Genomic DNA, 144179 nt, shown 5'->3' with positions numbered 1-144179 from the left:
GTAAGAGTATGTAGACAGAAAAGAGGCTCAAAATAAATGATGATAGGTCATTTAACATTATCTTCTTATACAAAAGGCAGTATACTGTATTTCTACAAATAGGTATTCTATATCTACACTTTTACCAAGCATCTTCTTGCAAATGTCAGCTCCTAGAGACAGAAATCACATTATTTATGAGTGCTTCATAGAGCATCTGGGGCCTAAATATGCTATTTGATGAGAAAGATGTTTCAACCAAATCTTAATTTTGCTCTTAAAATCTATTTATTTATTTTGCAGCTGCTTAAAACAAGTGTGGCCTTTTAGGGCTCTAAAAAAGGCAAACGAGCAAACATAACCCATTCTTTTAGACACCATCTGAATATCATGAGGTTCATTTTATGTGGCTATGTTTTAGATTCTGGGCATGTGGACTTTTATTTACTTTCATGGCAGCCTTAAGTACTCTCACCTTTGCAGGCTTTCCCTGGAGATCTGTTGATGGCCATTTTAGTTATGGGTTTCTCAACCAAAGGGTACTTTATTCAGGAATTAACATGCCTCAGCCTGTCACCTCTAGATATCATTAGCTTAATCATATTTTGAGCTTATTTCACTACATTGAAAGGAAGAGAGGAAGATTAATACATTTTATAAAGACCAAGCTAGGTGAGTATATTAAACAAAGCAATGCTTCTAGAGGTTTCCATTTTAACAGGTAACATAAATAGCTTTTCTCCGATGAACCAGCTTGTTTGTTTCCCTCTGTCGTGAGTTGGCTTTTCTTTCTTGACATCTTTGAAATGATCGCCCATTGAGAGGTGTGCAGTTGGAGGGTTGCAGACTCTGTTCAGGACAGCAAACACTCTTCACTCTGAACATGGATTTAACACATTGTCTGAACTTCTCATATGGACCTTAGCACAGTCCACTGAGCACTGTTGTTTTTATTTTCCATATATTGAGCCAAAAAATGTAGGTTCCTGGGCCTTTTCTACGATGCAACAAGTCAAAATCTTAGCGGGGAGGGGCCTCAGGAACCTAGCTTTGTAGAAAGCTTCCCAAGTATTTCTAATACACACTGATGTTTGAGAAACTTCAACTACAGCCAAATTTCTCAGTCTATGGGTAGGCCCATTACAGCATATAAAATCAGTGCATTCTGTTATAACAAGCATTTTTTAAAATGAAATACAAAAATAGAATAGACTAGAATATATCAGAATGCACCCAAGTTATAAAAATATGGAACTAGGGAAAATATGCTTTAGGGCAAATTTTGTGAATACATACCTATTATAATATGAAATACATATAACAACATAAATAAAATGTGTTTGTACATGTGAGCATATATATCACATAGTGATTATCAGATATACATGACATCATGAGATTATATTTTATAAATATATATTGTACATAATAAATATAATATACAATATTACATAATAAAAATATGTATTATATAATCTATAATCTCATTATGTCATATAAATACGTATATATGAGAAATCGCATGTATTTTTTCCCCATGAAAACCACTAGCTAGAGGAATTCTTCAGACAACCCTCTCATTGGGCTGCTTCTCTGAACTCCTAGCAGCAGTGAGTCTGAGGCCATACCTGTGAGAAGAACTCTGTAGCCAGGGAGATGTCATGTGTCCTAAACCATCAGCCCAAGTGGGGCAAGAGTGAGTCACATTTGTGAGGAGCTCAAAAGCTAAACAAAAATCACAAACTGAACATGAGACCAAAGATCTCAACAAACTCCCTGAAGACTGGCCCAAGAGTCTCCTCGAGGCAGAATTTGGGCTCTCCCTAGCACGGCGGTAGAATGAGCGAGTCTAGACTCATCTCTGTGGCTGAACAGTGCCTCCCCAATCTAACCCCTTTCTCTCCCTCTTCTTACATATGACCTCTTCTCCTGCTCAGGAAAAATCTAATCTGTATGAGTGTAGGGCTTGCAGCTGAGACGTCTCTTCCCTGCCTTCTCCACCTGAGAAATGCCCATATTACAATTCCAAGCTTAATTTCTATCTCCTTGGTAAAAACTTTCCCAGCCACAGTCAAAGTTCCCTTCTCTGAAGTTCTACATTTTTTAATTCATTATGATGATTTTACTTCTATGAATGTATGCATTCATTCAAAACAAATATTTATTAAGCACCTACTATATGTCAGATACTGTGTTGGTAGGCAATTCATCACTCAGGCAAATGACGTATATTGTTTGATGATAAATAAGTCCAACAGAAATTGTTAACTGATTGACTATTAATATGCATTTTTGCTTCCTACCTATGTTTTTTTCGTTTTTTCTCTCCTGTCCTTTGCTTATTTTTTAAACTGGGTAATAATAGATGAAAGTTCAGAGCCAATTGAGTGACAGGTAGTTGTGCTGATTTTCTCATAGCTTTACAATTGAGTGACAGGTAGTTGTGCTGATGTTCTTATAGCTTTACAATATAGGGCTGCTTTTGTGTAGTTGTGATCATATTTAATCAAATTAAAAACACTTATCAGGAATGTATCTGAATATACTCCAAACATATCTATCCTAAAAAAACAAGTCCACTGAATGCATAATACACTTTTTCATTTGTTTCAGTTCGATCAACTTGAGATGCTTAAATGAACAAATAATACACTCATATCTCCCTAGGAATATCCTAAACCAAAAGCTAAGAATGACCTGCTCCTTTCTTTTTTTTTTTTTTTTTTTTTTTGAGACGGAGTCTCACGCTGTTGCCCAGGCTGGAGTGCAGTGGCGCGATCTCGGCTCACTGCAAGCTCCGCCTCCCGGGTTCCCGCCATTCTCCTGCCTCAGCCTCCCGAGTAGCTGGGACTACAGGCGCCCGCCACCACGCCCGGCTAATTTTTTGTATTTTTAGTAGAGACGGGGTTTCACTGTGGTCTCGATCTCCTGACCTTGTGATCCGCCCGCCTCGGCCTCCCAAAGTGCTGGGATTACAGGCTTGAGCCACCGCGCCCGGCCTCCTTTCTTTGCTACATAAACTTTAGGAGTAAAAATATTGCCTTTATGCATTTTTAAATGCATAAACAAGGAACTAAAATAAAAATATCTTTATATTTTGAAAAAATGGGATAAAAATGTATACTATATTTCTGTAATTGAGTAGTTTGAAATAGCTATGAAGCTGGATCCACAAACCCTCTTACAATAAAGCTTTTGAAATACACAATAATATATATTAATTACAGAAAAATTTGAAAACAGGTAAGTACAAAGAAAAATAGTTTTCTAAAAATCACCTGTAACCCTACCACCTATGGAATAACACTTCGACTATATCAATAGGTCGTACTGAAGAAGTCTTTAGGTTTTCTTTTAATGTTGATTTGAAATCTTTGGATTTGCTGGCTCTAAGAACAGAACTATGTCATCCAGCCTTTGACATAATGGTAGAATCAGATAGAAAAAAACCAATGTGGAACAGGCGGTATGTTCCAAGAAGATTCCTATGCACCTCTCTTAATGCAACTATTAAAATGGGGGAGAAAAACTGTTAAGAAAAGGTAACTTTATCACCAGGACAAGATATGTTATTATTGCCTTAATAACCAAATTACTCTGTGATATTACTTTCACTCAAGAATGTTCTATGCTTAATAAGAAGTGCCAGGATGGGATGTGCTTGGCATTTTCACGCTCATTGATTGCAGTGCCTCTGAGCATTATAGAATGTTCAATTGAAATGTAATTTTCCAGCTAAGTTACAGCTCTGCAAAGGATTAGGGAAACTCAAACCCTAGATTTCGTCCTACAGATTTTGAAGTTAATGTTATTATGACTATCTCACATGCCAGGGTAAACCCCATAGTGTTAGGTAACACTCATGAGAATAGAGTGAAACTACAATCACCAATTTACAACTGACTTACAAAAAAGAAAAAATTCACACAGACAAACTGGTGCTTTAAAGGAAATTTAACTAATGATAGTATTGCAAAGATGAAAGCAACTTGATCTCTACATATTAATGTCAATATGTCCATGCATATCCCACTATAATGACAATATAAAAATGGAAAGATGTCAGGATATCTAAGCATGGTGTTAATGTCTAGACAAAATTAAATTTGATCAAAGAACAAAGATATTGTGACTATCAATCTTAACTTCCTTCTGTTAAGTTTAACTATGAGCGTACCCATAATTTATTTCCAAGATCCCCGAGACACTCTGACTAGTTCTCTGGAACTTTTTCCTTGGCAGTTCAAAGATTGAGATATTTTAAGAATATAAGCCTATAATAGCATATTTATAGATAATTATATATATAACATGATTCCCTGATCTTTTGATAACGCTAGGACCCGTTGAATGAGAGCCTGAGTGAAAGCAGTAATTCAAAATTTCCTTCCTTTGTGATTTTTTTCATCTAAATCTCACCACGGCTTTTTCATTGTTTAGGCCTTATTGTATAAAGGGCAGAGCAAGCCTGATAAGAGCAAAGGAAAGGCTTAACACAGTTTGGAGAAAGCAGTGTGGATTTCCTCCAACATCAGCACAGGGACCCGCCCTGGGGGCCTGGAACCATGGGAATTTCCTACTGAAGGATGTACCAGACTATAACATAATTTCACCATAAGATTAATGGGACTTGGACTATGGAACATTCTCTGACTCTGGGTAAAATCAAATACCACAAGTTAGAAGTTGAATTTTTCTTTTTTATGGATACCAGCATATTGTCGAGGAGACCCACAGACTGCAACAGGGAGAAAAGAAGATTTCTCCTGCATCTCCTGTGAACTGTGAAGAATTGAAATTCTATGCTTGAAGACAGCAACCACACAAAGCTTCAGAAGAAGAAAAAACTTTAAAGCCACTTCTGAAAACCGATGAATGTCACATATTATGCTCACAGGATATCCTATCCAAAAGGATTTGCTCCTTTCCACTGTCAGCTTGCAGCTGTGACTATCACATTCTCGGGGTGAAACTATGCTCCACATCCACTTAAGCCTGATCTATCCATGAAAGTTACCAACCACAAAAAATGCAGCCACTGGAACATCCTGCTCTCCCATCACTACCGTAAACACTTGGATGCTGCTGGATTTATTAACGTGGTCAGTGGTTCTACCAGAACAGTGGTTCTTAACATGGGGCAATTTGCCCTTCAGAAGACATTTGGCAATGTTTGGAAACATTTTTAGTAGTCACAACCAGAAGGTGTTTGGGGCTGCTACTGGCATCCAGTGGGTAGAGGCCAGAGATATTGCTAAACATCCTACAAGTCATAGAAGAGCCCCGACAGCAAAGAATTATTTTGCCTGACGTGTCAATAGTGGCAAGGTTGAGATATGCTGAGCTGGAGTTTTTGACTTATTTATTTTTTTTCAGCTGCTCTGTGGAAATGATTACATAGGTGGATGTGTAGGGATGAAATAGGAGTATATCTACTTTCATGTTTCTCCACCCATCAACACCCTACTCTCTACCTTTATACAAGTGCTCACCATTCTGCTTTCACCTAAAGCCATCCATGGCTTCCTACTGAAAGACACAAAAGGTCACTTTTAGCACAAAACAAATGTTTCTCTCTTCTAGGAGCCAAATGGTAAATGCTAACTTTTCAAGAGACTTCAACTATTTTGATGAATTGAGCTTCTTCTCTAGCCGGTGATGAAAAACAACATAGATAATAGTCTCTGCAGCTGTTGGGAGGCGTGTGTGTGTGTGTGTGTGTGTGTGTGTGTGTGTGTTGTCTAGATTAGCTGTCCTGGCTACATCCATTCACGCGCTTCACCAAGCAAAATGTCTCATTCCTAAAATAGGGTAGTCAAAGAAACCAGATCAACCTAGAAGGAAACATGAAACCATGGGAAAGAAGATAAGGCTGACCACACCACGTAATCATCTCGTTTTCAGAAGAATCAAAGGCTTGCAATGCCACGGCCACCTGTTGAAGTCCAGGAAAAGAAACATTGGAAGAAGACAAAAATGCCCATGAGGATGCAATGACAGGGCAAAGCAGAAATAGAGGCTGGAGGATAGAGAGGGCCACATTCTCTTCCCAGAACGACCTCAGAACCATGCCCCAAAATCTAGGCACTGCCTGCCTTCTTTTAAAAGTGCCAAAGGATAAGATACATCCTCCCTTGATTACACATCACAGAGTTAACAGCCCTATTCTGATAAAGGGAGATATCTCTATTTCCTGAGGTGTTTGAGTCTAAAAAGCAGAGTGGCCTGCGTGACCTGATAAGCCCTTATCTAGTATCATCTTTTGACATGGAGCACATTTTTATTCCATGTGCCTGGGTTATAGAAACTATGATGTGAAGGAAAAGGCCAAGTCCTTGCCAAAAACCAGAGCCCCTTATCAGAGAAAGGACTTGAACTTATAATGAGGCAAAGGGATATAAAGAAATATCCCTTGCTCAAATGAGTTTTCCACTGTCTATCACAGTGCTTGAAAGTCACCATCAGCGAGTCATTCCTCCTTTCTCCTTACACTCCAGCTACAGAAGGAAGTGTAGGTTTGCACACTTCGGGATTCTGTGTCCTGCCCCCATTCCCTTTATCATTCTGTCCCTCACCCTCATCCCCACCCTTGTCTTCTCTTTCATTAAAATAGGCTCAGGTATCATTTTGATTTTTGTTTTGTTTTGTTTTTTTTGAGACGAGTCTCGCTCTGTCATCCAGGCTGGGGTGCAGTGGCACGATCTCGGCTCACTGCAAGCTCTGCCTCCCGGGTTCACGCCATTATCCTGCCTCAGCCTCCCGAGTAGCTGAGACTACAGGTGCTCACCACCACGCTTGGCTAATTTTTTTGTATTTTTAGTAGAGACGGGGTTTCACTGTGTCAGCCAGCATGGTCTCGATCTGAACTCGTGATCAGCCCGCCTCGGCCTCCCAAAGTGCTGGGATTACAGGCATGAGCCACCGCACCTGGCCTCAGGTGTCATTTTTCGGGAACTTCCCATTTGACCCTACCCCACCACCCACTTCTACGCTTCTATAATAATCAGTTCATAACATCATCATTATAACTAAGATATTTCACATCCATTCACAAATTCCAGTGGATCTCAAATGTTTAGTGAGCAAAATATTCACTTGAGGGAGTTGGTAAAATACAGATTCACTTGCCCTGTGCAGATTTTGATTTAGCAATTGTGGGGTGGGCCCCGGAGGCAACATTTGTAAATAAAACCTTCCACAGTGATTCTGGGTTTTTTTTAATGATTTGTTAATCTTTATTGAAGTATTTTTAAAATGTATATATTTAAGGCATTCGACATGGTGTTTTGACATAAGCATACCTTTATGATGATTATCACAATCAAGCTACTTTTTTGAATATGGTGAGAACACTGGTCTATTCTTTTAGCAAACTTCTAGTATCTAATACATGATTATTAACTAGAGTTACCATGCAGTATATTAGGTCTTCAGAATTTATTCATCTTATAACTGAAAGCTCGTGCCTTTTGACCAACAACTTCCCATTTCCCCCACCCCCGGGCAACCACTATTTCTCTTCTCTCAATTCAACTATTTAGATTTCACATATAAGTGCCATTATGCACTATTTGTCTTTCTGTGATCCCTAGTGATTCTGGTGCTGGTGTTCACCAACTACACTGAAGAACTTGACCTTGTTTACACTCCAAGCCCCTTGATGCTCAAGGCTATAAGCCATGTTTAATTTATCTTCATATCCCTGGTGCTGGTCCAGGACCTGACACAAGGAAAGTTCATACTTGATAATAGCTGTTGAAGGAATGGGTCCTGAAACATCTCCAACTGAGAAGGCCAGTTAAGGCCTGGCATAGTGGCTCATGCCTGTAATCCCCCAGCACTTTGGGAGGCTGAAGTGGGAAGATTGCTTAAGCCCAGGAGTTTAAGACCAGTCTGAGCAACATAGTGAGACCCCCCCCTCTTCTCTATTAAATATTTTTAAAAATTAGCCAGGTGGGCCAGGCGGAGTGGCTCACACCTGTAATCCCAGCACTTTGGGAGGCTGAGGCAGGTGGATCATGAGGTCAAGAGATCAAGGCCATCCTGTTCAACATGGTGAAACCCCACCTCTACTGAAAATACAAAAATTAGCTGGGCGTGATGGCACACACCTGTAATCCCAGCTACTCAGGAGGCTGAGGCAGGAGAATCACTTAAACTCGGGAGGTGGAGGTTGCAGTAAGCCAAGATTGCACCACTGCACTCCAGCCTGGCAACAGGGTGAGACTCTGTCTCAAAAAAAAAAAGAAAAAAAATAGCCAGGTGTGGGCCGGGCGCGGTGGCTCAAGCCTGTAATCCCAGCACTTTGGGAGGCCGAGACGGGCGGATCACGAGGTCAGGAGATCGAGACCATCCTGGCTAACACAGTGAAACCCCGTCTCTACTAAAAATACAAAAACTTAGCCGGGCGAGGCGGCAGGCGCCTGTAGTGCCAGCTACTCGGGAGGCTGAGGCAGGAGAATGGCGTGAACCCGGGAGGCGGAGCTTGCAGTGAGCTGAGATCCGGCCACTGCACTCCAGCCTGGGTGACAGAGCGAGACTCCGTCTCAAAAAAAAAAAAAAAAAAAAAAATAGCCAGGTGTGGTGGCATGTGCCTTTGGTCCCAGCTACTTGGGAGGCTGGGGTGGGAGGCTTGTTTGACCCCAGAAGGTCAAGACTGCAGTGTGCCATGATTGCACCACTGCACTCTAGCCCAGGTGACAGAGTGAGACCTTGTCTCAAAAAAAAAAAAAGTTGATTGAGATGTCAAAGTCTTAAATGTGGAGTAGTTGAGAATGTGAGAGAAGGAAAGGAAACTAGAAAGCAGGGGTGATGGAATATTCCTAAAATCAAATTTCCATTTGTTTCACATTTTGTCAAGGAACACTGCACCAGTCCCTCCTTCACTTTCAGCATCAACCCACTACTGAGCTTCCCTTGGCCCACCATGCCCAGGGTTACACCAATTAGCTACCTGTGAGCTTTTATATCATCTTCCTACCATAGACCACACCCTCCTAGTATTGCAGTCGGGAAGTAGGTGCGCTTTAAGCGCCCCCTTGTACTGTCTCAGCGTCCTTTTTTATTTTTAGCTTTATTGAAGTATAATTGATATACCGAAGTGTGCACACATTGAATGTATACATCTTGATGAGTTTGGACATATGCGTATACCTATGATATTATCATCACAACCAACGCATGTAATATTTCCATCATCTCCAAAAATTTCCTTGTGTTTGTTATTACTATTATTTTGTAAGAACACTTGCAATGAGATCTGTCCAATTAACACATTTTAAAGTGCACAATATAGTGTTGTTAGCTACAGTCACTAAGTTGTATAGCAGGTCTAGATCTTAATCATCATCCATTCTTAGTGACTGGTAGTGCCCAGACTGAGATAAAATGTTTAAGAGCCCAATTTGAAGGAAAGCAAGGAGTGGGTCTCATATCATACTATTTTTGAACAAATATAAAGGAAAGTTTGTATTCACACAACTAGTAAAATCTGGGAAAGAATATAGATCCTGGTTTGTAAATCAAAGTCTTGTGTATGCTGTTTGGCATAGATGTTAGCCAGATTAGAAAACAAAAAGACTGTGTGTGTGTGTGTGTGCTTGTGTGTGTGTGTAGTTAAAAATGAGCTGGCCAACAATTTTTTAGTTTCCTATTGGAGCAAAAAGAGTTTAATTCTTTGTTCCAGTGTTTCCCATCCTGGTTCAGTGGGAGCTGAAACTGTTCGCCTAACCCTCAGGGTCAAAGAGTTCTGTGTAATTGGAATGCTATTTTGTTTTCAGGCTGTTTGATGTTAATGGCTTGATTACCAATACAGTGGTGTAGCAAGGAGTTTCATTTGGGAGGTCTTAGTACCATATGTCAACAAATAACAAGAAAAACATTCCTGCATGTCTCCAAAACACACACACACACACACACACACACACACACACCCCCAAATCCTGATTTACTCCCCTCCCCACAACAAATCTCTTTCTAAACATTCCATCTAAGAAGCTTTCCACTTAAATACTTTTTTTAAACCAGCTTTTTATTTTGGAATAATCTTAGATAACAGAAAGTTGCAAGGGAAGTACAGAGAGTTTTTGTATATCCTGCATCAATTTCTCCTAATGTTAACATTTTACATAACTTTGGTTCATTTGTTCAAACCAGGGAATGACAAGCTGTAGCAGCCTGTAGGCCAAATCCAGCCCACTGTCTGTTTTTGTAGGGCCTACAAAGAGTATTAAATGTTTAATGGTTAAACAATCAAAAGAAGACTAATACGTCATAGCATGTGAAACTTACATGAAACTGAAATTTCAGTGCCCATAAATAAAATTTTAGCCAAACAAGTTGGCTCACGCCTGTAATCCCACCACTTTAGGAGACTGAGGCAGGAGGATGACTTGAGGCCAGGAGTTTGAGATCAACCTGGGCAACACAGTGAGACTCTATCTTTACCAAAAAAAATTGTTTAAATTAGCCAGGCAGTGAAGTGTGCCTGTCGTCCTACCTATTTTGGAGACTGAGGCAAGAGGACTGCTGGAGCCCAGGAGTTCAAGACTGCAGTGAGCTCTGCCATTCCACTCCAGCCTGGGCAACAGAGAAAGACTCTGTCTCAAAAAAATAATAATGATAAATTTAAAAATAAACTTTTATTAAAATAGAAACATGCTCATTCCTTTATATATGTATCTGGTTGCTTTAGCTCTACAGTGGCCCAGTTGAGTAGTTGCACAGAGACCATCTGGACCACAAGCCCCAGATTCTCTCCTCTGCTCCTTTACAGAAAAAGCTTGCTGACTCGGGATCTAAACTAAGAAATTAACATTGTTACATTACTATTAACCAAAGGACAGGCTTTATAGCACCAGTGTTTCCAGTTTCACGATGCAATCCAGGAACCACACTACATTTAACAAATGTATTTTTGCATGGTGAGCCTCTGCCTGTTTATCCACCAGGTGCATGGTAGGTCCTACTTTGGAAAATTTTCCTGACTCACAAATGAATTTCAGCTGGCCACTTGAACAAGGTTTGTTTTTGTTATTTGTCTGGAGTTATTTACGTCTTTCACACAATAGGCAGACAATGGAATACAACATCTGGGCTAGGAATGCTGTGCGAACTTGAAGATGGAGGAAGAGCTGTATTTGTTCAAACAGTTCATGCGCTAGGCTAAGAGAGCGCACCAACTCAGGGCCTTGAGAAAAGGGGGTTCCCAATGTTCCCCCTCGCACGGTGTGAGGCCTTCTCCTGATCCCACGCAATCCCTGCCTCAGCTCGCTGTGCTTTGTTTCCTGTTCCCCGGACCCGGCCTGTGAACCACGCCGCTCTGCCTTTCAACCCGGCTGCCGCGGCTTTCGGCGCGCTCTGCAGGCGGGATCGGGCGGCGTCCAGTTGCCGGGCAACGGCCTGACAGGCAGCTCACGTTGCCGCCAGGGCCAAGACACATCCGCACCAGCCAGTCTGCACCGCGAGCCTGTGGCCTGATTTCTCCCCCTCCATTGTTGTCGCTAACACAAAAGGCTACAACTCCAGTGTGGTCACTGGGCCTGCGTTGAATTACACGCCAGGCCATTCTTCGGGCCGGAGCCTCTGTGGGCTGGGATGTGTCCCCTCCCGGGGCCAGAACTCTGGGCCTCGCCAGCCTTTACGAGTTGTCTCCCTCCCTCCACCACTTCCACCCACCTACCGCCTTTGTTCCTTTCAGTTGGCAGCCAGGCCCTCGCTTGCCTTTTGGCGGCTATGAGATCACTGGCGGCGGGCTTGGGCAGTCCTTCCCACCCGCTCCCCTCACTTTCAAATTAAGCACTGCACATAAAATCCCAGGCCTATTCAGTCATCTCTTCTTATCTCTTTCTCAACCATCTCCCCAACCCCCATCCCTCTCTCTCAAGTTTCTAAGGCTGCCGTTGCTAGGGAACTCAAACCTGAGGGCTGAAGGGAAGTTTTTCTATGGTGTCTGCTAAACTCCCAAAACTCAGCGGGAGGAGGCAGCACGAAGTCTTTGGGATTCCCCAAACGCTGAAGAGAGTTACATGTAACTCACCACCCGCTACCCCATAACCTAGCGTTCAGCGTTATGTTTGGATTCAGGGAAATTCAGTGCTGAAGTGGGAAAACAGATTTCAAATCACACTAAGAAGCAATTGTTCCTAATGTAAAAGCTGAAAGGGGTCTCCTCCCAAAGGAAAAACATCCCAAGGTATGAGTTTATTTTTCTTCAACATTGTAACATGGACAAAGAGTGTTCTTACATCAGCTATTTGATAGAAATCCTTACTTAATGAGGGAGGAATGCATGAAGATAACAATATGCTATCTAGCTTTTTAAATACTAATACCAGGCTTTACATGGTGGCTCACGCCTGTAATCTCAGCACTTTGAGAGGCCCAGGTGGGAGGATTGCTTGAGCCCAGGAGTTCGAGACCAACCTGGACAACAAAGTGAGACCCCTGTCTCTAGAAAAAATAAAAATAAAATTATAGCCAGTTGTGGTGGCATGAGCCTGTAGTCCCAGCCACTATAGAGGCTGAGGTGGGAGGATGGCGTGAGCCCAGGAGTTTGAGGCTGCAGTGAGCCTTGATCTCTGCAGTGAGCCATGATCATGCACTCCAGCCTGGGTGACAGAATAAGACCCTCTCTAAAAAAATTAACAAATAAATACTATTACCAATGTGAAATGCCTCCTCAGCTGGGGTCCCCAAGTGTGGGCTCCACCCACAGCGCCATCCGCAGGTCAACGGTGGGAGTGCATGCTGGCTACAGCCAGCGTGGGAATCCAGGTCTACCTTGCTCCTGCAGCCTTTTGCCATCTCTTTGTGTTTCTCCAATTATTACCTCTACCCTCCGTATAATATTCTGTTAAAACCTAGGCATAGGGCTGGGCACGGTGGCTTACCCCTGTAATCCTAGCACTTTGGGAGACCGAGGCAGGCAGATCACCTAAAGTCAGGAGTTCGAGATCAGTCTGGCCAACATGGCAAAACCCTATCTCTACTAAAAATACAAAAATTAGCCAGACGTGATAGTGGGCTCCTGGAATCCCAGCTACTTGGGAGGCAGAGGTGGGAGAATTGCTTGAACCCAGGAGGCAGAGGTTGCAGTGAGCCGAGATCATGCCACTGCACCCCAGCCTGGGTGACAGACCAAGACTCTGTAAAACAAACAAACAAACAAACAAACACAAACCTAGTCACAATGAAGTAAGGTAGGTCATGAGAGGGATTCAAATCATACATTGTAACTTATTCTTAATACACAATTCATATTACGAGGGTGGCAGGGAGAAAGTCAAAGCCCGTATACCTTTCCTCTATTTTAACTTTTTCAGTTGGTCAAGGCTAAACTCCAGTTACCATAAATCAGTCAAGCAGGGGTGATGTGCAAATATTTGTCAACCAACGTGGCACAAGCACTGACCCATCAGAACAGATATCCTACGGAGGGGCATGGTCCCTAGCTGGTAACCGGTATGAGCACGACCCAGCTGAACAACACTCCTGGTACCCACTGAGATCACAGCCCCATACTAGGCAATTGCTGGGCTTCAAAGGGAAGCCCAACAGGCAACACATTGTCTTCTCCTCAAGATATTTACCATTTGGTTAAAAAATAACTAAAACTAGCATACATGAAATGATACCAAGTATCAGAAGAAAACAAAATTTATTTCATAGCTTGGCATTTTCTCATTAATAATAATAGCTAAACTTTCACAACAACCCTATGAAATTGTTAGTATTATTATTACCCCCCATTTTACATATATGGAAACTGAATCACTAGAGACTTCTTCCCCCAGCTTTGGTACGTGTAGGATAGAGGGAAAAACAAGAGGGAGACACTTATTAACCGCTGCAGTGTTTCAGGTGCAGTTCCAGGCAAGATGGGCCATGTCTGCAAATGACCACATTGTAGAAACACAGATTTAGCAGGTATGTATAGGACAAATAGGAGGAAGAAAAGCTGTGATCAGGAGCACTAATTAGGAGAACTTTGGAAGAGTCTAGATCAAAAATTATGGGAAGGAAACTAAGAGAATAATAGTACACTAGCTTCAGTTACCTAGCAAACTCAGGGGAGCAAAACCAGAATGCTTTGAGGGAAAAGAGAAAAGAAAGTCAGGGCTATAGGGGATCCCTGGGAGGAGGGGCTCCAAGCCTCAACCACAGACCAGGCAGTTGAGTAATATAAGGCCTTCCTTCAAGACAAGCAGATGAAGAAAGGAAAGAAGTGATGTAAGAGGCACTTGGGAAAGAATCTTAGCCACTGATTTGTGTGGGGGATGAGACAGAAGAGTAAAAAGTGGTGGAGGTTTTAAGCATGCAGAAGTTTGTTATAATAAATAGCTCAAGTGGGCTGCAAGAGTTAACTCAGCAGCCCAAGGCACCTAACTCATCTCTGAGTAGCTTACCAACAGAAAAACTGAACTAATGAATAAATATTAAATTACTTTATGTTATGCAAAACAGTGCTAGGCACATAGTAGTAGCTAATTGGGTGTTTATTAATTGCTTAAATAAATTGAGGAACAAAGATATGTGCCAATCCTAAACTTTTCTTCAAATGTATGTGCTTTCAGCTTCTGCCCTGGGTCCAAGGCACGGAGGTACAATAGAAAGCAGCAGAAGACTTGGGTTTGTATCCTGGTTCCGGCTGTAACTTGGATGTAACATCTTAAGGTCATTTCATTCCTCTGTTCTTGGATGTCCTTGCTTGTTGAATGCTGAGGCTGGACTAAATAATCTAAACTATGAAAATTCAAATTTTACAAACATACATCCACCCAAATACTTGAAGAAAAATGAAGCATTTTGCGCTGAACAGAGCTTGGCAATTTTCTCCAAAAGCAATAGAAATGCATCTGACTAAATGGTGAAGGAGATGATCATAGGCTCTTTTCCTGTAAGAATCCTGGCAATTTTCACACTTTTGGAGGAACTTTCCCATCAATTTTGATTCCTGTGATTTCACACTCATGGAAATTTCCTCAGAGAAGCAGTTTCTTTGGCACCTTCATGCTCATGATCATCATAGCATCAATAGGAGTGAGGCAGACATGTCAGCAGGAGAATAGGCCTCTTCTGAGGCCCACATCTGAGCAGTGGGAAAAGGCGCTGTCTCCTTTTGTTACCAAAAAAAAAAAAAAATACAGAAGACACAAAGATTTTTACCACACTTGTCACATATGGTGGCATAACTGGAAGATGAAACTAAAATCATCTCCGTAAAACAAAGGCTTTGTGTGTGTTTCAAAGACATTTTATGTTGTATAACATGGAATTAGCTCTCTGAGCATTACATATACATATGAGCATTATATATATATATCAATGCTCATATATGGCATTACGTGTGTGTGTGTGTGTGTGTGTGTGTGTGTGTGTGTGTGTAATGCTCAAAGAGCTGGAGCTAATATATTCTGAAATGAAAGTGTATTGAATTCTTCCTTATGCTTCCCCTCCCAGGAAAACAGGATGCCACTTAAAAAAAAGACTGAAAGGCAACATTGTTTGGAGAGAGCTTATCTATAAACAATGAAGTGTCCTCAATAATAAACAGTTCCACCAAGTGGCACTCGTGGTCACATTCACGATGCCTTGGCTTGGTATGTGTTGTGCTAAAATCTAGACTTAGCTTTGACTTATTATAGTCTGTTTAGTTGCATGTTCTTCTCATTCTGGTCCATGGATCACAGCAACAGCATCATCTGGGAGTTTAGTAGAAACACAGAATCTCTAGCCCTACGGGCCCAGACCTACTGCAGCAGAATCTGCCTTGTAAAAAGACCCCCAAGTGATTTTTACATTACTATCAGAAATAGACTGCTCCAGTCTACAACACCCCTCTATCAGAGATAATGTTCAAAAGTGGTTTGATTATTTTGAAAAGATATTTTCCTTTCTGGGGAAAAAACTGTAGAAATCATTGGCTACATTGGTCAAAAATGGCACTAGTACTCTAGTGACAGAAAACAATGAAATATAGCATGCTATCATTAGTATAAGAAAATGCCAACAGACACCTGTGATCAATGAGGCTTGCATTTGTGGTAATTTTGGGACTCCTCCATCCACATTCTCTTGACCCAGCTTTCCTATGACCAAATGTTCACTTTTGCAAGATGGCTGAGGTTAAGAGTGCAATCTGGCCACAGAAAAGAGAAAAGCTTGCTGACCCATGCTGACCTCTGACCTTGACCTCATTAGCTAACCAAATGAGCTAACCAGCCATGGACATCAGAGAGCATTATGTGTTGATTGAGCCGAAGCATAAGAAAGACCAGTAAAAGATCAGTTATACAGACATTTCCACCTTGATCACCCATACTTATTAAAACAATATGAGGAGCACGTATGCGATTTCTTTTCTATCTTCCTGCATTTTTCGCCATTGTGCAGCAGGACTTGAAGACAACAAAAGGTTCTTTTCTTTCATAGCTCTCTACTCTTTTCCTTCAAAGTAATTAAATTGTAATTATAAATTTATTCTTGTCTTTATTCTTTTATGATAGTCTCCACCATTAAACCCCCTAAAGGCAGAGATCTTCTTCTGGTTTGTCATCTATACCCAGCACTTAGCAAGATCCCCAGTGCCCAGTAGGAGTTCAAGAAACATTTGCTGAATAATGGACTAAATGAATAAATGAGTGAACAGTGGGTCAGAGCTCTAAAACCAAATCTACCTAAACTATCCTGTAACATTCAAGGAGCATTGAATATTCTATTATGCTAGGGACTGACTGGATATACAAATTTGCCCTTCCTTTTTTCCACATTCTTATGGAAAAGATGATTTATAATAATATTAACAGTTAATATTGTAGTCACTGTTCCAGGCACACGTTACACATGTTAACCTTGATCCCGACAGCAGCTCTAGGAGACATTATCTCCATTCTGCAGTCTGAGCCACAGAAAGGTTAAGTAACTTGCCCAAGGCCACACATCTAGTACCTGTATATAAACGCAGGCTGGCTGGCTCCAGAAGCCATACTGTTAATAAGGCACATTGGTAACTTGCCTTCCAATAAGCCAGCAGCGACTGGATATCATGAGAAGCAGTCAAAGAGGTAGACACAAGATCTAAGGAAGCAAAGAAGGGACAGCTGGTTCCAAACCCAGCCTATGCTCTTCAAACAAATAATCAAAAGCGAGCACTTGCTGCCAAGGAAGAATTCCCTGGCAAGGTCTGTGTGGTGGCTGCAGGGTGCAGCATGGCGTTCCTTGGGGTTGGCGTCAGCCTCCCAGAGGGTCAATTTCATCTTTCCTCAGCTTGCTCTTTTCAGTCTTGGTAGCAACAGAGATCTCAGTCCAATAAAAACGCGTATTAACCTACACTGTGAGTTTGGGGCAGGAAGCAAGCTCTGGCTTCAACAGTTTAGTAGATTCAGAGGAAGCTGGAACAGGATATCAATGACATCCAGATTCAGAACTTAGGGCACAAGAGGATAATCACATACTCAGGCACAATGCAAATAACTGTTTTCCCCCTTGGCCATCTCTCTACCTTTATTCTTCCTTTCTCCCCCAGCCAGGGAGGGACCTGTCTCCTTCAGTCTTAACATACATTAGGGTCTTTCAAGTGGAATCACTTCCTTTAATTCCTGATAGGTTATGAGCGTGACCTCTGGTTCCGCTTCATGTGTTTCAAGCTGAGATACCATCAGAAATCACATTTCCCTTCCAGGGCTTCACAAATTACTCTGGTGTGCAGATGACATAAAAATATACTCTCAGTTCCTCGAAGTAGTTTAACAGAACTTGAAATTTGGGGGAAATTATACACTGTGGCGCAATTTTTAAATAACTTGCTTAAACTAGTTAAGTTGAAAAAGGAAGATGTCATTTAATTCAAGTCTTCTCGAAGGCAACTATCTTTGAGTAGTTCCTTGGCCACTGAATCCATAACTCTGGGACCTTTTTCTAAGGAATAAGTTATAAGAAGTAAAATAAAAGAAACCTTCTGCTAAATTAAAAGTTACTTGAGTCCAGGCATAGTGACTCATGTTTGTAATCTCAGCACTTTAGGAGGCAAAGGCAGGAGGATCACTTGAGCCAGACTAGCCTGGGCAACATAGGGAGACCCCACCTCTACCAAAACAAAATTTTAAAGAAATATTTTTAAAGTTACTTGATATAGTCTTGGTCCATTTTATGTCTTTTTACCTTCTGCCTCCTTTTTTGGTTAATTGTACCTTTCAATGTGTTTTATTTTCTTTCTTTTCCTATTCCTTTTGTACTTAAAAGGTACCCGCATTTTTTATTCAAAAGAAAATCTCTCTTACAGCAATTCCACTTACCCTACGGGGTTTGGTTGTACTTCCTCCTTCCACCTTCTTTTTCACCGGCCCCTCCCAAATTCTCAACTTCTCTCTATTTGCTTGCTTCTCCCACAACCCAATTTATCTTATTTCTCTCTCCCTTACATGCCCGGATGGCACCAAATGAACAGTACAAGGTGATGGTATTTTTCTATGTGCCGTTAAACTTATTTGTATTTTTTCCTGTCTGTGGATATATTATCACAGAACTTGGTCATTCCTTGGAAAACATTACCAATGACTTGCAACTCAATACTAACAATTTCTATGATTCCCATTGTTAGAGCAATATACCAGCTATAGCCATATCAAGTGCAACTGATAACCAGAGTGAAGGCTAGATAGTGGTGAGTGTTCTCTCCTTCCAAGTCAGTGCCCTCCCTGCAGTGGCCTGGGTGAAGGCGGCCATTTAAGTAAGAGGCACACTGAGTGGGAATGGGGTAGGATGCAGTGGTAGTAAATATTTTTATTAGAAACCATTCTGTTGGGCCAGGCACAGTGGCTCATGCCTATAATCTCAGCATTTTGAGAGGCCAAGGAGGGTGGATCACTTAAGGTCAAGAGTTCGAGACCAGCCTGGCCAACATGGTGAAACCCCATCTCTACTAAAAATATAAAAATTAATCGGGCGTGGTGGCTCATGCCTATAATCCCAGCTGCTTGGGAGGTTGAGGCAGGATAATTGCTTGAACCCAGGAGGCAGAGGAGGTTGCAGTGAGCCGAGATCGTGCCACTGCATTCACTCCAGCTTGGGCAACAAGTAAGACTCCGTCAAAAAAAAAAAAAAAAGGAAGAAACTATTCTGTTGATCTCATTTGCCCTGTGTGGCCTGACAGAAGAACCTGAGAGCTTTAAACTTGACATGAATAACCACTTATGTGTGATTTTTCCAGCCATGTCTACTTTCTGAGTAACTGAAATGCTTTTCTGTTGCTGGTTTCAGACAAGTAGTACTTTCAATGTGCCACTGTCTAAGACACACACAAAAAAGAATTTGAAAACTCAATACAATTAGGTAGAAATATAAATTCAGTCATGTAATGTTTTATTATTAATATCTTATGCAGCACAGAGAGAATGGTTGAAATACCTTTTTTTTTTTTTTTTTTGAGATGGAGTCTCACTCTGTCACCCAGGCTAGAGTGCAGTGGCGTGATCTCGGCTCACCACAACCTCTGCCTCCCGGGTTCAAGAGATTCTCCTGCCTCAGCCTCCCAAGTGGCTGGGATTACAGGAGCCCACCACCACGCCTGGCTAATTTTTTGTATTTTTAGTAGAGATGGGGTTTCACCATGTTGTCCAGGCTGGTCTTAAAACTCCTGACTTCAGGTAATCCACCTTGCTCGGCCTCCCAAAGTGCTAGGATTACAGGCATGAGCCACCGCGCCCAGCCAGTTCAAATGCTTTTAACATTTGGGTAACCACTTGCTAAATTTAACTTTTAACTAATGCTTGCTAGTAAGAATAATCCTAAGCTAACTGAAGTTTTCATTACCTTCCTATCTAACACCATTCACCATGGTTTAACTCTTCAGCCCACCAAAGGAATAAGCAAGACTAGTGGGCAATTTTATTTTCGTTGTACAATATCAATTTTATTTACATCCCAAGAAAATATGGATGAAAAATCACAGTTGAGTGGTTAGACTAAGGTAGTATGTAGTATTGCCTAATACATCAAGTTTTCTGCTAATAGTATTTCTAAATCTATTACCCTATTAGAATAGAATTAATAATTTGCTATGCATATATAACAATAGAAATCAAGTTGGAAGCTTGTTTCTTCCATAGGTATTCTGCACTGTCACTGTTCAAAACAAAGTCTCTTTCAACAAAATGCCCACATCCGACGAGTGATGTTGAAATGTTAAGTGATTTGTAATTCCTAATAATAACTTTTGTTAAGTCTCTTTTTTCTGCCCATTAGCATCCTTCAAAGCTTTAATGATCCATGTAATTCAATTACAACCCAGAATGAGAACTTTCTGGAAACATATAATACTAGAAATATAGATTTTGATTAAAAGCGAAGCAACGTAATTTAAAGACAAATGTCTAAATGTCATTAAAATTGGGGGAGCCTGGGCTTAAAACAAGTGCTTCTGATAAAAAAAGTGAATTGAAGATGTGTAAGAGAGCAGAGAACCACACCCCAAGGCCAAGGTCAAGATTAATTCACTTTCTAACTAAGACAGATGAGAATCATTGCACAGGAGCCCACAGAGATGAGGGCCATGCATCAAGCCCTGATGCCTATGGATTCCAAATGCTGCAAATAGCCACTGAAAATTCATCAATTCCATTTCAAAGGAGCAGTCTTAATGAACAAGGAGCAGGGCTCATGCAATCACATAGTTCAGACTTGGGGGAGTTTCTACCCAAGGAGTAAGTGGTGTCAGATTCCTGCCAGAAACAGAGCTACAGGGGAAAACAAAAAATAAAATAAAATAAATCTGAATTTCATCATCATAGGAGAACATTTTGCTATTTTGTCACCTGAAAAGAAATAACAGCACAACTGCACAGCTGATATCTTTGGATGAGGTCCTGCTGTCTTCAGAGAAAAGAGAACATCTGAGAGAAAAGCATGGCAAGTTTCTCAATCCAGATCCTCTACATTCATATTTTTTAAAAGGTGAAAAAAATATTAAGGTATGAAATGAACGTGAGTGCATGTCAACCCTGCTGCTAAATATATTGTGAGATTTCTTATTGCTAGACAAAGCAAATTAGTCATGCTGTTCTAGGTGGTCAGAGGACAAAGGAAAGAGCTCATCCTCCCCCGATCCTACCCCATGTACAGTCCGGGAGAAAATGTCTTCTGTCTATTGCAGTGCACTTTAGAGGATGATTAGCTTGGTCAGGCTCATTCTAGCATAGCATTTTAGTAGAGCACATCTGTTTGAATTTCTAGACTGATGCCTCAATGTCTACTCCCCAGACACTTAATTTAACACATCTACCAGACAGAGATCAGAATCTCTTGATATTACATGCTAGCCACAGATCAAAATAGTTGGCCACCTAACGACTGTAGCTCCATCTAGCAGCTCCCACAACAGCTCGGCTCTAACCCATTATCTGCAATGGTGAGAACTCACATCATCCTAGAATTGTAAAGAAGTAGCCAAAATTTATATGTGATAGAAACTGCCCTTTAGGGTTCTCTTTCTACCCCTTAGAGACTCACTGTATCTTTCCTACACCTTTTTAATTGCACTTTTGAAATTAAAACAGTTCATCGCTCTATGACACTTTCAAAATAGTAGGGAGGAGGTTTTCCTAAACACCTTGACTGAATGTGCAGAATCCATACAGAAGGATAAGTAACAATTCACAAATACTGACTCAGTTTTGTTTGGTTTATGTTACCTTTGATTATCCGCACTTAAGCCACATGAGATTATTTCTCTTTGAGATGCTTTTTTTTTTTTTTGAGACAGAGTCTCATTCTGTTGCCCAAGCTGGCGTGCAGTGATGAAATCTCGGTTCACTGCAACCTCCGCCTCCCAGGTTCAAGTGATTCTCATGCCTCAGCCTCCTGAGTAGCTGGGATTACAGGTGTATGCCACGCCCAGCTACTTTTTGTGTTTTTAGTAGAGACAGAGTGTTTTTTTGTTTTGTTTTGTTTTGTATTTTTTGAGTCAGGTTCTTGCTCTGTCACCCAGGCTGGAGTGCAGTGGTGTGAATATGGCTCACTGCAGCCTCGACCTCCTGGTCTCAAGCAATCCTCCTGCCTCCACCTCCTGAGTAGTTGGGACCACAGGTATGTGCCACCATGCCAAGCTAATTTTTATTTTTTGTAGAGACAGGTCTTGCCTTATTGCCAAGACTGATCTCAAACTCCGGGGCTCTCACAATCCTCCCACCTTGGCCTCCCAAAGTGCTGAGGTTACAGGTGTGAGCCACCAGGCCCAGCCTGGTGTTTTTTGTTTGTTTGTTTTTTAATGACAGTGCTGTTCCCAAAAGATCTTCCAGGATGATTTATATATTGCACTATCTAAGAATTCCTGAAAGTCAGGGCACTGAAATTCCAGACCTGCCTGTCGCCTAACTCTTTGTCATCCAAACCTCGTGAGTGCCTTTTCCATATGTCCTAGCTGGTCTTCCCTCTCCTCAACAGAGAGAAATTCAAAAAGAGCTGGGAAGCAGCAGAGTGGGGAGGTGGAGGGAAGCCCAACAGAATGCGCCTGAAGGAGCCTAGAAAGAAAGAAAAATCTGTCAAGCAGAATGCCAGTGAAGAGCTTGCTCTGTGTGTTTGGAATGCCAACTAAACAGGGTCCTAAGAAGAAGGTTCTTAAAATAACTTTTTTGTCTTTATGTAGCCACCATGTGATACTACTTAGAGTATGGGAAAGCCAAATGAAAGGCAAATATTCCGGCTATTGCACATGCTCCAATTAAATATTCCCACTGTAACTTGTTGTCCTATATTTTATATACAGGAATTTGGGACAATATAGTTCCTTCCTTGAAAAACAAGCATTTTCCCTCCTGGCCACCACACCATAACACAATTGTAACCCTGGTGTGCCTGATGGGCCCTGTTGAGCCTGCAGCCTCTCCTTCCTTGCTGCACTGAGAGCTTCCTTCCCACACTGTGTGTGCTCCAAGAGTTTGCTCTGCCTGAGCCTGTTTATAGCACAGGAGGAGGAAGAAACAAAGCAATTGTGAAGCTTGTTAATAGGCAGTTCGTATGATATTAAAGGTGACCTTGCCATTTCCAGTTCTATTTATTCCACTTCCTTCCAAACCGGGGCAAATCCTTCCTTTCAGGGCAAGAGCACCGCTCTGTGGATACAGTCTGTGGGAACGGAGAAAAGTTCAAGCCCTCAGAGGTTATTCATTACCCATGTCTGGAAATATAGTATTTCCCATTCACACACATGTTGGGTCTGTAAATCACTGCTACTTGGCAGGAGAGGAACGTTGGTGAAAAGTAGTTTTTGTTGTTGTTTACTGCAGAAAGGATTCATATCGGTGAGGTTTAATTTGATCACACTGGGGAACTTTCAAAAAGAAAAGTCATGATCTCCTTTTTGCCAATATAGTATATACATATAAGAATTTATACACACATGCATACACAGAAGAATCCGTACTACATAGACTCTACATGCATATGTGTATATATGTGTGTGTGTGTATATATAAAATATGTGTGTGTATATATATATGACTTTCTTTTTTGAACTTGGCCTTAGCACAATCTGCAAATATTAATCACTCAAGTATCTAACCCTGTCAGAGAGGGAACAACAGTTCACAGTTTGGTGTCAGCTGGCTGGCTCTGGTGGTGTTTTGGGTTGTTTGTTGCATTCTTCAGGAAGCAAAGGTATTTCCTGAAGGGCCGAGAAAGCCAGCAGGTGTATTGTGAAGTATAATAGGACATGTAGGTATGACTTGTACTCAGTGGCGACAGAAAATTCCTCAGCAACACTTAGGCTGGACTATTCTGAACAGTAGTTCGGCTGTTCAGCTTAACTTCCTCATTGCCAGTCTCAAGGCATTTGCACCATCAACATAAATGGAGTTTTTGCTGTACATTGAATCTGAGGGGGGGGGGTAGAAATCAATGTGCATCATTAAAACGCTTTCACATTCCTTCTTCTCCACTGAGAACACTTTGTTTCTATTTTTATTTTGCCCCTCAACTATATGGACAGTCCTTATCTCTTCATTTTGTGGACAAATGTGCTGTCGCTGAGACAGTAAAAGAGCTGATAACTTAACCATAAGCGCTTACCTCATTGCAATGTCTTCCTCAGTTCTCCCTTGGTAAAATTTCCAATTTATCCCTCTTCCACTAAGTATTGGGGTGACAGGGAGGGGTTGAGAGTGGGGAAAACTGCAGTGTGGTTTACCATTCTGTTCTCCCCTCTTGGTGGAGAGATGAGAGGCTCCCCTCAATGGCTCAGATGAGAAGTTTCAGCCTGAGGTCTCATGCCACACAAAAATCAAAGAGCATCTTCAGCACATTCTGTCAAGTTTATTCCATGTCTGCAGAGAATATGAGCATTTGGCTCCAAGTGCACTTTTGCGTTCACTCACTCGCTTATTCAGTCAACAATCATTTTCCCAACATGCCTTATAACTCTGGGAAGTATAAATCTGAGCAAGATTGGCCCCTGCCCTCAAGTTGTTCAAAATCTAATAGGAACAAAACAAAACAAAAAATATATATACACACACACATATATTTCGGTAATTCTAACACGGAACAGAGGGTGAGAAGAATAGAAAATGAACAAATTGCTATGAGCATACAGAGAAGGAACTAAGTCCTTCTGGCCAGGTGAGGAAGGGGGAGATCATAATAACATTATGTAAGGTGGCTTACACAACTGGGTCTTGCAGAGGTGAGACCTCAGAGATTCAGGAAAGTCATTGAGACAGTGGGAAAGCATAAGCAAAGGCAGAGAGGCAAGAAAGTGTATAGGGTCAGTTCAGGACACAAATAGCAAGTGGTCCTATTTGGCAGGAGCACAGAATATCTGAAGAGGAGGAAATGGAGGGGAGGGGATTGACCTTGGGTAGAATTATTAATACTAACTTACCTAAAACACTTGGAAGATTTTTTTTTTCTAAGCCACTAGGCTTGGTTTCTAGGCATAGTGGACCACTACTGTTCCCTTCCTAGCATAATACCTTTTAAATTTACTTACCTGTTTTGGGGCATTTCTTTCTTTCTTTTTTTTTAGATGAAGTTTCACTCTTGTCGCCCAGGCTGGAGTGCAATGGTGCAATCTTGGCCCACTGCAACCTCCACCTCCCAGGTTCAAGTGATTCTCCTGCCTCAGCCTCCTGAGTAGCTGGGATTACAGGTGCACACCACCACGCCCAGCTAATTTTTGTATTTTTAGTAGAGATGGGGTTTCACCATGTTGGCCAGTCTGGTCTCGAACTCCTGACTTCAGGTGATCCACCCACCTTCGCCTCCCAAAGTGCTGGGATTACAGGCATGAGCCACTGCGCCTGGCCAGGCATTTATTTCTTTAGTCATTTTTCCCAATAATAAGCAAAGTTCTGATGAATAATTTTGTACATAAATTTTTGCATAGGTCCATACTATTCCTCTGGAATACATTCCTAGAAGGAGATTTGATGAGCTATAGGATGTGGATTGTTCTCCAGTCATGGTGAACCAAGGAATATTCCACAGGTAGAAGGAGAGAGCCTATCACTCCTAACCTCCCCAATGCTTGGTGGCCATTTTAAGTCTTTACCAATTTGATAGACCAAAAACAATGATTGAATTTTTATTCTAGTTTTCATTCCTTTGATTACTAATGAGGCTAAACACCTTCATCAAATACTAATGGCAATAGAGCCAACATATAAAATCCTTCAGGTTGGATTTTATTCTTATGAAATGAACTAAAAAGAATGCTTCAGATTCATTTTCATTTGGCTTCCCGAAATGAGACTGTAAAACTATTGATCTTGAAACTGCATCTATGGGAAAATAGGAGAGGGTGGCCTGATTCTCCCATTGATTGCACCTGCCCTCAGCTTCAGTCTTCGTTTGACTGGGAACAGCTGGCCTTCGAAAATTGGCCATGCTGTAATGCATTGTACCAGAACCCCAGTTCTGTGCCTTATCTTAGGCTCTTTGAACCTTGACCTCTTCTTCCAACTCTTTGAAGCCTCATTAAAATTTATTCCTCTCTAAAGGCATGTATCATATCATATTTTGCTTGGAATAGACACTTAGCTTTCCCTTCTACAAAGTGGTTTTTTGAGAGCAGCTTTGTCATATTCATGTTATCCCCTGCAATTGCTAACATGATGCCTCCAGCATTTTTTGAATGTAAATAAATATATATAACAGTTTACAAAGTATTTATCTCCTTCTCTTAAAAACAATGATATTTTGTTGTCATTGAGATTTCTTATTCTTGGAAAAACTCCCCACCCCCAACATGAAAACAAAATCTCAAAAAAAAGATATAACCAAATTAAATAACACAATGAATTAAATAATACCCTTCATACCTAAGTAACACCCAAAGAGGGTATTTCCTCCTTTCTAGAAACTCTCCCCTTCATGGGCCAGCTGTCATCGAATCATTACATTATATTGTATTCTAGTGGATGCAAATAAGAATATGTTTTTAAGCTAAATATGGTTGGTTTTTGGACCCAGTTGTTTTTTCCCTTTGATTAAAAAATAATTTCAGATTTTTATACATATTTAAGGACTGTTTATTTAAAACCCCAGATTGAAGTATTTTCTAACATAATTCATGTTGTGTTTCTCCATGGAAAGGTTCACCTCCATTGAGCACAGGGACTTCCGAAACAGAACCTTAATAGCATACTTAGCCAAGGAATAGTCACCAGCTGACTAGCTATTGATTTAATGTTCCATCATTTCCATGGTTCAATCACACCTACCATGGTGAATCAGTTGGAACATCCTCAATGAACCAATAAATAAGCAATTTCCCCCACCAAAGGGATACGTTTCATGTGCGGCAGAGGCATACATAACTTACCTCAAACAATGTGAGGATCAAGTGCAGCATTGATTTACCCTGAATCATCCAGCCTTCTGTTTTCATTAATGGTTTAGTCCTCTAATTGGCACAAACCCCACACACCAGCTTTTTGTTTCAATATTTGGGCATGTGATGTATCTCTGCTTGAGGTCAAGGACCATTTCTTACATACTTTATCATTTTCCAAGACATATATTAGGTGGTCAATATGTATTTGTCAAATGAGAATCATATGTTAAGGTAGAATAGTGCCAGAGTTTGCTATATGCCTGTGTTTCTCAACCCTCGGTATCCATTAGAATCACCTGGCGATCTTTCTGAAAAACACCCAAGCCTCATCCTCAAAGCCGTAGGCTTAACTGGGTCTAAGATAGGGTCTGAGCATTCCACCCAAACCTTATGTTTTAAAAGCTTCACAGGTAATTCTAATGAATTGCTACGCCTGAGATGCATGGCTATATTGTGACACAATTAGGCAGGCAGGAAGTATGGTAAGTGGTCTGGTAAGTACCACACAGTACTATACTTCTCAAAGTGTGGTCCCTGGACCACCAGCAGCAGCAGCAGCAGCAGCAGCATCCTGCCACTTGTTAGAAGTGAAAATTATTGGGCCCCTTTCCAGACCTAGAGAATCAGAAACAGGCCAGGCATGGTGGCTCACGCCTGTAATCCCAGAGATTTGGGAGGCCGAGGCAGGTGGATCACCTGAGGTCAGGAGTTCAAGACCAACCTGTCCAACATGACGAAACCCTATAGCTACTAAAATACAAAAATTAGCAGGGTGTGGTGGCACATGCCTGTAATCCCACCTACTTGGGTGGCTGAGGCAGGAGAAGCACTTGAACCCAGGAGGCGGATGTTGCAGTGAGCCGAAATCACGCCACTGTGCTCCAGCCTGGGCAATAGAGCAAGACTCCATCTCAAAAAAAAAAAAAAAAAAAGAGAGAGAGAGAGAGAATTAGAAACTGTGGGTGACGTCCATAAATTTGTGTTTTTGTGCCCTCCAGCTGATTCTGATGCCTCCTAAAGTTTGGGAACCACTATAATAGAGAAATCTATGTTGAACTGAAAATGGCAAGGCTGGCACTGTCTTAGAGACTTAACTGATTTCAAGTTATATTAAACTCAAAACATAAAGCAGGTTATGCTTCCTAAAACAACACTCCGAATCATAGTTTTTTTTCTTTTAAAGAGACAGGGTCTCACTCTGTCACTCACACTGGAGTGCAGTGGTGCAATCATAGCTCACTGCAGCCTCAAACTCCTGGGCTCAAGCTATCCACCCACCTCAATCTCCCGAGTAGCTGAGTAGCTGGGACTACAGGCATGTGCCACCATGCCCAGCTAATTAAAAAAAAAATTTTTTTTTAGACAGAGGATCTTGCTTTGTTTCCCAGGTTGGTCTCGAACTCCTGGCTTCAAGTGCCGGTATTATAGGCATTTTGGCCATTCACTGCCCCCACTTGTAGTTTTCCTTGGTATTATCCTTTAAGCACCTGAAAACAAAAACAAATTTCAGTATATATAAGATACTCCACTAAGACCAAACCGTGGAGATGGCCATGTCCGCCTTCCCTATACAGAGATACTTGGCCTGGAGGGGGAACCAACCACATGTCATCAGCTCCTGCCTTCATTGCTCTATGCTTTGTGGTGGCCCCTAATACTTGGGCAAGAGACCTATTACTCAACCTCAATTTCCACTCATTGTAAAATCAAAGGCAGCAGGAACCTCAAACCACAGGCCCAACTTTCTAGCCAGGTTTGCAGAGCTTCTTCAGAAGCCAGGGTCAGAATTAGGTGTGCTTCTGCTCCCAGCTGTGGGCTTGTGAGTGTAGAATGGGAACACCCTCATCCCGCCTTCCACAGTGGCTTCTTCCTCAAGGGCCCAATGCTGGATCTGACTCAGCTATGGAGGGTGAGGAGCAGAGGGACAGTGGCCGTTGGTGGTGGCAAGGGGGAAGTGATAAAGGGAAACGCGGGGGTTGGTGGCAACAGCAGAAGTGGTGACTGGCAGCACATGATGTGGTGAAGGGGTAATGCCGTGACTGTCACACCCCACCATGACAGGAGGCTTGTTTGCCACACCTTTATCCAGATCCATTCAAGGGACAGGCAGATTAGGGTTGCTGGTTTAAAAGTGATTAAAAGGCCGGGCGCAGTGGCTCACCCCTGTAATCCCAGCACTTTGGGAGGCAGAGGCAGGCAGATGGCTTGAGCTCAGGAGTTCAAGACCAGCCTGTCTCTAAAAAAAATTTTTTTAATTAGTTGGGCATAATGGAGCATGTCTGTGGTCCCAGCTACTCAGGAGGCTGCGGCAGACAGCATCACTTGAACCCAGGATACAGAGATTGCAGTGAGCCGAGATCATGCCACTGTACTCCAGCCTGGGTGATAGAGCAAGACACTGTCTCAAAAAAAAAAAAAAAAAAAAAAAAAAAGTGATTAAAGGCCTAACAGAAAGTAAAGTTGGTGATGCAGACCTGTGAACAAATCTCTCCAAGTCTGGCTGCTGTGCTACCTGTGTCAAAAATCACCAGAGGTAATTGTTAAGGCTGCAGCCTCCTGAACCCCCACCTCAAAACTCCTGAATGCGCATTCCTTTTTTATTATTATTTTATATTTTACTTTAAGTTCTGGGATACATGTGCTGAATGTGCAAGTTTGTTACATAGGTATACATGTCCATAGTGGTTTGCTGCACCTATCAACCCATCATCTAGGTTTTAAGCCCCACATGCATTAGGTATTTGTCCTAACCCTCTCCCTCCCCTTGCCTCCCACCCCACGACGGGCCCCGGTGCGTGATGTTTACCTTCCTGTGTCCATGTGTTCTCATTGTTCAGCTCCCACTTATGAGTGAGAACATGCGGTGTTTGGTTTTCTGTTCCTGTGTTAGTTTGCTAAGAATGATGGTTTCCAGCTTCATCCATGTCCCTGCAAAGAACAGGAACTCCTGAATGAGCATTTCTGAGGGGGTACAATCTAGAAATTTGCACACTAAACAAGCTCTTCATGGGATTCTGATACAGGTGGTTCTTAAGATCTCGCTTTCAGAAAACCACCCGAACATAATTTTGTTGCTTGGAAATTTGAAGTTGCTTGTCCTTCAACGTTGACTCTATGCAAAGAACTGCAGAAGACACATAGTAAATCTTAAGATATAGTCCCTTAAACAGAAATTAACCGTAAGTATTATTAGGAGGAAGAGCAGTAGTTGTGATAAATAAACAAATAAAACACTAAACTGCAACAAGGTAGAATGAGGGACGAAAAATAGCAATGAAAGTTTATGGACATTAACATGAGAAAAGTTAAAACTCAGGGTTTAGGAAGGGATTGGGAAGGAGGTGACAGTTCAGACTTCTTAAATAACTTTTTTCCTTAAAACAATACATGTGTAACAGTGGTTTATGTTCCTTGCAGACATCTGAGATCATTCTTGGAGGAATGAAGAGAGGATTTCAACAGGTGGAGCAGGAAGGGGAAAGGACAGGATCCCAGGAGGAGGGAAAAACATAGGCACTGATGTGTGTTGACTAGTTTGTGTCATCTCTGGAATTTGCTCTTAGTAAGAATCCTCAAGTGCCTTAAAGTTAGGACCTTAGGAAATTGGGTTCTCTTTCAGGCTAGCCAAGGCTAATTTATATTTTTGGGGTCCAGTGATTTCTTATAATGTTTCCTGGTTCCACAGTGTATATAAAATTGAGGTATTAAATTATCAAATGATAATAAAAACACTATGCTGCTTTAGGGGAAGGACTACAGATGTCTGCAGTTCACTTTGAAAGGCATCCAGGAAATAAGGTGATAGAAGGATGGATAGAGGGATAGTTAGAAAATAAACAAGTTTATTAAAATGTTAACAGTAGAATCCAGGAATTCTACGTATATCCAGCGTATAAAGCTGTGCCTTGTAAAAATCCTTTCAACTTTGCTGTGTGTTTGAATTTTTTCACAATAAAATGGGGGTAGGATGTTCTGCTTCTGCAGGTCATGTGATTCTGAGCAAATCTCCGCTTAGCTCCCCTCAGCTTCACTTTGCCATTACTTTTACGGGCAAAAACTGCAATTACTTTTGCATCAACCTAATGGTTAATCTGCAAGGTGCTGTCCAGTTCCCAAATTCTCTCTCATTCCCTCTTCTCAGACAGGGAACACAGGGGTTACTGCCACAGAGAAGCAGTCCTCTAACCTACCATGACTTAGCTCTGCTAATAAAGGTAGTTAATCTTCCTTATGGCGTGGCGGGAGTGACCTAACTTGGACCCAGACAGTGTCAAACTGCTGTCTGTGGTTCTAGAGCAGGTGCCAGGCGAGTCAGACCTTGAAATTTGTTTTGAAACTGACCACCTGTTACTGTAATTGTGTGGCTGTTTTCCTGGCTTATGGGATTTTACTTCAGCTGTTGTTCTCAGGCAAGAGTTTATTTCCTCTAGGAATCACTCAGTTCACTTGCCCTAAACTTAGAATTTGAGTGTAGGGATCTTCCGGAGACTGAGTCAACTATGCAAATCTGAATCTTCTGTCAAAAATCCTGATGTTACCTACAGACTTGAGTAACAAATTTTAAGGGAAAAAGTGAGAATCCTCTTTCAAGTCTTTTGTTACAGATAAAACGTCTTCTGATTTTGCAGGGAGAAGGAGCTAAAGGATTAAATTTATGGTTGCTCCTCGTTTTTGTTCCCAGCTAACAGAGAGCAAGCATTGTGCTGAGTCAGTACTTTCCTGACATTCACCACCTCGCTGAAAATTCTCGCGCCCGTAAAACTTTACTGCAAGCTGCAACTTAACCAAGAATAAGTCAATTTTTCCCTGATAGTTAGAAGGGAATGCCACAATTATGGAACTAGAATGGATCTTACTGATTAACTAGTTCAATCCTTCATATTAGAATTGAAGCAAGTAAAGTTCTGTGACATTATTATAAAGAGACTTGACCAAGATCATAAATCTTGTTCAGGGCTGAGATAGAAATCTCCTTATGTTGCAGAATGCACTCATATAAAGGGAATAATAATAAAAGCAGCTTAAAAAGCTCTGCTTATGAATATCGAGTTATTTTCTAAAAAAAATTTAAAAAAATTTAAAAAGCTATGGTGTTCTAGTTTCCTACTGCCACCTAACAAACCACCACAAAACAGAGTGGCTTCCAACAACAATTTATTATTCCCTGCCATGGTTCTGTGAGAGAGAATAATACTAGGCTCCTGCAGGCAGTTCTCACTCGGGGTGAGCAGTGTGGTTGCATCAGATGGTAGCTGGGGCTGGGCATCTAGGATGGCTTCTTCACCCACGTGTCTGGTGCCTGAACTGGGGATGGCTGGAACAACGCGGGGGCTGGCCAGATGTCTCTCCATGTAGACAGTTTGGGTTTCATACAGGAAAGAACACTTGCGCAGAATCATGAAAAACAAGAGGGAGTTTGCCATACACGGGAGATGGGAAAAGGAAAATCAATAGAACAGACACAGCACGTGCAAAGGCATGGAAGCAGAAAACATCACCGAGAAGGGAAAGCAGCTTTAGACTGAGAATGCAGTGCCTCCTCCCTCAAAAAGAGCCCAAAATGGAGGTAATCCTAATGGGGAAAAGAAAGTCGTTGAGGCCGGGCGCGGTGGCTGCTGCCTGTAATTCCAGCACTTCAAGAGGCCCAGGCAGGCAGATCACCTGAAGTCAGGAGTTCGAGACCAGCCTGGCTAACACTGTGAAACTCTGTCTCTACAAAAAATACAAAAATTAGCCAGGCGTGGTGGCGCATGCCTGTAGTTCCAGCTACTAGGGAGGCTGAGGTAGGAGAATCACTTGAACCTGGGAGGCAGAGGTTGCAGTGAGCCGAGATTGTGCCACTGCCCTCCAGCCTGGACAACAGAGCAAGATCCTATCTTGAAAAAAGAAAGAAAGAAAGAAAGAAAGAAAAGAAAGAAAGAAAGAAAGAAAGAAAGAAAGAAAGAAAGAAAGAAAGAAAGAAAGAAAGAAAGAAAGAAAGAAAGTTGAATATTTGAATATTTCAAGGGAAAGCTGAAGGAAAATGTTCCCAAGTAAGTACCATCTTGGGGTGAAGTTCCCCTTCATTATTTGAAACCTCACAGTTTTGTTAGAAATTGAAGCTTCTGCTGGGTAGCAACTGAACTCCCTGAAGCTCTCTTCTCTTGATTTTTTTACTGCCAGAGAGAAGGGTCCTTTCTGCCTTGTGAAGGTAATAGAAACTTTCCCAGACCTAACACTGACATAGATGTGTCATGTGTCTCAGAAATTAAAATAGAAAACTCTTTTTTTTTTAAAGTGAAAGCAGTTTGATAGCACTGAAGCATAGAGCCAAAAGGAAGGAAGAGGAGAAATGAGGTAAACTAGAAGCACCGATGAAGGAACCATTTTGGAAGACATCGTGGCATCCCAAGCAAGAGATGATGAGGGTTTGAGCTGGAGTTGAACAGAGATGAAGTAAGGGGTGGTGATTTGAGAGCAATCTAAGGAGTACAATGAAATGACTGGTTAGCTATCCAGAGACAGGATGGAATCCAGAAACTGCCTAGATTCCTGGCTAAGATGACACAGTGGGTGATACATATAGTCATTAGCTGATAGAGTGTAACCAGCAAGAAGAATGGATGGGGTGGGAAAGAAAGTAATGAATTTGGACATACTGAGATGAAGATGCCCGCAGATCATCTAGAAGAGAACTGTTCCATATGCAGTTCAGTGTGTAGGCCTGGAGCTGGGGGAGCTGGGGCAGGAGAAGAGATTTGGGAGTTATTTGCCCATTTGGAGGAGTATTTTTAAAAGTTATTGATTTTAGGCTGGGCACAGTGGTTCACGCCTGTAATTCCAGCATGTTGGGAGGCCAAGGCAAGTGGACCCCTTGAGCCCAGGAGTTTGAGAGTAGCCTGGGCAACGTGGCAAGACTCAGTCTCTACAAAAAAAAATGTTTTTTAAAAATTAGCCAGGACTGGGCACGGTGGCTCGCACCTGTAATCCCAGCACTTTGGGAGGCTGAGGCGGGCGGATCATCTGAGGTCAGGAGTTCGAGACTAGCCTGGCCAACATGGTGAAATCCCGTCTCTACTAAAAATACAAAAATTAGCCTGGCATGGTGGTGCGTGCCTGTAATCCCAGCTACTCAGGAGGCTGAGGCGGAAGAATCACTTGAACCCGGGAGGCAGAGGTTGCAGTGAGCCGAGATCGCGCCATTGCACTCCAGCCCGGGTAACGAGTGAGACTCCATCTCAAAAAAAAAAAAAAAAAAAAAAAAAAATTAGCCAGGTGTGTGGGTGAACTCCTGTAGTTCCAGCTACTCAAGAAGCTGAAGTTGGAAGATCGCCCCCAGAGGGTGAGGATGCAGTGAGCCAAGATGGTGCCACCGCACTCTAGTTTGGGCAACACAGTGAGGCCCTGTCTCAAAAAAAAAATCTTTGTTAATAATAAATAAAAATTCCTGTATCACAAACTAACCAGGAAACCCTGCCACACCTTAGTTGATGGCCATTTAGTTGGTTCTATACACAACTAAATTATAGACAAAGAAACAGTCCATTGTTACAGAGTTTGATTCTCCCTGTTTACAACAGTAGCAAGTAGGGTTAGGGTCTAATAAAGGTAAAAGAATTACTGCCAGGTCGGTTTAACTATTTTCACTACAAGATATTAAAGGTCAGTGTCATTCTTTATCAGTACTTACTCTTCTCAAGACTCTCCAAGAGCACGCCTTAGGAATGAGGGGCTATCAGTTCTGATATCTATTCCACTGTTTCCTGTTGCAATTGGTTCTCAAACTTTAAAAAGTTTTAGAATATCCTAGGGAGCTTGTCTTTTCTTTTTTCTTTTTCTTTTCCAGAGCCCCAGCCCCAGTGATTCTGATTCAGTAGGTCTAGGGTAGAGCCCAGGTATCTGCAATTTAACAAGCATTCCAAGTGATTCTGATAAAGCAAGCATTACCAGCACAAATGGAATCATTTCCTAGGGCTCAATTTCTTCATCTATAAAGGGGAAATAATGACACCTGCCATGCCTATTCTCAGGGTTTTTATGAAGTCCAGAACAACAGTGATACATGTAAAAGAGCCTTGAATACTGTGGGTTCTCCATACTGGCAAGATGTTGGTATTGTGTGGGACAGTGCATCAGAATTACCTGGCAAGCTCCTTAAAACATGGATTGGTGAACCCTATTGCCAAGATCTCTGGTTCAGTAGGTCTGTGGTAAAGGCCCAAGAATTTGCTTTTCTATCAAGTTCCTAGGAGATATTGATGCAACTGCTCAGGGAACCAGGTTTGATATTCTCATCTGGGCACCCAGAAGCACTGGTCTCAGGTCAATCAACTGAAAGCTGTCAGACTGGTTCAGAGGGTGACATATTTTACCTTAGAATTGTCTGGGCCTAGGTTCTCAAAGTTCATGATTCCCAAAACTGTATTCATTTATCCAATAAACATTAATTCAGCACCTTTGATGTGCCAGGCACTCTTCTGAACACTGGACACACAACCCTGAATAAAGTAGACCCAAAAATGAAAGAATAAAATTACTTCAGATAACAGTAAGTGCCATAATAATATAAAACAGGGTAATGGAATAGAGAGTAGCTGGTTTGGGGGTAGTTCTTCATATAGAGGGGTCAGGAAAGCATCCTCAAAGGAAGTAACTTTTTTTTTTTTTTTTTGAGACAGGGTCTCTGAAGCCTCCTGAGTAGCTGAGACCACTGGTGTGTGCCACTTCACCTGGCTAATTTTTGTATTTTTTGTAGAAACGGGGTTTCGCCATGTTGCCCAGGCTGGTCTCAAACTCCTGAGCTCAAATGATTGCCCACCTACACCTCCCAAAGTGCTGGGATTGCAAGTATGAGCCACCGCTCCTGGCCAGAAGTAACAGTTAAGCTGAAATAAAAGAGTCAGCCATACTAGATGGGGCAAGAGCACTCCAGGCAGAGAGAACAGCAAGTACAAAGGCTTGGAGGCCAGAACGAGAAAGACTAATGGGACTGGAACTAGTGGGGCAGATCTGTACAGATCAGGCCTTCCTAAACTAACGTGCGTGCAAATAGCCAAGGATCTTGTTAAAATGCTAATTGTGATTCAGTAGTCATAGGATGGCGCCTGAGATTCTGCACTTCTCATAAGAAGATGCTGCTGTTCTGCTGCTGGAATCCAGATCACACTTTCAGTACGAGGAGCCACAGAAGATGCTAGGAAGCAAATAGACTCCATCTTCCTTCAATCAGGGAAAAGTACGAATAAAAGGTAAAGGGAATGGGGGAAGATAGGCGCCGAGGAAAAAATCATCATGGTGGGGAACCATGGACACTAAAAATTATCTTTCAGGATGATCTATAGTGTCCTTTTCAGCATACAGCTCAAAGGATTAAAAGATTGTCACCGAAATGAGGAACTTAAATAAAATAGTTTACTCAGAAGTGGCTGCATAGGTTTCCAAAGTGAGTTTGTCTGCTCACAGTTAAGTGCTGCTGCTTTCTTAAACCCCACTAGAACTGCTTGCAAAACAAGTGACTGTTTCCACAACCTCTTTAACCTTCTAAGACTCTCTGTGGCTATTGCCTGCCACTGCCTTCCCCGAACATTCTCTATTCCTGTTAACCAATGTTGCTGACCCTTCTCCCTTCCTCTGCCATGTAAGGGCCCAGGACTCGGGTGGGGTAAGAGGGAAACATAGGCCTGAGGATAACGGGGGAAGAAGGCATTTCAGAGCCTCGCTGTTGCCTCTGCAGTACTGCCTGGAGTGCAGCCATAAAAATATAGCCAGAGTCTGCTTCCCTTCCTCCATACTCTCCTGGGGGTTGGGGTGGGAACTGAGTAGTCTTACCTTATAAGCCATATGGCTATTTCTTTTAAGAAATGATCTCCCTAGAATGCAGCCAGAAGCCTAGAACAGTAAAAAAAAAAAAAAAAAAAAAAAAAAAAAAAAAAAATCTTAAAATCGGATGCCTCTTTGTATAAACTTCTATACCACACGATAGATCCCTTGTTTGTTATCATAAGCACGTTTCCCCAAAATTTCCTGTTTTTTAGATGATCTGTGAATTGAAAATTCTGTCTGTGAAAGGAAAGCCACATTATTGAAGCCCCAAACAATAGAATGACTATGGCTTTAATCCTTTGAATAAGGCTTTGTTTCCCATTGACTGAAAACTTCCGAAAGGAAGAAAAGCTAGGAACATTCAGGAAGGATTTGTATTTTATTTTACAACGGTTTTGTGAAAGGGGAAAATCATCTGGAGGCCTTAGACTCCCTTTCCTGGTTGATGGGTATCCGAACATACAGCCGTGCTGGGAGCTGGCCGCAGATGGTGGCTCCGGCCCACCAAACACTTCCCCACCCCACTGCCAACTTTGTTTCCTTATTGTTGTGCTGACACCAACAGACGTTCATCCTGTGCCAGAGTTTCACATATTCCCTGGGCATGACTAGGAACAGGTGCACCCAGTCTATCTCAATTTACTTGCGTAGATCAAAAACGTTTCCCTAATATATTCCACAAGGTTTATATTGCATACTTCTTAATTTATGAATTTCCTGTTAATAAAGTGATACCATAATAACTGAGAAAACAGTCATCAACCATTGAACTCTTAAATTACTTTCAATTACACTCCCCCTTGACTGTGTTTTCATTTACTTTAACACATCAACAATTATTTTCTTTTAAAATAAAGTGAAATCAATGAGCTGAATCCTCCTTACAGTTTGGGGAAGAGGTCTGTGGATAAAAGAAGCTGCTTTAGCCGGGCACAGTAGCTCACGCCTGTAATCCCAGCACTTTGGGAGGCCGAAGAGGGTGGATCACCTGAGGTCGGGAGTTTGAGACCAGCCTGACAAACAGGGAGAAACTCTATCTCCACTAAAAATTCAAAATTAGCTGGGCGTGGTGGCGCAAGCCTGTAATCCCAGCTACTCAGGAGGCTGAGGCAGGAGAATCGCTTGAACCCGGGAGGCAGAGGTTGTAGTGAGCCAAGATCATGTCATTGCACTCCAGCCTGGGCAACTAGAGCGAAAATCCGTCTCAAAAAAAAAAAAAAAAACAACGCTGCTTTAAATCCCCAAATGCTGATGTGGCCATTCCTGCTTTGCACAGATTCTATGCCAGAGGCATAAATTATGGAGCTCAGTTCACGGGCTGTCAGGCCCCATTGCAGAAGTCAAAAGGGCCTCTTGGACACCTGCCCCTTCTGAGTGATACCGTCCTCATTTATAAATCCCCACTGAATGTGGAATACCACACACACCCTCTTATGGTCAACAGCCCTTAGGGTTTTGCCTCAGGTATGTCTCTGGGGACATAATTTAGAGATTCATCATCCTGAGAATTATGTTTCAGGTACCTAATCCTAATTATAGGTCTACTCCATAGCGACTTCCCAGAGACAGAAGGTGCAGCTGAGGTTAGGCCTGGGTCTTTGTTAGCTGTAATTAGAGAAGGCAATACCTCTTTGTCCACGTGGTCCTACCTTTACCACATTACCTGTACTGGTGGGAACAGCCAGCCTCACCACTCTGTTAGGGACACATTGGAGAAAAGAGACCAGTCCTTGGCTGAGAAAGACAGGATCCATTTTTCCAGTGCTTTCCAAAGCAGCATCCACTTTGTTTTAAGTCAGGGAAGGCCTTCAAATTACTTTCAGTAGAAGATTTAAAAGAATGTTTCTGTTTAGGGTTTTTCAGTCTTTTGTCCAAGGACTCTTCCATCTTTTGTCCAACCACAGAATCCTTTGAGAGTCTGTTGATAATTATGAATCATTCCCCCTCAAAAATGCACATATGTGTAGACACAAACAATGTTGCATGCAATTTCAAAAAGTTCACGGACCCCTGGAAACCCATAAGCCTCAGATTAACAGCATTTAATCAAGATTCAGACACTTTTTACATTTATAGAAGTTGTGAATTTATAGAAGTTGAAAGCAGAAGAGCTATTAAATGCTCCAAAGCATTTAAAGTACAAAACTAAAATAAGAAAGTAAAACGAGAAGCGATTAAAAGATAGCATTTTTCTAAAACAGATCACAGGTTGTCTTTCTTCCTCAGCAAACATTGTACAGCAGAGCATGAAACACCAGCTTTACCCTTTGCAGCTTACATGCTAAGACTACATGGTATGTTAATGGTCTCATAGATTCACAATATATTCTATGTTTGTAATTAATAGCTACCCTGATGGTTGCCTGGTACATATGAGGCCAAGGGTTTTGACTATAGGATTACTTATTGCTCACAACAAGCACACAGGGTAAATATCACTAACCCATTCTACAGCCAAGGACACTGAGAATCTGAGAAGAAAACAGCTTTCCCAAGGCCACACAGCAATTAAGCAGCAGAGACGGAACTCTGACCCAGGGCTGTCTGTCTCCAAAGGCCTTGTTCTTAATACAACCTAAGAATGCAGGCCTACTGAATTTTATAATTAGCGTTTAAAATTTTCCTTCAGAGTCCTTGGGGCAGTTATCAGGCAAATAGGAAGCAGGAGAACTTCAAGGGCTGCTTGAAGCAAAATCACACGCTTTGCAGTGACAGCTCCAGGATGTCCGCCTAGGAGGGATCTGAAGGCCATGGGGGGCTTGCCTTAAGGCTGCAATTGGAATTGCGTAGCAAGCACAGAGACTTTCCTCCCCTTCAAGTCAGATGGCACAGTTTTGGCAGCCACAGCCCATGCTATTAGAAGAAGCTGCCCTCTCCATCAATGGGTGATTGAAGAGTTGTGGCTGAGCTCCCGCCTAGCTCTCATGCCTGAGATGTGTAGATAGCTCCGCCTACCCCTGCCCTGCCTGGGCCCTCCATCAGTTCTGCTTCTCTGCCCCCTCTGCACCCTCAGCCTGTCACTCTGCTGCCCTCTGTGGTGGCCACACAGGGATGAGAAACCTGGGAAAACCAGGCAAACACTCTATCCTACCCTGAACTGTGAATGTAGAAATAGTCAATTTAGACTTTTCTATCATTAGAGTTTTCTGAATGTAACTGGAGCATGGGACACAGCCTGGAACCTAGAATAAAGGAAGGAGGCAATCAAAGCCTTAGAGAATTTCCTTAACTCAAGTAGGGCCAGGCATGGTGGCTCACCTGTATAATCCCAGCACTTTGGGAGGCCAAGGGAGGAGGATCTTTTGAGCCCAGGAGTTCAAGTTTACAGAGAGCCATGATCATACCACTGCACTCCAGCTTGTGTGACAAAGCAAGATCCTTACTCAAAAAGGTTTTTTAAAAAAAATAAAATAAGCTTGAGACATTATTTATGGGAGGCAGGACATCAAAGTAGCTAAGCATGTGGCTCTGGGGTCTGATGCTTGGGTTCTGATGGTGATTCGACCCATTTACTGTTTTATCAGTTACTTTGCCTCTCTGTGCCTTAGTTGTTTTATCTGTAAAATGGAAATAATACTGCCTAGCTCGAAAAAGTTGTTCTAAAAATTGTTTAGACTGAAAAACCCTAAACAGAAACATTCCTTTAAATCTTCTTCTACTGAAAGTAATTTGAAGGCCTTCCCTGACTTAAGACAAAGAGAATGCTGCTTTGGAAAGCACTGGAAGTGGTTCCTGTCTTTCTCAGCCAAAAAGTTGTTCTAAAAATTAAATATGTGAATAAATATATTATACTTAAAACAGTGCCTGGCACATCATAAGCATTCAAAAAGTCTTAATTAGTATTGTGATCATTATTTGGCCACTTTCATAGTCACTGATGAGTGAACCACTTTGTCCATAGAGCTAAAATGATTGTGAAAACCCAGAAAGTAAGTTGTATTTCCCTGCAGAGGTTTGAGGGTGATAAGGTGAGCAAGTGAACGTGGTGCAAGGCCTCAAAACCAAGCTGAGTAAAGGAGTCCCAGTGTTTCAGTCAGGTATTGCTGCATAACAAACCACCTCCCAATGTACTGGTTTAAAACAGCAGTTTATTATTTCTTATGATTCTGTGGGTCGATCAGGCAGTTCTAGTTTTAGAGTGTTGGCTAGGGCTCCAGCGGGCTGGAACACTCAAAATGGCCTCATTCACATTCCACCTGGGAGCTCAGCTAGGGTTGCTGGCCAAAGTCCTCGGTTATCCTCCATCAGGTCTCGTCAAACGGCTCTGGAGCTTCCTCACAGCTTGGCAGATGGTTCCAAGAAAGAACACTCTAAGACATGAAGGCAGAAGCTGAAGACTTTTTAAGGCCCAGCCTTGGAGATTGTATTATATTTGCTCAAAATAGGTCATAGGCCAGTCTAGATTCAAAGGGAGTGAATCTAGACTCTACTTCTTGATGAGGGAGTGGCACAGTCACACTGCAAAATAACATATAGGATGAGAGATACTGTGGCAGCCATCTTTGGAAACATGATCCACCACAGCTACGGGAAGAGAGAGGAACCAGATTTTCCTACCAAGGTTTGGATTGAATGACTCAAATAGGATCATCAATCCGAGTTTGGATCACAAAGTTACCTACTAAAATGAAGAAGTAAATGGAACTAAAAGTTTTTAATTTAGCACAACTTGTTTATACGTGACTTAAATAGGATTACTCCTCAGAATATTAAAAATAGTTCCGTTAGGTCAAAAATCACATGGAGAGGTCGGGCGTGGTGGCTCACGCCTGTAATCCCAGCACTTTGGGAGGCCGAGGCGGGTGCATCACCTGAGGTCAGGAGTTCGAGACCAGCCTGGCTAACATGTTGAAACCCCATCTCTACCAAAAACACAAAATAAGCGGGGAGTAGTGGCGCACACCTGTAGTCCCAGCTACTCAGGAGGCTGAAACAGGAGAATCGCTTGAACCCGGGAGGCAGAGGCTGCAGTGAGCCTAGATCACGCCACTGCACTCCAGCCTGGGCAAGACAGAGTGAAACTCCGTCTCAACATACATACATACATACATAAAATCAGAACCATAAATGAAAATAGAAAAAAAGACATTAGGTTGGAGAAAATAATTATCAGTAAGGTGCCTTTCTAAAAGTAAAAACTTTTCCTTAAAAGGTAGATGATAAAACCACATACTCCCTGATAGTGACAATGGTAAGCTTATAGTGAAAACTGCAGGGTATGGGGTTACAGTGAACAAAGCAGAAAACCATAAAAAGAGGCTGAGTGAATAGGAAGAGTCAGACAAGAGCCCCATGAGAGTCTTGAAATTGCTATTGCTGGCCGGGCGCGGTGGCTCAAGCCTGTAATCCCAGCACTTTGGGAGGCCGAGACGGGCGGATCACAAGGTCAGGAGATCGAGACCATCCTGGCTAACATGGTGAAACCCCGTCTCTACTAAAAATACAAAAAACTAGCCGGGCGAGGTGGTGGGCACCTGTAGTCCCAGCTACTCGGGAGGCTGAGGCAGGAGAATGGCGTAAACCCGGGAGGCGGAGCTTGCAGTGAGCTGAGATCTGGCCACTGCACTCCAGCCTGGGCGACAGAGCGAGACTCCGTCTCAAAAAAAAAAAAAAAAAAAAGAAATTGCTCTTGCTGAGATTTTGATTTTTCCCTACCTCCTCACACATGTAGAATTCTTTTTAAAGTGTGATACACTTTATATTTGTATTTTACACTATAATTTATTGGGGTTGGGGGTTAACATCCTTTATAAAATTTCTGGATATGGCTGCAGTCATACATGGATTTACAAAATAAGACTGGAGATAATCTCACCAAATGAATTATGATTTACCTTGAACGTTCCAGTTCTCCACAATTACAAAAGGTCTGGTCTTTAAGATTCATTAGAGACGGGTAATGTTAAAAAAGGAAAAAGCAGAAAGACTTTGATAGATTTTTGAATAGTGGGGAGAAGAGAAAGCAGTAAGAAATGGCACCAAGATTTTGGGCCTCGGTGATAAATGAATGGTTATGTTTCCTAGAGTGATTGAGAAGGTGAGTAGAAGGAAAGAGAATTGCATATTGCAAGGCAGAATTACAAAAACAACAAGTTTGGGACTGAAAGACTATATTAAGGGAAAGTAGCAGCCATCCAGCATTTTCATAAAATCCTGATATCCCTGGCTCACTTCTGTTTGGGAGAGGGGCCCCACTCGTTCTCATTTTATGAGACTATAACTTTTTAGTATTCATTTTACTGTTTGCCATTTATTGAGTTGTTTCTACCCAGTGTGTTTACAACTCATATAAAATACTGAAGACAATCAAATATACAGAAACAAGGCTGGGAAATGCAACTTGCCCAGTGAAAATGTCATTAGTATCTAGTGGCAGCTGCGTACTGTAAAACCATTGGCATCACCTCAGATAAAAGGCAGATGAAAAACAAGGGAAATGACTATCTAGATACCTTGATGGAAAACTGTTTTTAATAGAAGGTGGTTTTAAATAGGCTGTCAGGGAAAAAGGATAAGCTGTCCAAGTGAGAAACTAGACAATCCATCAAGAACAGAATGCAAAGAGGAGAAAAAGGTAAAGTTCTCATGGGAACAGGATATAAAGTTGATGACAAAGGGCCTTCATGGGGAATGAAGAGCGACATAACAATGTGTGCCATGTATTATTTGCATAAACTCCAAGGAACTTGGCATAATTTACATTTCCCACATCACAATCATAAACCAGGAAGTAAGAAAAAATAGTGCCAAGCAGCCAAAATAGGTGGAGTATTCAACTTCGCTCAAGGGGGTTAAGGGAGTTCTCAGGTCCTCGCTTTACCAATAATTCCAATAAGCTTGGCTATCCGTTTCTCCAAACCCAACCACTCCAAGTGAGATGCAGATTCAACAGTTACGTGTTACGTATCTCAACAGTAGCTCACACTTGTTGGGCATTCACTACGCATCAGGTACTGTTCTAAATCATATTTAGAGGGACCTATTTATCACAATAGCAACCTAAGAGGTAGGGACTAGAATTATCCTCATTTTACAGACAACGAAGTTGAAACACAGAAAAGTTTTTAAAACTACCGACCAATCACATAGCTAGGAAGTGGTAGAGTCAGGATGTGAACCCAGGCTAGGCAGGTTCCTATATCCTTAACAACTAGGCCAGCCCTGCCCATAACAATCACCTATTGGGCTTTTAAAACAGTTTGCTGGGCTTCACCCTGAGTGTTTCTGATTCAGTAGGTCTGGGATGGGGCCAGAGACTTTACATTTCTAACAAGTTCCCAGGTGTATCCGTTTGCTCGGACTGCCGTAACAAAGTATCATATACTGGGTGTTATTTAACAGAATTTATTTTCTCACAGTTCCAGAGGCTAAAAGTTTGAGATCAAGATGTTGGCAGGGCTGATTTTTTTTCCGAGGCCTCTATTATTGGCTTGTAAATGGCCCTCTTCTCCCTGTGTCTTCACATAACCTTCCCTCTTGTCTGTGTGTATCTGCGTCCTATTTCCCTCTTCTACGGACACCATTCATATTGGATTAGGGCTGACCCCAATTACTTCTTTCTAATTTAATTACCTCTTTTAAGACCCTATCTCCAAACACAGTCACTTTCTGAGATATTGGGGGGTTCCAACACATGAATTGGGGAGGTGGAGGTGGGACTACAACTTTAGCCCATAACACCAGGTGATGCTGATGTTGACATGCTGGTCCAGGGACCACAATTTGAGAACCACTGAAATCAGCAAAAGTAGGTGCCGTGGACTGTTTTCTCTTTCAATTATTATGTCTTTTAATGCTTACATGAGAAAACACCATGACTCTTATTTTCTTGACAAAATTGAGGATCCAAGATGTCAAATGACTCTCTTCAAATCACACAGCTAATGTAGTGGACACAGCTGGCTATCCACTCAGCATCCATTCTTATCCTTCCTCCTTCCTAACAGAATCTGGTTTTATTTAGATGTCCACCCCTCTCCCAGGTACACATGTGCTTCAGTGGAGGCAACACTCCCAACTCACCCCCAAAATCCTGAGGTAGGCCTGATTGCCTACTGATCCCATTTCCCTTACCAGTAACTAGTTTGAACACTCACATGTGTTTGGCCACTTCTGGCCAATCAGGTGTTAAGGAAAGCTGGATGCAGAAATTTTAAGGAACAGTTTCTATGTTTAAGAGAGAGGCACGGGAAAGTACAAGATCTGTCTCCTTCCCTGATGTTGTCAAGACTAAATGTGATGCCTGAACTTGCTGCAGCTGTCTTGCTACCAACCTGAGGGTGAAGCCTCCAGAGCTGAGAGAAGGAAAGAACTGCTTGGTCCTTGATGACATTGCTGAATGCATGGATCAACCAAACCTGGGCCCTCCTTTTTCCCCAGCTTCCTACTGGATGAGCAATACATTACTGTTTGAAACAGTCTCAGTCAGGGTTTCTCTTATTCGCAGCCAAAGGCATCCCACCTGATTCAGCTGGTAAATAGGGGTGTTAAGATTTGAATTACATGCAGGCACAAGAGAAGTAATAGCTAAATTCAACATGACAGCAAGGCTGGAGCCAGAATGCATTTGCAATACAAGAACTCAACAAGCTTGATAATATACAACAGGACAAATACTATGTGATTCCACTTATCTGAGATATCTAAAATAGTCAAAATCATGAAAAGAGAAAGTGGAATCTTGGTTGCCCAGGACTTGGGGGAGGGGAAATGCCAAACTGTTACTCCATAGGTGCAAGATTTCAGTTTTGCAAGATGAACAATTTCTAGAGATTTATTACACAACAATGTGAATATAGGTAACATTACTGAACTGTATACTTTAAAAAGGTTAGATAATTTTTATGTGTTTTGTCAAAATTTTTTAAAAAGCCTGGCCAACTAGAGTCATTCAGGATAGAGAAAGAATCCTACACACTTCAGAGGCCTTAAAGATGTTACCCTAGGTAGAGAACATTGGCCTCCTGCTCCTCCCATCTTAAAGCCTTTACACTGGTTGTCTTCTTGCCTGGAAAGCTCTTCCCCCAAATATGCACGCAGGCACATCTCTCAGTGCCTTCAAATCTTCAAATGTCACTTTCTCAATGAAGCCTACCCTGACCACCATATTTAAAACTGCAACCTCACCTCCCCAGAACTCCTGTTTCTCTTAACTTGCTCGATTTTTTTTTCATTTTCTCATATGTCATATAATTTACTTATTATGTTACTTATCTTGTTATTTATTATCTGCCTCCATCTGCTAAAACATAAGATCCACAGGAACAGGGACCTTTATCCACTTTATTCTCTGATGTATCCCAAATGTCTAGACTAATGCCTGACACATAGTTCACTCTCAATAAATACTTGCCGAAAGAATGTATGAGCATTGGAACCAGGTGTGGTGGCTCACACCTGTAATCCCAGCACTCTGGGTGGCTGAGGCAGGCGGATCATTTGAGGTCAGGAGTTCAAGAACAGCCTGGCCAACATGGTGAGACCCTATCTCTACTAAAAATACAAAACTTAGCTGGGCGTACTGGCGCTCACCTATAATCCCAGCTACTTGGGAGGCTGAGGCAGGAGAATCTCTTGAACCCAGGAGACGGAGGCTGCAGTGAGCCAAGATCATGCCACTGCACTCTACTCCAGCTGGGCAACAGAGTAAGACTCTGTCTCAAAAAAAAAAAAAAAAAGAAAAAAGTATGAGCATTGGTCTAAATTTTGGTAACTATAGTCATCAGCCAGAAACTCTGTATACATTGAGATTATAAAACAAGAAAAGTGACTTCTGCACTAAGATAGCAGATCTAATCTTGCTCCTGCCCCTAATGCCACAAAAACTATAATCAAGAGGATGGGAGAACAGGAGAGGAGACAATACGCCCCAAAAATGCAGGAAGCCAGAAAGCAGCAGGTGGGCCAGTGGCAACCTACTTAGCAGATATGAAAAGCTGAATCCTAAGGGAGCAGTCAAGAAAGCTGAGAAGTGACCTCACTGATACCACAGAAATCACAAAAGACTCAAGACAAGCAGCACCAAATACCTCTGGAAACGGAGATGGGGCATGGGAATGATAATGACAATCTGGGGAAAGCTACACGAGAAGTCTGATTCCTGCAGCCCTCCATACTCCACTCTTTTGGCAAGAGTCCTCTCCTACCCTGACATGATGCATTCTCTAGAGAAGGTAAAAGGTGGATCTTTGACTTCAGGAACTGGGTGCTATCCCCAACTAGGGGAATTCAGTGACCAAATACATGTGGGATGCCAGATAGTCCCAGAACACTAGCGGTCAGACCTTTATTCTTCATGCAGCAGATCAGAAGAGTTTTTCCCCTGAACAATCTGACCAGCCAAAAGGAAAGATCTAAAGATACTGACACCCATCAAATGGCCCAACCAGAGCATCATACAGTAAAACCCACAAAGGACAAACCACATGGAAGAGCTCAGAGCTCCTAGTCAGCTTCTTAGCCTCCACTTTTTTTTTTCTTTTCTTTTCTTTTTCTTTTGGAGACAGAGTCTTGCTCTGTCGCCCAGGCTGGAGTACAGTGGTGCCATCTCGGCTCACTGCAAGCTCCACCTCCCGGGTTCACGCCATTCTCCTGCCTCGGCCTCCCAAGAGTAGCTGGGACTACAGGCGCCCGCCACCACTCCTGGCTAATTTTTTGTATTTTTAGTAAAGACGGGGTTTCACCGTGTTAACCAGGATGGTCTCTGTCTCCTGACCTCGTGATCCGCCCGCCTTGGCCTCCCAAAGTGCTGGGATTACAGGCATGAGCCACCGCGCCCAGCCTAGTCTCCACTTTTAACATAAGCAGACAATCAAGGATTCACCGAACACCTGAGGTAGGTCTCTAACATGAAAGACAGAGGCCAAAAATAAACAAATAGAAAAGCAACTTGTAAGAAAGGGGTTATGTAGAGAGAACACTTTTAAAAATTCCCCCCAAAAATCACTTTATTAATATGCTCAGTAAGATGAGAAGATATTATATGCATTTTAAAAGATCAGGATTCTATTACAGGACCATTCGAAGAACAAAAAGAGTGCTTTAGGAAGTTATTAAATGATGGCAATAATGAGAAAACCGCAATTGAAAGACTATACGATAAAGTTGGAAAAAATCTCCCACAAGCCTATCAAAATGCAGTAAGATGGAAAATTTGAGAGAAATGATAAGGAAATTAGACCAGCTCAGAAAGTCCAATACTTAATAAGAATTCAGGAAACAGAGAAGAGAAGAAATGGAAGGTGGAGAATCATCAAAGACATTTTTCAAGAAAATGCCCTCGAACTAATGAGCTTCCAGATGGAATGGCCCAATGTCCAACACAATGATGAATTTAAACCCACAGGCTGATAAATATTATGAAATTCCTCAGCATTAGGAACAAAGAAGGACCCATGTAGTCTACTTAGCAAATGTCCTGTGAGCTTCTTTCTTTTCCAGGGGGAAAAGAACCACATACAAAGGACCAAGAATCACAGTGGTGGCCGGACACTATGGCTCACACCTGTAATCCCAGCATTTTGAGAAGCCTAGGCGATGGATCGCTTGAGGCCCAGAGTTCGAGATCAGCCTGGGCAACATGGGGAAACCCCATCTCTACCAAAAAACAAAAAAACAAAAAAATTACCTAGTCTCATAAACCAGTCTCAAAAAAAATAAAGAAATAGAAGAACCATGGCGCTTCAACCCTCTTAACAGCAACACCTAGAATGAAATGGGTCCATGGGTCCATGAACCTACCCAAAAGTCATTTTCCTGCTCCCTAAATGTATAGTTTAGGATGGATATTATATTGGAAATTGGCAGAGTCCCACGCTGACTGCTGTCAAGACAGGAGCACACAGGACAAGCAAGGGAAGGTCAACGCCTGAATGATTCCATCAGTAAAGCTGTTAACAAGCTGCTTTTAGATTTAGATCGTTTATTATTTATATAGACAGTGAAAACAAGAATAAGCCTACAGCCTTGACAACATGGTGAATCCCCATCTCTACAAAAAATACAAAAATTAGCTGAGCATGGTGGTGCACACCTGTAGTCCCAGCTACTCCAAAGGCTGAGGTGGGAGGACCCCTTGAGCCCGGGAGGTTGGGGCTGCAATGAGCCTTGTTCCCACCGCTGCACTCCAACCTGGGCAATGGAGAGGGACCCTGATTCAAAAAAAAAAAAAAAAAAAGGCCAGGTGCATTGGTTCACGACTGTAATCCCAGCACTTTGAGAAACTGAGGCAGATGGATCACCTGAGGTCAGGAGTTTGAGACCACCCAGGCCAACATGGCGAAACCATGTCTACTAAAAATACAAAAATTAGCCGGGCATGGTGGAAGGCACCTGTAATCCCAGCTACTCGGGAGGCTGAGGCAGGAGAATCACTTGAACTCGGGAGGTAGAGGTTGCAGTGAGCCAAGATCATGCCACTTCACACCAGCCTGGGAGACAAAGGGAGACTCTGTCTCAAAAAAAATTAATTAATTAATTAATTTTTGAAAAAAGAGAAGAAGAATAAGCCAAAGGTGCCAGCTCTCTGTGATTCTTGTCCCGTTAAGGACATCACTGAAACAAAAATCACCAGATGACTGCAACATGAGTAGTGGGACACTCTGTTGCTGAAGAGCCACTTCTAGACTCCAGTTAAGCAGTAAGATATTATACACATTTTTGTATTCTGCATTTCCCTTGAGGGAAGGGGGCAAGAAGTCCCACACCTCATCAGAATCTAGGAGGTAATAAGAAACCATCCCATGACAGGCTCTCAGGCAGACAGGGAAGTGAGTAGGAGACGGCCTTCCATCCTCTCATATTCCAGCAGCATCACAAGGTGTTTTTCTAAGATTCAGGTTAGCTGCGGTTCAAGCCCTCGCCTACATGGCTTATGTGGATCCTGCAAAGCAGCCAGAGCACCACGGCCGAGCTGTTCCCCTATTCCTTGGTCTGTGGAATAGGCTACCATACTGGATAAAGCTAAGAGAAAATCTCTAAGTCACTTTCCCAGCCCCCAACTAGGATAGTAAATCATAAACAATAACACGTCCCCAAGAGGAATACTGCAGATCAGTGCAACCCTTACAGACCTGATGGTTGGTAATCTCCATCACATTTCTATTGCCACCGGTGTGGCTCCAGCAAAATCCAGACAAATTCAGGAAATTGACAGTAGACTACTGCAAGTTCAACCAAGTCATAGCCTCAGTTGCAGCTGTGGTGTCTTTACTACAGCAGATTCTTAAGACCTCAGGCACGTGACATGTGGCCATTGATCTGGCAAATGCTTCTTTTCTATCACTATCAGGAAAGGGGGCCAGAAACAAGTATATTTACAGTCTTACTCCAGGACTAAATGAGAATACTCTTATCAAGGCAACGAGGCCAAAGAAAGAAAGAAGTACATGGACAGGCCTCATGGACAGATGAAAAGGTAAGATCACTACCCTAGTGAAGGGAAAACAGATGGGATTTGTATCCAGATTTCTGATAACCAGTCCATACATTAGGACTATACCTGATTGAAGCAACCCAAGCTTTAAAAAAAAATTCCAAGATGAAGCAACTTCACAGACCCCCTTCTGTATTCGAATCCGATGAATATAATAGAATGCCTTTTTTAACGGAATGTGATACTGATCATGAATATTCAGTGTTGCTCCCCAAGGAATGAGTAAATTCTCCTGCCCCCATGAACTCAGGAATGACTATGTAACTTGTTTTGGTCAATAAACTAGGAGCAGAATGTGAAATGTATCACTTCCGGGCAGGCACTTTAATAGCTAAACTCTTCCTGACTCTGTAATCATTGAAGCATCTATCAAGATGGCACATCTACCAGCTTAGGTACCTGTGTAATATTAAGAACAGGAATTAGGACTTATCTTTTTATTGCCAGCACCTGCTAAAATGCCTGACACAAAGTAGATTTTGTAAATAATCTTTGATCAATTAAATAGGGAGTAAAATTTCATATCACCTGCAATTAGACGGTAAGCTACAGGCGGGCAGGGAGCATGGCTGTCTTCTCACTACTGCATGAGGGAGCCTCCAGAGACTTTTCACTTGCGCTGGAATCTACGTGCACGCCTTAACACTTTGTGCCAGAAGAAGACACTACAAAGTCAGTTGAAACGACGGAGTGCAAAGTCTGGCAGGGGAAACAGTATTAAACCAAATCTCCAAATTATTTTCAATTTCGATTCAAAACTTACAAATGATAGTTTTTTTAAAAAGCCTAACTTGGGAATATTCACCCATTGGGCAACCAACACTATGCACTGTCCCTAACACTGCAACAGATCCAGGCAATCAGTGCCATTGTGTGGTTTCTTGTCGTTGTCACTGTATTTACACCTCACTTATACAGGGACTGGTACCCCCATGCCGCCTTGGCAAGCCAACTGCACTCCTTTGTCCCAACACGCAGTGCAATGGATTGCGAAGAGGTCTCCTCCAACCCCAAGCAGCTACGTCGCCCCGGGGAAGAGAGAAGGCGGGAAAGTCCAAGAGAGGAGAAACCGAGGCCCGCGCTTATGTGGGTGTTTTAGTGACCAGTCTGCGGTTACAGCCGAGCAAAGTTTAACGGGCTGTTAGGAGAATGGGCAGAAGTCGCAGCTGGGACGAAACTGAAGAGAGCTGGCATTCGCCCGGGCCTACAGCCAGCCACCTGGTAACCCCAGACCCCGCCCCCAGAGCCAATCCAGCGAAAACTACCGGGAATTCCCTCCAACTCCAGGAAAACTCCCGGAGGGGCGGGGCAAGAGTGGGAGGAGACCCCGCGCGCGGCCGCCGGCGCTTCGGGATCTCGAGATAGCCGCAGCTCTCGCGATCTTTCCGGAGCCGCCCCTCCACGCGGAGTCCAGGAGCTTGTGCTGAGACCCGAGGGTCGGGAGGGCGGAGACTGGGAGGGAGGGAGAAGCCACTTTGGCCTGCCGTACGGAAGCCTACGAGGGAGGGTGGTGTCCACTGCCCAGTTCTGTGTCCCGATGCCCAGCGCCAGCGCCAGCCGCAAGAGTCAGGAGAAGCCGCGGGAGATCATGGACGCGGCGGAAGTGGGTTTCCTCCTTTCCCTGGGCCTGGGAGGACAGACCCCTGGGCCGGACCGCGTCGAGGGAGGGAGGAGGGGGAGCGGGACCCTCGGGGTCCTTATCAGCACTTTCTCCGCAGGCTGCGAGCATGGGGTCCGGGCGCCTAGAGCCCTTACCCCAGCAGTGGGACCAGACCCTCTCCGGACCGCGTTTCTCGCGGGGTCACCTGGGAGTTTGGCCTACTAGAAGCGTGTCCCCCGGGTGGGGAGGACGGGAAGAACCAGCCGCCCCGGAAGTAGGAGCGCGGCGTCACACTTGAGCCTCTCTGGGTTAGGCACGTCCTGCACGTAATGCACAATCCGTCGGAAAATTTTAATAAGCACTAGTAATCGATATGTACTCAGCCCTCGTGTTCCTGATGCTTTAGCAAGTAATGACAGTACTTAGCAAAACCATCTGCCAATATGTTTAATGACCATTTCCCATGTGACAGCTTTAAAGAGCACATGTCATTTTTATTTACTTTCTCCCTCTCAGTGACCCGGTAAGGTAAGTAACAGGAGTTACTGAGAATGCGTTTGAGGTGAAGTGACCCCAAATCACGTGGATAATTCATAACACCCAGTGATCCTTTGGTGCTTTTCAGAAATCAAAGTTTGAAACCATCCGACAAGTTATGTGTGCTGTAGTACTGTTAAGCCTTAATTTCCGCCTGGCTCCCTAATTTTTCTATAAGGAGTTCTGAATTTGTGGTAAGCAACATGAGAAATAGGTCATCTTAGAATACTAAATGAGGAAGAGTCACTGAAATATTAATAGTACTCCTTAGAATGAATGCAACTTTTATGTCTTCAAACAGTTTAATCTTATGTTGCCCTCAGGCTTCATTGTGTGACTGTATCTCTCTCCTCTTTCCAGGGTTATCTTTTTCTTTAAATTGTTCAGAAAGCACCTTAAACATATCTGGTTTTATTTTGGTGTAAACACAAAATCCAGCATCCTCCTGATCTAAAGGAGAGGATTCCAACAGGTAGCTGTAAAGTGACAGAAACTTAATTGTTTCATACAGATATTAAGTTACCTTGTAAAAATCTAGGGCAATTATTTTTGTGTATTCTTAATCTGGTTAATTACATAAACTATCAGTGTACCCTTACAGATAGTATAGGTCTAGATACAAGGTAGACATTGTGGCAGAGTTATGCCATTTTATAGCTAGAAGAATCTTAGATCATTTTAGAGGTAAAGTAAGATTGAAATAAAGGCCACTTATCTATTTAATAAGTATATTTTGTTAACAGATTGGACCCTAGGTCTCCTGTTTCCTGTTCCTAACTCTAATCTGTAACAAGAAATTGGATATATTGTCAGTGTCAAACCCCTGTAACCTGGTATCCTGAAGCTGGTTTTTAGAAACAGGAAACTAGTGAATTTTTTGATGATGTTTTACAAAAGGAAAAGTTGTAGTTAGCTTATACTGAGCATCTCCAGTTTCTAAAAACTGTGGACATCTGGTGCTCAGAAAGCTTACCCAAAACGTTGGTTCTCTTTGAACATTTCTTCCTGTAATAGGAAGTTAATAAAACTGTGGTACTTCATCCTACTCCCTTCACCGGAAATTTATGTCCCTGCTTTGAAGTAGTTTCATCTTTTTGAAGAAGGTAGTTAAGATGTGTTGTACATATGTGTAAATTTTATCTTACAATGTTATTAAGTATGATAAATCCATCTAGGAGTGGTGATCTTCAAAACAAACTAACCAGAAACTAAGTACTTTTCTGTTTTCTATAGAGTACATATGTAAATAAATGACAGATTTCCACATTATAGAACTACTGACTTTCTGAATTAATAGAATGATCCTGAAAGTTAAATTCATTGTTACATTCTATTATTTGCATTTGTGTGTTTACTGTGCTCTTAGTGTTTACATAAAAAGTCATGATGCAAAAATTTTTTGTAGGATTACGCTAAAGAGAGATATGGAATATCTTCAATGATACAATCACAAGAAAAACCAGGTTAGTAGCTATGTGACAATAAATAAAGCTTTTTGCTGTCTAATTCCGGGAAAGCTCTTCATGAAGTTTTAAGTAAGGTTGGCATAAATCTGAAGGTATAATTCTGAAAAGCTTAAATGCCATTAATAATCCAAGTAGATGTCAACCCTGTGTAAACATTGTCAGTTTAGGGTTCCAACTCTAGAAAAGGAAAAAAAATGTTAGGGTTCCAACTCTAGAAAAGGAAAAAAAAGTGTTGTAGGTTAAATGGTATGTTTTAAATGGTAGATTATATTTTTTAAATATTCCTAAATGATTAGGTAAGATTCAGCCGTTGTCTAGGAGATAGGAGAGTGGCCAATAATAACTGCCTTCATCACATGTATCCTTTTTGCATGCTTTAATATTACTTCCCCTAACCCCCACAACTTTACTTCTCTGTTTTCAGCTATTATTTATTCCTATTTTGCTTGACTCTTCCCAAACATTTGTATTTTCACTTATTCTCTACAGCATCCTTGAAAACTAAGGAACCAAAGTTGAAAGATAAGAAACTTGACTTAAACATAATCTGCCGGACCTGGGATTAGAATCAAAGGCCATCTGACCCTAGAGTCCATGGGTCCTTCCATCTTACATCTTCTCTGGCTCCTATGGCAGTACTACGATTGGAGTTTTAAAGCCTCCACCCCCACTCCATTTTGTTTACTCTTAGCTTTAGTGTCTGGGAATGAAATTAATTATTCTTAGACCCCAGTCTATCTTTTCTCATAACCGCTCTTTTTTGTTAGTGTATGTTGGCATCTTTATTTTTCTTTTTTGTTTTGTTTTGTTTTGGAGACAGAGGCTGGCTCTATCTCCCAGGATGGAGTGCAGTGGCATGACCTCGGCTCACTTCAACCTCCGCCTCCCAAGTTCCTGCGATTCTTCTGCCGCAGCCTACTGAGAAGCTGGGACTACAGGCACATGCCACCACGCCTGGCTTATTTTTTGTATTTTAGTAGAAATGAGGTTTCACTATGTTGCCCAGGCTGATCTGGAACTCCTGAGCTCAGGCAATCCACCCATCTCAGCCTCCCAAAGTGCTAGAATTACATGTGTGAGCCACCGCGCCTGGCCTTATATTTCTTTGAAATTGACCTGATTCTTGTTTCTCTCAGACCTGTAGATTTTTTATTTATAAATGTTTGCCTTTCTTTTACTTCTATATTATATATGTAATTTCAGCAGATTTATCTTACTCAAGTATTTGGCCGTCTTTTTTCTTTTGGTAGACACTTCAAATTACGTCTCTCACTCCTTGGTGCGGTAATTGTAGACCTTTACATTCTTGCCCACTGGAAGCACTGCTTCCAATTTAGAGGGCTGCCTATGAATATTATGCTTTGGAAATAAAACACCTCTAGGTTAATTTTATTGTTATATTTGATTTACCACATGATCACAAAATCACTTTTCCTTCGCAACCTTGTTGGGAAAGAATACAATAAACGACCAAAATTCAGAGACTGAGTTGGGAGGATCACTTGAGCCCAGGAATTTGAAACTAGACTGGGAAACATAGTGAGACCCCGTCTTTACAGAAAATTTAAAAATTAGCTAGGAATGGTGGCACACACCTTTTATTCCAGCTGCTCAGGAGGCTGAGCCTCACTTGAGCCTGTGAGGTCAAGGCTGTGGTGTGCCACGATCACACCGCTGGACTCCAGCCTGGGCAACAGAGTGAGACCCTGTCTCAAAAACAAAAACAAAACAAAAAAAACCCCAAAATTGCTTAAAATCATTTCCAAAACATAAAGATGAAATAAAACAGTTGAGTACAAGTTGAGTATCCCTTAGCCAAAATGCTTGAGACCACAAAAGTGTTTTGTACTTAATTTTTTTTGAATTTTGGAATATTTGCATTGTATTTACCACTTGAGCATCCCTACTCTGAAAATCCAAAATCCTCCAATGAGCATCTCCTTTGAACATCATGTCAGCACTCAAAAAGTTTTGGATTTGGGAGCGTTTCAGGTTTTTGGGTTAGGAATGCTCAAACTACATAAAATAGACTATGAGCAGTAGAGTGTAGGGGATGACATTCCTCTGCCAGGGCAAACAGGAGGAGACACTTGAGACTTTGTTTTCAGGTTAGGTGTCTTTCTCAACTGTACTTCCTTGAGCTATAACACAAAGAACCTCACTGGAGTTTCAGTCTTTAACATAGGCCCAAAGCAGCCATTAACATAATTGCTGTGCCTCTTTTGCTTGCAAATCCACACTGTTGTGTTCTTCCACTTACCAATTCCCCCCAACCAGAGAGAAAGATAACCTATGTATGTAATATAGTTATAGTAATATAACAATAAAATTCTACCTTTGGTTTTACCTCTGCAAAAATCCCAATGCTTTGCTCAAGGTAGTTTCCTTTCTCATCTGCTTCCATTTCTCCACATTAATCACTTTGATGCCCATGGCTCTTGAAAGTGCAGTTTTCGAACTGAAATCCTGCTACCATTGCTTGTTGCCTGTTAGCCAATCACTGGTGTGAGTATGGCATGGGCTTCAGGCATGTTCGATGTATTAAAGGTTGAGAACCCCTATGCTAATTAATTGCCATGCCACAAGAAAGAGCCATTACCCTTTTTCTTTTCCAAAGTGCTATTACAGTTTTCCTAATTATCACATATCTCTTAGATTTATGCTTTTCTCTTTTGTTTGATTTTGAGTTGTGATTGCTTAGTTAGCCATTGCTTTTTCAGTCTTGGCATTTTCAAATCTGCCTTTTAAAAATCTTCTGCTGATGTGTCTGTCTTTTCTCTTTCACACTTTCTTTTGCCTGAGTTTACACAGCAGACTTGAAAGTTGGCTTAACTCATCAAGTCTATTGGCAGTGTTTTGCAGAAATCCTCTTATGATACCAGTGGCTTTAAAATTCCTCTTTCATTCTCTTTGCTTTTGGCTATGAGAACAATGTTATTTATTCTCCCGTAAATCAGATTCTCTCTGCAGCTGCATCTTTTCTTCAATAGGCAAATTATAAATACATTTAGACAAATTTGGTAAGACACACAGTATTTATACTATGACTTCATTTTATGTCTCAAAAGGTATTCTTGATATTGTAATGTCATGTCTATTGCTATGTTTAATTTAATACTTAAATAAATGTTTTTCTCTAATCAAATGATTGCATTTAGAAGAGTAGCAAAAATGATTGTTGAATGTTGCATTGTATACACATCTTTACATAATAGTTATTTTGTAGCTTTTTTCCTGTTTAGGAACTCTAGATGAATGTAGTATTTTGTTTAGTATTAGGAGCATAGTAGTTGGGGCTCCTTACAGCCAAAAGGCTCAATAGGAAAATGTATGAGATGACATCAAGCATGATTGGATCTTGGGGCTCAGGAAGCATCTGCAGGCCTTTCTGTCTCCACCTTTTGACTCTGTTTCCTTTAGGATATTGGTCTCCTTCTCAAATCCTGCATACGTAGCAGGAAAGGTGAAAGCTGCAACCCTGGGCCTGTACCATCTCAGCGCAGCAATCCCAGGAAAGAGAGCTTCATTCCCAGCATCGATATATTTAGTCCCAGAGAAAGACTTTGATTAGCTCAGTTAGAGTCACTGTGTCCTGGGAAATAGGATACTGAAACTGTCCAGACTTGGCAGAGACTAGCTGACTTAGGTACTGTGGCAGGCAGGCAAAAGTTCCATGTCCTAGGCAAGATAGGATGTGTTTGGCCTTATAAGTCATTGAAGTGTTCAGATTTGCATTTTGAAACTGACTTCGAAGGAGACTGAATTAGAAGGGGACACAGGGATTGCAGTTAGGAAGCTATTGCTATAGTTTATGCAGGAGATAATAGCTTGGTTTAGTATGGCGGCAGTGAAGATGGTAGAGAATTAGACGGATTTTAGAAATAAGTTTAGAAAGCACAGTTCACAAAACTTGAGGCAAATTGCATATGGAACTTGATAGAGAAGACAGCGTTGTCAAAGACTGAGAATTATTCAAGATGGTTCCGAGTACTTATGTTAGCTGTCAGAAATAATTATGATCTCTTTGTAAATTCTGAATTTAAAAATTATTTTACTATATAAAAATTGTTTACTGTTATTGCAGATCGAGTTTTGGTTCGGGTTAGAGACTTGACAATACAAAAAGCTGATGAAGTTGTTTGGGTCCGTGCAAGAGTTCATACAAGCAGAGCTAAAGGTAGGATTGATTTAATTATTAAAGCTCTTTCGGTAAGGACTCTGAATTTTTTGTCTCACATATTCCTGACAGACCAAAGTAAATCTTTAAAAACAAGACAAAAACATGTAACTGTTTTCTTTCTTAAAAGTCCCTGTGAAGTATTAACCCATGGTTAATCAATTTTAGATTCCTGTAAGACATCCTTACAAATAATTTGACCCTAAAGACTAACGAAATCGGCCGGGCGCGGTGGCTCAACCCTGTAATCCCAGCACTTTGGGAGGCCGAGATGGGCGGATCACGAGGTCAGGAGATCGAGACCATCCTGGCTAACACGGTGAAACCCCGTCTCTACTAAAAAATACAAAAAACTAGCCGGGCGCAGTGGCGGGCGCCTGTAGTCCCAACTACTCGGGAGGCTGAGGCAGGAGAATGGCGTGAACCCGGGAGGCGGAGCTTGCAGTGAGCTGAGATCCGGCCACTGCACTCCAGCCTGGGCGGCAGAGCGAGACTCCGTCTCAAAAAAAAAAAAAAAAAAAAAAAAGACTAACGAAATCTAAGACTTCAAGCTACTTTTCTAGCATCGCTCTAAAGTTTAATTATTTTCAGCTGGAGAAGGAGTAGCTAAAAAAAAATTGAAAAAAAGAAAAGTAAAGTTTTCATTATTTAAGTGAAGAGTGTTTTTGAGAAACTTCCCACTTGTTAATATTTTTATATTTGTAATTAGATGAGGAGAGAAGTGAGTGAACGATAAGACTGGGCAATTCAATACAGTAACCACTGATCACGTGCGGCTATTTACATTTAAATTCAATAATTCTATCACACTAGCTGTATTTCAAGAGCTTAATGACCACATGTGGCTAACGGCTCCCATTTTGGACAGACAGCACAAATACAGAATATTCTCATCATGGAAAGTTCTTTCAGACAGTGCTAAAAATTTAGCCTCAACAACAGAGAAGAAACATTAGGATCATTTAGACAGACCTCTGTTTCTTATAGAAAATTGGCCTACTATAGTGTTCAGAATTGTCTAGAAATATCAGTTGACACATTAGTTTATAACTTTATACTTTTCATACTTTTTCACATTTGATCTTCCCTACAAGTTGTGAAGTAGGCAGAACAAACATTCCTGTTATAAATGAGGAAACAGGTTCAAAATGAAGCTACTTACCCAAAGTCTCATAGTAATTGGTGGAATATAAACAGAAGCTAGAAGCTTTCTAAGACACCTCCGTCTCCTTAGCAGAGTTCTTTGCTTCTATAGTATTTAATATGTCCCATGATACAGCATTTTTTATTGTGTTTTATAATATTTTTTATTGTAGATTTAAAACATGCCCATCTTTTTAAAAATTCTACTTTGCCTCTATAGTATTTAATATGTCTCATGATTATAGCATTTCTTTTCTTTTTTCTTTTTTTTTTTTTGAGACGGAGTCTTGCTCTGTCACCCAGGCTAGAGTGCCGTGGTACAATCTCGGCTCACTGCAACCTCCGCCTCCAGGGTTTGAGTAATTCTCCTGTCTCAGCCTCCCAAGTAGCTGGGATTACAGGCATGCGGCACCATGCTGGCAAATCTTTGTATTTTTAGTAGAGACAGGGTTTCACCATGCTGGCCAGGCTGATCTTGAACTCCCAACCTCTGGAGATCCTCCCACCTTGGCCTCCCAAAGTGCTGGGATTACAGGCATGAGTCACCACGCCCAGCCAATAGAGCATTTCTTAATTGTGTTTTATAATATTTTTTATTGTAGAATTAATACATGCCCATTATTTTTAAAATTCCAGCACTTTATACATATATTTCACTCTTAGGGCCACCACTGTTAAGAGTTTGTCTATTCTTTCAATATCCTCCCCTGATCAATACTGATGGACTTTGAGAAGAGTACTGGTGGAGTTTTAAATTTTCAAATAATGTTGATTTGCCTTCCTGAAAGGTTGGGCCACTTATTCTGCCAATAGTCACATTGTATTATAATCCTTCATTTACTCATCTCTCTCCCGTTATACTGGGAGCCTTTGTTCTGTCCAAATTGGGCACTTTGTTTCCTAAACATAGTAATTTAACAAATTAAAAGATAGAATGCATGCTACAAGTAAGCCTGAACCAAGACTATTTCCCTTCATACCCATCCCTTTATTTTACGACTGCCATGTCTCTTTCTTCTCAGCACTTAAAACACGTGAGTGAGTGATACTTCCCAGTGGTTATGAACAAGACCTTTTCAGTGAGACAGATCTGTGTTTGAATCCTGGATTTGTGCTTGCAATCTGTTCAGGCAAATTGCATAACCTTTCCAATCCTCAGTGTCTTCTCTTAAAACAAGTATATATTAATACCTGGCTTATAAGATGTTATGTAGTAATGTTTTATAAAGTATTTAGCTCTATGCTTGGTGCAGTGTAAGCCTTCAATAATTGAGTCATGTTAATGAGCATGACAGTTACTTGCCTTCCATTGTAGTTTTTTATGTGTCTTATTTCCTGTTGTCAGCTCTTAGAAGGTGCTACTGCTTATTTTCTTGCTTCGTTTGGTACACAACACATAATAAGAAACCTACCGAATAATAGATGAATAAAATAGATGTTTTATACACAAATAATAGAGCATTGTCTTCTGGGTCTTATTCTTGCTGTCCAGTAGCTTGCTCTAATTGAGATCAGCACGTAAGTAGGAAACGTCACAGAAGTGAAAAAATATACAGGTTGAGTCCCTTATCCGGAATACTTCGGACTGGAAGTGTTTTGGATTTTTGATTTTTTTGTTTTTTTGTTTTTTTTTGGAATATCTGCATTACTGGCTGAGCATCCCAAATCTGAAATCTAAAATGCTCCAATAAACATTTATTTTGAGGGTCATGTTGGCATTCAAAAAGGTTTTGGATTTCGAAACATTGCAGATTTTCAGATTTGAGAATGTTCTTCCTGTACCATCTGCTAGTGGTTTTTTTTTTTTTCCATTTGTGACAAATTATTTCAGTCTCTTAATTGATAGTGCCTCCTGCCTTAAAACCCGAAACAAATTGCAAGGTGTAAGGACTTTATTGATGATACGAGCTAATGATGGTGGGCGGATAGGGAGAGTTTATGAGTGTCAATGTTATGAAGAGACTGAAAGGTTTAAAACTTTCTTAAGAGTTTTTAATTTAGGAATTTCATAGCACTTTTTATTTGTGTATTAACTGTTATTCTGTCTCAAAAAAATAAATTATTTATGGGTATTGGGGAATTTTGGAGGGGCTAAATGGAAATAACCTTTTTCCTTTTAACTGAAAACTAATGCACTATTTTAAAACTCAAACAGCACAAAAACTAAAGAATAAAGCAGAAACTGTAATTCACTTGTTCTCCCTAGGGAATAAAACACTGCGAAAGTTTGAAATGATAGAAATTGCTTTAAACAAAAATTGATACTTTTTCTTTTACAAAAATGAGTTCATATGCTATATCAGTATTTTATGTAGCTCTACATGATCATTTACAATATTTTTAATTTGCAAAATAGAAAAATTTGTTCTAGATTATAAAAGTAATCATTTTTTGTAAAATACTCAAGCATTATAGAATTAAATCAGGTATAAAGTGGAAAACTGACTGTAATCCTTCTTTGCAGATTTGTGGGGTTTTTTTGGTTTGTTTGTTTGAGGTGGAGTCTCGCCCTGTCACTCAGGCTGGAGTGCAGTGAGGCAATCTCAGCTCATTGGAACCTTCACCTCCTGGGTTGAAGTGATTCTCGTGCCTCAGCCTCCCAAGTAGCTGGGATTACAGGCACCTGCCACCACATCCAGCTAATTTTTATATTTCTAGTAGAGATGGGTTTTGTTTTTTTGTGTGTTTTTTTTGAGTCAGGGTCTTGTTCTGTCACCCAGGCTGCAGTACAGTGGTGTGATCTCTGCAACCTCCACCTCCTGGTGTCCAGAGATTCTCATGCCTCAGCCTCCCAATTAGCTAGTACTACAGGCAGGCGCCACCATGCCCAGCTGATTTTTGTAGTTTTAGTAGAGATGAGGGTCTCACCATGTTGGCCAGGGTGGTCTCAAACTCCTGACCTCAGGTGATCTGCCTACCTCCCAAAGTGCTGGGATTACAGGCTTCAGGCACCGTGCCCAGCCTCAGATTTGTTTTTATGGGGAAGTTGAGGGTCAGTATGAGTGTATATGTGTGTTTGAACTAAAATTTTTATAATAATCTGTATTATTTTAAAACCTGCACTTGTCTTTATCTTTTGGACATCTTTTCATGTCTGTGCGTGTAGTACTGCTGCATCATTGTTTTTTAATGGTTTCACAGTATTCCATAGTATGGCTATATTTATTTACTTATATTTTTCCCATTTGTGTAAAGTTCAGGTTTATCCATTGTTGCTTTAATTTGTGTTTCACTCATTGGTTAGATTAAACTTCTTTTCCTGATATGTTAACTATTTTGAACTTCTTTTGTATATTGTTTGTTCTTGTCCTGTTTGTATTTTTATTAAAAAAGAACAAATAATTTTCTCCAAGTCTGTTTGCATTTCAGTTTTTTGAGGGGAAGAGAGGCATTACAACTAATGATCATTATGTCATTTTCTTTCAGATGTTTGTATCTTATTTCTTGTTGTTTCTCCTTGCAATACTAGTAGGTTCTCTAGTACTTCAGGGATTCATACAATGAAGAATTTTTGAAAGAGTGGAAATTCAAGTTCTAAATGAATTATTTTGACTTTAGGGTTCTACATAAAATGTCATCAGAAAATAAATGGCAAAGTTTTAAAAAGTAGATTAAAAGTAGTTATTTTCTCATCCACGTTTTCTGTTTGTCAGTAGGAGATGTTGAATTTTACTAGAACTTTTTCTAGAATTTCTTCCCTTCAAAATATAATTGTGTTATTTAGTGTATATGTAGAGAGGTTCATTATACTATTCACTCTGCTTTTGTGTTTGTTGGAAATTTTCTGTGTAATAAAATAAATTTTAATGTAGTTGATCCTCATTATTCGTGGATTGTGTATTTGCAAATTCACCTACTGGCTAAAATGTATTTATAACCCCAGTGTGAACACTTGTGGCACTTCTGTGGTCATTCTCGGTCATGCCAGACGTGTATGTGTGCAGAGCGGCAGAATATTTGCATCATCCAGTACACACATTCCCAATTAAAGTCAAACACAGTAATGCTCTGCCTTCTTGTTTCAGCTCTCATACTGTAAACAAGCGTCCCTTTCACAGTCTGTTTAATGCCACATTTATGCCTTTTTAAAAAGACTTTTAAAAAATGTATGTGGGTACATAGTAGGTGTATATATTTATGAGATACATGAAATATTTTGAAACAGGCATGCAATGTGTAATAATCACATCATAGAAAATTGGGTATTCATCCCCTCAAGCATTTATTCTTTGTGTTACATACAATCCAGTTATATTCTTTTAGTCATTTTTATTTTTTTAATTTTATTTATTTATTTATTTGGGACAAGGTCTGGCTCTATGGCCCAGGCTGGAGTGCAGCTGTGTGATCTCCACTCACTGCACCTCTGACTCCCAGACTCAAGCCATCCTCCCACAGCCTCCTGAGTAGCTGGGACTACAGGCACATGTTACCACGCCTGGCTAATTTTTTTTTTTTCTTTTTTGTAAAGATGAGGTTTTGCCATGTTGCCCAGGCTGGTCTGAAACTCATGAGCTCAAGCAATCCATCCACCTCGGCCTCCCAAACTGCTTGGATTACAACTATGAGCCACCACAACAGTCAGTCATTCTTTTAGTTATTTTTAAATGCACAATTATTATTGGCCATAGTCCCTCTGTTCTGCTATCAAATACTAGGTCTTATTCATTTTTTTTTTTTTTTGGTACCCATTAATATCCCCAGGACCCCCCACCTTCAACCCCTATTACCCTTCCCAGCCTCTGGTAACTATCTTTCTGTTCTCTATCTCCATGAGTTCAATTGTTTTGATTTTTAGATTCCACAAATAAGTGAGAATATGTGATTTTGGTCTTTCTGTGCCTGGCTTATTTCACTTAAAATGACCTCTAGTTCCATCCATGTTGTTGCAGATGTTAGGATCTCATTCTTTTTTATGGCTGAATAGTACTCCATTTTGAATATGTACCACATTTTCTTTATCAATTCATCTGTTGATGGATACTTAGGTTGCTTCCAAATCTTGGCTGTTGTGAACGGTGCTGCAGTAAACATGAGAGTGCAGGTATCTCTTCGATACACTGATTTCCTTTCTTTTGGGTATGTACCCAACAGTGCGATTGCTGGATCATGTGGTAACTCTATTTGTAGTTTTTTGAGGAACCTCCAAACTGTTCTACATAGTGATTGTACTAATTTACATTCCCGCCAGCAGTGTACCAGGGTTCTCCTTCCTCCACATCCTCACCAGCATTTGTTATTTGACTTTTTGATGTAAGCCTTTTTAACTAGAGGGAGATGATACCTCATTGTAGTTTTAATTTGCATTCCTCTGAAGATCAGTGGTGATGAGCACTTTTTCAGATGCCTGTTTGCCATTTGTATGTCTTCTTTTCAGAAATGTCTAAATCTTTTGCCCATTTTTAAATTGTATTAGATTTTTTTCCTATAGAGTTGCTTGAGCACCTTATGTATGCTAGTTAGTAATTCCTCATCAGATGGGTAGTTTGTAAATACTTTCTCCCATTCTGTGGGTTGTCTCTTCACTTTGTTGATTGTTACCTTTACTGTGCAGAAGCTTTTTAACTTGATATGATCCTTTACTGTGCAGAAGCTTTTTAACTTGATATGATCCCATTTGTCCATTTCTATTTCAGTTACCTGTGCTTGTGGAGTATTACTCGAGAAATTTTTGCCCAGACCAGTGTCCTAGAGAGTTTCCCCAATGTTTTATTGTAGTAGTTTTGTAGTTTGAAGTCTTAGATTTAAGTCTTCAATTCATTGTGATTTGATTTTTATATAAGGTAAGAGATGAGACCAAGTTTTAGTCTTTTGTATATGGATATCCAGTTTTCCCAGTTTTCTCTTCTGTTTATTGAAAAGACTGTATTTTCCCCAATGTGTGTTTTTGACACCTTTGTCAAAAATGAGTTTACTGTAGATGTGTGGATCTGCTTCTGAACTCTCTGTTCTGTTCCACTGGTCTGTGTGTCTGTTTTTTTGCTAGTACCGTGTTGTTTTTGGTTACTATAGCTCTGTAGTATAATTTGAAGTTAAGTAGTGTGATTCCTCCAGTTTTATTATTTTTGCTCAGCATAGTTTTGGCTATTCTAGGTCTTTTGTGATTCCATGTAAATTTTACGATTTTGTTTTTCTATTTCTGTGGAGAATATCTTTGGCATTTTGATAGGGATTGCACTGAATATGTAGATTACTTTTAGTTGTATGGACATTTTAGCAATATTGATTCTTTCAATCCATGAACATGGAATATCTTTCCATTTTTTGTGTTTCCTCTTCAATGTCTTTCAATAGTGTTCCATAGTTTTTAGAGATCTTTCACTTCTTTGGTTAATTCCTAGGTATTTAATTTTATTTATGGTTATTGTATCTGGACTTTTTAAAATTTCTTTCTCACATTGTTCACTATTGGCGTATAAAAATGCTACTGACGGCCGGGCGCGGTGGCTCAAGCCTGTAATCCCAGCACTTTGGGAGGCCGAGACGGGCGGATCACGAGGTCAGGAGATCGAGACCATCCTGGCTAACACGGTGAAACCCCATCTCTACTAAAAAATACAAAAAACTAGCCGGGCGAAGTGGCGGGCGCCTGTGGTCCCAGCTACTCGGGAGGCTGAGGCAGGAGAATGGCGTAAACCCGGGAGGCAGAGCTTGCAGTGAGCTGAGATCCGGCCACTGCACTCCAGCCTGGGCGACAGAGCCAGACTCAGTCTCAAAAAAAAAAAAAAAAAATGCTACTGACATTTATATGTTGATTTTGTATCCTTCAACTTTACTGATTACTGAATTTATCAGTTTTGATAGGTTTTGCTGGAGTCTTTAGGTTTTTCCAAATATAAGATCATATCCACAAAAGATAATTTTACTTCTTCCATTCCAATTTGGATACCCTTTGTTTCTTTCTCTTATCTGATTGCTCTAAGATTTCTAGTCCTGTGTTGAATAACAGTGGTGAAAGTGGGCATCCTTGTCGTATTCCAGATCTAAGAGAAAAGGATTTCAGTTTTTCCCCATTCAGCACAATACTAGCTGTGTGCCTGTCTTATATGGCTTTTAATATGTTGAGGTATGTTCCTTCTATGCCCAGTTTTTTGGGGGTTTTTATCATGAAGGGATTTGAACTTTTTCAACTGCTTTTTTAGCATCAGTTGGAAATGATCATATGGTTTTTGTCCTTCATCCTATTGATATGATGTATTACACTGATTGATTTGTATATGTTGAACGTCCTTACATCCCTGAGATAAATCCCACTTGGTCATAATGAATGATCTTTTTAATGTATTGTTGAATTTGGTTTGCTAGTATTTTGTTGAGGATTTTCGCATCAGTATTTATCAGAGATAGTGGTCTGTAGTTTTCTTTTTCTGATGTGTTTTTGGTTTTGGTGCCAGTGTAATACTGGCCTCTTAAAATTAGTTAAGAAGTATTTTCTCTTCCTGTGTTTTTTGCAACAGTTTGAGTAGGATTGGTGTGAGTCCTTTAAATGTTTAGTAGAATTCAGCAGTAAAACCATCAGGTCCTGGGCTTTTCTTTATTGGGAGACTTTTTATTACAGCTTTAATCTTGTTATTTGTTACTGGTCTGCTCAGGTTTTGGATTTCTTCATGGTTCAATCTTGGTAGGTTGTATGTGTCTAGAAATGTCCATTTCTTCTAGATTTTCCGACTTATTGGCATATAGTTGCTCATAGTAGCCACTAATAATCTTTTGGATTTCTGTGATATCAGTTGTAATGTCTCCTTTTTCATCTCAGTTTTATTTATTTAGATCTTTTCTCTTTTTTCCTTAGTCTGGGTAAATGCTTGTCAGTTTTGTTTATCTTTTCAAAAACCCAGCTTTTTGTTTCATTGATCTTTTATATTGTTTCCTTCATTTCAAATTCATTTATTTCTGCTGTGATCTTTATTATTTCTTCTCCTAATTTTGGGTTCAGTTTACACTTTTCTAGTTCTTTAAGATGCATTGTTAGGTTATTTGAGGTTCTTTTTTTAGGTAGATACTTATAGGTATAATTTTCCTCTTAGTACTGCTTTCACTGTGTTCCATATGTTTTGGCATGTTGTTTCCATTATGATTTGTTTCAAGAAATTTTTTGATTTCCTCAGTTTCTTCATTGACCCACTGGTCATCCCAGAGCATATTGTTTAATTTTAATGTTCTGTGTTTATGTAGTTTCCAGAATTTCTCATTATCGATTTGTAGTGTTATTCCATTGTAGTCCACGAAGATGCTTAATGGGCTCTGTTTGTCTGTTTGTTTGTTTGTTTGTTTGTTTGTTTGAGACGTGATCTCACTGTGTTACCCAGGCTAGAGTATAGTGGTTATTCACAGATGTGATTGTAGCGCACTGCAGCCTCCAAATCTTGGCCTCATACAATCCTCCCGTCTCACCCTCCCAAGTAGCTGGAACTATAGTCATGCACCACTGTGCCCAGCTTGCTTTTGCCTTTTAAAATGGCCCCCAAGTATGGTTCTCAAATGTTTCTAAAGTTGCAAGCACAAGAAGACTATGCTGTTCCCTTAAGGAGAAAATACCTGTGTTTAGATATGCTTTGTTTAGGCATGAATTACAGTGCCCTTGGCTATGAGTTGTGTTAATGACTCAGCAATACATATTAAGGTATCTTTAAACAGAAACACACACAAAAAAAGGTTATGTATTAATCAGTTGGCAAAAATGTTGTGACCATAAGCGTGAAGAAACCTAACCCTAAATTTCCTCAGGAGCAATGATTCGGTATGCCCTAATTCAGTATTGTGGCAGCTTTGTAGAACATAACTTCTATAAATAACGAGAATCAACTTTATGTAATTGTAGTGATTTACAATAATGTATTTTATAATGTTGAACTATTTTTATTTGGCAAAGATGCAAGTGACTTTTTTTAGTGTAGTGCTTGTTTAACTTACTTTTTGTGGAATTTTGCATCTATAATCTGGTTTTCATGATTTTTAACTGGAAAATCCTGTTTTTAAGTTATAATACTTATGTAAGTTACTCAAATAATACATTAATACTTTCACGTGAATCTTTAAAAGAATACAGAAATAATGATACTCCCTTTTTTCTTCTATACTACCTATCCTCTGCCCCAACCTTTTCTATTCATTCTTTTTTTATTATTCATTCTATTTGTTCAGTATCTTTCCAAATCTTTGTAATGTGTGTATGCACGCATACATACACACACACACAGTTTGTTTTATTTTGGGTGTGTGTATGTTTAATATGCCTTGTTATACTTTACGTATTATTTTTCAACTTTTAAAAATAATTAACTGTTTCTTGGAAACCCTTCCATGATAAGTAGTTATAGATCTACACGAGGTAGTATTTCTCCAAGATGCGTATGTAGAAATGAAATTGCTGGGCTAAAGGGCATGCATATGCATTTTTTAAATTTCTAATACTAGATCATCCTCCGAAGAGGTTGTATTCAAATATATTCCCGCAGGTATGTCACAGTACCACTTTCTCCACATCCTTGCTGCCATAGTTTCATTATTTTTCCCCTGCAAAACTCTTACTGAAACTTAATGCCAGTCAGACACAGTGGCTCACATGTGTAATCCCAGCACCTTTAGAGGCTGAGGCAGGCAGATCACTTGAACCCAGGAGTTCAAGACCAGCCTGGCCAACATGGTGAAACCCCATCTCTACTAAAAATACAAAAAATGGCCGGACATCATGGCGCACGCCTGTAATCCCAGCTACCCGGGAGGCTGAGGCATGAGAATCACTTGAACCCAGGAGGCAAAGGTTGCAGTGAGCTGAAATTGCACCACTGCGCTCCAGCCTGGACGACAGAGTGAGGCTCTGTCTCGAAAAAAAAAAGCTTAATCCCCAGTGTGGCATTGTTGAAAGGGGAGGCCTTTAAGAGGTGATTAGGTCATGAGGGCTCTCCCCCCGTGAATGGATTATCACAGGAGTGGCATTAGTGACTTTAAAAGGAGACCTAAACTAGCACACTCAGCTTCTCACCTTGATGCCCTCTGCCACCTTAGGACTCTGCAGAGTCCCCACCAGCAAGAAGGCACTTACAAGTTGTGTCCCTTCGACTTTGGACTTCCCAGCCTCCAGAACTTTAAAAAAAATAAGTTTGTTTCCGTATAAATTACCCAATTTCAGATATTCTGTTATAAGCAACAGAAAACGTACTGAGACACTTGTCAGTAGTGATTGTAAGTGTTTTTTATTTCTGCCAACGTAGATGATCTTTATTTGAATTTTTTGAAACAGAGACTTGCTGTTGCCCAGGCTGGAGTGCAGTGGTTTGACATCAGCTCACTGCAACCTCTACCTGCTGGGTTCAAGCGATTCTCTTGCCTTAGCCTCCCAAGTAGACTACAGGTGTGCGCCACCACATCCAGCTAATTTTTATATTTTTAGTAGTGTCGGGGTTTCACCATGTTGGCCATGCATGCTGGTCTTGAACTCCTGACCCACCTTGGCCTTCCAAAGTGCTGGGATTACAGATGTGAGCCACTGCCCCTGGCCATAGATTGTCTTTAAGAATAGAATCTTGTGCTCTGAATTTGCAAAAACCCTGATTGCTAGTACCCTCTTCTTCCTATATCTTATGTACGAAAAATCATATCAATAAATATGACTTACTTGGGATCGTTTGTGTGCTTTAACCCCAGGAGTAATAACATTAAAGCTGGGCTTGAAGGAGCAACTCATAGTGGCAATTTCCAATACAGCAAAGCCCTGAGAAACTATGAATAAGGAAATGGAAGTGTCAAAATCCTAGTGTCAAGAGTATGACAATTAGAATCCTGTAATGCAAAAATAAGAGTCTCTTCATATTTTTTTTTAAAAAGCCTGTATATTTTTTCCTTAAGGGCAGCGTTTCAGACATTTTTTAAAATAGAAATCGGATTTCTTATAGTAGGTTTATATATAACATCCCTAAAGTGAAGTGTTTTAAATAGGAGCAATGATAAATTTCTTACCTTAATGATATGCTTAAAATTAGTGTTTTTCAAGCGTGAAACATATGAGCTTAAGTCTGCATATTGAAAGAGTAATTGGAATGTCTGTCGTTCCTTTCAAGTTTTACACATACCACGTGGAAGGCACCGGCACAAAATAATTATTTCGACACTATTCTTGCTAAAAACTTATACTTCCAAAATAACTTCAACTTAAATCTATGCAGGAACTTTTCAGGGGAAATAATAAGTAGAAAAAACTTTAGAATGTTTAGATCTTTGTTGTTTTAATCCCTAATTGATTAATACAAATGATGAAGGAAAATATTAATGTTGGATATTAGGAAGTTAAGGTACATTATCTAAATAATGAATCCAGGGGGCTTAGCAAGCTAAAAGTCAGCAATCAAAATGCAGCACAAAGTTTTAAGTGTTAAGAATTTGAATTTAAAATATCAAAAGATAGACCAGGCCTGTAATCCCAACACTTTGGGAGGCTGAGGCAGGTGGATCACTTGAAGTCAGGAGTTCGAGACCAGCCTCGCCAACATGGGGAAACTCCATCTCTATTTAAAAAATTAAAAATTAGGCATAGTGGTGCATGCTTGTAATCCCAACTACTCAGGAGACTGAGGCAGGAGAATCCCTTGAACCCAGGAGGCAGAGGTTGCAGTGAGCTGAGATTGTGCCATTACTTTCCAGCCTGGACAACAGAGCAAGACTCTTGTCTCAACGAAACAAAAACAAAATATCAAAAGATAGTTTGTTCAGCTGTTTTGAACACTGACTTTTCTATAAACTGTCTTTTGTGTTGGAAAGTTCCAAGAAGAAAGATGAATAATATTTAGCAGTTGATTAATCTGCCCTCTAAAGTTCATGTACCAGCTTTTGAAGTGAGAACTTTTTACTAAACCGAGGAATTATGTATTTGCTTCTTAAAATAAAAAGTAATGTATGGGTATGGTAAAAATAAAAATCCCAGTAGTAGAAAAACATACGGAAGTAGAGGTCTCACAATTCTATCTCCTCCATCTCACAACAGTCTGTTCCCTGAAAAATAGCTGCTGTTTTTTCTTGTGTGTTCTTGCAGGAAAAAAATATATACATTTACAGACATGACCATATTTTTTGTTTTTTTAATTTGCACTAAAAGGAACATGTACACACTGCTCCTGTGTATCTCTCAGCATGTGGAAGGCAGTGCCTCGTAAAACATGGAACTAAGGTAATCATGCAGTACAGTGTGTCACCAACCAGAGCCAAAGAAAGAACCATTTTGTTTCCTAATACACGACAAGAACTTGGTCTCAAAAGTACTTCATAGAGAAATAGTCTGAGTGGACAGTTCTATTTACCAGGAAGCCAGTACTGACTGTTTTCTTGAGTCCTTTAAAGATCATTTTAAGTGGACCATTAAGGTTCTTGTATTTGAAAGTGCTTTGAACATAGAAAGCTTGGGGACCATAGCATTAGTCACAAGTAGTTCCATTTCAATTTCCTTAACATATATTATGTATTTATTGAGTCAAAGATAACGCTTTTAAGCCTTTTAATGCTTATTGCCAAATTGGTCTGCAGAAGCATTACGCAAGTTTACCCTGCCTTTGGCAAGTTATAAAGGAACAATTTTACCGTTTTAATTCTCCCAAGCATTGCGTAATACTCGATTTTATATTTTGTATTTTTTTAATCTTTGCTCATTTGAGAGGTAATCTGTTGTTGTTTGCTTCAACTTGCATTACTTTCATTACCAGTAACATTTTTTCCTTATACTGTATTTACTTACTATGGTTTTCTTCTTTTTCCTTCAGATTATCTGTTTTGGTCTATTGTCTGTTTATCTATTGGGATCTCAGTGTTCTTTTCTCAGAAATCTTTAAGATCCTTATGTATTAAAAAGATTAACTTATATAGGTTATATGTCGTTCAGCACTTTTTTTTCTCAGTGTTATTGTTCCTTTGATTTATTTTTGTATATAAATGTTTTTTCATTCTTAAACTTAGGAAGTTCTCCCTTCCTCCATGTTATAGTTTAATATTCAGTTCCATTTTTTACTCAGTTTTTGTATTTGTTGGGGTGTTTATTTAAATTTTATAATCTCCTGAATTCTGTTTAGAATTAGGATCTCCTTTATCTAATAGGGTCTATTATCAATTTTTTCTTATGTTCTATTGATCTGGTTGTTTTTTGTACTGGCACACTTTTACATACTATATAGGTTTTTATAAAATAATTTCCTCATAGATTGGTCTCTCTACTTCATTCCCTTCCTCCCCCATCTGTTGCCTTTTTTTAATAAGAAAAAAATAATTTTTAGAATTAAATCTAACAAGCACAGTAGACATTTAAAGGGTATAGTGAACATTCTTCACTTCACTTTTTTTTTTTTTTTTGGAGCTGGAGTCTTGCTCTGTCACCCAGGCTGGAGTGCAGTGACACAATCTCAGCTCATTGCAACCTCCGCCTCCTGGGTTCAAGCAATTCTCCAGCCTCAACCTCCCAAGTGGCTGGGATTACAGGCACCTGCCACCACGCCCAGCTAATTTTTATATTTTTAGTAGAGATGGGGTTTCACCACATTGGCTAACCTAGTCTCGAACTCCTGACCTCAAGTGATCTGCCCACCTTAGCCTCCCAAAGTGCTGAGATTACAGGCGTGAGCCACTGTGACTGGCCTTCACTTATAACCATTGATTTCATTTCTATTCTCTAGCAGGCGTACAAATCTTAGGAGGTACGTTTGCTCCTATATTTAGCCGCCTAAAACTTCCCGAGTTCTACTTCCTGCTTGTGTTTAATTTTGAACTTGGCCAAAGTTCCTTTGCAGCCCTTCCCTTTCTTCTATACCTACCTCTGAGTATATAGTTCTCTTAAAAATTTCATATTCTGATTAGAAAAGTAGTGCATATTTATTGTAGAAAGTTCAGAAAATACAGAAAAATACAGGGACAGAACAGTTTCCTATAATTTCACCATTCATTGGTAGCCACATTTTGGTGGTTTTTTCCCCTATATGATCAATCTTATACTTCTTACACAAACAAAATTGGGATTACACATTACATATGGTTTTATCACTGTTTCCTCATGTAATAGTCTATCATGATTTTCTAACAAATATTTGTGTTTGTGTTCCCAGCGCCCTGCATAGTTTTTGTATATAGTCATCCAGCTGTGAAACAGGAATGATAATCAGTCATCAAATAAGTAGTCAGTGGTAGTGGTGTTACTAATAATAATCATTAAGGCCGGGCGTGGTGGCTCACACCTGTAATCCCAACACTTTGGGAGGCCGAGGAGGGTGGATCACCTGAGGTCAGGAGTTCGAGACCAGCCTGACTAATATGGTGAAACCCCATCTCTACGAAAAATAAAAAATTAGCCAGGTGTGGTGGCGGGCACTTGTAGTCCCAACTACTCAGGAGGCTGAGACAGGAGAATTGCTTGAACCCGGGAGGTGGAGGTTGCAGTGAGCTCACGCCTGTAATCCCAGCACTTTGGGAGGCTGAGGCAGGTGGATCACCTAAGGTCAGGAGTTCAAGACCAGCCTTGTCAACATGGTGAAACCACATCTCTACTAAAAATACAAAAATTAGCCAGACCTGGTGGTACGTGCCTATAATCCCAGCTACTCAGGAGGCTGAGGCAGGAGAATCGTTTGAACCCGGGAGGCAGAAGTTGCAGTGAGCTGAGGTTGCGTCATTGCACTCCAGCCTGGGCAACAAGAGCGAAACTCCGTCTCAAAAAAAAAAAAAAAAGTCATTAATAGTTAACATTAATTGGGCTCCATCTCAACTTTAAACATCTTATAAAATCCTCATGATTATGGGAGAAAACCCCAAGACTATTACAATCTCTATTTTCCAGATGAAGAACTGAGATATAAAGTGGTTTAATAATTTTCCCACAGGCCCCTTCATAGGAAGTGATAGGATATGATACCAGACCTTTAGATTTCAAAGCCTTTCGGTTTTTTTTTCTACCAGACACTTAACACTAATTGTTACCCCCTAGTGCTGACCCGTAGTCTTTTCCTGTGCTCACCCTTTGTAAGTCCTTTAGAGTTCTCCATTCTTTCTCCAGGGTCTTTGTGTAGGCCTGAAATTCATCACTGGATGGCTTTGTGAGGCAGCTAGGTTGGTGCTGCTTCTGTCTGCACCGTTAGAGTAGCTAATACACTCTGACTAAATTGTGGCTTAGCCTAGCACTGTCGTATGCACATTATCTTCCATTTCACGGTAACATACTTTTCTAAGTGGGGTAACGTGTGGCTGTGATTTCAATAGTAGTTCCTAGGAAAATGTTATTTTTATTCATCTGCAAGTTTCTCTGTGGTCATAACCTTTGTCCATCCAGTATTTTTTAATTCTTTTGAATTTGTTTCATTAATACAACTTTGTTTTTTAGGATTTTACTTTGTGACTGGATCATCCTCCAAAGGAAAAGGGAAAATTAAGAGTGTTTTTTAGTGGTTAAAAACCTGCCAGTCATATATGACTCCAAAGTAAATAGATTATGTCTGTGTTGATACTTTGTTTGCAACCTGTCTTTTTTAACTTGTGACTGCTATCTGATTTGCATTTCAAAATACTGTATGTTGAAAGTAGTAACTGTAAGACTGCTTGTATTTTTGCTCTCCTTTTTCTTTCTTTCTTTTTTTTTGTTAAGGCCCATTCTAAATGTAAAAGATAATGCTCAGTTTAAAAAACAAAATCTTCTCTTGATGTTTTACAAGACAATCTGATGTGAAAAGTGGTCTTGGAGAGATTAACCCCTTTTTTATGAGGAAGTAATTTCCCAGAATTTGATCAGAGACTTAAGGGTCTGCTTTGGAGGAAAAGGGATGTCACAAGGAGACGTAATAAATGATATATATTATGAATAATGTTTTTCAGAAGGTTAAGAATAAGGAGTGACAGTTCTTTATAAAAGGAGGAGGAATAAAGAGGCCCAGGATATGTAAAAATAAAACTGGTTATAGGGCTTGAAGAAAATGATCTTTTATAGACAATGTAAGTTATTTGGAGTAAAAAAAAAAATGTGAGGCTCTTATAAAATATGAAGGACTAGGAAGACGATAAAGGAAAAATGAAGAACGTAGAACATGAAAGGTACTAGCCTGTCAATTTAAATGCTGTTTAAAATGCACTTTGGTAGGAAGAAACTCTGTAGATGGACCACCCCCATAGAGTGTTTGTGTCCTTGTTTTTAAGCACTATGTTAGCACTTTCATGGTTGCAGTATTGAGACTTCCATAGTAGTACAGTGCCTTTGCATGTAGAATATACTAATTATTGAATGAATGTTGAAAGTGATCTCAAGTTGCTTGAAATTTGTTTAATCAATGCAATGACAAAATAATTTTCTTGATTTAGAAGTTTTTTTGAAATTGGTGATTTGCCTGTGTTCTTATAACAAGTTAAAAGCATTTCTTGTTACTCATCATAGGAACTTGAGTTTCTTTAAGGGTTGTTAGTTGAGTGTGAGTATTTTGGCTGTGGAAGCCGAATGGATAGGATACACATGTGTGCGTGCCTGATGAGTGTAGTACATTTTGGCCCAGTTTTAAAGTAAAGAGCATTTTCCTTCTTTGTAAAACCTGAAGTTGTGTGTCCTTAATACATTTGTGTTCTTTCTGTCTTTTTTAGGGAAACAGTGCTTCTTAGTCCTACGTCAGCAGCAGTTTAATGTCCAGGCTCTTGTGGCGGTGGGAGACCATGCAAGCAAGCAGATGGTTAAATTTGCTGCCAAGTAAGTAAGCAATTATATCCTGTTGTCAGAATAAACAATGGTGGGAACGGAGACTCCCAGGGGTTTGGACCATTTTCATACATTAACATCAATGCTTCGTTTGTTTAAAAATGTAGTTATTTAAATTGTCAGTTCAGTGTTGCTGAATACATTAAACTTACAAAAGAGAAAATATGGAGCACAGGCTTGAAATTCATTTGGAACTGCTGAAGCAGCACTCTCTACAGACAAGTCACATTTACTTTCAAGTAGAGTAACAAAAAGCCTGGCAGCCTCAACATAGCGGAGCAACTTTATTTTGTTGTGTTTGTTGAACTTCATTTCCTCCCTCCTTCCCTCCCTCCCTGCCTCCCCCAGTTTGAGATTTGCATATTGAGCAACAAGTTTTCTAACCAAAAAATAAAAGTATATAAAATAAAAGAATGTAGTTTGGCAAATGATTTCCTCCAGAAGGAAGTAAAACAAATGTGTTAAAACTTTTAGCTTTGACACCAAAAGGATTTAGGAGAAAAAAGGTAAAACTTACTTTTTCCTCCTGTAAAAGTCTGAGCTGTCTGGCCCAGAGTTCCCGTAGAAGCAGCACATTGTTTTGTTCAGCTTACAGGAGGCAGATATAGAGATAGAAGTGTGGTTGTGCGTGCAGTGGCTCTAAGGTGATGAGAGCTGTTTTACTTGGTAATGGTGATGTGGCTAATTTTGTTTCATGTTTTTTTCAATTTCATCAGAATTTTATTTCCATGATAATGATCTCAGAAAACATGGGAAAATGTATGGTCTTTATGTTTTAAGTAATAAAGTAATTTCATAGATGTAAGTGTTTTTTAACAAAGAATTCAATCAGAGTAAATGATATCTTTTTTCTACTTCTTTTTTAAATCTTTGCTCTTTAGATGCATGCTTTCTAAGATGAGTTAATACAGATGGAATTATGAATTTTAGAATTGGAAAGAAACTTAAAAATTACCTAATTCAATATCCTAATTTAGCTTTCAGCCCTCCCTGACCCTCTAGCACAATGTTACACATATAAAGGATGCTCAGCAGCTGGTTTTGATGTAGGTATTTATCAAAATCAGTTTCATTACATCATAGTAATACCTCTCAGGTTTCAGAACTTCAGTGCCATGAATTAAGTCATTGGTGAGATCAGTAGTATTTTAGTACTCCTAGTACAGTAGCCCCACCTCTCCCTATCTCCCTATCCTGCTGCCCAGAGATGACCACTATTCTTCTGCATGTGTCTTCTGGTAATTAGGTTTGCTTGTTTTGTCTCCTAGTTAGAGTGTGTGCTTGTGGGGTGCATTTGTCTTCCAGCCTTTTAAGGTTAGTGTGTATCCTGTGAAGTCAAACATAAATGAGCTTGGTCCCTAGAAATTTAATCTGCACAGAGAGCCTTCTATAAAAGAAAAAAAGATGGTCCTGGAAACTGCAGACATAGATCCTAAATTCTGTTAAATATACTGAAAAATACTGGAAAAAAGTCAACCTCAAATCAACAAACAACTTTTTTAGTTATCGTCTTTTGTATAATTATTTGGTTCTGAAAACTAATACATGAAGCTGACAGTTACATAGAGAATACATTTTTCCATTAAACTGCATTATAAGCTCAGTGTTATGTTCCTAAAGCTTCCAGTGGAAAAGCCTTTTCTAAATCCTACTTACCCATAATATTCAGTGAGAGGCATTCTACTGACAAGTGGACAGTTAATCCATGTGATGTGTTTAGAAGTAGACACATTTAAAGTACTCCACGAATAAGTTATTCTTATTATTTCAGGTCTTCTCAGAAACTCCTGGGGCTTGACTAAGTAACAGCAATTGACTATATCAAATGTCAACCATAGCTTAATAGCTAAAAAGGCTACTTTCAAATGGTCTCCCAGACAGAACTTAGTTCACTAATGCCCTCATAAAATTAAAGAACACCTTTTTATCATTATTTCAATAAGGGCTTTCATCCAATTGGGATGATATACGGGTGATCTTTCTTTTTTTTTTTTTGAGATGGAATTTCACTCTCGTTGCCCAGGCTGGAGTGCAATGGTGTGATCTCTGCTCACCGCAACCTCCACCTTCCAGGTTCAAGCAATTCTCCTGCCCCAGCCTCCCCAGTAGCTGGGATTACAGGCATGTGCCACCACGCCCAGCTACTTTTGTATTTTTGGTAGAGATGGGTTTTCTCCATGTTGGTCAGGCTGGTCTTGAACTCCTGACCTCAGGCGATCCACCCGCCTTGGCCGCCCAAAGTGCTGGGATTACAGGCATGAGCCACCACGCCCAGCCATGGGTGATCTTTCTTTTAGACAAGGGAAGAATATAGATAATTTAGCCTAGAGTTTGTAATTCCTGAAGTGGAACTCCATAAAGATCTAGATGCAGTTCAGGCTTAACAACTAAATTGTGACTTGAATTTTTTTTTTTAAGCAAAGAACATGTAGCTATTTTTAGTCCTTTTAAAAAATGGACTTTATATAAAGTAGCAATGTGTGGGAAAAGGTTGAGCTGTTGCAAATTATAAACCTTGTCACTGGTTATATGTAAGTGAATGGAGCCAATTTTATACAATAGATTCAACATGTGGTACATAGATAACAGTTATTAAACTTTTGGCACTAGTATGTTAAGGAATCAAGCCTGAGTAATTACCAGTAGGTGAGTTAATGGCTTTTGCTATCTTGTGAAAAAGGGAAATTCTTATGGCAAAGACTCGTTGGCAAAAGATGAGTTTTTAGGTTTTGTAGTTGGTTAAGATAATTTTCTTAGGAACATGATTTTATGTTCCAGATGGGTCATTTTGTCCTTTCTGTGTGATGTAACCCGTACTTCTAAGATAGTTCAGAAATCCTGATCCTTGATAAGAGAAGTCCACTTTTAGACTTCAACAAGAACTTTTTAGAACTTTTTTTAGGGAAAAGATGTATGGAGATTTTCTTCGTCTTTTAACTTCCTTTTCCTAAAAATTGTTACTGTGTTTTTTCTAAAATGGGTATGCATTACTCCATTGTGAAAGCAAAAATTAAGATAGCTTTCATACATTTATCTTTGAGGTCACTTGTTTAGGCAGTACCGTTTGGTGAACTGATACTTATAAAAACAAAAATCTAAGGTGTAAGGTTATTATTGAATCATAAAGAGCAATAAAAAGAAATTCCTCTATTTGTTATTAACAGATTAAAAGGAGGAAATTTTATAACCCGCTGTGGTCTAACTATATTCACTGTGGTTATTATTATTGTTATTCACTAACTATATTCATTATTGTTGTACCAAACTGAAGAAACTTTAAGTTCACTTGGACTTTCTGTGTTTTGTTGTTGTTGTTTTGAGATGGAGTTTGGCTCTTGTTGCCCAGGCTGGAGTGCAGTGGCGCGGTCTCACGTCATTGCAACCTCCGTTTCCCAGGTTCAAGTGATTCTCCTGCCTCAGCCTCGTAACTGGGATTACAGGTTCCAGCCACCACACCCGGCTTATTTTTTGTGTTTTTAGTAGAGACGGGATTTCACCATGTTCGTTGGTCTCGAACTGGTCTTGAACTCCTGACCTCAGGTGGGATCCACCCGCCTCAACCTCCCAAAGTGTTGGGATTACAGGCGTGACTTTCTGTGTTTTTAAGCATGGAAGATAATTGAATTTTCTGATATGATACCAGAAGGACAGCAGTACTAAAATTTCTAAAACATTTGAGAGTAAAGTCTTATGTCTGTCTGTCCACATGAGATTTTAAAGATATTTGGCTTCAATTTTTTTGTCTCCCTTTAGTGTTCTTTGTATTTTCTGCCATGTTATTTGGTTTAGGACAAAGTAGTCCAGTCATTTATTAAACTAATATTTATTGAAGGATACATGCCCTTTTTGCTCCCTCTTTAAGTCCACACTTGCCAGAAGTTTTATTTTCAGTGCTAGTTTATCTAAAATCTGTAATGGCTTCCTACTTCCAACCATGTCCAAGATTCATTCCACCTGGTGTTTCCCTCCCTACAGTGTTATTTCCCACTGCTTCCCAGTACGCACCCTTCAGATGGGCAGACATTCCATGCCTGCAGTGACCTCTCTTCACTTCTCATTTTAAAGGCATTGGCTTTATTCATTAATCTTCATTCTTTGTCATTTAGCTTAACCCCATATCCATCAGGATCCTCATTGTTTGGTTTCTCCGTTCGTTTCTTAGGGATCCACATATGTATTCTTAGGAGACTGAGAATATATGTATTTACATGTATGTATTATATATATTTAAATTTTTAGTATATATTTTGATGATAATCTTAAAGTTATATTATTCCATATCATTTTAAAAGACAGATTTATAACTGAAAACTGCCATGTGAATCTAGTGCTCCATTAGCATTACTGTCTTATTTACAATTGCATTCATGCCAGCTGAAGCCAAATGATATTCATATTCTGTACAAATGAAGGTTTCACAGTAGTTTGAATAGAGACACATGCTGAACGAGTTGGGTTACCAGGTAGTACTTGGTAATTTGGAGGAATTCTGAACTCAGAAAAGCCTGTGCCATTCAAGGAGATATATTAAATTCTCTTTTTGTCTGTATAGGAGCAGCGGATCACTAATAGTATAACAGTTTGATGCAAGGAAAAATGTTTCTATTTCTAGTTCCAGTTAAGTTTCAGGTATTCGATAATTCATTTGATACAAATTTTAATTAATGCCACATTAACTTTCACATAAGCAAGATAGTTTTATAAAATGATTACTGATGCTTTATTTAAATTGTCATTCTTAGATTACTCTTTACAGAATTTTGGTTAATTATGAAGCTAAAATATCCTGACTCTACCTCAGAGTTAATGTTTTAGGTAACCGAACAGGTATTCTTCACATTACTAGTATTGAAGTCAGAATACAGAAACAAATTAATTATGGAACTGGCTCTGAGGCTGCAAGCTTTATTCAGTAAACCAAATGTCAGCAACTTAGTTTTAGTGAAACTAAAACTTAATATTACTTATTAATTTGAATTTTGTTTTTATTTAAACATTTATTTCTATTTTAAAGTTAAGGGCTATAAGCATAAGCATTTACACTAGTTTGGTATTTGTAGGTGTTTAAGTAACGTGACAGAACTTATTTAAGTGATTACTGGGGGTTGTTGACATTTTTTGTTCCACTAAAGAGAACCCATTTAGTAGTTTTAGAACTGCTGGTCTGTGCCTTATTGAGTAGTGCATACTTCTCACCATGCTTATTTTGGACCCAAAATTCTTGGGGTTTTAGTGAAGAAAAATTAGTTCATACAATAAGTTAACAGCTGGGCATGGTGGCTCATGCCTGTAATCCCAACACTTCGGGAGGCCAAAACGGGCAGTTCACTTGAGCCCAGAAGTTTGAGACCATCCTGGCCAATATGGCGAAACCCCATCTCTACAAAAAAAAATTTTTTTTAGTTAGTCGGCCAGATGTGGTCACTCATGCCTGGAATCCCAGCACTTTGGGAGGCCGAGGCAGGTGGATCATGAGGTCAGGAGATCAAGACCATCCTGGCTAACGTGGCGAAACCCCGTCTCTACTGAAAATACAAAAAATTAGCTGGGCATGGTGGCACGTGCCTGTAGTCCCAGCTACTCGGGAGGCTGAGGCAGCAGAATCACTTGAACCCAGGAGGCGGAGGTTGCAGTGAGCCAGGATTGCATCACTGCACTCCAGCCTAGACAACAGAGCGAGATTCTGTCTCAAAAAAAAAAAAAAAAAAAAAAATTAGTAGGGCATGGCGGCATGTGCCTGTAGTCGCAGCTGCTCCAGAGGCTGAGGTGGGAGAATCACCTGAGCCCAGGAGGTCCAGGCAGTGAGCTGTGATTGTGCCACTGCAGTCCAGCTTGGGCAGCAGAGCAAGACTCTAGCTTAAAAAGTAAGTTATCATGGGCCGGGTGTGGTGGCTCACACCTGGAATCCCAGCACTTTGGAAGGCCAAGGTGGATGGATCATCTGAGGTCAGGAGTTCGAGACCAACCTGGCCAACATGATGAAACCCTATCTCTACTTAAAAATAAAAAAAGTTAGCCAGGTGTGGTGGTGGGCACCTGTAATCCCAGCTACTTGGGAGGCTGAGGCAGGAGAATTGCTGGAACCCAGGAGACGGAGGTTGCAGTGAACCGAGATCACGCTGTTGCACTCCAGACTGGGCAACAGAGTGGGACTCCGTCTCAAATAAATAAATAGATAAATAAGTTATCATGATTTAAAGAATGATTTAAATCTTTAATTTTTGCAAAGCACCCGTGGACAGATTGGTGTAATAGAGGTACAGAGAACGCAGGGATTTAGTTCCCTACTAACTGGTGACAAAGAGTCCCTCATTGACCAAACCTTCCTCAGATTCCTTTGAAAGAACTTTCTGCTCCAGTAAACCTTGACTTATTTACTTCATGTTTATGTGTGCATTGTTCAGTTTTGACAAGAATCCTACTGAGTTGCTTTAACTACAACCCCTGTCATCCTCCGTCAGTGTCTGATCACCCTCGGTAGCTAATCAGGTTCCTCCTCCTCCACCATCCCTCAGGTGATGTCTGATCACCCTCACCTGCCATCAACAAGAATCCTGTTAGGTTACTTTCGCCAGAATCCCCCTTTCCCCTGATGGCTCCTCTTAGTAATTTTCCATCCACTGACTATGTTCCCATTTTTGGCTCTAAGTTTCAACTTGCCAATGGTGTATTCAAAGTTGAGCCCAGTTCTATACTTAGATCTGTTTTCCCCTATTGCAGTAGTCTTGAATAAAATTTGTTTTTACCACTTTAAATACTGTCCATCTCTGGTTTTCCCTGACAACCATGTGACCTCATATATTGTTTACTGTTTGCTTATCTTACCTCATTCTTCAAAGCTAACACTCTTATTCAAACACTTATTTCTACTTGCCTGATAAATACACAAGTCTGAGATCTAGTGTGGTACTATACTAATTCACTATAATTGAAAGAAATGCTTGCTTGACGTATAAACAAAGCTTGTTCTTCTCTTAGAATTGAAACATATGGCTGGGCGTGGTGGCTCACACCTATAATCCCAGCACTTTGGGAGGCCAAAGCAGGCAGATCACTTGAGCCCAGAAGTTCAAGACCAGCCTAGGCAATATGGTGAAACATCATCTCTATAATAAAAGTCAAAATAATTAGCCAGGTGTGGTGGTGTGAGCCTGTGGTCCCAGCTACCTGGGAGGCGAAGGTTGCAGTGAGCGGAGATCGTGCCACAGCACTCCAGACTTTGTGACAGAGCAAGACCCTATCTAAAAAAAAAAAAAAGACTTTTATTGTCAAAAGGTGGTTTTATTATTTTTTAAAGTACTTACCTAATTTATTTTTTTTGTTGTTCTTTTAATGCTGTTTTAATTAGCAAATATATGGTTTCTTGTGTTTGGGCATTTTGCACTTCTTTGCCTCAGTGAATTGTACATTTAATTTATAACATTGAAGCATTTTATGTTGGTACATTATTTGAAGAACTGGTGTGTAACAACTTTATGGCATGCCTCTTTTCTAGCTAATCTTTATTACATCCTTGCAAAGATTTAAAAATTACTCATTTGAATGTAGGTGGTTATGTAGATCTGTGAGTACGTTTCTCATTGAGTATATAGTAAGATTTAACACATTATTTCTGATAACCAGAAAGCTAAAAAGTTTATTGGTTTTGCTGAAAACCTTTAATAGTCAAGTTTCTGTGTTAAAAATTTTAATAGTTTTTGTTGATATAAGGATATATATGCAAATGAAAAAACTTAATGTACATAGTGTCTCTTTTACCATTATTGATTTTTTTTTTTTTAGTGGTGGTAATAAATGGAAATAGTTTAGAAAAATATGAGCGATTATCCAGAATTAAATTTTGATCATCACCCAGCCTCTGCCAACTCCCAAGTTTATCCCTACTATTAACAATACAATCAGAATACTTCAATATATAGGATTTCTGTTATTTAGTTCTGTATTGTGACTATCTAATGTAATACAGTGCTTCTAGGTGCTTAAATCTGTGGTACCTAGAATGACGAGAAATAAAAGGTAACACTATTATGCTGCTCATCTTCTGTCATTATCTTGGGTTTATTGATAGATTATGTGAATAACGATGGGATACTCTTCAGCGACCTCCGTAGTAGGTGTCATATATTTTTTAGATGAAAGATCATGGAAAACCCATCCCCCACCACATACAGGACTCTTATTGCATGTGAAATATTATTATTTTTAATATTTAAGAAACTTAATCTGCAGTTAAAACTCAGTATAGTAACTACCCTTGCTTTATCTTGCCAACCTTTCCAGTGTCTAGCATGGATTTTTATGCTTATTTGGATGCCTCTTCTCTGTTAGTCCCTGTACCAGACCCAAGGTACAGTACAATGGTCACCAGCATCTTCCCCATTTGGTGTACAGGGGAAATAACAGGTTTGCTTATAATAATAGCAGTAATAGCTGACTATTACTATATACTAAGTGTGGAGCTGCAAAGTGCCAGACTTTTTTCTCACTTGATCCGCACAGCAGCCCCATGAGGTATAAATACTGTTTTTGTCTTTTTGTTTTGGGGTGGGGAGGAGGTTGATTCTGTTCTCTCTTTTTCTTTTTCTTTTTTCTTTTTTTGTTGTTTGTTTGTTTTGTTTTCAGGTGAGGAAATCGAGGTGTGAAATATTAAGTGTTTTGACTAAGGTGTCTTAGATTCTGTACTCACTGTAGTCTTTTAATAGAACTGGGCCAGGCATGGTGACTCATGCCTGTCATCCCAGCACTTTAGGAGGCTGAGGTAGGAGGATCACTTGAGCCCAAGAGTTCAAGACCAACCTGGGCAACGTGGCAAAACGCTGTCTCTACAAAAAATAAATAAATAAATAAATAAATATTAAAAATAAAAAGTAGAACTGATTATAAAGTAATAAAAAAATTTGTTATGTTTGAGTGATAAATTCATGCTAAAAATTCCAAAGGAGGAATTTATTTTTAACCATTTGTAACACTAATGAGTTTGTCTCTTCTACTGGAAAGCAGTAGCTGCTTCTAAGGAATCCCACTATTGTTAAAAAGCATGCCCTAAGAATAAGGGGAAGAGACAGGGAGTTGGAACCTAGAGAGTTTCATGTTTTCAGTGACAGTTATTCTTCCTGAATAATCTCAATAAGAAAAATGTTGAAAGTTATAAACATGAAATCTAACACCACTAGAGGCAAATCTAATAATTAATTGCGTCTACTTTTGCTTAGGCTTTGGGCTTTTTTTCCTTATCAGCACTGCCATTAACACGACACAATACATTTTGCCCCTTTGTATCACTCTTGTGAGGAATAAGGCACAAAGTCATTCAGAAAAGCAGCTGTGTGGTGTGTGCCACTGATGTTGAAAATAAAACCACAGACTCAGAATTTAAAATAAGGATTTATCTTTTACTAAGATTGTGGATGCAGGAAAGAATTGAAAGGATTTGTCTGGATAACTAATACTGTTCCTTAACACATCAAATTGCAGGTTCTCTGTTAGACACTTGTACCAACTAAAGTCCTTTCCTAGAATTGCTCCATCAACAGCAAGGGAGAAGAGATCTTGAGACATTTAGGGATGGGTGTCCTTTTAGATTAGCTTTTTGTAAAGTGGTGCTAATGTACTGTCAGTTCTGCTGTGTGACATATGCATTCCTAAAAATTACTGTCCTATGCAAAATTGTGCAGTAAAAACCACGGTGTTTATGGAGAAAATGGGGTTAATGGCATAACACTCAAAAACTTGATGTGGAGAAAGGGAACCCCTCATACACTATTGGTGGGAATGTAAATTACTATAGCCTCTATGGAAAACGGTATGGCGGCTCATCAGAAATTAAAAATAGAACTACCATATGATCCAGTAATCCCATTATGGAGTAATTATCCAAAGGAAATGAAATGATTATGTCAAAGAGAGATACATATTTGCACTCCAATATTTATTGCAGCACCATTCACCATAGCCAAGATAAGGATTCAACCTAAGTTTCCTTCAACAGATGAATGGATAAAGTGTGGGATATATACACACTGGAATACTATTCAGCCATAAAAAATGAAATCTTGTCGTTTGTGGCAACATAGATGAACCTGCAGAGCATTGTGTTAAGTGGAATAAGCTGGACGTGGAAAGAGAAATACTACATGATCTCATGTGCTAAAGATGTTGATCACATAGATGTAGAGAGCATAGTTGGTGTGGGGGAGGGAGACAAGGGAGAGTTGGTCAGTCCGTTCAAAATTACAGATAGATAGGAAGAAGAGTAAGTTCTGGTGTTCTCTTGCACAGTAGGGTAACTATGGTTAACAATGTTGAATATTTCAAAACAGCTAGAAGAGAGGTTTTGGAAAGTTCTCACCGCAAGGAAGTGATAAATGTTTGAAGTGACAGATATGCCAAATGCCCTGATTTGATTTTTACACAATGTATACCTCTATGGAGACATCACACTGTACCTCATAAATATGTACAATTGTGTGTCAATTAAAAAAAAACTTCATTAATGGCACACTTTTTGAAAAGACAAGAACCTAGGGGTTTTTTTGGTTGTTGTTTGTTTGTTTTTTGTTTTTTGTTTTTGTTTTTGTATTTTTTTTTTTTGAGACAGAGTCTCACTCTTGTCGCCCAGGCTGGAGTGCTGTGGCGCAATCTCAGCTCACTGCAACCTCCGCCTCCTGGGTTCAACGATTCTCCTGCCTCAGCCTCCTGAGTAGCTGAGTAAATTACAGGCGCCCACCACCATGCCCAGCTACTTTTTGTATTTTTAGTAGAGACAGGGTTTCACCATGTTGGCCAGCCTGGTCTTGAACTTCTGACCTCAGGTGGTCCACCCACCTCAGCCTCCCAAAGTGCTGGGTCTAGAGGCGTGAGCCACCACGCCTGGCCAGTAACCTAACTTCTTAAAGGTAACAGTTTTATACTCATTGAATGGTTAAGAAATACGTAAATACTACAATATATATAGCATTTTACCTTGGAAAAAATGTGCAGTTTGCTTGTGGAAGTGGGTGTCAAAAGAAAGGCAGTTTGTACGTTATTGTGAAGTGATGGAAGGAACAGTGTCTGAAATCAAAGGGAGAGTTGTAACACCAGATGTGGAGGGGCATGGCTCATAACATGAATTACAGGTAGATGTTTAAGGTGTGTGCATTTTGTATATTCCTGCATGGCCGAGTGCACCCAAGTATTGTTTTCTGTATTGACCGAGTGTTCTCACTGATGAAATCTGGGATAGGCAAAAGCAAAATTCTCATACTCAAATTGTTCCCTAATGTGTCAGTGGTGTTGAAACAAATTCACATTTTCAAAACAAGCTTTATAGCAAAACTGTACTCTTGAAAGTGACAGCAGGGTTTGCTAGTGAGTGGATAAAACATGAATCTTATCTGTTTGCTTCTTACTTAATGTGTGGGAGTAAGGAAAATAATGAATTAGAAAATGACTGGTTTGAGAAACTAGGTGGAAATGACACCTTTAATCTGGAATAAATTGCCAACATGGACTGAGAGTACACATGACCCACTCTTTGGAGCTGGGATGAACTCCTCTTCCCATATAGCACTTGGCCGAATAAAGAGTGGACACCGAAGAGGAGTGAAGCTAGCTCCTTTAGCAAAGAAGAAAGGAAGTCCATTGAGTAGGCAGCCAGTGGTGTCTCCTAAGGTTAACTATATTGAGTTAACTGAAGAGAAGTTCCAGGCTTTTGAGTTTATAAAAAGCCCAATAGGTTGTTTTACCCCATAATCCTCTGATTATAATTTCCACCAATCTGCCTCCCCCAGGCCACCTCATTTTCTGTTGGACCTCATCAAGACTTCTAGTCTTTTTATCCATCTCCACATTCTCTCCCAGTCTTTTCAGCCTCCTCCTTATCTCACGTGGCCCCATGCTCCATTCCTGAAACTACTCTCTGCACCTTTATCCACTATTTTCCGCCTCTTTGTTTCTCTTGCCCCACAAACACCCTACAAACTACCCTGTCCCAAAGACTCCTGATTCCGTCATCTAACACCAGGCCGGAGTATCCTCTGTGTTCATGGCATGACAACTGATTCCTATTCCTCAGCTGGGCCCACTTGTGTATATTCTACTTTATAATGAAAATAGCGGTTTATGGGCTGTGCCTGTTATTTTCATTGTTTCACTGACCTCTTCAGGATCTCATTCCTCTTTATCTCTCAGTCTCTAAATATAATTGGAAAGGCAAAATTTGGAAAGTAGTGTGAGTTCCATTGCTTAGTATTCTACCACCCTTCTGTTATTATTAAAAACAGCATATCACCAACATCTAAACCAATTCTATTGGATTCTGTTGCTTAAATAAAACAAAAATCTTTACTTAGAAACTTGAGGATCAATGAAGCATGAGATAATTCAAAAGAATATTTAGTTAGTAACACATTCTCTTTGGGAAGCTAGCAGCTCAGTTAGTGGACCAGCTAACCATTCTGCCAGAATCTGGTTTGGAAAATAGTATGGATAGAAATATGTCTGTGGGGGAAAGGTCATTTTTAATCTCCGTTTAATTTTCATTCTGTCTTAGATCAGTTGTTGTACATAAAATGCTTGGAGTTATCTTTAGGGCTAGAAGAGTGCCTAAGGACTATTTGTTTATTTTCAGGATGTTTCGTTTCCATTTTGAATGTTACTGCCCAAAGAAACGGGACATTTAAAGCATGTGAACTCATACACAACAAAGTGGGAGAAATAATGGTATTTATATGTTAATTCCATGAAGCCCTATATTTAACGCTATTCCCTCTGGCCATATACCAGGTGGAAAAAAGCAAGGACTCTACTATTAAAAATATCAAATCAGATAGTTCCAGCTGGGGTTTCTTAATCATTTAAAAGGCAAAATATGAGGTCACTTTTAATATCTTAAGTAGATAACGATCTTAGCACTTACTTTAGATATTAAATCTGAAGTGCTTGTCTTTTGCTTTACTGGCTAGACAATACTGCTAGCAGTTTCTAGCATTGGAGTATTTTCCTTAAAAGAAACATTGGAATTTAATACAGAGCCAACTATTTTGCCTCAAATTGTCTGTCTTAGGAATATCCAATTCATCAATAGAGTAATCTAAAAAGTTGACTCACTAATTGGATTTAAGTGCCACAGGACTCTTCACACATTATTTTAATCAATTTGTTGGAAAGATCAATTTTCTCATGGCTGAATGCATATAAAAATGAAGCGACTGAATGAGTTGCATGGGAAGGTTGGCACATCTAATTCCCTAGAGGTTTTAGGAACAGGTTCTTAATTATATATCTGAAATGGTTTGAGGTTTTTAAATGAAATTTGTGTAGAAGCAGAAAGATGCAGTACATATCTATCCAGGCCTGTGTTTCTGGATCCCCATCCTATCTAATGTTTAATAGTTGATCCTGGAGTTGATATATTGTCCCTTTTTTCTTTAAAAAATTTTTTTTTATGTGTGCCATTTTAAAGTAATTAACAGAGTAGTTTTTGTTAGTTTTGCTTAAGTGTTGTAAAGCCAGTTTTTTTTAAAGGAAGTCCTGGAGGCCTTTTTGTATTGACTCTTACAGAGGACAGTGAGTGTGAACACAGGTTTTTAAAGTTTAATGTTACAGTGCCTGCTATAAAGGACTACAATTAATGTGAAAAGTAGTTTTAAAGTTATAATTTATATATCGCTGTTTGTGCTTATATAATACTTCCCACTCTCCCCAAACATAGAGGTATTTTGATTATGAAAATGAGCCTTTTTTAGTACCATTATGTGTGTACATACATATTTTATTTTATTTTTCTTCATATTAGTCATTGTGGTTAAGTGATTTATTGGTAGCTGATGAGTCACAAGTATGTTTCTCATTCTCTAACGAGTCACCTAGCTACATACAAGTTTGTTTATTTTCTTTCCTTTCTAGATCTTTCACCTAAAATAGGTGTTCTACTAGTTGGTAGGTTAAATTTTCAGTTTGCTACATTAACGATTTGTTTGTTTTGAGACGGAGTCTCCTTCTGTCGCCCAGGCTGGAATGCAGTGGCGCAGTCTTGACTCACCGCAGCCTCTGCCTCCCGGGTTCAAGCGATTCTCTGCCTCAGCCTCCCGAGTAGCTGGGACTACAGGCGCACGCTACCATGCCCAGCTAAATTTTTTTGGTGTACTTTTAGTGGAGACGGGGTTTCACCATGTTGGCCAGGCTGCTCTCAAACTCCTGATCTCAAATGATCCACCCACACTGGCCTCCCAAAGTGCTGGGATTACAGGCATAAACCACTGCACCCAGCCTACATTAACTATTAGATCTGGAAAATACCAAAATAATACTCAGAAGAAGTCTCATTGATTTTTACAAACTTGTATTTAGCACGTGCTCTGGTTCATTTACTCTGCTGGGCTTGAGTATGCAAAGATTTATGTGTGCCATGTATATCTTAGGAGAAGCTTAATTTTGGGAGAGGGAAAGGGAGATGAACAACTGCATGCAGAGGCAGGGTACAGGTGCTATAGTAGGAGTGTATATTGTCTATAGTTGAGGCCCAAAGAGAGGTGGGCATGTGGATACCCCTTCAGCATCCGTGTGGATACGTTGGTGAATGGAGGCGAAGCCATTATACTGTTGTGTATTGCAACTCCTTGAACAGTTGCACCTACATTTTATACCTCTTTGTTGGAACAGGGTATTTATCTGTTAGAGGAAAAACAGCTTCTATTTTCAGTCCTGTCCACTGCAACATCTGTATTGGAAATTTGGATAATGCTAAAGATGTGCTAAGGAAAAAACAGGTCTAAAATCTGCTGTCAGAAATTTTCAGATCATTTGTGGGATTCATTCTCCTGGGCTAAATATAACTTTGTATAAAACAAAACTATTACTAAAGGGCCTATTATTTTCCGTTTGTTTTTTTTTTTCCCACAGAAACTATAAAGCAATCTAGCAGCTCATGAGCTTCTAAGAATGAAAATGTATTATTTCAGAGTGAGCCAATGATGCATTCTGAGATATTTAAATTTAGTTCTAATTTGTCAGTCTGTAACAGAACTGTCCAGGGCAGTAATCATTAAATGATATTAGCTATGTGATGGTAGTCTGATTACTTAACCTTTTAGAGTCTCAGTTTTCTCATCTGTAAAATGTTGATAATACCTACTGTGTAAGCCTTTGTGAAGCTCAAATGAGATAGTGTGTACGTAAAGCACTTCACACAGAACCTGGAACATAAAAGGGAATTGCTAAAGAGATAATAGAAATAATACTTTAGGGATTTAGTTGTGAAATCTCTTTTCTCTTTTTCCTTTCTTTCTTTCTTTTTTTTTTTTTTTTTTCTGAGATGGAGTCTTGCTCTGTCACCCAGGCTGGAGTGCAGTGGCACAATCTCTGCTCACTGCAACCTCTGCCTCCTGGGTTCAAGCAGTTCTTCTGCCTCAGGCTTCCAAGTAGCTGGGGCTACAGGGCCGCTCCCCAACGCCCGGCTAATTTTTTGTATTTTTAGTAGGGACGGGGTTTCACCATGTTGGCCAGGCTGGTCTTAAACTCCTGACCTCAGGTGAAACACCTGCCTTGACCTCCCAAAAGTGCTGGCCTAAAAATCACTATGCTTGGCCTAAAATCACTTTCATTTGAGCTATAAAATAAAAGTGTGTTTGCCAGGCATGGTGGCTCACGCCTATAATCCCACCACTTTGGGAAGCCGAGGCAGATGAATCACTTGATCCCAGGAGTTCGAGACCAGCCTGGGCAACATGATGAAACCCTGTCTCTATATAAAATGCAGAAATTAGCTGGGCGTGGTGCGCCTGCCTGTAATCCCAGCTACTCAGAAGGCTGAGGTGGGAGGGTCACTTGAACCTAGGAGACGAGTTTGCAGTGAGTTGATCCCAGTGATTCTTCTCTGTACTCACAAGAGGACTTGTAGAGTCAAAACCTGACACTGGGACCCAGCAGCAAGAGATAAACTGCTTTTTCTCCAGATTTATGTCTCCATCATTTATTTGCAAGATGGTGACCTCTTTGACTGGAGCTGTGTGCTGTTAAATATTTTTTCACCTGTCTCCTGTACAGAAATTATACCTTCACCATTGATTTTCAGGTCATCTGCAGTAACCATTTCTCAGGGTTTATGATTCTTGTTCTCTACCCCAGTGCTCTCCAAAGTGTGATTTGCTCAAGATTACCCATTGAGGGAAAGAAAATAATTAAACTAACTTTCTTCTTTCCGCCTACCCTGTCTTCCCTGCTTTTTTCTTTTATCTAAAAGAATGAGAATGAGTTTGAGTTTTTCCAATAGTTAATTTATACATAAACACTGGACCCATCACTTGCATTGCTCCTCAGAAGGTCACTTATCACCTATAGCGTGTGAGGTTTCTGAAGAAAGATTGTGGGATTCCAATAATGAAAAGAAGCTAGCAGTGGTACCCTCACTCTTCTCTCTCCTCCCCTCTTTCTTCCCCTCCCCTCCTTTCCTCTCCTGTAGATATTATGCCATCTTCATATACAATGTCAGTTAAAATCATATAATTAGACTGTTTCTACAATCAGTAGAATTTTATTCTTCTACTGGCAGTAATGTACTCAAGTATTCCTGTCTCTCTTGTTTTGACTCAATTTTATATGTATACATAAAACCCTCCAATAGTCTGACCCTTTTTCACAAATGGAACCTTTTTTATTTTAATGCTTTTTCTTCTGAATTCACTCATGTCTACAGTAAGATAGAAATAGATGTAGATACAGATGTAGCTGTATAGAGATAATAGAGCTAAATTGTCCAAAATCATGGAATGGTTTTACTAATGTTTAAATAGGTTATGATTTTTAACAGCTGCATATAGAAATGCTGAGATTGGAAGGGTTAAAAAAATTAACTGTTCCCTATGTCTGATTAATCCTGCCTTCTTTCCCATTGATTCAGTAGAGCAATTTGTAATTGCAGAAATTTATAATAACTTTGGCCCTAGCTTACGAAATAGTTTGTGGTTTCAGAAGTTATTTTGTAAGTTGTTTAGGACTGGAAACAATGTTCTAAACGGTAGTTGTTTTCTAGACTAGCTGATCTAATATTTTAGCACTCAGTACTACTGAATTAAAGTACTAAAAGTAGATACAGTTCCAGGTTTCAGGTCCTGAGTTAAAAGAGTCATCTGGTACTTTCGAATGAGAAAGAAGAGGAAATTTTTGTTTGCTTTAATTGGACTTACAGCCAGCCCTGGGCAGAGTATCTTTGACTACATTCCACCTTCTTTCTAGAAGGATACTAGCATGACTCTCAATCCTTAAAAGTAGATGTGTTTGGGCCAGGTGCGATGGCTCACACCTGTAATGCCAGCACTTTGGGAGGCCGAGACGGGTGGATCACCTGAGGTCAGGAGTTCGAGACCACCCTGGCCAACATGGTGAAACCCTGTCTCTGCTAAAAGTTTAAAAATTAGCCAGGCATGGTGGCACATGCCTGTAATCCCAGCTACTCAGGAGGCTAAGAGAGGAGAATCACTTGAATCCGGGAGGCGGAGCTGAGATAGGGCCACTGCATTCCAGCCTGGGTGACAGAGATGAGACTGTCTCAAAAAAAAAAAAAGTAGATGTGTTTGACTTGAGTTGCTTGAAGAAGGTTGTCTGACAATGGGAGGTCCAGAGGGCCAGCAATGCCTTCTAATAGGAGTCAAAGGAGGTGAGATGAGGGGACCAAGGGGTTAGGGATATAGAAGAAAGGTAGCAGAGTGTACCTCTACTTGGGACGGGTCAAGTTGCTTGATGAAGCAGTACATTGATTGGTACAAAGGAGAAAACCTTCCTTGTAAAGTACATGTGAGATAAGCAATAGAATTCTCACCACGCCTGAATATACACTCAGTTATCACATTTACTGGTAGGTGGCAGTCACATTGAAGGTAGATTCATTCAGTGACACTAGATTGCAAGTATTAGAAAGCCCTTATAACAGTCCACTGGAACCTCTTGATACCTTCAAGCCTTAGAAGAGCCTTACCTTAGTTCATCAACTACTTCTTTTGCCATAATAAATTCTGAGTTTCTTCAGTAGTCAAGATTTTAGCTAGGTATTAGGTGATAGCCCCAGTGCAGGAGACTTAACGAGAGTGCAAGAGATATGCATGCTGTTGATTTTTTTTTTTTTTTAAGTTAGTTGGTAACAGACATACAGATTTCTAGGCATTGTAACCAAGTGAAATAAACAATTTTCTTTCTTAACTACTCTTTACCTATTATCCTCATTTTGATCCTTTTTCATCGAAATGGATTCTGGTGTTCTCTTGTGTAAGGTAAGTACTGTCCAGTTTCTAGAATGTCTAATTGCACCACAACTACTAAAGACCCAAATCCTCATCAGAATGAATAGAATTTTTCCATGAAAATTAAATTTTATCCTTTTCATCAACTATATTGTGATAAACTTTGTCAGTGCAATAATATACACAAAAGTAAAACTGGTACATTTTGTATGGGAATCGCCATTTTGGATTATACATTTTCTTCCTCAGTTATGTACTAGTGATTAAAAAATAATCATTGTGTTTAATAAGCTACTTTATAAATTTTGTATTTTAGAATTTGAGTGTCTGGTGTTCAGAATTCAAGTTGTTATAAAAATGAGCTACCCAGGAGATGCATTTATTTTACGCTCATCATATATTAAACTTCATGTAGGCATCCTTTTAAATGGGAGTACACAATCCAATAGTCATAAATCCGATGACAGAGCATACTCAGAAACTAAAGATAGTGAGAATTTAATTGCAAAACAGTACCCTAATGTCCTCTTACTACTTTAAAATCTTTTCAGTTGACCTTCTTCTATTATTTAATTCCATCACATACCAGTAATTGCATTTATTGAAGCCAGTATTTCTCATTATAGGAAATGCTGATCTTAGTGAATCTCAAAAATAGGGAGGGAAATGTTCTTTAATAAATAATTAAAAGACTTTTTACTACTTTTCCCAATTCAGTACTGGTTTTATTACCTTTTATGTCCAGAGTATTTTATAAGTGGTAACTAAATTATGGCATCTAAAAAATAATCTCTTCAAGGAATCTCACAAAGTATGCTACATAATAGCTTATTCTAAGTAGGTTAAATAGACTGGCTTTGTCTCAAGTGGCTTACTATATTAAAGAAGAGTTTTAACATATTCAGCTTTACTGCTGAAACACCAAATGAGTTCTGACACCTCTGATGAGATGATTAAAGTTGGGAATTTTTTCTCTTGACAGCATCAACAAAGAGAGCATTGTGGATGTAGAAGGTGTTGTGAGAAAAGTGAATCAGAAAATTGGAAGCTGTACACAGCAAGATGTTGAGTTACATGTTCAGAAGGTAACTTTTTTCAAAACATAAAATCACATATAGAAATAGATTTGGGTTCTAATGGTTTTTCATGTCCAATTTATATGTTCTTACTAATTAAAATTAATGTAAAATACTGAGGTTTATAAATTAGTTACTGAATCAATTGGCTTTTATTATATAACAAATCACCCCAGTACTTAGTGACTTAAAACAACAAACATTTATTTGCTGACAATTCTGTGATGCACCCAACTGAGATAGCTCATCTGCTCCATGTGACATTGGCTGGGCTGACTGATAAGTCTGGCGCATCTCTTTCTGTGACCTCCCCTCATCCAGCAGGCTAGCCCAGATATGTTGATATTCAGGTACCAGGAAGGTTCCCAAAGGCAAGAGAGCGAAACCCTAAGAACAGACACTTTTCAAGCTTCTACTTGTGTCACATCTGCTAAATATTCCACTGGTCAAAGTCACACAGCAAAACTTAGATTTAAGGGATAGAGAAATAGATTCTAGCCCTTGATGGGAGGAAAAGCAATATGATTGCAAGGGAATATACATGCAGGAGCAAGAGGAAGTATTGCAGCCATTTTTACAAACAGTCTACCACAGCCACATAGGGAAAAATATAAAACACATCTGAAAAACTACTTACCAGTATAAGTGAATAACAATGGACCTATCTTGCTGTAAGTTTTCTGATGATGTACTTTTATTTATTTATTTGGTTTCCATTTTTTCTTTTTTCTTTTTTTTTTTTTAATTACACTTTAAGTTTTAGGATACATGTGCACAACGTGTAGGTTTGTTACACATATATACATGTGCCATGTTGGTGTGCTGCAGCCATTAACTCGTCATTTACATTAGGTATTTCTCCTACTGCTATCCCTCCCCCCTCCCCTGAGCCCATGACAGGCCCTGGTGTGAGATGTTTCCCACCCTGTGTCCAAGTGTTCTCATTGTTCAGTTCCCACCTACGAGTGAGAACATACAATGTTTGGTTTTCTGTCCTTGCGATAGTTTGCTGAGAATGATTGGTTTCCAGCTTCATACGTGTCCTACAAAGGACATGAACTCATCCTTTTTTATGGCTGCATAGTATTCCATGGTGTATGTGTGCCACATTTTATTAATCCAGTCTATCATTGGTAGACATTTGGGTTGGTTCCAAGTCTTTGCTATTGTGAATAGTGCTGCAGTAAACATACGTGTGCATGTGTGTTTATAGCAGCATGATTTATAATCCTTTGTGCATATACCCAGTAATGGGATGGCTGGATCAAATGGTATTTCTAGGTCTAGATCCTTGAGGAATCGCCACACTGTCTTCCACAATGGTTGAACTAGTTTACAGTCCCACCAACAGTAGAAAAGTGTTCATATTTCTTCTCCACATCCTCTCCAGCACTTGTTGTTTCCTGAATTTTTAATGATCGCCATTCTAACTGGTGTGAGATGGTATCTCATTGTGGTTTTGATTTGTACTTCTTTGATGGCCAGTGATGATGAGCATTTTTTCATATGTATGTTGGCTGCATAAATGTTTTCTTTTGAGAAGTGTCTGTTCATATCCTTCACCCACTTTTTGATGGGGTGGTTTAATTTTTTCTTGTAAATTTGTTTAAGTTCTTTGTACATTCTGGATATTAGCCCTTTGTCAGATGGGTAGATTGTAAAAATTTTCTCCCATTCTGTAGGTTGCCTGTTCACTCTGATGGTGGTTTCTTTCACTGTGCAGAAGGTCTTTAGTTTAATTAGATCCCATTTGTGAATTTTGGTTTTTGTTGCCATTGCTTTTGGTGTTTTAGTCATGAAGTCCTTACCCATGCCTATGTCCTGAATGGCATTGCCTAGGTTTTCTTCTAGGGTTTTTATGGTTTTAGGTCTAACATTTAAGTCTTTAATCCATCTTGAATTAATTTTTGTATAAGGTGTAAGGAAGGAATCCAGTTTCAGCTTTCTACATATGTCTAGCCAGTTTTCCCAGCACCATTTATTAAATAGGGAATCCTTTCCCCATTTCTTGTTTTTGTCGGATTTGTCAAAGATCAGATGGTTGTAGATGTGTGGTATTATTTCTGAGGGCTCTGTTCTGTTCCATTGGTCTATACATCTGTTTTGGTACCAGTACCATGCTGTTTTGGTTACTGTAGCCTTGTAGTATAGTTTGAAGTCAGGTAGCATGATGCCTCCAGCTTTATTCTTTTGTCTTAGGATTGTCTTGGCAATATGGGCTCTGTTTTGGTTCCATATGGACTTTAAAGTAGTTTTTTTCCAATTCTGTGAAGAAAGTCATTGGTAGCTTGATGGGGATGGCATTGAATCTATAAATTACCTTGGGCAGTATGGCCATTTTCACGATATTGATTCTTCCTATCCATGAGCATGGAATGTTCTTCCATTTGCTTGGGTCCTCTTTTATTTCGTTGAGCAGTGGTTTGCAGTTCTCCTTGAAGACGTCCTTCACATCCCTTGTAAGTTGGATTCCTAGGTATTTTATTCTCTTTGAAGCAATTGTGAATGGCAGTTCACTCATGATTTGGCTCTCTGTCTATTATTGGTGTATAGGAATGCTTGTGATTTTTGCACATTGATTTTGTATCCTGAGACTTTGCTGAAGTTGCTTATCAGCTTAAGGAGATTTTGGGCTGAGACAATGGGGTTTTCTAAATATACAATCATGTCACCTGCAAACAGGGACAATTTGACTTCCTCTTTTCCTGGTTGAATACCCTTTATTTCTTTCTCCTGCCTGATTGCCCAGGCCAGAACTTCCAACAGTATGTTGAATAGGAATGGTGAGACAGGGCATCCTTGTCTTGTGCCAGTTTTCAAAGGGAATGCTTCTAGTTTTTGCCCATTCAGTATGATATTGGCTGTGAGTATGTCATAAATAGCTCTTATTATTTTGAGATACGTCTCATCTATACCTGGTTTATTTAGAGTTTTTAGCATGAAGCGCTGCTGAATTTTGTCAAAGACCTTTTCTGCATCTTGTGGTTTTTGTCTTTGGTTCTGTTTATGTGATGGATTACGTTTATTGATTTGCGTATGTTGAACCAGCCTTGCATTCCAGAGATGAAGTCAACTTGATTGTGGTGGATAAGCTTTTTGATGTGCTGCTGGAATCAGTTTGCCAGTATTTTATTGAGGATTTTTGCATCGATGTTCATCAGGGACATTGGTCTAAAATTCTCTTTTTTTGTTGTTGTGTCTCTGCCAGGCTTTGGTATCAGGATGATGTTGGCCTCAAAATGAGTTAGGGAGAATTCCTTCTTTTTCTGTTGACTGGAATAGTTTCAGAAGGAATGGTAACAGCTCCTCTTTGTACCTCTGGTAGAACTCAGTTGTGAATCCGTCTGGTCCTGGACTTTTTTTGGTTGGTAGGCTGTTAATTATTGCCTCAATTTCAGAGCCTGTTATTGGTCAATTCTGGGATTCAACTTCTTCCTGGTTTAGTCTTAGGAGTGTGCATGTTCCAGGAATTTATCCATTTCTTCTAGATTTTCTAGTTTATTTGCATAGATGTGTTTATAGTATGCTCTGATGGTAGTTTGTATTTCTGTGGGATCAGTGGTGATATCCCCTTGATCATTTTTTATTGCGTCTATTTGATTCTTCTCTCTTCTTTATTAGTCTTGTTAGCGGTCTATCAATTTTGTTTATCTTTTCAAAAAACCAGCTCCTGGATTCATTGTTTTTTTTTTTTTTTTAAGTTTTTTCGTATCTCAATGTCCTTCAGTTCTCCTCTGATCTTAGTTATTTCTTGCCTTCTGCTAGCTTTTGAATGTGTTTGCTCTTGCTTCTCTAGTTCCTTTAATTGTGATGTTAGGGTGTCAATTTTAGATCTTTCCTGCTTTCTTTTGTGGGCATTTAGTGCAATAAATTTCCCTCTACATACTGCTTTAAATGTGTCCCAGAAATTCTGGTATGTTGTGTCTTTGTTCTCATTGGTTTCAAATAACATCTTTATTTCTGCCTTCATTTCATTATTTACCCAGTAGTCATTCAGGAGCAGGTTGTTCAGTTTCCATGTAGTTGTGCAGTTTTGAGTGAATTTCTTAATCCTGAGTTCTAGTTTGATTGCACTGTGGTCTGAGAGACAGTTTGTTATACTTTCTGTTCTTTTACATTTGCTGAGGAATGCTTTACTTCCAACTATGTGGTCAATTTTGGAATAAGTGCGATGTGGTGCTAAGAAGAATGTATATTCTGTTGATTTGTGGTGGAGAGTTCTGTAGATGTCTATTAGGTCCACTTGGCACAGAGCTGAGTTCAATTCCTGGATATCCTTGTTAACTTTCTGTCTCATTGATCTGTCTAATGTTGATAGTGGGGTGTTAAAGTCTCCCATTATTATTGTGTGGGAGTCTAAGTCTCTTTGTAAGTCTCTAAGGACTTGCTTTATGAATCTGGGTGCTCCTGTATTGGGTGCATATATATTTAAGATAGTTAGCTCTTCTTGTTGAACTGATCCCTTTACCATTATGTAATAGCCTTCTTTGTCTCTTTTGATCTTTGTTGGTTTAAAGTCTGTTTTATCGGGCCTGGCGCAGTGGCTCACGCCTGTAATCCCAGCACTTTGGGAGGCTGAGGCGAGTGGATCACGAGGTCAGGAGATCGAGACCATCCTGGCAAACACAGTGAAACCCCGTCTCTACTAAAAAAAAAAATACAAAAAATTAGCCAGGCGTGGTGGCGGGCACCTGTAGTCCCAGCTACTTGGGAGGCTGAGGCAGGAGAATGGCGTGAACCCCAGAGACTGAGCTTACCGTGAGCCGAGGTTGTGCCACTGCACTCCACTCTGGGCGACAGAGCTAGACTCTGGCTCACAATCAATCAATCAATAAATAAAATAAAATAAAGTCTGTTTTATCAGATACTAGGATTGCAACCCCTACTTTTTTTTGTTTTCCATTTGCTTGGTAGATCTTCCTCCATCCCTTTATTTTGAGCCTGTGCGCATCACTGCACGTGAGATGGGTCTCCTGAATATAGCACACTGATGAGTCTTGACTCTTTATCCAGTTTGCCAGTCTGTGTCTTTGAATTGGAGCAATTAGCCCATTTACATTTAAGGTTAATATTGATATGTGTGAATTTGATCCTGTCATGATGTTAGCTGGTTATTTTGCTTGTTAGTTGATGCAGAAAAGCTGAAAATTCTAAAAATCAGAGCGCCTCTTCTCCTCCAAAGGAATGCAGCTCCTTGCCAGCAACAGAACAAAGCTGAACAGAGAATGACTTTGACGAGTTGAGAGAAGAAGGCTTCAGATGATCGGTAATAACAAACTTCTCCAAGCTAAAGGAGGATGTTCAGACCCATCCAGCCAAACCCAAAAACCTTGAAAAAAGATTAGACATATGACTAACTAGAATAAACAGCATAGAGAAGACCTTAAATGACCTGATGGAGCTGAAAACCATGGCATGAGAACTACTTGACACATGCACAAGCTTCAGTAGCCTATTCAATCAAGTGGAAGAAATGGTATCAATGATTGAAGATCAAATGAATGATAAGAATCAAGAAAAGAAGTTTAGAGAAAAAAGAGTAAAAAGAAACGAACAAAGCCTCCAAGAAATATGGGACTATGTGATAAGACCAAATCTACGTCTGATTGGTGTACCTGAAAGTGACGGGGAGAATGGAACCAAGTTGGAAAACACTCTTTAGGATGTTATCCAGGAGAATTTCCCCAACCTAGCCAGGCAGACCAACATTCAAATTCAGGAAATACAGAGAACGCCACAAAGATACTCCTCCAGAAGAGCAACTCCAAGACACACAATTGTCAGATTTATCAAGGTTGAAATGAAGGAAAAAATGTTAAGGGCAGCCAGAGAGAAAGGTCAGGTTACCCATAAAGGGAAGCCCATCAGACTAACAGTGGATCTCTCGGCAGAAACTCTACAAGCAGAAGAGAGTGTGGGGCCAATATTCAACATTCTTAAAGAAAAGAATTTTCAACCCAGAATATCATATCCAGCCAAACTGAGCTTCATAAGTAAAGGAGAAATAAAATCCTTTATAGACAAACAAATGCTGAGAGATTTTGTCACCACCAGGCCTGCCTTACAAGAGCTCCTGAAGGAAGCACTAAACATGGAAAGGAACAACCAGTACCAGCCACTGCAAAAACATACCAAATTGTAAAGACCATCGATGCTAGGAAGAAACTGCATCAACTAATGATATACTTTTAAAGGATGATTAATTAATTCTTAATCTTATATCTTACAATTATTTTTCTGATATTTTTACAGCATAGAGAAGTCAAAATAAATAATACCTTATTGGTCTTATATTCCAACAGTAGCTTCTGGTTTTTTTGTTTGTTTGTTTGTTTTTCACAAAACTTATCCCTGATCTGTTTTTTTTCTCAGGATTAAAAACTGAAAGATCTCATTATCATTGACTTAAAATATGATAAGTGTCACTTGAGGTCAGGAGTTCAAGACCAGCCTGATCAACATGGTGAAACCTTGTTTCTACTAAAAATACAAAAATTAGCCAGGCGTGGAGGCAGGTGCATGCAATCCAGCTACTCAGGAGGCTGAGGCAAGAGAATTGCTTGAACCCAGGAGACAGAGGTTGCAGTGAGCCAAGATCGCACCACTGCACTCCAAACTGCCTGAGTGAGACCCCATCTCAACAACAACAACAAAAAAATCATAAGTGAATTCACACTATTGAAATAACCCTGCCAGTTTGAACCTACAGTGCTCAGATTTAGGTCTAGATTGTATTTACAATATGCATCACTAAATTTCTCTTCAGGAGTAGTCTTTAAGACAGCATGGCCTCTTCTCGCCCTGATCCATGTGCAGTAGTACTTAAAGACTACTGCATGAGCATATGGAAGAGTCAGTCAGACCAGCAGGCAGACAGATTCAGAGACAGGCCCATATGTACTTACTAATTTAAGAGTAATATTGTATTTAACTGGAATTGATTGTCCTGGAACTCTTCAAGACTTAGAAAACCTTGTAGTTTTTACTGACCTAATTTGACAAATGACTTTGTTGTCTTTGTGTAAGTCTCATCTTGAACCAACCAGGAAGTTTGTAACCTAGTAAAGACAAAGTGACCAAAGAGTAAGAATAAAGATAAATGAATAAACTCATTTATGCTGACCAAGAAAGATAACTTCCACATCTTCTAAGTAACACATCGTTTTCAGTACTTGAATAAAGAAAATTTGGCCAGATGTGGTGGCTCATATCTGTAATCCCAGTGCTTTGGGAGGCCAGGGTGGGAGGATCACTTGAGTCCAGGAGTTGGAGGTTACAGTGAGCTATGATCACACCACTGCACTCTAGCCTGGGTGACAGAGCAAGACCCTGTCTCAAAAAAAAAAAAAAAAAAGTGTGTGTGTGTGTATATGTACTTCTATTTTTCTATTAGAAGCAAATGTAGTTTTAATATTATCTAGATGTGTACAATAAATATTAATAAATTGTAAGCCTAAAGAGCTTACAAATTTTGCCATAATAAAAATAATTATAAAGTATTTCACAAAGAACGAAGTATTACATACTAAGTAGAATGTTATATAAGTAATGACTTTGCTTTATCACTTATTTATTTATTCAGCCAGCAATTACTGTTGATAGGTACTTTGTGCCAAACACTATGTGAAGACTCTGGGGTCAGAGTACTCATGGTATAGTAAAGAGGATGATGAATTCCCACTAGTTATAAAAGTAGAAGTAGCAGCTCTTCAGTTCTCCAATTTGGATTGGAGATCAAGTTTCTGTTAACTTGTCAAAGGGAATCCTAGAATTGGGGTTTAGGGAGGGGAGTGGTGACAGATAATTCTATTTTATCATAAGGAATACTAAAGTTTCCTACACTATTTCTTGGGGTATCTCAGCTGAATGCCAATATTGATCTGCCAACTAGAAGAGTATAATTCCCTTTCCTGAAGTAACTAAATAAGGTATTTTTCCTGTTTGTGCTTTAGCAGGTTTTCGAGACATAGTTTGGGTTAACTAATACGGTAATAGGCTTTTTAAAGGTAGCCAGAAAAACAAAGAGCAAGACTCTAGCTCGGTCTTTATGATCCAGTTGCTTTTTATCACTAAAATGTGAAATTAGTGCGAGTGAATATTGAGGAATTTTGACAACATAAAGGAACATCCTCTAGGGTATTTCCTAACCAGGAGACTGGCAGGAAATGAGATATATGTAACATATGTAACATGAGAGAGAGCAATGAAGGGGACTTGAAAGGAGAAAGAATGAGAAAAGAAGTGTAGCAGAGCTGGACTGAATTTGGTCCTAGTAGTGGCAGTGGCAGTGGCACTGGCCAAATGCTGTTAATGATAACAAGGCGGCCAGGCGTGATGGCTCATGCCTGTAATCCCAGCACTTTGGGAGGCCAAGGTGGGCGGATCACCTGAGGTCAGGAGTTCGAGACCAGCCTGGCCAACATAGTGAAACACCGTCTCTACTAAAAATACAAAAATTAGCCTGTGTGGTGGCACGTGCCTGTAGTCCCAGCTATTCGAGAGGCTGAGGTGGGAGAATCACTTGAACCTGGGAGACAGAGGTTGCAGTAAGCCAAGACCACACCATTGCACTCCAGCCTGGGTGACAGAGTGGTACTCCATCTCAAAACTAATAATAATAACAACAACAAGTCATATGTTAATTGCTCCTTCACATGACTGAAGTGTTTTCACATTTATTATTCTGTTTGATTTTTGTTTGTTTGTTTGTTTTCTGAGATGAAGTGTCGCTTATTTTGCCCAGGCTGGAGTGCAATGGCATGATCTCAGCTCATCACAACCCTTCTGCTCTCGGGTTCAAGCGATTCTCCTGCTTCAGGCTCCTGAGTAACTGGGATTACAGGCGTGCGCCACCAGCCTGCTAATTTTTGTATTTTTAGCAGATACAGGGTTTTACCATGTTGGTCAGGCTGATCTCGAACTCCTGACCTCATGATCCACCCGCCTCAGCCTCCCAAAGTGCTGGGATTACAGGTGTGAGCCACCGCGCCTGGCCTATTCTGTTTGATTCTTATAGCAGGCTTTATTTTAATTGAAACTCTGAGATTAAGTGATTTCCCTGAAAATAGCTTTTTTGTGTTTATGTTTGTTTTTGTTTCTGTTTTTTTGAGACAGGGTCTCACTCTGTCATCCAGACTGGAGTGTGGTATGATCTTGGCTCACTGCAACCTCTGCCTCCCAGGTTCAAGTGATCCTTCTGCCGCAGCCACCCAAGTAGCTGGGATTTTAGGCACATGCTACCATGCCTGACTAATTTTTGTATTTTTTGCAGAGACGGGGTTTCACCATGTTGCTCAGCCTGGTCTCGAACTCCTGGGCTCAAGTGATCAACCCACCACAGCCTTCCTAAGTGCTGGGATTGCAGGTGTGAGCCACAGCACCAACCCCTAACCATAGCTTTTTTGACATAGCTAGACCATAAGCCAGTGCCTACACCCCAGTCATTACGTATTACATTGGTAGCCATCTTAGAATTTACAAATAATTTTTATATATGTTATCTTATTTGACTGTTCTAACAACCATAGAGGTAGGCAAAAAATATTATCCTCATTTTAAACAAATCATCAAGGTGAAAAAACCTGTATCATCTTGTTTGATTTCAGCAAGTAGTTTCAATTAAAGATGTATGCAAACATTGCTTCATGCTTAAGTCAACTGTAGATTGTTTTTTAAGCAAAGGATGCAGATTTTGTGTGCTTCCTACTATTTTTGGCAATCTCTCACTTTCAGATTTATGTGATCAGTTTGGCTGAACCCCGCCTGCCCCTGCAGCTGGATGATGCTGTTCGGCCTGAGGCGGAAGGAGAAGAGGTAAAAAAATTATACTTATGAAATATTATGCTTCCTCTGTATATTTAGTTTGCAAAACATTGAAAACCCGATGCCCTACTTTTGTACTAAGGGTGCCTGTGAAGTGATTTTGAGCTCCATTGTTATTTAAATTTACTCTTAAAATCAGCAATTCTCAAACCTTTTGGTATCAAGATGCCTTTTACATTGTTAAAAATAATTGGCCGGGCGCGGTGGCTCACGCTTGTAATCCCAGCACTTTGGGAGGCCGAGGCGGGCGGATCACAAGGTCAGGAGATCGAGACCATCCTGGCTAACATGGTGAAACCCCGTCTCTACTAAAAACACAAAAAAATTAGCCGGGCGCGGTGGCGGGCGCCTGTAGTCCCAGCTACTCGGGAGGCTGAGGCAGGAGAATGGCATGATCCCGGGAGGCGGAGCTTGCAATGAGCCGAGATAGTGCCACTGCACTCAAGCCAGGGGGACAGAGCAAGACTCCGTCTCAAAAAAAATAAAAAATAAAAATAATTAAGAACCCTACAAGCTTTTGTTTTTATTGGTGTATATATATCAATATTTATAGTATTGCGAATTAAAACACATTTTTAAATATTTATTAAAAATTATATATACATTGCATGCATGTTGGCATATGTAGTATTATGCAAATCATGAAGCTAATAACATTTTATGAAAAAATTACAGTTGTCCAAAGCAAAAAATAATTATTATTAGAGTGACATTGTATTTAGCAGTCCATTGCCTTAACCACTCAGCTACCTCATCCTTCAGATGACATTCTGTTTATATAACCACAGTTCTTTGTAATTTTTGGCTTAATAGACAACAACTAGATTCTCATATTGCCTCTGCATTCATTCTGTTGTGATGAATACACATCATAGAATCTTTAGAAAACTGCTCAGTGTACTCATGAAGGGTGAGAAAGAAAAAGTATTATTATGAAAAAGTAAGTTTGACTTCTTCAACTCCCGGAAAGTCTCAGGCACCTTCACTGCTCCCCAGACCACATTTTGAGAACCACTACTCTGTCAGTTTTTATCTGTTCCTTCACCCTTGGGCTAGCAGGTTAAATCCAGGAATCAATGAAGAAGCGGGTGGTGAATTTTTCTTATATCCCAATAATGAGGCAAGGCTTTGAGGGGTGGAGGAGGGAAAGAAACCATTAATATCTGTTAATTCTTTGTCTTCTTTCCATCTCTCTTTTAATGTTAACTTCTCTCTGACTGCACTTTGTGTTTCTACCATTATTTGAGATCCTTGAGATTTTTGGGCATAGTATTAACATACAAACATCCTGCTCAATTAAAAGTAAATATGACTTCTAAAAGTATTTTTTGTGCTCTTCAAAATATAAGTAAAATTTGTTTTTTTCTTTTCTTCTTTTTTTAGGAAGGAAGAGCTACTGTTAACCAGGATACAAGATTAGACAACAGAGTCATTGATCTTAGGGTATGCCTAATTTATTTATTAAGTGAAGCAATTAGGCCGCAATCGAGAGGGGCAGGGATACCATACCTGTCTCAGGCTTATAAAGTTAATGGTATTTGCCTGACTGTAAGTATGATAATACAGGAAACAATTTACTTTTCTGACTGACCTTCCCCTAAAAAGAACTGCAGGCAACAGGAACAGTTAAATACTAGTTAACAGGATATTGACTTGCTTTGTTTTAAAATGACAGATGAATTTGAAGCCAGTAAATGATCTTGCTTCCAGGTGGTATCTTTTTTAGACAAGTTATTCAGGAAGTAGAAACATAACCATTAATATCACTACAAAGTTATGAAAAAAATTACATGCACATTTTAGATCGACCAGGTGGAGATGAGTAATTAATGCTTCAATCCTTTGAGTTTGATTGGAGCACCAAATTAAAAATATACAAGCAGTTGGCCCTAGTGGTTTATGCAGTAGTCTCATGGGTCTCCTGTTTCCCTTTCTGGTTTGGTTGCAAGTGAAAGAGAGTTTAGTGGTTTCATCATTATTGTAGTAAAACCATTGCATCTTTCTTTCTTAATATTTTGACCACATCTTCCTTTTTTACTTAAATATTCTACCTGAAGCTCAAATTTTTTGTCACCTTACGAGTTCTTCTTGGCTCTTCTACCATCATGTGAGTCTACCCTTATTATTTACTCATGTTATTCCTAATTATTTGCCTTTTGTCTTTTACCTTTTCCATTTTAATTTGTATAGAAAAAGCAAGCAGTAATCCAAAGTCCTCTTGATACTACCTAGAAACCTCAGGTTTTTCATGTATGTTGGCCACAGGAGTGAGACATCATTCTGTATTTATTTGTCCTTGCTAGTTGTTCACACAACTTATTATTGGTTTGTGCCTCTAGAAGTTGGCCTGAGGAGTTTTTGGGTTTGGGGTTGTTTTGTTTTGTTTAAATTCATTGCCACCATTGAAAAAATGGGTTTTCACATTAAAATCTGGATGACACTTCTTAAAAAGAGGAGAATCTGGCATATGAGCTAGCATGCTAGATGGGACATATACAGGTTTCTTACACTGTCTTTTGCTTTGCCCTGCACCACCCAGCAAATATTCGTTTCATTCATTCATGTTATTTGGCCCTTGCAAGCATTCACATGTTTAACTCTGACTTTACATTTTGGGAGACATTGTGTACATTAGTCACTTTAAGGTTTTAAACACCTTAGATTCCTTCTAAACTACTGTCTTGGTTGGCTGCAGTGGCTCACACCTGTAATCCCAACAATTTGGGAGCCTGAGGTGGGAAGAGTGCTTGAGCGCAGGAGTTTGAAACCAGTCTGGGCAACATGGCGAGACCCCCATCTCCTCAAAAAAATTAAAAATTAGCCAAGTATGTTGGCATGCATCCATGGTCCCAGCTACTCCGGTGGCTGAAGCAAGAGGATTGTTTGAGCCCAGGAGGTTGAGTCTGCAGTGAGCTGTGTTTGTACCACTGCACTCCAGCCTGGGCAACAGAGTAAGATCCTGTCTCAACAAATAAAAAATAAACTACTATCTAATTTAGTCCCCAACTAGTTCTTTTCATAGACTCTCAGCAAAGTCAAGGGTTAAAGAATTTGGAAATAAAAGGCAAAATTGCCATTCTTCTTCTATAATACGAATGTTCCGAGATATATCCTCCTTTAGGTTCTAGCGTAGCCTAACTTTTTTCTCATAGATGAATTGTTTTCTCTCTGAACTTTCCAGGCAGGTGCCCTGATTAAAACTACTTCACTTTCCAGCCCCCAAGAAGGTTAAAGCAATTTTCATTCCTAGAAAAGTGAATTAAAATGTCTTTGGCACCCTTTTCATGCATAGCACTCACGTAGCTCATATTCCGGATTGGCACGGCAAATTAGCTTCGTCCTCATAGGTTAGCAGGTTGTTAGGAAGGTTTTCTGGGAACCTCTTCAAGAGAGTTCCCTTTAGATCAGAATTGTTCCCTTTATTTCACCTCACTCTTAGGTACAGGTGAAGGTTGTCCTAGGAGTAAATGTTAGTCTTCCCTCTTGAGAATCATTGTTTAAGTACTTTTCCCAAATATGAATGGATTACTTTAGTTGGTTCAAAATTACAGTCTATTTCTTTATCTAGACCCCCTGTACTATAGCTAGTCTACAGAATATTTATTATGTTCATATTACAGGTTTCTTATCCTGTGGAATATATATTGGTCACCTTCAAAGAACACATCATTTTGTTGGGGAGATAAGACTAGTAGTGTGAGGTCTCCTTAATAGGGATGCCCTCCCTTGGGTTGCCAGGTAAGCATAGAAACTGAGCCATCTTTAAAGGTGAATCATCAGCTCTTTTTTGCTACTCGGTTTCACATGCCAAGGGAATAGACAATTCAGGACTCATGGGCAACCTAACCCGTGAGACCCCATGGCTTTCCTAAAGTTCCCTTCGTTTGCTAATACACTACATTATCCTCAGTGCTACCTCTGAAATCACACTATCAAATAGCTTCTACTATGTAAGTCTGTAACATTTTTTTCCTGAATGTTTAGGTATATTTTGGCATGCAGGGATTAAGAAATAGCTATCTGAGCATATATTTTATTGTTCACCAATGAACCCTACTTTGACCCTGTGGGTTAATGAATGAAAAGTATCTGCTATTAGGGTGTGGTTTCATCTTATCAATTACATATTTTTGTTTTGAAATTGGTCACCTTTGTCTTCACCATTCTTTTCTCTTGGACAGACTGTTAATCCCTTAAGTCAAGGCAAGTACATGAGTTAAGGGGTTAACAGTCTGTCCAAAAGAAAAGAATTACATTCATGGCAAATGCCCCCAATCAGTCACAACATACCACATACATATTATTCTTGATGAGCTTAAAGTAGCCACACAGCACTCAGGGCAGCCTCTACTAACTGATTGGACATAAGCCTGTTTGCCATATTTCCCTGAAACTTTCTGTTAACAAAGCCACAAAACGCTGAAACAAAGAAAAATTAGATAATATCAAGAGCCCATCTTCTAACACATCGCCTAGCTCATTACTTTCAATACATATTTTCCAAACTAAAAATTAAAATCTCAACTCTTTAAGAGAAGTTTTTTACTTTTGTAATATAAGAGATTATCTTGGCAATATAGTTTTGATGCCAATATTGAAACTTATATGACATTTCAGTGGTTTTGCAGTGTTTTCCCAAGTATGGTAGCTTTACCACCGGAGGTACACAGTGATTTCTGGGTGTTAAACAGATGAACATTTTTTATTTTCATAGCTATACAATATAACCAGCAAATAAAACCATGTTTTCATGGGTATTATTGCTTGGAATTAGTTAAGTTTTAAAACCTGAATTAAAGGAAAATATTAAGTACTAGTATGAGAGATACCCAGTAGACAGAAATGATAGTAGAAGACAAAAGACAAGTTTAAGAAATGCTGGTTTGTGTCAGCAGTGGACAGAAAATTGGGAATTCGGGACTGCCATGGAAATGATAGGTGTTTGATCACCACAGCTATAGGAGTTCTTTGAAAGTAGATCTGGATAGTCTGAAATAGTCAAGGGAGGTATCCTCAGGGATGTCGTAACTGTTGACCTCAAGACCAATACATCAATTAGAAAAATATTTTAAGGGTGCTCAGCACTGCTGTGTATCACAGGGTCCCTCCATAGGACATACATACTTGATCGGCTAGCGTTTTTGTCATACATTAGAATGAATGGATATGTGTTGGAATGTCTTGACACAGAGTTAACCTGAACACATACAACTGGAATTCCCGTTACAGTAATATAATAGCAATTGCAGACAGTTCGGATTCTTTCTCACAGAGATTACTTTTGTTTGAGTAGAAATTCTACATAATTCTGGCCAGCGCAGTGGATCACTTGAGGTCAGGAATTCAAGACCAGCCTGGCCAACATGGTGAAACCCCATTTCTGCTTAAAATACAAAAATTAGCCGGGCGTGGTGGTAGACACCTGTAATTCCAGCTACTCAGGAGGCTGAGGCAGGAGAATCGCTTAACCGGGGAGGCAGAGGTTGCCGTGATCCAAGATCACACCATTGCACTCCAGCCTGGGTGACAAGAAAGAAATTCCGTCTCAAAAAAAGAAAAGAAGGAAAAAGAAATTCTGCATAAATCAAGCCAGGCGCAGTGGTGCATGCCTGTAATCCCAGCACTTTGGGAGGCTGAGGCGGGTGGATCACTTGAGGTCAGGAGTTCAAGACCAGCCTGGCCAACATGGTGAAACCCCATCTCTACTAAAAATACAAAAAATTCTCCAGGGAGTGCCTGTAGTCCCAGCTACTCAGGCAGCTGAGGCAGGAGAATCACTTGAACCCAGGAGGCAGAGGTTGCAGTTAGCTGAAATCACGCTACTGCACTCCAGGCTGGGCAACAGAGTAAGCCTCCATCTCAAAAAAAAAAAAAGGGGGTCTACATAAATCTGATTTTTAAAAATAATAGTTCTCTTTGGAATTAAATCAGATACCAGTTTAGAAATGTCTTTCCCACTGTCTTTTCTACTCTCTCTCCTGACCCCTAGTCCAACTTCACGGTAGTGTCTCTGTAACCTGATAAACCATAAACAGGGATTCTCTGCAGCCATTAAAAGCAAAAGATGTAGTGGGTATAGTTTAGTTGATAACTTAAATAGGTATTTTTAAAAGCTACAAGTCTCATACAGCATGGAAGTAATTTGTTGTGAGAATTGTAAGGAGCTAAATACTATTAAAGATTGCTTTATGAAGTTTGGGTTTGTTTGCATTTTTGTCTTCTATTGGAATTCTTTCTCCCAACACCCTTACTTCTCTCCATATACCTGCCTCTCTTCTCCACAAAAGATATAATTTTGCTTTCTAGTGCTATGAGGACCTCAGGGAAAGGAATTCTATAAATGCAGAATATTTTTTCCCCTTATTTCAGATCTTTTGCATAATACAGAATAGCAGTGTTTTAATTTTAATAACCATACTTTTGGGAAGTTCGCTATAGAATTTAAAAATAACTATTTTAATGTAAGGAATGTCAGGCTTTTTTAGAACTAAAGTTCAAGGACTGGGTTTTTCATTTTGTTTTTCTAAAAGTAATTTTTTTTAAGTGTAGAAAAATTAGTTTTCTGCTTTCTGTTTAGTTTATCTTCTACCTCATGCCCTCTGTAATCACCGTTATCATCTAACACCTAGCCCAGTGCCAGGAGCATATAATAAATATTTGTTTAATGAGTGAGGAGGAAGTATTATTTTTTCACATATTAGGGTATCATTATTTGTTTGACCCAAAACAATTTTTAGATTTAAACATTAAGGAAACTAATATTATTAGTATGGTTTATAACTTAAATGATAAAGCCTTTTTCCTGTTCATTTATGTATCTTAAGGTAAGGGTAAGTATAGTAATGATGGCCGGGCGCGGTGGCTCAAGCCTGTAATCCCAGCACTTTGGGAGGCCGAGACGGGTGGATCACGAGGTCAGGAGATCGAGACCATCCTGGATAACACGGTGAAACCCCGTCTCTACTAAGAAATACAAAAAAACTAGCCGGGTGAGGTGGCGGGCGCCTGTAGTCTCACCTACTCGGGAGGCTGAGGCCGGAGAATGGCGTGAACCCGGGAGGCGGAGCTTGCAGTGAGCTGAGATCCGGCCACTGCACTCCAGCCTGGGCTACAGAGCGAGACTCCGTCTCAAAAAAAAAAAAAAAAAAAAAAAAAAAAAAAAAAAAAGTATAGTAATGATAAATACATCAGGTATTTGTACATTCGTTGTCAATTGAAAATAAGGTGGTTGTATATTTGCACTGAAATTAACATGTTGCTTTCACTTTATGTACTATATTTTAGAAGCATTTAATTTGAGATAGAGTTAATACATAATTACCCTATTAAACATACTTTTATTTTGTTACACACACTCTGTAATCTTACTGATAAGTTGGGTCATTGTTGATTTTTACCTTAACCAGCAAATTCTTATACTCGTATAGAAGTCAGTTGTAGTAATCAATATGTAATAGGGAAAGAGCTTGAAAATGAGTCTATAAAAAATTGATTTTGTTTCTCTTTAGATGTGTTCTACCCGAAGTGTCTTGTTTTGACCAGGAAAATAAAAAATACTGTTACCATTTCTTATTTTAACTATGTCGTGTTGTTCTCTCATGTAGTGATAATGCTTTTTGAAGGAGGAATAAATGTAGAAAGACGACCCAGGAGTACGTACAAAAAGTTTCTCAGACTCTGATGCAGTCTGCTTAGTACTCTGCCTCTGCTAAATTAACTGACCAACCTGGGCCTGAGGACAGTATTTTCCTCTGAGCAAAGTTAGAGAGTTTACAGGATACTAATCTTACTTCTTTGTCTTGTTCCAACCAGCAGAGATAGCTAGTCTGAATTTGCTCGCACAGTATGATTCTCTTTGCAGTAATGGGTATTCTTGCTAGTAAGATACATAATCAAAATAGTTGAAGATTTATTTTGAAATATTTTTCTTCCTTGTTATTTACTTTTAAAGAACATCTTATATTTAGTAATTCCTTTTTGTTTAATTCTTTTCCCATCCACCTCTGCTTTGAGTGGTGGTTTTCAAATTAAACCATTTAAAAGCTAGAGTCTGCTAGAAAATATTCTCCAGTATGTAAATGCTAGGTGGAAATTAGTATGTATTAGAATTGTCATGTGAATAACTGTTCACTAATCAAATAGGTGCCTGTGTTCCTAGCAATTAGCAAGTGCCTTGAAGAAACTAATGAGAAAAAAATTATTTTTCTTATATATGACAGATCCATACTAACATACTTGTAAATTAACAAGTATGTTAATTTACACATTAACATACTTGTTTATACAATCAGGAAGTGAAGAAGTACAGTTTTTTAAAAACCATAATTGGTGAAATTTCTATTCATATTAAATAATCTATGACAACCAGTTCATAAGTTGAATTTCCACTTAGCAAGATGTTGAAGTGAGTTTAGGCCAGGCATCATGGCTCACACTTGTAATCCCAGCACTTTGGGAGGCCGGGCAGATCGCCTGAGGTCAGGGGTTCAAGACCAACCTGGCCAACATGGTGAAACCCAGTCTTTACTAAAAATACAAAAATTAGCTTGGCATGTTGACGGGCACCTATAATCCTAGCTACTCGGGAGGCTGACGCAGGAGAATCGCTTGAACCCAGGAGGCAGAGGTTGCAGTGAGCCAAGTTTAGTTGAACTAGTTAAGAGGCAAAGGCAATAAAATGTGTTCAGTGACCTTCTTAATATATTCTGAAGTGAAATACATCTCTGTACATTTGTCAGTAACAGTGAAGCAGCTTTTTGCTAAATAGGTCACTAGGGTTTTTGTTTTGTTTTGTTTTGTGTTTGTTTTTGTTTTTTTTTTTTTTTTTTTTGAGACGGAGTCTCACTCTGTCCCCCTTGCTGGAGTGCAGTGGCCGGATCTCAGCTCACTGCAAGCTCCGCCTCCCGGGTTCAGGCCATTCTCCTGCCTCAGCCTCCCGAGTAGCTGGGACTACAGGCGCCCGCCACCTCGCCCGGCTAGTTTTTTTGTATTTTTTAGTAGAGACGGGGTTTCACTGTGTTAGCCAGGATGGTCTCGATCTCCTGACCTCGTGATCCACCCGTCTCGGCCTCCCAAAGTGCTGGGATTACAGGCTTGAGCCACCGCGCCCGGCCATCACTAGGTTTTTTAAAGCAGAAGATTATGCCATTTGTTTTGATTGGATGAACCAAATGTTTCACTAAACCACATAATGTGGAAAAAAACGCAAGTATTTTTCTATAGTTTAAATGTAGACATCTTGAAAATGAATAAGTAAATAATCTAATAAATCATAAAGACCTTTTAAATGGTTTTCATTGTTTTATGAGAAACTGATTTGTAACTTTGAATGTAAGTTATAAAATAATGTTACTTAAATATGACCACTTTACATGAATGTTTTTATCTGATCTGCAGAAATTCAAGGTTATTTCAATATTATTCTTTAGAGTGAAAGAAATGTAATCATTCCATCATTAACAGTGTTTTCACAGGGTACTACTGTGTAAATGCAGAAGGGGTGAGCCCTTTGGTATGGGAGAAGTAATTGAAATTCTTGTAATGAGACTAAGAAGACAGCTTCTTCACCTAACTCAGTTATTCACAGCTAATAGTGGTTTGAGGTCACATGTTTTACTAAACACCTATCTAGCCATAGGATAGCTATTTTAAAAAAATACAGTAAGCCAAGACCTAAAGATAAGAAGTCACTTCTTTTGACCAGAGAAGTGGACAAACGTTAAAGTAGAGATAATTACCTCTAGAGCTTTCTGGTCACCATCACAACTGATTGAGGCTAAAAGTAAATTAGAAGGACCAGAGAAACTGAGAAAGAAAGGAGGGAAAGAGAGAAAATAGAAACAGGTGACTGTGCTGGACAGTTGGAGTACTACTATTGTTTTATGTACCACATTGGAAGTCAGTGTCATGGGATGCCGTCTCCTTTTATTGTATTTTTTTTCTTTTTCTTAATCTAATTGAACAAATACACAAGTATCTGCAATTGTATTGTTGTAATGGTTAAAATAAAAATACATGGTTTTTATTCATTTATTGTCAAATACCAAAATCTTACTTAGAACATTAATATGCTGCACAAACATTGCTATGTCTCACTTTATGGGTGGCCTTTAAAAAAAGCAATAAGACCATTCACAAGTAAGTTGTTTCACTAATTGTTAAGAAATATTTTTTTTTATGGAATTCCTACAAATTAAAACATCTGCTCACTAAGCATTTCTGGTGAAATACCTTTATATGATCATATATAGTCATTATATTCCAGCATGTCTTTTTACCTTGTATTTATTTGTGTCGTTTTGTCCTCTCCCCGATTATTAGAATTTAAAAACGTTGAAAGCAAGAATTGTGGCTGGGTGCGGTGGTTCACGCCTGTAATCCCAGCACTTTGGGAGGCCGAGGCGGGCGAATCACAAGGTCAGGAGATCGAGACCATCCTGGCTAACATGGTGAAACCCCGTCTCTACTAAAAATACAAAAGATTAGCCGGGCGTGGTGGTGGACGCCTGTAGTCCCAGCTACTCGGGAGGCTGAGGCAGGAGAATGGCGTGAGCCCGGGAGGCGGAGCTTGCAGTGAGCCGAGACCGCACCATTGCACGTCAGCCTGGGCGACAGTGAGACTCCGTAAAAAAAAAAAAAAAAAAAAAAAGCAAGAATTGTTAGGTTTCCACAGTGCCTAGCCCACAGAGTTAGTGCTTAGTAATTAAGTGTGTCGATTTAATTAGATTTTATTACTGTCTTCTAGACATCAACTAGTCAGGCAGTCTTCCGTCTCCAGTCTGGCATCTGCCATCTCTTCCGAGAAACTTTAATTAACAAGGGTTTTGTGGAAATCCAAACTCCTAAAATTATTTCAGGTAAGCTGCAAAATATTTCTCTTAATTTTTAAAAATAAATTTGCTAGCCCCAGAGTTGCTTTATATTAATAAAATTTTTAACTTGAGAATCTGAGTGTCCATTAAGGTTTATTGCCATGAGACTACTATTTTGAAGACCATCTTACATAGCAACAATCATATATCACCAACATTAATAAGTACATTTTCTTATTCCAAGAGTCATTTTGTGATAATGATTGTAAAGTGAGGCAGTAACACACAAAGCAAGATTCTTGTTACAGAAGTTACACCAGGAACTACTTCATTATATAGATTTCTTTTGAAATTAGTATTGCAGTTTTGTTTTGTATAAACTACATTGTAAAATCAGTAAATACTAATGATGGGAAAATTTTTTTGAGACAGAGTTTCGCTCTTGTTGCCCAGGCTGGAGTGCAGTGTTGTGAATTCGGCTCACTGCAACCTCCGAGGTTCAAGCGACTCTCCTGCCTCAGCTTCCCGAGTAGCTGGGATTACTGCCATGCGCCACCACGCCCTGCTAATTTTGTATTTTTAGTAGAGACAGGGTTTCTCCATGTTGGTCAGGCTGGTCTCGAACTCCCAACCTGAGGTCGTTCGTCTCAGCCTCCCAGAGTGCTGGGATTACAGATGTCAGCCACTGCGCTTGGCTAATTCTTATTCTTGTATGAGAATCTTGTCTTAATCATTTTACCCTTTTTAGATTTAACACGAGAAAGTGTGTTACAAATGGCATTTTGTTACAAATTCAAAATTGAACATTGTATTCTTCATAATTAGAAAAATGATTATTCCAGCTGCTGGGGAAATTTTTTTAAAAAGGGAAAAATGATGAAGAATATCTTTTTTCATTTAAAAAAAAATTTTTTTACAGCTCCAAAGGGGCTTTAATAGTTTTGAAATTGATGCAGAAAGGGAGCATATATATCCACAGAAGTGAAGTAAAAGCATAGCCAAAGAAGTAAATCTGGTTTAAATATAAACTATTTAGAATCACATAGAAGAAGACTTACATAGACTATGATTTAGCCACAATTCTTCATTTTCCAGTTTTTCTTAAAGTGAACTACCTGAGTATAAACTTTTTAACTAGAAGTTTGCATTGATAAGCTTACAATTGATTATAATAATGTAAATATAAATGTTTACATTTCAGCTGCCAGTGAAGGAGGAGCCAATGTTTTTACTGTGTCATATTTTAAAAATAATGCATACCTGGCTCAGTCCCCACAGCTATATAAGCAAATGTGCATTTGTGCTGATTTTGAGAAGGTTTTCTGTATTGGACCAGGTAAGATTTTGGCAGTTATGTTTTATCCAAGTTCATTAATTGTGCAGTAGTTACAATGTTAGAAATACATTTTACTTATATAATGTACAGACACTTTGAAAGCTTAAATTATGTTATCTGCTGACTACACAAATGTTAGACTTTGAGGTAGAGATGATAATATATTTGGGTAGACATTTTCCAAAAAACAAAATAATAATAATAATAATATGGTCAACAGTACTTTAAACAGTTGAGTATCGTTCCATGTGAATACAGTTGTAAGCATTATGTATTCTTACAGAGGAATGCTGAAGAAAATTTTTATCTTGAGAATATATCATTATAAAAATGCATTTTTTTGAAAATATACACTCTGAAATATACCTAAGTATATATTTTAATATACCTACATGCAGTTAGAACAGAATTAGCTCCCATTTGGATTCTTTTCAGCTCCCCATCAGCAGTAAAGAGCAGGTAGTTGCAGTGGCCAAAGTAATATATGTTTTTGTTCTTTGTAACTTCTTACTCTTGTAAGTTTACAGTGTACCTCTGTCTAATTTGCTATCAATTTTATTCCAGAGCTGTTCTGTTTCACTATTTTGTTTGTATTGTCCTTACTATTGGTAATGTGCTGATGTCCATTAGAAACTACTAACAAATATCATATATTTAATAAATTATATTAATACGGTTTTTAAGAAATGTTTGCTAAAAGTCAAGCACAGGCACATAATCATATGGCAGTTTCTTTTTTGGAGCTAATTATAAGTGAAAAGCAGTTTTACTTTATTCTTTAAAACTTACCAAGTTATTTTATATATCTTTTTTGATAGCTTAATAAAAATTAAATACCTGCTAATAGAGAAACTAGCAAGATCATTAAGGGTCTTAATTTTCTGAATTTATTAACTAGTTATTTGTTGAGCACCTGCTGCTTATATAACCTTGTGCTAGGTACCATGTACATAAAAGAAGAACCAGCCAGCACTTCTCAAATGTTAATATGCACACAGATTACCTGGAGATCTTGTTAAAATACAGATTCTGATCAGTAGATCTGGGGAGAGGCCTGAGATTCTGCAGTTCTCACAAGTTCCTGGGTAGTGTTGATGCTGCTCATTTCCCGACCATGCTTTGAGTGATAAGGGAATCAACATTGTAGCCTGCTCCCAAGACTGAGTAAGACATGCATATGTATCACAGTCATAGGGAATAATCAAATAATTTTCACAACGAATAATCAGATTGTCCTATACAGTCAGCAAATGGGTGTTAATTATGTAGTATAAATAGTAAGTATAAAAAGAGAGAAAACAGAGTGTGCTAGAGTCACCATAAATGAAAATTCAAACTGAGATGTGCTTTAAGGACAGAATAGGATATGTAGACAACAGAGATGGCATTCTAGATGGGAAGCAGAGTAAGTAAAGAGCAACAACTACACAAGAAAACAAAATAAGACAAGTTAGTATTAAGAAGTGAGAAATATAGGTTAGGATTAACTTATGAAAGCATAAAGGTTTTAGGGTTTTTTTGTCATTTTATGTCTTAACTACAGTAGTCATTTGGGAACCACTGTAAGTTTCTGAGCAAGAAGGTGTTATAGGAATATTAGTGATGTGAAGGATGAGTCAAGCTAGAGTCAGGAAGACTAGGCAGGAGGAAAAGGCACTGAGGATATTAAGTCTGGACTGGATATTAGCTGGACTGAGCTAGTGGCCTTTTCCTCCTGTCCAGTCTTCCTGACTGTAGCTCGACTCATCTTTCACATCACTAATATTCCTGTAAATGACTACTGTAGTTAAATGGAATATGTATGTTACTTTATTTGTAGAGTTTCACGTAGTTTGAGTCAGGTTTTAATAAAATTGAGAAGAACTCACTGTCTTGGTCATAATCGAATATATTTTTAAATATTGAGAAGACACCTCAGGATCTTGCATTCCCCCAGGGTTCTCATGAACCTCTCTTATTAATTTACATTTGGTATGGCTTTTATTGCATAACCATAGGAGTTTGTAATGAACTTGCTGTCCAAGAGAATGTGCAAACAGGTGGTTTATCAGAGGTCCTTCCAGCCCTATAATATGAAAATAATGCCACTGAAATCCTACTAAATACAGTTTTGTATTTAAATCCCAATTTATCCAAAATTGAAAACAGTATTTGCTGTTTATTTCTTTTATTAAATTTGCAGTATTCAGAGCAGAAGACTCTAATACCCATAGACATCTAACTGAGTTTGTTGGTTTGGACATTGAAATGGCTTTTAATTACCATTACCATGAAGTTATGGAAGAAATTGCTGACACCATGGTACAAATATTCAAAGGACTTCAAGAAAGGTAAAAAGTATTTTATACACCTAGATGGACTTAATTTCAGATCAGTTTGGGCTCTTTAAAAAAAAAATTTTTTTCAATTTAAACATGCAAACTAAGTTTCTATGAACATATATATAAAGATTTGTCAGTTAGATGATCCATTTAATTGGTTGGAAAAATCCACACTCAGAATACTGCTTCTGGATTCAAATCATTTGGGGGCTCAACTAATTAACCTCTATTTTGCTGGTAAATTTACCACATTGTGAACAGTCCAACTGTATTTTGTTGTTGTCCTTGTTTCCTTTATACTGACATCCCGAATGTCTCAAGAAATACAGCATATGTTACTTTTAATAGTTTATTATTTGGGAAATAGTATGAGGGTAATGCTTAAGAGGTTGGATTCAGCAACATCCAGATAGCCTGAGTTCAAATCCCAGCTCTGCTGCTTCTCTGTGTGGGCCTTGTGCAGATTATTTAACTCTGTGCCTCAGTTTCCTCAGCCATTAAGTGGAAATAGCATTATTACCCACCTCAAAGGTAAAAAGTTCCTTCAGTCAACTGAATCTGTCGACATGTAAATTAAGTCTGGTCAAATATGGTTAATTCTTAAATCAATTTATATTTACATTGAGTGCTCAGTAAAGATTAGAAACTAGTAGACCGAAGGGATGTTTAAACCTATTTGGATCTGATGAATTAACATTTGCAGAAATATTAGATGTGTTCTAGATGTTCAGAAAATTGAATTATGTAGAATGTCCATTTAGCTACACCCTCAAAACTGGCAAAGAGCTCTTCCGTTTAAAGGTCATTGAAAGTTGTTTACTTATGATGATGTTTAACATGGGGAAAATAGGAAAAGAAAATAGAAGTGAGTCAAGTTGATTAAGAAAGTCTCTATTTTTCCCTCTTTCTGTATTCGTGACTATATTTCAAGTATTAGGTAAGCTATAATAGTCTAAGCTAGCATTTTAATAACTGACAAAGGATCATATTAAAAATTTTTATTTGGGGGCCGGGCGCGGTGGCTCAAGCCTGTAGTCCCAGCACTTTGGGAGGCCGAGACGGGCGGATCACAAGGTCAGGAGATCGAGACCATCCTGGCTAACATGGTGAAACCCCATCTCTACTAAAAAAATACAAAAAACTAGCCAGGCAAAGGGGCAGGCGCCTGTAGTCCCAGCTACTAGGGAGGCTGAGGCAGGAGAATGGCATGAACCCGGGAGGTGGAGCTTGCAGTGAGCTGAGATCCGGCCACTGCACTCCAGCTTGGGTGACAGAGCGAGACTCCGTCTCAAAAAAAAAAAAAATTTTATTTGAAGTCCAGCAATTTATTCCTTATTGATGTATTTGATATGTTTCATTGGTATTTTAAAAGAGTTCAAAAATACGAATTTTATTTACTACATTGCAAGGCTAATGAGTAAGTTTAAGAATGTAGAAATTGGCCAGGCACGGTGGCTCACGCCTGTAATCCCAGCACTTTGGGAGGCCGAGTCGGGCAGATCACTTGAGGTCAGAAGTTCAAGACCGACCTGGTCAACTTAGCGAAACCCCATCTCTACTAAAAATACAAAAATTAGCCACGCATGGTGGCATGCACCTGTAATCCCAGCTACTTGGAAGACTAAGGCAGGGGAATCATTTGAACCCAGGAGGCGGAGGTGCAGTGAGCTGAGATCACATCACTGGACTCTAGCCTGGGCAACAGAGCAAGACTCCGTCTCAAAAAAAAAAAATAGAATGTAGAAATTAACTACTGATCTTATTTAAGAATACTGTAGCGTAAGTGCCAATATTTCAAGGCATTCTCTGCAGATCTGTGCCTTTGATGGCTAATTAATTGCAGATAGCCTTTTTCTTTTTATATCTTTGTTCTCTAAAACATTTTGATGCCGTTTATTTCAATCAATTTTCAATGGTTCATGGAACAACTGATAACATTTTCCTTATAAGATGAAATATACTTTAGAACTACACTGAAGGAACACACACAGCTTTTCTCATTTTCAGTTCACATTTATAATTCAAGAAAGTTTCAGAAACTCATTTTTTTAAAATACTGATAGCTTCTCTATTAAATAATAGAATTTGACATTTCCACTTTGATTTTTATAACAACAGACCAAGCATGAATTTGGGTCCTTGGGATTAATCAAATCTCTACTTACAAATTGGACTCAAACGCCATTACTGCTGAACTTTTTCAGTAGAGTTAAGGTGGCAATTTGAAAATAAAGCCTTCTTTGTATGTTCTTCAAGTCATTTAGGAATTTCAAATTTTGGTGTCACCTGTTTATTGGATTATCTGGCCTGTGTCATGTTCCTCTCATGTTTATCATTAGTATTTACCTCTCATAGAAAAATACATATACAAATGTGTATGTATTGTATTGTATGTATATGTATTGTATATATATCCAAATATGTATATGTGTTTATATAAAATACATATATAAATGTATTTTAAAGTATTGACAGTCATATTTTTGTACTACCATTGGTAGACATGATGAATGGGAGTTGATATATAAAGGAAAGAAAAGCTATGTAAAGATGAATTGGGGGCCAGGCTCGGTGGCTCATGCCTGTAATCCCAGCACTTTTGGAGGCCGAGGCGGGCAGATCAGGAGGTTAGGAGTTTGAGACCAGCCTGGCCAGCATGGTGAAATCCCGTCTCTACTAAAAATACAAAAAATTAGCCAGGCATGGTGGCACACACTAGTTGTCCCAGCTACTCAGGAGGCTGAGGCAGGAGAATTGCTTGAATTGCCGAGATAGCTCCACTGCACTCCAGCCTGGGCAACAGAGTGAGACTCCATCTAAAAAAATAATAAATAAATAATCAATTATGGGGTCTTTCTAACCCTTATATCAAGATTTTAATAAATCAGTGGCTAAGCTTTATTCCCATGAAAGTCTGTAAGACCAATCAAGAAATGATGGTGTTTTAATTTCGAGAATATAAATTCTAGGCCAGGCGTGGTGTACATCTATAATCCTAACACTTTGGGAGGCCGAGGCCGGCAGATTGCTTGAGCCTAGGAGTTCGAGACCAGCATGGGCAACATGGTGAAACCCTGTCTCTCCAAAAAGTAACAAAAAGTTAGCCGGTCATAGTGTTACATGCCTGTAGTCCCAGCTACTCAGGAGGCTTGAGGTGGGAAGATCGATTGAGCCCAGAAGGCCAGGGTTGTGGTGAGCCAAGATTGCACCTCTGCGCTCCAGCCTGAGCAACAGAGTGGGACCCTGTCTCAGAAAAAAAAAAAATAAAAGTAGAATGTCAATTCTAGGTAGAGAATTCTATATATAAAATACAAACGTACTTTTTTCTGTATATAGAATATAAACATACTTTTTTCAAGTCTGTTAATTATGGAAAACTTTCAGACACATACAAAAGGATGTGCAATAGTCTAATGAGCCCCCATGAACTCACCAACCAGTTTCAGTCCTTGTCAACCTGTGGCCAATTTTGTTTGCCCATTTCCCTCATTCACTATTATTTTGAAGCAAATCCGAACCTTTTTTTTTTGAGACAGAGTCTTGCTCTGTCAACCCAGGCTGGAGGGCAGTGGCACGATCTTGGCTCACTGCAACCTCCACCTCTTAGGCTCAAACGATTCTCCTACCGCAGCCTCCTAACCATGCCCAGATAATTTTTGTAGTTTGAGTAGAGATGGGGTTTCACCATGTTGGCCAGGCTGGTCTTGAACTCCTGACCTCAGGTGATCCATCTCCCAAAGTGCCGGGATTACAGGTGTGAGCCACTGCACCTGGCCAAAAATAAACTTTTAAAATCTCAATAAAATATCATCGTCCATAGCAGAAATTCAGCTCAGTGCAATAAACATTGTCTTGTACCTTCTATATATATAGGGTAAGCATTGTACTATAGAGATTATCAAAATGGGAAATTGGCACTTCTCTGAACATACAGTGTAATATGGATGCGGGAAGATAAGACAAATACTCATTAATTTGGTCTTCCTCAGTGATAACAAGAATTGTTAAAGAATTAAAAAGTCAGATTTTTGTAATGCTTTATAAAATGGGCATTTTATGTTTCTAACTATATTAACTGATATGAGTTATAAAGAAAATTTTTAATCCTTTGATGTTACTGTGGTTACAAAAACATAAGATTGAAAAATGGTGTTAGATATTTTAAGTATTTAAATTTCATTCTTTAATAATTTGATACGCTTTTCCTGGTGTATATACTGATTCAAAGATTGATTTTTGTATATTGCCACAGTGACCTCTTGTGGAGGAAACATTTATCTCACACATTTTCTTAACTAAATCATTCTGCAAATAGGTTTCAGACTGAAATTCAAACGGTGAATAAACAGTTCCCATGTGAGCCATTCAAATTTTTGGAGCCAACTCTAAGACTAGAATATTGTGAAGCATTGGCTATGCTTAGGGAAGCTGGAGTCGAAATGGGAGATGAAGACGATCTGAGGTTTGTCTTTGTGATTTTGGTTTTTTTTTACTCTAAGTTCCAGAATCCATGTGCAGAACATGCAGGTTTGTTACATAGGGACACATGTGCCATGGTGGTTGGCTGCACCTATTGATCCGTCCTCCAAGTTGTCTTTGTGATTTTTAAAACCTTAGTAATTTGGTTTAAGGTAAGAGAGAAGGAAAATATTAATAAATGATTTTTTTCACCTGATACACTTATATTTTATTAACTTTGGTATACAGTATGATGCTGTTTTATATAATGTGTGATCTGAAATAAAAATGTTTACTATGGTTTGCTTAAGTTTTCATAATTTTGTTTATAAACACCATTTTCCATTATTTTTCCCTCATGTTTGTAACTCTTTAAAGAGTATAGGGAGTTTTGCCTGTGATTTTGTCTTCTAATATGTTACTTCTCTTTCCAAATTAGTGGTATTAGAGAAAGTAGACAGCAGTCTAAATCCATCCCCACACAGGATCGGGGTATAAACTGTTAACATCCAAAAGTTATAAAAGTCAATATTGTTTATATAGTATCATACATACTATATTATATGTAGTATTTGGTATAGAGTGGGTATTTGTTTTCTCTTCTCCCCTCTGGTCCCTTACGACAGACCTTTACCCACAACCCTCTCCTACAACCTGGAAAGAATAACCCTCCCAGTGTCCCTGGTATTCAGAGTACAATCTAAATTCAGATCATAAACAAATGATGTCGTTTAATAAAGATTGAGGCTGGGCATGTTGGCTTGCGCCTGTAATCACAGTACTTTGAGAGGCCGAGGTGGGAGGATCATTTGAGGCCAGGATTTCGGGACCAGCCTGGGCAACACAGATCCTGTCTCTACAAAAAAATTTAAAATTTAGCTGCATGTGGTGGCACACACCTGTAGTCCCAGCTACTCTGGAGGCTGAGGCAATTGGGTCACCTGTGCCCAGGAGTATCAAGGCTGTAGTAACCCACGATCATGCCTGGGTGATAGAGTGAAACCCTGTCTGTACAAAATAAACAAAACATGTAAAGGTTGAAAATTTCTATCTACTTATATTTTATTCAAGACTTCCTTGAATGATTCCTTTAAACCATCACAATACTTATGTATTTTAGGAGGGAAAGGAAATGATTATTGTCACATTTTAGGGTTTTTCAAAAAACAATTCACCCAAAACCATTTTTTGTTGTTTAACAAAAATATACATATATATGGCTTTAAACATTGCCTACATTGCTAGATGATATTTTAAGGCAAAATAAAAATCCTACAAGCTTGAGTAGTATTTTTTTAAGTATTTTAGAAATTGTTTTTACATAGGAAACTAAAGTAACTACCTCTTGGCTACAAATGTAACATGTTCATATAAACACTATTTTAAAACCTTGGATAATACTAATTTTTATTTCATAAACCATTGATAAAGAGTACCAAAAAGGGAAGACTATTTCATGGCAAGGCTAGCCTATATTAGTGTAGCGAACTTTTATTATGTGTAATTATAGGAAATTATTTCATCCATGATATTTCTGAATCGATGAATTGCTAAATTCTGTTTATTGCTTTAATTAAATATTTGAACAGCATCTACTAAGCGCTGAGTCACTCTACCAAGGTATACTCATAAGTGATTTTCAATAGGACTTGCCTTTTAAGAAAAGAGCAGAATAGACAACTGCATGTTTTGGCCAAATTTTGTAATCCCTTGAGAAACTTAAATAGAAGAAGCTCCTTATTAACATTTTTAAGTTGCCGTTTCATCTTCAAACACTGATTTCGCGTTTCTTTTTCAGTACACCAAATGAAAAGCTGTTGGGTCACTTGGTAAAGGAAAAGGTAGGACTCTTGTATATGCTGGATTTCTTTTTCTAATTCTGAAATGTCTCTTGGGACTAAAAACAGTTGCAGAGGGGACTGAGCTTCCTAGAATGGTGTGATTCTGGAATAAATAAAAACTTTAGAGGGACGTTCAAAATTTTTTTTCTTAGAAAAATGAGAAGTATTCAGACAGCCTGCCTTTCTCCCAGATGATTTGATTAACTCAGTATTTAATATTTCTACGAAGTTGTTCTGAGGTGTCTCTAAAAGTGATAGAACGTCGGATTAGTTAGAAATGACCTCCAAGTTATTTGAAATTATTTAGATTTGATCTTCCCTGTGTACCCCTGCTGTTTCATGAGACTTAAAGATGAATGAGCTTCCTCTCTGCCTCTTATGTAATAGCTACTTTCCAATCTCATTTTCTAAAACCAAGACTCCAAAGAGGAGAAAAGCTAAGCTTAGTGTGATCTTTTTAAAAATTTTAAGATACTGGTATAATGAAAAGGAAAATTTGTCCTTGAGCTCCTCCTACTGGTTGCACTTGAAACTGTTAAACTAGAGAACTGATATTTCTGAAGCCATACAATATTCAGTTTATACGTTTAAAATGCTATTTCAGCAGAGCCAATTTCAGTTTGTCAGCTGTTAACATCCTCTTCTCAAGTTTTATCAAAAATGTTGAAAGTCAAAAACGGTTGAAATGCAATTTTTTTTTTTTTGAGACAGAGTTTCGCTCTTATTGCCCAGGCTGGAATGCAATGGCACTATCTGGGCTCACTGCAACCTCCACCCACTGGCTTCAAGCAATTCTCCTGCCTCAGCCTCCCAATTAGCTGAGATTACAGGCACCCACCACCACACCCAGCTAATTTTTTGTATTTTTAGTAGAGACGGGGTTTCACCATTTTGGCCAGGCTGGTCTCGAACTCCTGACCTCAGGTGATCCACCTACTTCGGCCTCCCAAAATTCTAGGATTACAGGCATGAGCCACTGCACCCGACCCTGAAATGTAATTTATTTTTTTTTAATTAAATCTAGGTCACATAGTAAGCATTCTCTAAAAAAAGTTGTAATTTCAAGTTAATGTCATTTATTTCTTTCAGTTGCAGCATTCATTTGAAGAAAACTACCAAAATCTCATGTATATATCTAGATAAAAATTTAAATTGTTGGGAAGATAATCCATGTTTTTCAATGATGAATATTATAAATTACGTCAAATTTCCCAAAATAATTCATAGACTTAATATAGTTTCTATAACAACCAAAAGGATTTCAGATAATTTTTTTCATTATAAAATGCATCAGAATGACTAGATGAACTAGAATAACAAAGAAAAAAGTAAATTCAAAGATGTTTATCAAAGCATAATTTAGAATGGGGAAGAAATTAGAAAGGGATTACATGTTCAAAAAAAAAAGAACAGGAAAAAAATGAATATTTAAACCGTAGGCCTGGCACAGTGGCTCATGCCTGTAATTCTAGCACTTTGAGAGGCCGACATAGGAGGATCACTTGAGGCCAGGAGTTCAAGACCAGCCTGGGCAAACACAGCGAGATTCCATCTCTACAAAAAATTTTAAAAATTAGCCAGGCTCCTATTTAAGCCATGATCACATCATGCACTCCAGCCTAAGCAACAGAGCAAGACCCCATCTCTTAAAAAAAAAAAAATTTTTTTTGAGAACTATGAATAATAAGCAATGCCTAAAAATTAGGTATTGCAATAATTTATGACACCATGGCAAAATGCTATACGATAAAAATGTTACTTGAAGAAAAGCAAGATATTCATTGTATATACAGTATAATTAGAGTAATTATGAAGAACCAAAGTTTTTGTGTAAAAAAGTTAATTACCAAAATGTTAGCCATTTTACTTTTTAAAAATGTATTTTAATTGCATTTATTCTTTTTATAGTATGATACAGATTTTTATATTCTTGATAAATATCCATTGGCTGTAAGACCTTTCTATACGATGCCTGACCCAAGAAATCCTGTAAGTAATTTGGCTTTAAGTAACCCATTTGGGGGCAGAAGGGAAATTTTATTGCCACTGTCAGAATGCATAATGGGAATAATGGTTTTCATTAATAATTTGCAGTTTTGATAGACATACGTATTACCACTGATGTCTGTCACCACTGGTCAAAATGATATTGTAAAATTTGAATATTCTAGAAAATTAATTTTTAAAACCTATGTTAAAATCATTTTCCTTGGTCATTTTTCTGAAGATTAATGAGGGAGAAAGACTATGTAAATTATAAATAGTACTACTAGTTTTGCATACTTTAGCAAATCATCCTGTCATTGACCTTAAACTGGGAATTCACATTGTATCCTGGAAGTTAATAATCTAAATAATGTCTTATGGTCTTTTACCATTTTTCCATTGCAGTGGTTTCTAAATTTTACTGTGCATCAGAATCACTTGGAGGGCTTTTTAAAACATCAATTGCTGGGGCCCACCCAGAATTTCTCATTAGTTGCTCTGGAATGGGAGCCTGATCATTTTGCTGGCCCCACTCCAGACCAACTAACAAATTTCTGGTAATACTGAAGCTACTGGTCCGGGAATCACACTTTGAAAACCACTGGTTTATTGAAAGACAGGGGATTAAAGTAAAAATAATAATAAAGACTCACACCTATTAACTTGGAGTTCCAGAAGTCACCCCAAAATCATATCAAGCTTAAAAACATCTCAGATGATAAAGTGAAATAAGGCTCAGCACCACTTCTTAAAAATTAGATGTGGCGCTCTGATTTGTTGTTGGGGGGTGTGGGAGGAGAGCACAAAATTGATATAAACAAAGAAAAAGTTATTCAGCCCTCAGTAGTTTAATTCTACTTTAGAGAACAAGGTTGCATTGTTAATTATAGGAAAAAATGAACTTGCTCTTCATGCAGCAGAGATTTTTTTCTGTATATGTGTAATAGAAATAGGATAGTAGTCACTTGAAGAGTGGTGTTTTTTCTCTTGCAGAAACAGTCCAACTCTTACGATATGTTCATGAGAGGAGAAGAAATATTGTCAGGAGCTCAAAGAATACATGATCCTCAGCTGCTAACAGAGAGAGCTTTACATCATGGAATTGGTAAACAACTTAAAATAATTTAAGAGAGTGTATTTTCTGAAAATAATACATTGTAAACATTTAAAAGACTTCTCGGTCTTTTTTAAAAGTCTCCATTGAACAGTAATTGCTTTTGTGATTTTTTAAGATAAATAAGATGATAAATTATATTTTGTTTTGTTTTGTGTCTTTTTGTAGATTTGGAGAAAATCAAGGCTTACATTGATTCCTTCCGCTTTGGAGCTCCTCCTCATGCTGGTGGAGGCATTGGTAATATTCTGTTATTGCTTACAAATAAGTTCATAAGTTCTAAGTATAATACAAATTTGAATTACAAGAATTTTTAAAAGTCAATTATGACATAAGTGAAAATTTGATTTCCAAGAAACAAAATGAACAGCTAACTTGTGTTTTAAAATATTATTGTCATAAAGTTCTAGCCATTTTTTCTCTTAAGAGTTTTTAGAAGCCAAATGCCTTGTAAGTGGAATATCCTGTTTTCTCTCTTGCTACTGTGAGTTCATTCACATTAGCACAAATTAAAACTCTACCTTAAAATAGCTCAAAGAGCTGCTAAGTGTTTTTATTGAGATGTAGCACTTGCTTGACCTTAAGAACACTTCTACGGTATATGTAAGGGACTGCTTTGCGATTGAAAATCAGTAAATATTTAACTCATCTTTGGATGTCCATATCAAACATTCTTAAAAATTTTGAATGTATAGTTTTATTGAAGTGTTTGTTGTTTGTTTTGGGTTTTTTTGGAAAATACAATATGTACTTACAAAATTTTCAAATTAAAATTGGTAGAGGGACAGTCTTTTCAACAGATGGTACAGAGAAAACTGATGTCCATTTGCAGGAGATTGAAATGAGACACTTACCTAACATCACATACAAAAATAAACTCAAAATGGATCAAAGGCCTAAATGTAAAACCTATATTTAAATCGCCAATAGGCATATGGAAAAAAATGCTCGACATCACTAAACATTAGGGAAATATAAATTAAAACCTCAGTGAGATAACCATCTCACACCTGTGGCTGTTCGCCAGAAGATAATGGATAATTGTTGGTGAGGATGTGGAGAAAGGGGAATCCGTATTTGTAAATAGTTGACGGGAATGTAAAATTGGTACAGCCGTTAGGAAAAACAGGATGAAGATTCTTCTAAACGTTACAATGAGAATTACCGTATGATTCAGTAATTCCTTATCTGGTCTTATATACCAAGGGAAATAAAATCAGTATGTTGAAGACATTTGTGCACTCTCATGTTCAATGCAGCATTATTTACAATAGCCAAGATATAGAAATGACCTTAGTGTCCATCAGTGGATGAATGGATAAAGAAAGTATAGTATAGATTGAGTATCCCTTACCCAAAATGTTTGGGACCAGAAGCATGTCTGATTTTGGATTTTTTTTCAGATTTTATAATATTTGCATTGTACTTACTGGTTAAACATGCCAAATCTAGAAACCTGAAATGCTCCAGTGAGCATTTTTGGTTTTTTTGTTTGTGTTTTTGAGTATCATGTTGGCATTCAAAAAGTCTCAGATTTTGAAGTATTTTGGATGTTCATATTAGGAACACTCAACCTATTTTATCTATACAATGAAATAACACTGCCTTTAAAAAGAAGGAAATCCTGTCATTTGTAGCAATGTAGAGTAACCTAGAGGACATCATGCTAAACAAATTAGCAAATCAGACACAGAAAGACAAATACTGCATGATCTCACATACATATGGTACCTTTTAAAAGTTGAACCCATAGACAAAGAGTAGAATGGTTGTTGGAATGGGGAGAAGTTGGTCTAAGGGTATGAAGATTGAATTAGGATGATTAAGTTCTGGAGATCCATTGTTCTACATTGTGACTGCAGGTAATGTATGCTTGAAAATTGCTAAAAGAGTAGATTTTAAATGTTCTTTCCACAAAAAATATAGGTATGCAAGATGATAGATAAGTTAATCAGCTTGATTTAATCATTTCACAGTGTATCAGAGTGTCACATTGTACACTGTAAATACATACAATTTTTGTCAATTGTAACTCAATAAAGCTGGGCAAAATTTTAAAAATAAATAGCACCAGTTAAGGTCATTACATATGGTTTTTTGTTTTCTTGTTTTTTTAAGTTTCGGGATACATGTGCAGGATGTGCAGGTTTGTTAACATAGTAAAAGTGTGCCATAGGGGCTTGCTGCATCTGTCAACCCATCACCTATGTATTAAGCCCTGCATGCATCGCTCTTTTTCCCAATGCTCTCTCCAACCCCACTCTCCCAACAGGCCCCAGTGTGTGTTGTTCCCCTCCCTGTGTCCATGTGTTCTCATTGTTCAGCTCCCACTTATAAGTGAGAACATGTGGTGTTTGGTTTTCTGTTCCTGCGTTAGTTTGTTGAGGATAATGGCTTCAGCTTCATCCATATCCCTGCAAAGGACATGATGTCACTCCTTTTTGTGGCTGCATAGTATTCCATGGTGTATATGTACTACGTTTTCTTTATCCAGTCTATCATTGGGCATTTGGGTTGATCCCATGTCTTTGCTATTATGAATAGTGCTGCAATGAACATACACGTGCATGTACCTTTATTATTCAGAATCCACAAAGAACTCAAACAAATTTACAAGAAAAAAGCGAAACAACCCCATTAAAAAGTGGGCAAAGGACATGAACAGACATTTCTCAAAAGAAGACATTTATGCAGTCAACAAACATGAAGAAAAGCTCAACATCACTGATCATTAGAGAAATGCAAATCAAAACCACAATGAGATACCTTCTCACACCAGTCAGAATGGCGATTATTAAAAAGTCTAGAAACAACAGATGCTGACAAGGTTACAGAGAAATAGGAATGCTTTTACACTGTTGGTGGGAATTTAAATTAATTCAACCATTGTGGAAGACAGTATGGCGATTCCTCAAAGATTTAGAACTGGAAATACCATATGACCCAGCAGTCCCATTCCTCTGGATGTAAACATGATTTTTTTTAAGAGTTGTAGAGATGAATGACAGTGATGATTGCACAACATCGTGAGTGTATTTGGTACTACTAAACTGGACACTTAAAAATAGTTCTGATGGGCCGGGCACGGTGGCTCAAGCCTGTAATCCCAGCACTTTGGGAGGCCGAGACGGGCGGATCACGAGGTCAGGAGTTCGAGACCATCCTGGCTAACACGGTGAAACCCCGTCTCTACTAAAAAATACAAAAAACTAGCCGGGCGAGGTGGTGGGCGCCTGTAGTCCCAGCTACTCGGGAGGCTGAGGCAGGAGAATGGCGTAAAAACCCGGGAGGCGGAGCTTGCAATGAGCTGAGATCCGGCCACTGCACTCCAGCCTGGGCGACACAGCGAGACTCCGTCTCAAAAAAAAAAAAAAATAGTTCTGATGGTAGATTTTATATGTATTTTAACACTGTTTTTTAAATTGGAGGAGGAAAAAGGAGAATACTGCATATTCGCCTCCCTACAGGAAACCATTGTTTCTAGTTTTCAGCTTACCTTTGCAAAGATATCTTCGCATATACAAAAAGACACACACACACATTTCTTTAAATATTTTTACACAAATTGTAGCATACTATTATATATAAACCATTTAGTAATTTGCATTTTTTACTTAATGTATCATTTTTTAAAATATGAGCCCAGATGGAGAAGAAATACTTTAATGTATCTTATAACTTGTTATCAATAGCTAAAGAGCTTTTTCATTCTTTTTACATCTCTACATGGAATCCATTGAAAGGAGGAACCATAATCTTGTTAACCACTTTCCAAAAATCAGTTTCTTTTTTACAGTCAAAACACTTAGTATAATAATGTACTCCAGAGCTTTTTATCATAGGGTCCACCATGTTAAATGTCTATAGAATTACAATAAATTTTCGCACACTTCTATTATTGCTTAAGCAAGTTTATGGCTCTGATCCTCATTGCCTGGACTATATAATCAGAGTGTGGTATCATTTGAAATGTTCAAGCTTATAAAGTCTTTTGTTTTTCTTATTGTTTACATCATAGATTTTGTTCATTCATGTAGATTTTTTTCTTTTTTTTTTTTTGAGACAGAGTCTCACTCTGTCGCCCACACTGGAGTCTAGTGGCACGATCTCGGCTCACTGCAAGCTCCGCCTCCCGGGCTCACACCATTCTCCTACCTCATCCTCCTGAGTAGCTGGGACTACAGGCGCCCGCCACCACGCCTGGCTAATTTCTTGTATTTTTTAGTAGAGACGGGGTTCCACCGTGTTAGCCGCGCCTGGCTAATTTTTTGTATTTTTTAGTAGAGACGGGGTTTCACCGGGTTCGCCAGAATGGTCTCGATCTCCTGACCTCGTGATCTGCCCGTCTCGGCCTCCCAAAGTGCTGGGATTACAGGCTTGAGCCACCACGCCTGGCTCATACAGATTTTTGTGGTTCACATTTTAGACTCCATACCACTTAAGGATATATTACTTAGTCCTTTTCATTTATAGGAGCATCTTTATTTCTGAATCAATACTCAAAACAATTTTAAATAAACCCAAAATAATAGGAGTCATTTTCTTTCCTAATAAGGAAAAGTATTTAGTTTAACAATTATATTTATGTTTATAGTACTAAGTAAGACCCTGAGAGATTTTCAGAAAGGAATTAATGATTATTTTTGTCTTCCCCAGGGTTGGAAAGAGTGACTATGCTGTTTCTGGGATTGCATAATGTTCGTCAGACCTCCATGTTCCCTCGTGATCCCAAACGACTCACTCCTTAAATTCACATCTTGCCTCTGAACTCCAGTGTGGATGACAGAGCGAGACCCTGCCTCAAAAAAAACAAAAAAGAAAGCCACACTTACTCTTTCCAGTAACCTGCTAGTGCACAGGCTCTACTTTAGGTACTTAAAATATGCACTAGAATAAATTTGCAAGGCCCTAAAGTATCACTGTTATTTTTGGAGTAATTCAGTATAGATATGTTTAAAAGAGATTTTTATAACTTCAGACGTGCGTCAGTAGGAAATACTTGAGAAATTAATATGGTTATGTGAAAAATTCATATTCTGTTACTACAGTAAATGTTACGAGTTTTAAACAGTTAAGATTGTACAACTTTTCTTCTTTTCTATATTACAAGGGCCCCAGTGTTAATGTCTTAGATTTTCAGTATTTGAACTTATTTTTTTAAATTCTGACATTGGAATAAGAATATTCAGGTAGCATCTGAAATTTTAATGATTGTATAATTGGCATATCATGGAAAATTAACCAGAAAGTATCAGTTCTTAAAAGTTATGTCTAGAAATTATGTAAAGCAGGCTAAAATACTGGTTAGAAAGTATTCAGTGTAATCTTGTATTAAATTGTTAAATTCTAAACTTGAATTTCAATAAAATTTTAAAGCTAATTATAGTTTGTTTTTGTGTAACTTTGTGACCATCTGATTTTATAACTGGTGCTAGGCATTTATAATTTGGGAAAAGAAAAAATACACAACTGGTTTATATAAATAAATGAAGACTAATATGTTGTCAACATGTATTCATTTCAGATATTTAGATGGGCATAGAGATAGAGTTCTTAAAGTTGACAGCTTGGGTCGGTTGACACTTCATTTCACATGGGTTAAAATATATTGCAGAATTTTGTTTCATTTTTAACTGGAACTGGTACTGATACTTAGTGAACGTCACTAAAATACAGTCCCATCTTATCCATCAAAAAGAAATTTTTGTGTAAGAATTACAATTGGAAGCACTTTCCCTCTAGATTATTACAAATGTTGATGCTAATGTTAATTTTACATGAACCACAAATATTGGGCAGGAACAAAACATATTTTTGTACAGGAAGAAAAAATTATATGCAGAAAAATAGGAGGGTCAAAAAGTTAGGAAGTTACCCCTGGACCACAAACATCTGCCCATTATTTTTGAAAGTTAAAGAGAGTTTTTACCACCTAGATTGTGCAGTCTTTGAAAGTTTAGATTCAGTTCTTATTTTTTCTTTCATATCCTACCAGAATACCTTAAATATAGAAGGCACCCCAAAAGTATTTCATAATTTAATCCACAGCAAGAAAAAATGAATATCCATCTTTTTCTATAGTATGTAATTGCTAGGCCCTCAAATAGTACAATAATATTGGCCCCAGAGCTGTTCTCAATTTCATGTAATTATAGCTTGTTTTAAAATAAAGTTTGTAAAGTCTTACAATGATGTAATCTTTTTTATTGTGAAGGTTTTCAAACATGCTGACCAAATTAGAACATGATAAAATACTCTTGTACCTATTATCCAGTCTTATCAAATTTTAACACTATCACATTTGCTTCAGTTTTTTTTTTTTTTTTTAATTTTTATGTATTTGTTTTGAGACCGGGTTATGAAACTGGCTAATTTTTGTATTTTGGTAGAGACAAGATTTCTCCATGTTGCCCAGTCTGGTCTTGAACTTCTGGCCTCAAGTGATCCATCTGCCTTCACCTCCCAAAGTGCTGGGATTACAGGTGTGAGCCGCTGTACCTGACCTTCTTTTATATATTTATTTATTTTTTGAGACAAGTCTTGCTCTGTGGTCGGCTGGAGTGCAGTGGCATGATCTCGGCTCACTGCAACCTTCTCCCCAGTTCAAGGGATTCTCCTCAGCCTCCCAAGTAGCTGGGATTACAGGTTCCCACCACCACGCCCAGCCAATTTTTGTATTTTTAGTAGAGATGGGGTTTCTCCATGTTGGCCAGGCTGGTCTCGAACTCCTGACCTCAGGTGATCCGCCTGCCTGGGCATCCCAGAATGCTGGGATTATGGGTGTGAGCCACTGTGCCTGCCTGGCCCTTATTTTTTAAAGAGAAAAATTTTTTTTAAAAATTGTGGGCATAGTTAAGGCACCCTCTTACAGGTAACTATTATGAATTCAACCTTTTATTCTTTTTTCTGTTTTTATATTTTCGCCAAATATTTACGTTTCTATAAATGTAAATGTCTAATATTGTTTTGCAGATTTGATATGTAAATCCTGAGATTTTCATTGGAATTACCTTAAATTTATAGAATAATTTGAAAAGGCTTGGAATTTCCTTCTCTTTAGTCTTCCAGTGAATAAACATGGTATATCTCTTCATTTATTGATTTTTTTAATTGTAGTAAAACATTTTTATATCTTTAAAAGTATTTTGCTTTTTGTGTGATGTTATTGTTTACTCCTATCAGCATTTTATTCTCAAAATTATCAAAGAATTTAGTACTGTTAATGCTGGAGGCAAATATCTTTCCATTTTAGCTCTACATCCTTGTCCTTTGCAGATCTGAAGATATTTTAGCTGAGTCAGAACAGCCTTGCCAAGGATCTGCTAACCATGTGGTGAGGGGAGAAACTGGTGAGGTAGCTTAGTGTTTTTTGTGGCCAGGATTTAATGAGTAATGAAATATTCAGTGTAACAAAATGTAAAAGATCACACTCTTGTTGCCCAGGCTGGAGTGCAGGGGCAGGATCTCAACTCACTGTATCCTCCACCTCCTGGGCTCAAGCAGTCTACCTCAGCCCCCTAAGTAGCTGGGACTACAGGCCCACACCACCACACCCAGCTAACTTTTGTACGTTTAGTAAAGATACGTAGTAGTTGTCATGTTGCCCAGGCTGGTCTTGAACTCCTGGGCTCAAGCGATCCACCTGCCTTGGGCCCTCAGAGTGCTGGGATTACAGACACGAGCCACCGTGCCCGGCTTGTGTATTTTTTCAGTTTCAGCCCAGAAATAAATGTTCCCCATGAATTCAATCATAATATAGACACTACTTTGTTTACTGTAATTTTATTTAACATTAGCATATTAAAACTGCTTTTAATTTTCCAGTTTATGTTAGAACATCTTACAGTGTTTTTTTTTCTACTGGGAATGAAACCATGCCCCAAGGAGTTAAAAAAAAAAAAAGTAACAAAAATTCTTGGGTGTGCAGGATAAATGGATAAGAAAAACAACTTAAGACTCGCCTCCCTTAAAAGAAAACTGTCTAAAATCAGTTAAAACCAATATGGCTAACTAGAGTTTACACAGCAAGCTTGCTAATGTTACAGCCTAAAGTTTCACCACATATTTTATACTAACTACCTCCAAATTGGCACATGGGACCCATAAAGAGGCATAAAGAGGTAATACACACACCAAAGAACTTTCCAGACCTCTTCCACCAATCACCTACTAATCCCAGAATCCACCCCCTAAAGGATAAAATCACTGCCTTAACACCAGCACAGAGAGAGCAATTTGAGCTGCACTCCTGTCTCCTTGTAAGTCACTTGAAATAAAAAGCTTTTCTCAGAAACCCAGTGTCATTTTATTGGCTTAGAGCATTGGGCAGTGAGCCCCTTCTGCTTGGTAGCAGGATTGGGATCTCCTTTTCCGTGACATTTTTGAATTGTTAGGAGGGTAAAGAACACTATCAGTTATCAATTTTTATATGTTGCCTTTTTATGCAGCAGTATTCTTGATCTCTTACTCGTTCTAATAGTATTGAGTATCTTATATTTTCAAGATAGGTGGACAGGTGTGAGAAAGGATAGCATAACAGTAAGAAGTATGGATTCTTTTAGCCACACTACCTGGGTTCAGATTCTGGTTTTGCTCTTACATTAACAAATGTATAACCTTGGATAACTTGCTTATCCTCAGCTTTCCTCATTTGCGGAATCCTACATCATGAGACTATTATGGGAATTAAAGAGTGTAGAACACAGAATAGTGTGGGGCAAAATAAGAGTTTAGTCTTTTCCTGCCTCATTCTTATATTTGCCGATTGCATTAATTAGATGGGTTCTTGAGTAGAGTGTTGAATAAAAGCAGTGATGGAGGCATACTTGTATTTTTTAATTTAAATACGAAAGTCTTGAGATTAAGTGTGATAATTTCTGTAGGTGGTTTTTGTTTTCACTGTGTTTTTTTGTTTTTGAGACAGGGCCTCGCTCTCTTAGGCTGGAGTGCAGTGGTGCAATTTCAGCTCACTGCAGTCTCGACCACCCAGGCTCAAGCAATCCTCCCACCTCAGCCTCCCAAGTAACTGGGACTACAGGTGCGTGTCACCACACCCAGCTAATTTTTTGTACTTTTTTGTAGAGACAAAAAACGTATGTTGCTCAGTCTGATCTTGAATTCCTGGGTTCAAGAGATCCACCTGCCTCAGCTTCCCAAAGTGCTGGGATTACAGACATGAGCCACTTTGCCTGGCCTTTAGATTTTTAATAAACGTCTTTTATCAGGTTAATGAAGATTTCATTTGTTCACTTTCTGTTATGAATAAATTTTGAATTTGTCAAATACTTTATCAGTATTTGCTGTGATTTTTTCATTGTTGTTTGGATATAGTAGACTATAGCAACAGAAATCCCTGATTCTGTTTTTCTGGAATAAATGTTGTTTGATCACTACGTATTATTTTGTGTATGCAGCTGGGCATGGACAACATAGCAAGACCTCATCTCAACAAAAAATGAAAATTACCCAGTGTGGCGGCACATGTTTGTAGTCCTAACTACTTGGGAGGCTGAGCCAGGTGGATGACTGGAGCTCAAGCATTCAAGGTACAGAGAGCTATGATTGTATCACCACACCCTTGCCTGGGTTACACAGTGAAACCTTATCTCTAAAAATAAACATTTTTAAAGTAAATTTTGTGTATGTACTACTGAATTCAATTTGATAATTTTATTTAAATTTTTTTCATTTTGTTCAGGTATACACAACAATTCATTTTAAGTGTACAGTTTTATGAATTTTGGTAATTGTATAGAGTCAAGTAACCTTCACCATACTCAAGCTACAGAACATTTCCACTGCCCCAGAAAGTTTCATAGTGTATCTTTATAGTCAGTCCCCATTGCTAGCAACCCAAGGTCTATTTTTGCCTTTTCTAGAATTTTATATAAACAGAACAATACAGTATGCAGTCTTTTGTATTTAACTTCTTTCATTAAGCATAATTTTTTGAGATTCACCCATGTTGTTGCATATATTAATAATGTGTTTCTTTTTATTGAGTAGTATTCTGTAGAACAGATATACTGTAATTTTTTTATCCATTCACCAGTTAATGGATATCTAGGTAGCTTCCAGTTTTTAATCTATAATGAATAATGCTGCTGTGAGCAATCATTTGCAAGTCTTTATATAGACATGTTTCTATTTCTTTTGGATAGATACCTAAGCATAAATTTTCTGGATTATATAAGTGTACTGTCTTGGTTTGTACTACTATAACAAAATACCATAGATTGGGTAATTTAAAAAAAACAGAAATTTATTTCTCATAGTTCTGGAGACTGAGAAGTCCAAGATCAGGGTGCCAGCAGTGTCTGGTGAGGGACTCAGTCCCTACTTCGAAGATGGTGCCTGGTTGCTGCATCCTCTGGAAGGAACAAATGCTGTATCCTCACATGGCAGAAGGAACAGAAGGGCAAGAAAAGGTCTAAACTACTCTCCAGCCCTTTGATAAGGTGGATAATCCATTCGTGAGGGCAAAGCCTCATGACTTAATCACTTCGCAAAAGGCCCCACCTCAACACCACCACAATGGGAATTAAGTTTCAACATGAATTTGTTTTTTCTTTCCAACTTTTATTTTTGGTTCAAGGGGTACATATGCCAGTTTTCTACATGAGTAAATTGCATGTTGAGGGGGTTTTGGAGTAAAGATTATTTCATCACCCAGGTAATAAACATAGGTAGTTTTTGGTTTTGTTTTGTTTTGTTTTTCTCTCTTTTTCTGGAGTAGGTATTTGTAACAAAATGATAGGTAGTTTTCAATCCTCACCCTCCTCCCACCCTTGACCTTCAAGTAGACCCCCGTGTCTATTGCTCCTTCTTATGTTCACGTGTACTAAATGTTTAGCACCCACTTGTAAGTAAGAACATACAATATTTGGTTTTCTGTTCCTGCATTAATTTGCTTAGGATAATGGCCTCCAGCTCCATCAGTTTGCTGCAAAGGACATTATCTCATTCTTTTCTATGGTTACGTAGTATTCCGTGCTACACGTGTACCACATTTTCTTTATCCAGTCCACTGCTGATGGCTGTTTAGGTTGATTCCATGTCTTTACTATTGTGCATATAGTGCTGTGATGAACATACATGCTTATGTCTTTCGGGTAGAACGATTATATTCCTTGGGTATATACCCAGTAATGGGATTGTTAGGTTGAATGGGTAGTTTTATGTTTTTTGAGAAATCTCCAAATTGCTTTCCATAGTAGCTGAACCAATTTACATTCCCACCAGTAGTGTATAAACACTTCCTTTCTTCACAACCTCACCAGTATCTGTTATTTTCTGGCTTCTTAATAATAGTCATCCTCACTGGTGTGAAATGGTACCTCATTGTGGTTTTCATTTGCATTTCTCTAATGATTGGTGATATTGAGCATTTCTTCATATGCTCGTTGGCTGTGTGTCTTCTTTTGAGAAGCGTCTGTTCATGTCCTTTGCCTGTTTTTGTTTTTGGTTTTTTGTATTTTTAGTATAGATGAGGTTTCACCATGTTGGCCAGGCTGGTCTCAAACTTCTGACTTCAAGTGATCTGCCTCCCAAAGTGCTGGGATTACAGGCGTGAGCCATCGTGCCTGGCCCTAACTCATATTTTTAAGTGAATGTATATATAATACATTACTATATAGATGGGCTAAATAAGAATATGTTTTTTAACATGTTGTTAACATAACAATTTTTTTTTTCTTTTTTTCTCCACTGTACATGTTAGGATCTGGAAGTATTTAGACCATTAAAATAGCCTGGGTTTCTTTTGTTGTTGTGTTTTGTTTCTGGGCTATGGTTATAGATTCTAAGTGACACTGCCTTTGGCAGTATCTAACCATAAAAAAAAAATACAACATTCTCCCAATTTCTGTTTCAGTTCAGTTGGCTGGCACTTGAGGGTTTCTCTAGATTTTGAGTTGTATTTGCTACCTGCTGTGTCAGTTTCTCAAAAGTCAGATAGACTCAGATTAATACAAACATTTTTATTTTTCCACTTTCTGCCAAATGTCAACATCTGTACAAATGATTGGCTAACTCACCAAAGTAGTGCTTTGTTCACCACGTGGTGTTGTAAACCACAAAGTGACTGAGGCAAATCAGCTGATTAGAGGCTTATTTTGCCAAGGTTGAGGACACACCTGGGAAACAAAACACAAGTTACAGTTGGATCTGTGACCCATGCTTTCTACAGAGAAGGTTTGGGGAACTTCAATATTTAAAGGGGAAAAAGCAAGCAGGAGAGGAAGGGGGAAAAAAAGGAGGGAGGGTAGGCAGTGAGGCAAGCGGATGCATTCTTGTGAGGCTTTGATTAGGGCCCAGTGAATCTGCATTTTACATGTGAAAATAAAGGAGTAGGGGGAAAGTCAATTATGCATTTGTCTCAGCTCAGTAAATCTATATTTTGCATAAGATAAAGTAAGCATGTGAAGTTACAGCCGTCTGGGAACAAAAAAGGTTTTTTGTGTATGACTCAGTTCCCAAGTTTAACTTTTCCTTTGGCTTAGCTTGTATTCCTTAGATTGTATTTTTCTTTCACAGTGTCTTACATTTCCTCATCAGTACAGCAGAACCCACCACCAGCCCCTGATGTTCTCTCTCCAGATGGGCTGCATTTGCCATTTCTTCCCCTTGCTCAGCCATAAAACGTTGTCCTTTTATCTCATCAGACCGGACAAAACTTCAACCCTCGTTTCCCCAGGCCTACTTCTCTCTCCCAACACTTACAGAAATGAGTCTTCTGCTCCAAAAGCTGCTCAGGATCTTCCAAATACTCACCTGTCCATTCACTATATTGCAGGTTATTCAACCAATGAAAAACGTGACCATCTTACTATCAAAACCACATGGTTTTGGCGCTGTGGGAGGCGGGCGGGAGCCCAGGCCTGGAGCTGGCACCCTTGGAGCGACGCCCGGAGGGGTCCCCAGGCAGAGCCTGCGCGTCCACTTGGACCTGCACACCTTCTACCATATCGTGGTACCACAGGCCTCAATGTGGGGGCCACTACATTCACTGGGACCCCAAGATCTCGGCCAGCTACCCCCACAGCCGCCACAGCCCCCTAGACAACTTGGGCTCCAGCTTCTACATGGAGCTGGGGCCCTATGGCTACTGGGACCCTAGTGTCCTGGTCCCTTCCTGGTATCCACCCGGCATGGCTGATGGTCACAGGGAACCCTCAGATGACCTGGTGCCTGCCATTCTGGACACCACCCATCAGTGCAGATCCAGGTGACCGGATCCACATCCAACCCCACATCCACATCCAACCCCACGAGGCCAGGACGACATCACTGTGTGTGACAACATCAAGTATATCATTGACATGGATGACTCCCATGGTGCATTTTATCCCTGGAAGAACAGCGTGGGCAAGAGCACCCCACTCTTTTATATCTATGGCTCATACCTGACATCCCTTGAGGCCTGGACCCACCTCCTGACACCAAACAGGCCCCGCTATGGGGTCTTCATAGCGCTGCTGGTGGAAGAGGGCCACACCCACATGTCCCGGCTGTGGGATTTGACAGCATGTCCACCTATTTTGTCTCCAGCAGTTTCTCCTGAGGCTCCTCCCATCAGAACTGGAAAGCTGTGAAGAACTTTTGTGATGCCAACAACCTCATGTCCATTCCCAGCGTGGGGCCTGGCTGCATTGACAGACACTAGCATCCAGGCCTGGAACGACCACAATACGGAGAACAGGGTCAATGGCAAGGACTATGACAGGGCCCTGCAGGTGGCCCCGAGAGGGGTGAGGCCCAAGAGCAGCTCCATCACCTCCTTCAATGAGTGGCCCGAGGGCACCCAGATGGAGAAGGCCGCTCCCAAGAAGACACCCCCGCCTGTATTTGGACTACCCGCCTCTTCAGCACAGCTTGTACCTGGAGCTGACCCGCCGCTGGGTGAGCACTTCATCAAAGAGAAGGTGCAGTAGCTCAGGTGAGGGGCCTGTAAACACGGGCGTGAGGTGCCGATGCCCTTGCCTCGCTGGAATGTCACCACGTGGGGCTCGGCTGGGGCTGGAGGCACTCAATCCTTCCCACGTTGGCAGCTGAGTGCTTCTGGGTGGGCCCTCAGGCCTGGGCCCGTGTAGCACAGAGCCGGTTCCTCAGGCAAGTGGTGCTGGGGTGCTGTGGGGATGGGAACCACCAAGGCTGACAGGTGACTGGACTTAGCCCAGGGCAGCTCCATGTCCGGGGAACACTTTCATATAACCCCTTCTAGTTTTGAACTCCGCAGCAGGCCAGTGCTGTGTGGTGGCCACCTAGTCACCGCCCTTGGAAGGGTGTCAGGGTCTGGGCTCGCATGCGCCCTGCTCCCTTCTGCCAGCCTGCGTCCTCTCCTCAGTCCTCCTTCCCACATCGTCTGTCTTCTCTAAGCTAGGGAGCCATATTGAGACTTCTAAAAAGGGAACTTCTAGGTTTAAGCTCCTCCCAGTAGACTCCTGAACCCAATTATCTGGAAATCATCCTGAGCGCTCTCAGGTTCATTGAACACTTGCTCCTCAAACACGTTCCTATGTGCCAGGTGCCAGGGAAAACTTGACCAAGGAGCGGTTCCTGTCCTGAAACTTACAGGACCCAAGCTTTCCTTATCCAGTGCAGCCTTGTAGCTAGTGCCTGGGCACAGGCGTTTTTCTTTTTGCAGTTTTACCCAGTGTTGGGAGTTCAGTTCTTTTTACTCCAAAAAATACCTCTATGTGGCTGGGCACAGTAGCTCACGCCTGTAATCCCAGCACTTTGCGAGGCTGAGGTGAAAGGATCACAAGGTCAAGAGTTCGAGACCAGCCTGGCCAACAGGCGAAACCCCATCTCTAAAAATACAAAAATTAGCCAGGCATGGTGGTGGGCGCCTGTAATCCCAGCTACTCAGAAGGCTGAGACAAGAGAATCACTTGAACCTGGGAGGCAGAGGTTGCAGTGAGCCGAGATCCTGCCATCGCACTCCAGCCTGGGCAACAAAAGCAAGACTCCGTCTCAAAAACAAAATGAAACAAAACAAAACAAAAACAAAAAACCCAAAACCTCTGTGCTCCAGAGCCTGCTTTTTCCCAGATGCATATTTAGCTCTAGGGAGAGGAATAGGAGGACACCCCCTCCCTTTAGCTGCCTGAACTGAATGAGGCCCACTCACTAAAGCCATGTCCAGTGCTCCTGTGATTTGTGGTAATTAAATATGAACTGGTATTCTAAAAAAAAAAAAAAAAAAAACATGGTTTCACACCTAATTTTTCTCTAAAATTTCTGTTACTTTGTCTCTTTAACTAGGTTTTATTTTGTTTTGTTTTTTGGGGTTTTTTTTTGAGACAGCATCTCACTCTGTTGCTCAGGCTAGAATGCAGTAGCACCATCTTGGCTTACTGTAGCCTCTGCTTCCTGGGTTCAAGCGATTCTCCCGCCTCAGCCACCTGAGTAGCTGGGATTACAGGTGTGCGCCACCACCCCCAGCTAATTTTTGTATTTTTAGTAAGGCGGGGTTTCACCATGTTGGCCAGGCTGGTCTCGAACTCTGGCCTCAAGTGATCCACCGGCCTTGGCCTTCCAA

General features: G+C 39.5%; 1 protein-coding gene and 1 pseudogene across 1 annotated transcript; both read left to right on the top strand.

Moving 5' to 3' along the window:
* Window positions 1-51414: 51414 nt before the first annotated feature.
* DARS1 (aspartyl-tRNA synthetase 1) lies at window positions 51415-134018 on the top strand. Its single transcript, XM_015110010.3, has 16 exons — window positions 51415-51639; window positions 53579-53636; window positions 57724-57816; window positions 75547-75649; window positions 94856-94958; window positions 104682-104762; window positions 106155-106214; window positions 115516-115627; window positions 116784-116918; window positions 119101-119248; window positions 123555-123701; window positions 125496-125538; window positions 127447-127527; window positions 128518-128629; window positions 128807-128878; window positions 133295-134018. Exons 1-16 carry the CDS (start codon window positions 51574-51576, stop codon window positions 133384-133386), a joined length of 1506 nt encoding a protein of 501 aa, XP_014965496.1. The 5' UTR covers window positions 51415-51573; the 3' UTR covers window positions 133387-134018.
* Window positions 134019-140904: 6886 nt separating this feature from the next.
* LOC100430289 (glycoprotein endo-alpha-1,2-mannosidase-like protein pseudogene) lies at window positions 140905-142569 on the top strand (annotated as a pseudogene).
* Window positions 142570-144179: the final 1610 nt, after the last annotated feature.

This window comes from Macaca mulatta, chromosome 12, assembly GCF_049350105.2.
Source record: "Macaca mulatta isolate MMU2019108-1 chromosome 12, T2T-MMU8v2.0, whole genome shotgun sequence".
Lineage (NCBI taxonomy): Eukaryota > Metazoa > Chordata > Mammalia > Primates > Cercopithecidae > Macaca > Macaca mulatta.
Note: the sequence above shows the minus strand (reverse complement) of the source record. Positions and strands in the feature narration are given on the sequence as shown.

What these genes read in the sequence shown, in the direction of transcription:
- DARS1 (XM_015110010.3), top strand. Translation starts at nt 51,574, where the DNA reads ATGCCCAGCGCCAGCGCCAGCCGCAAGAGTCAGGAGAAGCCGCGGGAG. An exon ending in TTGAGTTACATGTTCAGAAG is followed by an intron (nt 94,959 to 104,681) that starts GTAACTTTTTTC and finishes TCTCACTTTCAG; the next exon opens with ATTTATGTGATCAGTTTGGC. An exon ending in GGTTTTCTGTATTGGACCAG is followed by an intron (nt 116,919 to 119,100) that starts GTAAGATTTTGG and finishes TTAAATTTGCAG; the next exon opens with TATTCAGAGCAGAAGACTCT.